A 130775-nucleotide genomic window follows, 5' to 3' on the forward strand; every position below is an offset into this window, starting at 1 on the left:
CGTCACAATCACGCATAAATTCGCTTTCTATGAGCTTGTTCAAAGAGAGTTCCTTTCATGGTCTCCATCATTGGCCTCTTCAACGACGTCACACATTAATCCAAGCTAGGCGAGTACACCATTTTTGGACAGCAGCCGAATCAATTTTCTAAAGTATATATGGAGGTTGAAAGAATAAAATAAAGTTATTTTAATTAATTATTGACTAATTATTAAAATTATATGATTATAAAAAGCTATCATCTAACGAAATACTTTGCATATTTATATTGGAAAAAAGGATAACCAATCTCAAAAAACAATCTTTGCACATGAACACATCATGATTGAAAATTACATACATTGATGTAAAGTTTTTTTTTGTATATACTTTGCACTTTATACTTTTCTTTATCTATATAAATAAACAAAAAACAGAAAAACATCTTTTATTTAGATTGTTTCAGAAATTCGAGAATATAGACGAGTACGGAGCACAAGACACACAATCTTGATCATGATAATGTTTTTTCAAAGTCCATTTAATACGAGTACATTCCTATTTTTTAAAAAAAGTCTTACCTAGATGTTTATACCCATTTATTGATAAATAATCCTACTATGTTTTATTAAGATGAACAACAAACTTAGCCACTTAGGTTTTTCCAAGTGCTATATTTTAACTTGTATTATAGTATTAAGACACCATTTTTTCTTTTGTAAAAATTACTTGTATAAAAATTGAAATCATAATTATAGCTTGTGAGTAATCAACAACTTGGACTTTTTGCCCTCATAAATAACCCTATTATTGGGTTTCAAATTCGTGACCATAAAGTTACAAGGTGAATTTTTCACCAACTTCACTAAGATTTGCTTGATTTATGCAGAGTATATAGGAAGAACAAAAACGAACAAATGTATGTAATAAATCTTTTTAATTTACATGATTGTGGTGAAATTCAATGTAGATTGAGGAATGAGGTGTAACAAAGTAACTCCTACATTTTTTATTTTTATTTTTGTGTGTGTGTGTTATAAATATAGTTTTTATAATCGGTTTGTTTCCATATTTTATTGATTTTAAATGATATACAAATGATGATCGTGGATATCTTTCCTTTTTAGACTGGATTATTATGTTGAAAGGTTTTTTTTTTTTAAAACGATTTAATACTAATTGTATTTGGTGTAGGTGGAGGAATGAAGTGCCGAAAAGGCGAAAACCTCTCATTAATCTTACATTTCCTTAATATTAACATATTAAGTATACAATAATTCAACCTAATTGATGAATTCTCCTTTCTTTTTGGGTAAAATTCTTGTAGCCATCTCCTTTCAAATGTAAAAATAAAATAAAATAAAAACCCTAAAGCCATCTCAATTATTCATAATATCTCATCTTCTATTTAAAAAATACTAATTCAATTAATCACGTTTATATAAATTCCAACAACTATATACGAATCATTATTTCTCTTTGAATCAACAATAGTGTCCAAAAATATGCAAAATAAAACCCACCGAAATCCTCAATAAATAATAATGGGATATAAGCAACAAATCAACAATATAGTGAACATGATATGTTTCTGTTATGTCACAATTTTGATTATTATACTGTATTTTGACAAGTCCCCATTAACTTATACCAGCATATATGACTTATCTTGTTATAGTCTTACATCCCAACACGCACACCATTAGTCTCGTACCACTGTACTATTACTATTTTATTTTTACCATTTTAAAAATTTATTCTACTACTATTAATAATAACCGTATTTTTTAAAAATTATTAAAATCATAAGCTTTGTTTTCTATAAATAGCACCCTCATAATCTTTTTCTTTCTCAACCACTAAAATTCTACAAAACTTCCCAACATCATAAAACTACAATTATCCCACAAATTATAATCTAAGCTTTCAAAAGTTCATTCTCCTCTTTATTAATTTGTTTCATTCTTTTGTGAATCAACAAATAAAAATGGAATCGCATCAAAATTCACCGCCTCATGTAGTGATCATCCCAACACCTGGGATGGGACACCTAATTCCCTTAGTAGAATTTGCAAAGAGAATTATTCAAATTACTCCTAAGTTACAATTGTCCATAATAATCCCAACTTTAGGGCCGCCAACACAGGCACAAAAGACCGCGTTGGCGGCCCTTCCTCAGGACCGTACCTCCTCCACCTTCCTCCCACCCGTCAATTTAGACGACTTACCTTCCGATGCTAAGATTGAGACTACGTTTAGTCTCACGCTGGCCCGGTCCGTTCCCGCCATTCGGTCTCACCTTAAGGAGTTGTATGATTCGAACCATAACCTCGTCGCCCTCGTTGGCGACCTCTTTGGGACGGACGCCTTCGAGGTGGCACCTGAGTTTGGGATGAAGCCGTATATATTTTTCCCATCTACGGCTATGTGTTTGTCTTTGTTCTTACATCTTCCGGAACTTGATGCTCAAGTTTCATGCGAGTTTAAGGACATGCAAGAACCGGTTTTATTACCCGGTTGTACTCCGGTTCATGGCAAAAATCTATTGGACCCGGTTCAGGATAGACAAAACGATGCGTATAAATGGACACTTCATCATGCTAAGAGGTATAATTTAGCCGAGGGTATTTTTGTAAATTCATTTGACGAGTTGGAAGAGGGGGCTTTGAAATATTTGAAAAACAATGAACCTGGAAGGCCTCCGGTTTACCCTGTTGGACCGTTGATTCAGACCCGGTCGAGTGATGATGAGAAGGTTGACAAGTGTGAGTCTTTGAATTGGTTGGATGAGCAGCCACGTGGATCGGTTTTATTCGTTTCGTTCGGGAGTGGTGGGACCCTTTCGCATAATCAGATAATTGAGTTGGCTAATGGTTTGGAAATGAGTGAGCAAAGATTTTTGTGGGTTCTAAGGAGTCCTAATGAGAAAACTATTAATGCTACGTTTTTTAGTGTTGAAGGTGATCCAAATAACCCTCTAGACTTTTTGCCTAAAGGGTTCTTAGATAGGACCAAGGAGCGGGGCCTAGTTATTCCAATGTGGGCACCGCAAGTTAAAATACTTAGCCACATGGCAACTGGCGGGTTTTTAACTCATTGTGGTTGGAACTCGACTTTAGAGAGCGTGGTGCATGGTGTGCCTTTGATAGCATGGCCATTATACGCCGAGCAAAAGATGAACGCGGTAATGCTGAACGAGGGTATAAAGATCGCGCTAAAGCCTAAAGCCGACGAGAATGGACTAATTGGTCGAGGGGAGATAGCGATGGTTGTGAAAGGTCTAATGGAAGGTGAAGAAGGGAAGAAAATCCGAAATCGAATGAACGAGTTGAAGGAAGCAGCCAATAGAGTGGTTGGAGAAAATGGTTCGTCCACAAAGGCACTTTGTGAAGTGGTTCAAAAGTGGATGTCTCACTAAAACTAAATTCACAATAATTTGCATGAAGAAAACAAGTAAAAAAAGTCCATCCCATACTTTAGTAGTGCGTGTGAATGTACAAACTTTTCTCATCCTTTCTCTGTTAAATTAGGCCCCTTCAATTTGTTGTTTATTATTATTAATTATTATCCTTTTAATTGCCATTAATATTATAATTATGCCAATAGTAGTTCTTCAGTCATAGTCCTAGTGTGTAACAGGGCATGATTGTACAGAGTATTAAATTTGATCAATTATTTTGTTATAAAAATAAATAAATAAATAAACTTTATTCTGGAATTATTTACTCCTTTTTTCTCAATTCGATTCTACCTACTTTTTAAATAAAAATAAAAATAAAAATGGTAGGGAAGTTGTTGAGAATTGGATGCAGATATATGCTACAGATTGGCAAGTGATAAGGCCTGGCCCAAAAATGCAAAATAATAGAGGTAAATGGACCCCATTTTTAACAGGTAAAATTGCATTGGTAACTGTAGAAATTAAAAGTCATTATGCAATAATAATGCAAATATATACAGTACAATGGAATTGGCGTCTGCTACTCTTTTGGCCAATTTCATGGAAATTGCTTGGTTGTTGGAGGCCAAATCTTCAGAAAAATATGCATCAATAGTATACTCCTATGTTACATATTGTAGAAATTGGGATAAAAGTAGTATGTCCATTCAAATGTGTAGAAAAGAGTTTATATACAAACTAAACTCTAGGTTCCTATTAAATTAGGAAAACCAAACAACTAGGGAACTTAAAAGACTCTTAAAAGACTACATATACAAAAAGATTAAACTGAAAAGACTATATATACAAAAACATTAATTTCCTAAAATAAAATATCTCCAATACATATGGATAATGATAGTATCAGTTGGTGTTTGCTTGAGAAAGGTTTGACAACTTCCATCCTACCTTGAATAAAGGGAAAAAAAAGGTGTGAGGAGTTTAGGAAACAAATAATGGTTGTGAACTTGTGATAGATTTATCGTAATTGTCATCCTGTCTTTTTTTTTTTTTTTTTTTTTTTTTTTTTTTTTTTTTTTTTTTTTTTTTTTGGGTGTTTAGAGAGTCACGAGGACGGAGATGAAAATCGATTCTAGGATTTTTTAAATTGGAAGGGGAGATCTAACCACTTGAGCTATCCCCCACTCTCTTATCATCCTGTCATGTGTTTGTACATTGATTAGTAGCAATAAGTCAATAACTATAATATTGAAAATTTATAAATTTTGTGTCTCTTAAGGAATAACGTATTACAGAATGCTTTGTTACTTAAGATCATCTTGCATGTCTTTAATGATCTTAATTGTTATAGTTGTCAAGTAATCCTTCTAAGTAATCAAGTGTTTAATGGCATTAATCTTTCCTGAAACTTGGCTTAGATTAACGTTAATTAACTCTGAGGAAGTGCTCTGTTGAAATATTGAATTGAAATGGAGTATGTTTGAAAAGAAGTGGAGTATATGTGAACATGGAGTATTTTATTACAAGTATTTCTATCAAAACTCAAGCGTTCATGTGAATATGTGGAAATAGCATGGAAAAAGCCACTGTATATATTGATTTTTAATTATTTACTTTTGTTATGTTTAGGGGTATCTCGTAAATGTCCTAGTTTATGCACTTCTATAAGCTTTGTTCACAATTTCACATCTAGAAAGAGTAGACTTTGAACACCAACAAAATTTGTGCTACATATCTGATGTATACATATGGACTATGAGTTGGGTTCGTACTTGGTACACATATGGGCTGCCTGTGAATAATTGAGCTTGGCCACGTATGTGATGCATACCAACTTACCAAGTATATTGAAACTATTATATAAATATATACTCGTAGACTCGTAGTGCTTAGTTTCCTTGCTTCTTAGGGATGATATTGTAACTTCAGATTAGCTGGATAAGGTAAAATAAGTAAGATGAAGAGAATACACGGTAACTTCTAGTGGCCTGGAAGAAATATTAAACATGTACTACATCTTTCCTCTTCTCTCTAATTAGAAGTTAATGAACAAAGCAAGCTTTTGTATTCATATTAGGTGGACATATGAATATTAAACATACATGATGTATCATCGCGATAATTATTTATATTAACTCAAGACTCATTCGGACTCAGAATTTAACATTGCATGACAATACAAAGGAGTTACTGATGCTAGCGTATAATATGACCCCAACTTTGATGATATACTCCCTCCGTTTTTAAATACTTGCTCCATTTCTTTTGGACACGCATGTCGATGCTAATATTTGATCACTAATATTTTTAATTACCAATAAGTATAAATTCTAACAATTGAAAATTAATAATCTATTCATTGATATGATTCCAACAAGTACCCGCAAGACTATATTTTTTCTTTTGTATAAATCATAAACATTAGTCAAAGTAGGACCAATGAATAGTGCAAAAAATAGAAATGGAGCAAAAATTTAAAAACGGAGGGAGTATAGCATAGTCCGCACTCCGCAGTGGATGGTGGGGACTGGTGAGGCCAATATTCGTGAGTATGTGACGCATCCATCGTGTTAGATGGGCCTTTCTCGAGTACCTCTAGGTTCTAACACCACACCTTTTGGAATACTACCCTTTTCTAAACTCTTTAAATTTTTGCATGATAATTTTGTCATTTACGATTCTACGGAGTAAATTTTTGGAATACTACACTAAGACATTTCTAGGCTTATAGTTCTAGTATTTGTCATCTACGATTGTACGGAGTAAATTTTCATCATCCTAAGGTGGCATTAGAAGATAAAATTGACTAATCCTAACTCAAATGATTATTACTATATCAAAAATGTGGTGTGAGTTATAATGATAATTCAACTAAACCATCATTAGCAATGGACATTTACCTACCATGACCATCTAGTATTTCATAACAAGCCAATTTATGATGCCATAATTTCTTTTTACTAAGGTAGTAGAGTTGATGTTTCTAGAATATTACCACCCTTTTTGGACAAAAGGCCTGTAGAAAAACATAACCAAGTATTTGTATTTTTGGAGAAGTGTTCTTAAATTGACTATCATATCTTTAGAGATAGATAAATCTATATACAAAGTATGTATCTCAATATCTCACACTTACACAACTAACTTACAAGTTACAAGTACATGATATCATATACCGTTGTACATGTGTTAGAGATATGTGTTATCGGAAAATATATGTGTGATACCATGACAGGAGGAAAAAAAAAAAGAGTAAAAGAGATGTCCTCTACCTCTCTACTACGTGACCTAGTTTGAGGTTATAATCGAAAGTCCACTAGATATTTCTTTCCGTACATAATTAGTACTTATAGTATTGCCCAAACTAAAAAAGCTTTGGGCAGTTGGTTGTAGAATTAACAGAATAATTAGGATTGTAAATGGAAGAAAGCAATAGATATTGCAAAGTTTGTGTTACCGGTGGTTCTGGATTTATTGGTTCATGTCTCCTTAAAATGCTCTTAAATAAAGGCATTTACTATGTTCATGCCACTCTCAGAAACTTGGGTTAGTTCTACTCTTAACTAAATTACTACTTTTAATTTTTTAGTAACAATGTAACATAGTTGGTTCTCATATTTGTAATTTCGCTTTGCATCAAATAAAATAAATTGTAATTTCGTATTTGTTATGTCATTTTAATCATTCCCTTTACCCTCTAATTGAACAAACACGCGACAGCACCAAAGTGAACCGTTTAAAGGGGTTAGAAGGAGCGGAAACACGACTGCGATTGTTTGAAGCAGACATATATAATCCTCAACAATTTGAAGAGGCCATTAAAGATTGCCAATTTGTGTTCCATGTTGCAACACCTTTTATCAACACTCAACAATCTCAAGTTTGTCTTCCTCTCATTTTATTCCTATTATTATTTATTATTATAGAAAAATAACAAAAATCTATAAAGTCAATTAATTTACAAGAAAATTAACGTGGAGTTGAAATACAAAGTCAATCAATTTATAAAAAATTATTATTATTATAATATTTTTTTAGCAATCACTTTACTTTTCTAGCTTTTTGGGCTCATGATTGATGAAATGTTACCCCACAAAAAAGTTTGATTTGAAGGATTCATGAAATGTTATTCCACTATTGATTTATTAGTACTTGATGAGTCTAAATTATTATATTATTTGCTAACTGTTTTATATTATTTGCAACGATTTCATGAGATTAATAATTTTGATAACCTGATTTTACATGAAAAGTACAAGGATTTAACCGAGGCAGCATTAGCTGGAGTAAAGAGCATTATCATGTCCTGCATAAGATCAGGCACCGTGAAGCGACTCGTCTATACCGCCACTGTGATGGCTGCATCACCTCTCAAAGACGACGCGAGTGGTTTTAAGGATATCATGGATGAAAGCTGCTGGACTCCGATACATCATCCTTTTGTTAATTCTTTACCACTTAAGGTACACAAACGTAATGTAACTCACTAATTAATGCGAGCTGAGCAGAAGTTTTGTGTAGTATTCCGTACTAATTGCTGTATGTAACTGATTTTTCAGGACTATGTAATCTCAAAAACAGAATCAGAGAAAGCAGCCTTGAAATTTGGAGAAGACGGCGATTTGGAGATAGTAACCCTGGCTTGTGGGTTAGTAGGAGGGAAGACTACACTTTCCTTCACGAATCTTCCCACTGTAATGGTTATGATATCTCCGCTAACAGGTATCGAGTTTCACTATATAAGACGTTGAAAGAACTAGATGTTTTGTGTGGGAAGATCCCTATCATACATCTTGAAGATGCTTGTGAAGCACACATTTTCTGTATCGAGAATGATTCAATCAAAGGCAGGTTCTTATGTGCTAGTGACTATGTTTCTGCTGCTGAAATCGCCGAGTGTCTTCAGCAAACTCACCCTGAATTGAATGTTAAACCAATGTAAGCTAAGCAAGATTTAGTCTTCAATTCTATAGAGTGATAATTATTAAGATTCTACAACGATTATTGTAGGTATATGGAAGGACCAAAGAGGGCTGTAAAGTGGGGATCAACAAAGCTAATTGATCAGGGTTTCGAGTATAAGCATGACTTGAAGATGATATTAGATGATAGTGTGAAATTCTGGAGGAAATTAGATGGATCATTGTAGATAGTACGTTGATGTGTGGATCTAAACCGTGATTTCCCAAATCTGAACTCGGTTATAAGAAGAGCACAAAAGTTGTTTAAGTTCAGAATCAAAGCATGGATGTTCATGTTTAGTTCCTACATGTACATCTGGTAGAACAACACTGTATAAATTTGGAATCTGTTGGTTTTTTGATTTGTGCAATTTAGAGTACTTAGAATTCTATAATAATCTTTGCTCCTTGAAATTTTATATTTAAAACAAATTTGAGTCATATATTGGTTGTGCAAATTCTGTCAAATATTGGATCCACCTTAGAAATGTCATAAAATGTGTAAATATTGGATTCATAATGCACGTCCCTTATATTGTGATCGAGTTTTGTTAATTTAATTCATTATTTCAATAGGGCACTAGTGGGTGTGTAATATTTGGACCGACTTATAAGGAGTACCTCAAACGCTATATGTAAGTACTACATAAAATTTGTAATTTATAAGAAATAAAGAATACACTTCAAAATATGTAGAGAGATCTTATTCATCTAATCGTCTCTAGATTTTGACACAAATTTGTTAACCTATAAAATTCCCTATTATTATTTTACAACATAAAATCTCTAGTCCTATGCTACAACACCTCAACAATCTTCACAATGCAATATGAAAAACACGAAGGGTGTTGAATTTCTTGAGGTGCAAAAAAAAGTAATAGCAAACAAAATAAACTATGTATATATAAAAACACTAGTAATTAATTCATCACTAAGCAAACTTCCTACCATTTTGGTAGTGGTGAGTAGGATTGAAAGGACAAATGATAGTTTATTTAATTAAAGCTCAAAAGGAAAGTTGCCATTAAAATCTAGCAAGTCATCAATAGGGAACTCAAAGTCACCTATCACTGGTGAATTTGAGACCGAGTTTGGGCCCGAAACACCTTCATTGTTTTCGGTTTCCGATGTTTGCACGGTAAGTCCAATGTGGGAATTGGTAGGCCGGTAGGGTGACACCGGAATATAGTTCGACTCCGAGGTTGTTGGTGATCCAAAAGCAGGGCTGAAGCTTAACATGTAGTTCTCATTAGGATCATCAGTTTGTAGGTGAGTTGAGGTGAATGAGAATGAACGAAATATTTGGGCGTAGTTAACGGGCTCCTGCTCAGGCTCTACTTTAAGGTCACCTTCTGGGCTTAGGCCCACATAAATTTCATTTTGATTTGGGCTTGGAAGTGGTTGTGGTTCTGTTTTCAAATTAATCAATTGGGCTGGAATCATGGGTTGGAATTGGGCCTTGGATTGGGCCTGAACTAGCTGGGCCCCTTTGGCACAAGTGTGTTCACCTCTGTACATGATTTGGTAAATGGACGGGTCTTCATCGGACCGTTGGACTTGCTTCGTGGCGGCGCAACCTTTGGTGTGGCGATGAGTGCATCTATAATATCCCCTACATAATTTAACATATTTGCAATTTAGTCACAAGAATAAATTAATTCCGGTTGAACTTATATAAACTTTATACAAATCTTTCTTCGTTTCAATTTTATTTCCTGACATTACACTACATGTTTTATTAACCTTAATCTAGAACAAAGTAAGTTTAAGAATTCTAGTATGAAAACGTCGAAATGATAAAAGTGGTAGAAACTATTCCTAAAAGGTGAAAACGTGGAAGTAATAAAAAAAAAAAAAAATTCAAATTTGGACAACACGATAAGTGGATGATGATCAAATGCGTAAGTAAAGTGGTAAAAAGCAATGTCATGCAAGCAAATTTGTATTGTCACTAGTCCCACAATTAACCACTATCTAGGATTAGCATAGTACTCCTTAATTATGAATATAAAATACAGCCGTCCAAAATATAATGTCACCCAAAATATGATAAGTAGGATTGTCGGATTGTCTAAATTGAAGTTCACCAAACCTAATCTCAACAAGATACATAAGTACTAAATAAAGTTAAAGTAAGAATTCCAGCTTATAAAATTTTATTTTTATTCGCTTCATCTTACTCAATTCTGCATATTTTTCTCAGCAATATTTATTTTTGTCTTTTTAAAAAGTTGGATTAATTACCTCATTTTTTTTAATTTTTTTTTTCTGGGTAGTTTCCTGGAAAAATATTAATGTATTTGCGGGCATTGTGGGCCCCTTTTCAAGAGTGCCATGTATACTTACTTTAATGATTTAAAGGTGATTTTGGGTGCTTTCTAAAACTCAAATCCAAGAACTCTCAGACAAACAACTTGCAGTTAGTGACAAATAAGCATCAACCATTCAACCAGTCCTAAATCATAGATCCATAGGACCTTTTTACAACACATTAGTCAATTTTTTTTTAAGTATACAAAACGATTTTTTTGGTGATTGTAATTGATGTCTAAATATTCAATATTATCTTTATCTTGCATATTCTCCCACCCATTCATTATTGACGGTTTTACATTACTAATTAACATATACGGAGTATTTCTTTGATTATGTGTAACTATTTATAAATAAACTTAATCATATGAGATTTTGAAAGGTAAAATGCTTTTTTTTTTTTTTTTTTTTTTTCCCGCAAAGAACGCAAAATTTGCAAACTCATGTGATTTTTATAATCAAAACTAATATTTACCAAAATCGGGCGTAATATCTTCACTTGTATATTATCATATGTAATAGACATTTCATTTACATTGTACATAAAAATAGTATATTATCAACGAAACTATCAAGTGGGTAATACATGCAATAATTGTTTTACCCAAAGTGGGAAACACAAACTTTAACAAAGTCCCCTCAAAATTTAAGAAAAAGGTTTTTTTTTTTTTTTTTTAATTTGGATAATGCATTAATACAAAAAAACCCACGTGATATATATCCCATTCAATATCTTTCTTAAGCAAAGTAGCACTATCAAACAAACAACAACGCAACGATAATAATAGTACGATAGATATTCTTTCATTTGTAACTAAGGCCATAATTAATTCTTCATGAATTAATTTCTTACCTTGGAAATTTAGCTCGAAGAATTTCTTTTTGCCCATATTTTCTCCAACTATATCCATCTTCAAGTGCTCCCTCTAAGCCTTTCACTCCTTCATTGCCAATTTGGACAGTCTTTGTCCACTTTGGCATCATTGATTTCCTACAGTAGAAACATTACCTTAAATTAGTCCGGTCTACAGAATAAATAAAATTATTTACGAAATAACAAATTACATAAATTTTTTAAAAAAAAAAACCGTGCCAGATCAATTTGAGAACAATTATTATTACCTCTTTTTTGAAGGAGAAAAATCGTTGTGAGAAGTTTCACTTTTCGGGCTACTAATGGCTAAAGAATGAGAAGATTCCGAAAAATGGGCATATCTATGATTAAGATTATTAGTAGAAGGGTCTTGAGGGATTTGAATGTTGAGTTTTTTGGCAATTGTGATGGTTTTATCAAATGATGACAACATTTTTTCAAGTAATGAATTATTAAGGGCTACTTGATCACTATTATAATCATCATTTGAAGATGAAGATGAAGATGAATTATTTGTTGGGTTCAAAATTTGGCTTCGCAACTGTTTTGCGAATTCCATTCCTTGAAGTAGCTCATTAATCAAATGAGCTCTTCTATCAAAACCCTTCACTTCTTCCATCTCAAATCAATACCCTTAGCTTTCGAAAACACGAAAATGGAACCTTTTTTTTTATAACCTATAATAAAAGGAGAGTTTATTGATAAATTAAGAAGAGTTTAAAATGAATGTATTTTGCTAGAAAAAGATTGTAAAGAAGGAATGAGCATATTTCACAAACATATAAGTAAAATTAAATAATCTATTTGATGAATAAGTTACAAGGGAAAGACAAAATTTATAGTATAGAAAAATATATAAAAGTGTTATAACTTGGATTTGATGATGTGTTGTTCAAGGAAATGCACAAGAAATTTCAAAGAAAAACTTAAGATTTGAGGGAACTTTAAAATTATAAAACAAAAAAAAATGAGCACAAGAAAGAAGAAAAGAGTGGGAGAAGTGTGGATACAATGAGTGAGGAGAGAGAAAGAGAGAATTGAAATTGGTGTGAGTTTAAGCGAAAGTGGGAGGGGTTGAAAGGAGAGATGGAGTAGAGAAGATATATAGGGGAGGAGAGAGAAAGAGGAGAAGGAGAAAGGTGGTTTTTGACTAACAAAACGAGTGGTTTTGTCACTTGTCATTAATATAAATTAGAATCATAAGTATACTTTTCATTCAATCACGATCGTTAGAGAATTGGTAAATACGTACGGACGACTAGTATACCACCTTTCTATACTTATAAGGTTGTATTGATAATAATACAAAGTAATGACTTAAATATAGCTACACTTATCAATTCAAATACGCGGTATGGAGTATGAAAAAAGTACGAATTCGCTAAGAGTAATTTTAATGGTATATGTATATGGGTTCATCTTTTGGTTATCTTTCATGTTATATCACAAAAGATTTATTATTATAAATTGACAACATCGACAATGGAATTGAAGGTGTAACACCTCTAATTAAACAGCGGAATATAGACAATGATTAGTGTGATAATCCAATGAATGATTTCTGAGACAGTAATGAGACCTTATAATGTTGAGTTAGTAACGTAATTTGAACATATGTCTTGTAATTTGCTACAGAGATTTTCAAAATAGTTGTATAATAGAACCAAACTCGTCATAGAGCCTTTATAAACCTAGCCTGTTATATTGGTAGTATGTTATCATTCCAAACCAATTTTTATGACCTCGGGAGGTATTCTGACATGCACTTTGATCGATCTTGGAAGAAATCCTAAAATTAATATGAAATCGTGCACTGAATTATTTTATTTTGGAAAATTTATACTTTTTCGGACAAGAAAATAATAGAGTATGATGATGTCCAACCCAAAGATCCCATGAGACTCATCAAGAGACCAATTGGATGGTTAGAATCATTTAATTGCCTCTTAAATATAAATTAAACCCATTATAGACATGCCTCGATCCCGGTCATTGACTCATGACCACCACGGACCTTTATGTGATTAACTAGTGATAGCTTATGGTTCAGTGGTTCCAAATAATCTTTTATGACCTTATGATTCACCTCTTATCATTACTTGAAATTTCAACAGTGAATCTCATAATCTTCGAAAATGCTCTAATTTTGTGTGTTATAGCCTTTAGTTTAGTATCCATAAAACCTTTAATTTTAAGACTCGTCAAGGTTAGGCATCAAGGTTTTCTCAAGCCTCCCAATATGGTCCCTGAATTTATCTAATTCATGCATGGACTCATGTCTTCGCAACGAACCCTCTAATCATGTCTTGAGTTGCCTACATACCTTAGTCATATTTTGCCTCGGTTCATTCTATGAGTTGCCTACCTTGGTAATTTTTTTTTGCCTTGGTTCATTCTTATGTGTCTTGTCTTTCCAAAAACGGTTATTAAGACAAGCTAATTTTTATAACTTGTATGTCCGTGGCTCATGCCTTGCCTAAGCCTAACTTCAAATGCAAAATTCCCTATCAATCAACCTAAAACTAGCCACTTATCTTGCTCAATTCTTATGGGTAATAGAAATGTAAACGTGACTTATAATAAATTAAGATATACTCAATTGAGTCAATTCATCACGCAACTTAAATTAGAGTGAAATTTAGAATTATCAATTGTGAGGGAATGTATGTATCATGCAATGTTTTTATGATAAGCTCATTTATTCAAATCAACATTTGGAATGTTGATTTTTCCTATTTAACCTTTTTGAAGATATGATATGAGAAAAACATAGAAAGATGAAAAGGATGTTTTACTACCAATAATACTGTTAACTTATTAAGAGTAGATGATTTATATAGATATCTAGTCAGTGTAATCTAGAAGCCAATTAACCTCGAAAAAGACCTAATAATTGTTAAACATGTTCATGAATACTTCCTCATCAGTTTTGTTTTTATATGCACCAATTTAATTTTTACATTTTTCGCATGCTCCACTTTGTTCGATTATTATATTAATTTATAATTAAGAAAAAAATAGTCATGTGGAATTTTGTTAAATTTACAATTTTATAAGTTTATATGTATTGGTCACTAAAGATATTTGACAAAATAAAATGAGAAGTGTTGCAAATAAAAAGTAACAAAGGAAATAAAGATTTTGAAATATTTCAATCTCTAAAGAAAAATTTCTATTTAACACCTCTTGAAAATTTTCTATTAGGCAAAACAACTTTTAGAAATTACATCAGCATATTTCGTATTTATTTTTAAAAGCTAAGAAAAATCATTACAATTGCAATTTTACAATATTCAAATAAACTGATTGATTTACCCTGTCTTTTTTAGCTCAAATGACCACTTATGTAGGCATATTTTATTAGAATACGTACAAAGTATCTCAGTTATTTTTCCTCTAATTTTTGTTATAGGCATAATAATCCTCATTATGTTGATGGTTTTAGTCATAGAAATAATAATTGTAAGTACAGTACAAATAATACGTCTTAGTAAAAAAATTTGTATAGAAAACTACTTCATTTTGATCATTGTTTGTATAATGGACTAATAGAGTAATATACACGTACATAATGAAATGAATTAATAGTCTAATAGTATCAAGAGACAAAATCAACACGGTTTGGGTTTTTTAGTTATTATTATTTTTTAATTTAAATAAAAAAAATCTATTTGTAAACCATAGTTAGTTAGTTACTCTACTAGACAAGTATAGTGGAGTACTATTTAGTTAATTCCATCTGACATTCCTATATAACAACTTAACAAGTAACAACTCAAAAATCTTTCAAAAAAAAAAAAAAAAAAAAATTAAAAATCTCAACCTTTGAAAGACAAAAGACAAAACGAGATATGTGGGACTCATTCACTCTTTTCTTGGTAAGCATTGGCTTGGTAGTTTGATTTTTGTCAATTCAAACTTTCAAAGATTCGTCACTTATAAAACAACAAATTAGAGCAAGAGAACAAAACTTCACTTATATTTATTGTCCAAATGATATTAATATTATAAATATTAATCTATTTTGTAACTAAAATAATATAATCCTAGTTGCCTTTTGATGAGTTATAGCCATATAATTCTTTTTAAAACCAATTGATGATTTGATGATATAATAATAATAATCAAAATTATAGTTTTTTTGTTGAGTATAAAATGTTATCTTAGTTTTATTAAACATTATATAATACATTTTCATGAAAAAATATATAATATAAACGGTAATTCTCTTTTTAAATAACTCCTACGTGTCAACACATAATCATGAACTCGTGACTAAGCATTAAGCAATAAGTATATAAGGCAAAATGATTGATAATTCAACAATAACTATATAGAGAATATATGACCAAATTAAAGTTGTTTACTACCTTCCATCCATTTTTATTTAGGTGCACTTTCTCCCGACACAATAATTTAGAAGAAATTTGCGGTAAACATGAAGGGTTATAAGCAAAGAAGATTACATGAATCAAGGCAAATGAGAATTGGTTATCCTCATTTGATAAAAATTAAAATTACTAATAAGCTAGTAAAATATCAAACGCAGCTCCTTACTTTTATTTTGAGGAAAAGCAAAAAAAACCTTCATTAATTAAGGGACAAATTGTCCTTTAGTATATATGGACCTACATCATGAGGACAATGATTAATCAAACTTGATTAAAACCAAAAGTCACTGAACAGACTAAGGGCAATATTCACAATTACTGAACTAAGCTGGATTGAAATGAATAGAAATGAAATGAATATTTTATGAGAGAAGGAAATTAGGAGTTGAACTGAACTGAACTGCATAAAGCTGAAGTGAACAAGCTGTAAACGATGAGTTAATTACGTATGGATCAAATACCATACTTAATAAGCAATTCCGATCTATTTTACAGAAATGGTACAACTTTTATAAAGACGGCGTAAATTATTCGTTAGGGGCATCATCAAATGGTTCATAATACAATACCTTTAGTCATTTATTCATGACCATAAATACTAAAGATAGAAAACACAATTAAAAAGTGAGATAGTACTCCAAATAATAATTAACAATAAATAGTCCAAATTAAATGAAGAATTGGCGTGGAAAGTCAAAAAATGAAGATGAGAAGGAAGAAAGAATCTTCAAACTTCAAACTCCATTTCCGCGTTTCTTCATTTCATTCGAAAAGTTGCTATCTATTATAGTTAAAAGTGATGGACATTTATAGAGACATCAATAATTAATTAATTTAATGAACGAACTAATTGAAAAAAAATTAAATAAATTATTGTTTAATTTATGGAGGGAAGAAGAAGAAAATGAGAGTGACGTAGACGATTAAATCGTCAGACAATTACCCTCCACTTACGTTTGGGTCCATTAACCTATTATATATTATATATTTATATATATTCATCACCATACATATCATACTTATAAAGTACACTTCTTTATAATTTTTTTTTTTAATTTTTTTTTATTGAAGGATAGCTCTTAAGTACACTCATACTACGAATATTGGTGCATGTAATTCTTTATTTTCTTAAAAAAAAAAAATTACTTCCTCCGTTTTCTTACTTGTATATAGTTTATATAGTTTTTATAAATAACAGTTCAAATCAAACATAACATTATTTTGATGATAAATATATAAGAAAAAGCATATATTTCGTATATTTGTTCTTTCAAAAAAAAAAAAAAATATTTTGTATATATGTAAGAACATTTGAAAACACATACAATTGATTTATTTTAAAAGTCAATCTAAAGAAAATGCAGTAAAAAAATATGAAGATAAAATATTATACTTTTGTTTGTTTTGACAACATGCATTCTTATATAAAGATGCCGAATTTTCAGTTTTGTACATTTGATTTATTAAGGGTGAATTTTTTCTAAAATTGCAAAATAGATGCCTTAAGACTAGAAATTTATTCCACATTTATCTAAGCTTCTAACAATAATTCTTTGTCTGATCGTGCGAAACAATATTTGTAAAAGTGTTGAACAATAAGGAGCATACAAATACACAAAGCGTAAAGTACAAAGGCACAACGAAGTATAAATAATCTTCAACGAGTTGAAATACACTTGAATATAATTTTGAATTTTCTGTTTTTAGGATAACATTTCCAAAAATACGCACCAACTAGGCCACAATGATCTTATTAATTTTTTTTAATTTTACTTTTATGCTTAATCCATTAAAATATATTTATACTCACAATTATTGTCATAATATAAAAAAAAATCCACTTTGTTAGTTTCATACACAATCTATTAATTAAGAAATGGTTACAGCTTACAAGTAGTGTACCATGCTACAAGCCTACACATATTAATAATCTAATATGCCAGTATTTGATAACGGCGTTACATATAAAAAATAAAATACATACTTTGATCATAGTATTAAAATTATTATGCTAGATTAAGATTCTTTACCGATAAACTCCTGATGTATTATTATAATTTCTTCAAATTTTAATAGAGAGATAAAGTGGGCGTACCGTATTCAATATTCAACTATGCACGAATCAAACGACAAATATTGAGGTCCAAAGAAAAGTCAAATATCCCTTCAAGGGGAGGAAAGACTATTCAGCCATCATTTACAAATATTCATTATTTTCCATGATACTAATTACTAATGCCTTTGATCTTAGAATTACAGGGATTTAAACTCTTTTTAACTTGTGTTTGTATGACGGAGTTGATTGGAGATCTGTTTTGTAACTTTGGGGGTCACGTTGCTCTCCCGCCTTAACTAAATAGGCTCGCTATCAGAAATGGTAAGGGCTGATAGCAACATTAACTATTTTCACAAAGTCGAATTTTTCTAGTTGGTACCTAGCTTATTAGGGTGAGAATCCTTTTTTTTTTTTTTTTTTTTTTTTTTTTTTTTTTTTTGTAAGAATTGATGTGTGATTAGATATGGAATGTTGAATATTTATGTTGTAAATAACATATGATGTGTCTTATGAACATTGAAAAAAATGAACTATTCCCTTCAATAAGTTTTTACTTATTAGTTAACTTTGGATGCACTAGCATATCCTTAAATCTTATAAGTGTCCGAAAGTGATATATTCAATAATTTTGTTCCCTTGTCAAAACAAATACGGAGTATTATCTAGAAGGGTTAAAATAAAATTCTTATGATCTTATTCATCTAGAAGGTTTCATATTATAATCCATATCATATTATTAATTTAAATCATATATATAATTTGATCTAGTAGAAGAATATAATTATTTTAAGGATGCGATTGGTATATAATCTAAACAACGCACATGAGGGTTCGTATTTTGGATCAATCATGTGTTTATCCAGAGGTGTAATTCCTTTGCTTAATTAAGGGGGAGCTTAATACACTGAATAGTGCCCTCAATTGAGTTTTATTTAACATATAATATGATTAATTATTATATATTTATTATAATAATAACATAACAATTGCCACTATCCTAATTTAGTAATGAGTATTAGTAGTAATTCAATAAGCTTTTGCATGTATCCTTGTGCCTAGGATCAACAATCCAATTACCCAAATTGAGTTGATTAATAGTTTAATACTCAATAATCAGTTTGTCACATAGCTAATTATATGATTTAAAAAAACAATTAAATTAATGAGTCCCTAACTTTCAAATCCTTGTGTTTTACATAAAAAATTTGTATGTAGTGCCTAGGATTACTCGTTTAGTTTAAGATTATATTCCTTTTGCAATAATCTGCTTGATCAAATTGTTCTAGAACATATGCAATTAATATCTATTGTAAATCTGTAATGTTCATATTAGTACTAGTACATACTAATGTACTTGTGTAATAACGTACATTGTAGTGTGTCCTCTAATTAATTTAATGTTTGTCATTAAGAAGTTGTTAATTATTGAACACTTCATTGTATTGATCATACTCCATATTTCATCCATTCCTTTTCAATCTTCAACTAATCCGTTTAATTAAAAATAAATTGGAGAATGTATGTATAATATTTTACTTGAATAAAAAAAATTGAAAAAAGAGGGAAATTATTAATTAAAAAACAAATAATCCCTTGAAAATTCAATAATGTGGTCTTCATAAAATTGAGAAAACCATCATTAAAATGTATAGATGTAAACTTGTAAATAATACATCAATTCAATTATCATTTTCAATCGAATGTACTCGTAACTTATTATAAAGGGATGATATAAACGGTACTCCATTTCTCATATTTAATTATTTTTGTCCTTTTTGTTTCTTAAAAGATACACATTATTATTGAAGATATATATATAGGCTAAATAAGCGACAAAGTGTAACAAAGACTACATTCAACTACGGAGGAAAATTGCCAAGTCAGCTAACAAGTGGGTTGTTGCCTTCAAATTAAGTTGATAACATGCAAATATGGCGCCGTTGTTCCGTCAAAAAAGGGTTATTTATAATGGCGTCCAATTATAAACCTACTTAATGCTACAAATAGCAACTAGTCTATCCCACACTCTATAGCATAGTGGTGTTCCATACATTATACATCTACTTCATTAATTATTTACTAATTATAATACAAGTACATGATAATATATGATGCATTGACATTTATCGAGCACTCCAAAGTTGAGGGTGCATTCTGTTTACTTAAAAGTTGAAATTACACTTGATCGGACATAATCAACTTTGGTTATATATTCTAATTATATTTGACTAGACATGATCAACCTTGATTAATCCTAAAGCTCCCTAATTTGTTAGTTACAAATAACAATCATAGAAGTAATTAATAAACTTATATACCTAATTACTTTGGAGAACGTTGAAATGTTGAATGATTACGTTATAGTATGTTGATGGATTGTACTTGTATAATGATAGTTGGCAATTGGCTTGCATATATATCGTATGTAAATCCATGGTCAACTCATATATAGCTGATAATTCCTCAACTGGCTGCTAGAGTAAATAGCCCTACTAACATGTCTAGGTAAAATCCTAAGACATGTCCGAGTACTTACTTAATTAGTACCCCCATACGTCAAAGGCAAGTGAATGAGCAAGGTCATCTAAGCAACAATACTACGTACTACTATAAGTTATTGTAAAATCGTCTTAAATAAAGTACAGTATCCTGATTTGAACGCTCAATTGTGAACCAATTACAAGACGTCCTACTCCTACATGACATTTTACCATGATTATTAGATATTCCAATTACATGTTGCTAAACCGATCCACTTGCTTAATTTGATTAATCACATTAATTATATAATAATGAGTACAATACATATAAACTCGAAGTACTTTCTTGAGAAAGAACTCAATTTATGCTAAGTTAGAGAGAATATATTAAATTGAACAAACTCAATTGTTTGATTTCCATTGATACGGCCATAGCCAATATATAATACAAGGTTTCCCTAATCTGATAAAATTAGGAAATATCACAAAGATCCCAAAAGATTATATTCTAGGCACAAGATATAGCAACTAAATATTATCATATAATTTCCTAAAATATAATATCCTCAATACCCCCCCCCCCCCTCAAGTTGGAGCATGGGGATTGTAAATTCCCAACTTGGCAAGAAGATGATCAAACTGAGACTTCCCAAGCGCCTTAGTGAAAATGTCTGCAAGTTGCTCCTTAGTGGAAACATAGGAAGGATCAATTAAGCCCTCTGTAATGGCACACGAACAATGTGACAATCAATCTCAATGTGCTTCGTACGTTCATGAAAAACTGGATTTCGAGCTATATATAAAGCAGATTGATTATCACAAAAAAACTTGATCGCCTTAGGGTGTTCAACACCCAAACTCAAAAGAAAGGCCTTCAACCATTTCAACTCATGTGTGGTTGAAGACATGCAACAATCTCAGCCTCAGAAGAGGATGTGGCAACTGTGGGCTATTTCTTGGTCTTCCAAGAAATAGGTGATTTACCAAGGAACACAAGCCAACCTGTCAACGAACGACGAGTAAGAGGACACGCCGCCCAATCTGAATCACACCATCCCTGCAAAGTCAGGTCACTATCTGCACTCAACAAAATACCCTGCCCTGGGGTACCTTTTAAATAACGAACCACCCTGAGAGCTGCTTCCCAATGCTCAATCCGTGGCTCGTGCATAAACTATGAAAGAATATGAACCGAATATGCCAAATCCGGTCTAGTCACCGAGAGATAAATTGTAACACCCCCAAAATTCGAGTCTTTAAAAACAATAAGTGTAACCTTTAACTTTTAAAAACCCAACCATCGAACTCTGGAAGTGTTACTGCTACACTTATTTTATGTAGAAAATAAATGCAAAGCAAAAATAACATAATATTTAAAATAACTAAGTGGTCTAAGTTGTGGCAAAATAAAATAGTCATTACATCAAAAACTGCAATTATTTGAAACCAATAACTGAGAGGAAATAATTAAATTCGGGGATAAACTAAATTTTCTTAGCAACGTGATCATTCTAACGTCTCCTCACACGTAACCGAGTACCCTTTCTACCAACCTGCAAAATAAATCAGAAACAAGAAAAGAGAGAAGACTCCCAAAAATCAGATAAACTGAGTAATTCCAACTCCATCCCATAAAATAAATAAATTTTAGTTTAAAACAGTTTATACATAATATAGTCTCATAAATATTTTAATACTCAACCAAGTTCAAATAGTCACATAACATATTATTACTTTATTTAAGAAAGGGAAAGAGAACGTCAGTAAGCCGGGACTAGTCCCTGTCACCACCTACTTTACTGAGGGTCGCGTGTCACCCCAATTGGCCATAAAATAAAACAGAATGTCCCTAGTGTGCACACCCCTCACTAATACCCAGTGATTAGGAGGAAGACTAACAACAATATACAATAAATTAAACCAACTAGTAGCAACCATCACTACTAGTGGGCAACCTGTTCTTCACCCTTTCTGGTTTCATTTCCCTTCTCAAATTAAAATTCACTGTACATTTTATTAGATTATATCATCCAATTACACTGTACACAAGTATTGCACAAATCAATTTAATTTCAAGTAACAACACTTCAATTTCAGTATTATTAGACCATAGTCATCCTACATGACATATAGACCATCAATCACGGATAATCAATCATCCAATACCCAAGATTATATTTAAAAAAAAAAAAACTCATACGATAACAAATAATCATATTTTTTTTTTCGAAATTACATATACTAGTACACAAAATAGAAAACTCATATATAATATATGATTCCATAATAACATACGATAACACACTCATCACATATAATTACATAAGCACGTATTTGACACATAATATTTCAAAATAATTTCCTAACGGGATTCTAAAGATGATGGACATTGAAAATTACTTCTAGGACGCGTGGATAAAGGTTAGTAGTTCCCCGAGTAATCACCTATACGACCTTCGTCTACAATTAAACAAATAAATATCCTAAATTAGATAATTGTACTACTAACGGAAAAAAAAAGAATTGAGAGTAAAATTGATTTGTCACCACCCATAGTCTAATCACCCCAAAAATAGACAACTAGATGAACTAATTGATGAGTCAAACGTGAGATATTATATATCATCATCATCATAATCACCTACCAAACTTTCGAACCCAAGAGCCAGAACATCCACCACAAAGTCTAATTAAGTGGACCAAGGAGAAGATCAGTAAGTAATTAAATAAAGTAGATAGTAATGATCAATTATCAAACCCAACAATGAGGAAAGTGACGAGTTGCTTTCCAAAGTCGGTATTTCGGCTTCGAAACTTTTTTTTTTTTTTGAAATCGTAATGATAGTATTAGAAAGATGAAACATATATTTATAAATCAATCTTGAGAGTCAAGAAAGTTCATGGGATAGGATCAAAATTTTAACTGATTTTGTTATCAGCCTTTATCCACCTTTGCCAACTTTTTTTTCCAGTATGCAAAATCAGTTTTTTGTAAATTATCCAAAGTCAATTTTTTTTTTTTTTTTTTTTTTTTTACAAAATCAGTTTTCGAAAGTTATCCCAAAATCAGTTTCTGAAAATTGTCAATTTTCAGTTTTTTTTTAAACCCGAAAATATTAAATAATTAATATATATATTTTAAAATAATAAATTTAAAAGTTTATACTAGCAAGGAAATTTTGGGGTATTACATAAATCAACCGCCTTACCAGTTTACGATAAGACTCGGGATTCTCAAGTAACTCACCACTAGCAAGACTTAGCCTGTGGTTCTGCTCAATCGGGAAACCACTTGGTTTCGCACCTAATAGCCCTGCTTCAGAAACAATATCCAAGGTGTATTTTCGTTGACACAAAAATAAACCTGATTTACTACGAGCAACTTCAATGCCCAAAAAATATTTCAAAGGACCAAGATCCTTCATCTTGAAACAATCACCGAGATAAGCTTTGAACACATTTAATGCAGCGGAATCATTCCTAGAAATAATAAGATCATCAACATAAACTAAGACATTAATCTGAACATTGCCTTTAGTGTATGTGAAAAAAGAATAATCAGAGTAAGACTGAATAAAACCGTACCCTTTTAGAGCCGTAGTGAGTTTTGCAAACCAACATCTCGGAGCTTGTTTTAACCCATACAAAGACTTTCTCAAACGACACACCAAACTCGAATCCGAGCTCTCAAAACCTGGGGGTAATTTCATGTACACTTCCTCTTCTAGATCACCATGTAGGAAAGCATTATGAACATCCATTTGCTGAATCTCCCAGTTTTTTGAAACTACTATAGCAAGAAAAGCACGAATAGTAGTCATTTTTGCAACTGGAGCAAAGGTCTCACCATAATCAATGCCTTCTCGTTGATGATTACCAAAGACAACCAAACGAGACTTGAGACGTTCAATATCACCATTAGAAAAAAAATTTGTCTTATACACCCATTGACAACCTAGAGCTTTCTTGCCGGGAGGAAGATGCTCCAATGTCCAAGTCCCATTATTTTCCAATGCCCTTATTTCTTCTTTCATAGAACGTCGCCAACCTTCGGATTTCATCGCTTCTTTAAAGGATTTTGGATCCTTTCCCAAAACAACAGCTGCAAGAAATTTGCGATAATTCACAGAAAACATGTCACAATTTATATAGTGTGCTAGAGGGTACGGCGTACCTGAAGGAGGGATTGAAGACAGAGTGGACGGAGACGGACTTTTAGCAAAAACTGAGTGAGTCACATAGTCACGATGACGATCATTGGGAATTTTTGTCGAAATCCACGACCCATTTGATGATCATTGGAGCCGCTTAAATTATCTAGCCCAAGTGAAGTGGGCTGATTTGGAGATGCTGAAACGGGCTGCCCAATAGGCCCAACATGCGCTGTGTTGTCAGCATGAGCAATGGGCTGCGTTGGATCAGAGGCAGCGTTGGGTCGCGTATGAGAAGGCCCAGCAACCGATGGGTTTCCAGCGGCCTGAGCAGACTCCAACTCGGGCTGTTGGTTTGGAGACCCATTGGGCGCTGGTGATGATGGGCCTGTCGCTGGGTCTGGACTTGGGCCTAGTTGGACGACCTGGTCTCCAACATTTAATTCCTCCTCAAAATTAATGTCAGAAAAATCCTCATGAATTTGTTGAGCCTCATACTCACTATGTGAAATGTTCACAGCTTCAGGATTTTCAAAAGGGAAAACCTCTTCAATAAATTTGACATCCCTTGAAACAAAAAATTCTTTTGTAGTCAAATCAAACAACCTCCATCCCTTTTTACCAAACGGATATCCTACAAACACACACTTTCTACTGCGGCTAGCAAATTTGTCTCCATTTGTCTTTTGATTATGAGCAAAACACAAACATCCAAAAATACGAAGAGCATCAAATAAGGGTGGTTTATTGAACAAAATTTCAAATGGAGTTTTATTTTGTAACAAAGGAGTGGGTGTTTGATTAATTAGGTGAGCAGCGGCAAGGACACATTCCCCCCAAAAATAAATAGGCAAATTAGCTTGAAACCTCAAAGCTCTCCCAACTTCAAGAATGTGTTTATGTTTTCTCTCAACCCTCCCATTTTGTTGTGGAGTCCCCACACAAGAGGTTTGAAAAATAATATCGGTAGCGCTAAAATAATCACGCAAGCAATTAAATTCCGTGCCATTATCACTTTGCACAACTTTAATGGTCTGAGAAAATTGTCTATCAACCATTGCAAAAAATGCTAAAAACATTCTAAAAACCTCAGTTTTATCAACCAACAAATAAATCCAAACAGCTCGGGAATAGTCATCAACAATAGTCAGGAAATAACGAGCTCCGCAAGACGAGACATGTCGATATGGACCCCACAAATCACAATGTATTTTCTCAAAAATCCTAGAAGCTCTACCATCACTCAAAGGAAATTTATCTCTAGGATGCTTAGCACGCATACATACCTCACACCCTTTAGCAAGATTATGTTTATCGCCACTAACACGAGGAAGTAACTTAACTACTTTTTCGGAGGGATGACCCATTCGATGATGCCACAACTCCCAGGTTGAGGTTGCTTCACCCACATCAACATGATTCACCGAATCTGAATTGCTAAAATAATATAGTCCGTCTCTCCTAACTCCCGTTCCAATCAGGTCCTTCGTTTGATCCTGTATAGCACACATATAAGGGTTAAATTGGACAATACAATTAATCTCATCGGTAAGTTGTGACACAGACAGCAAATTACAACTCAAGTGAGGAACATAAAGAACCCTGGTTAATTTAATTTTTTCTGACAAACAAACTGAACCAATTAAAGAAGCCACCACTGTGTCACCGTTGGGAAGACCGACCGGACATTCAAAACTTTGTATATCAAACAACCAAGATTTATCTCCGGTGACACGATGAGTCGCCCCTGTATCAATAATCCAAGAGGTAACATCAAATGAATTATTCAAGTATTTTTCGGCATTACCACACAAACCCGTAATCACCTTCCATTGTTCATTAGAAAACACATGACCATTAGTAGAGTAGCTTTCGGCTGAAACCTTCGACCCCAAAACTGCATTAGTACGCACATGGAAAGCACAACAAGCAGAGTGCTTCCCCCCCTTGCAGCAATCATTTGGTGTTGCATGAAAATCACAATTGACCTCCACATGACAGTTGTTGTTGCAAATTCTATCAGATTTATCATGGAAATTGGTAACTTTGAGTTGGGTAGAAGTTAAAAAATTCTTAGGTTGACCTTGCAACCCAAGGGAAAACGGTGTAATGGGTGTAATTTCGAGAGAATGAAGTGACAATAATGGAGACGTGTTGTCTCCGACCATTGTTGGAAAAAAAAAATTCAACCTGCTCTTGATACCATGCTAAGTTAGAGAGAATATATTAAATTGAACAAACTCAATTGCTTGATTTCCATTGATATGGCCATAGCCAATATATAATACAAGGTTTCCCTAATCTGATAAAATTAGGAAATATCACAAAGATCTCAAAAGATTATATTCTAGGCACAAGATATAGCAACTAAATATTATCATATAATTTCCTAAAATATAATATCCTCAATAATTTACCTCAGACTTGCCTACTTGCTTTGAGAAAAGGTATAATTACATGTGTTCGGACTTTCCCTAAACGTGTTGCTCTAGAAGCCAATTAAGGAATAGTCTAGTTACTCTAGTACTAATATATCATTACTTTAACAATTAGTTTAATCCACGTTCTGAATTTTCTTTTATTCATTATTGTACTAGTTTATTACATTAATTAATTAATTACGAAATTGCCTAATTCATTCAGTCATGTGGATATATATAAATTAGTCCCTCTGCTATTTTTTAAATAAAAAGTGATGTTTTGTTAGCCATTATAATTTACTCCAAACTATGAGTAATATAAAGATTAATGAGTACTTTGCCTACCTAATTATAGCTAGGCCTACAACTAATTAAACTAATTAAACTGTCTATAACGAGTGCAAATAAGAAAAGACGTATGAAACCGACAAATGACCATCATGTTTTTATTAATTGTATTTTTGGAATTAATCAATCTTTATTTACAGCGCAAAGTTATTGATAATTTTAATTGGCACGAGTAAATTTTTTATTTATTTATATATATATATATATATATATATATTTTTTTTTTGGAGAATTATACAGAAGATTATTGTAAAGCTTACATATATCTTCCTCGAAGTTTATTACAAATAATACTCGTACCATTTATTTTATTTTATAAAAGAAAATTCCAATAAATACAGTTTATCCAAATAGCCAAGAAATATCGTAAAGGTGAAATAATTGCCTAATTGGTTCTTGAGGGGGGATTGAGAAGTGACCAAGAAATAGAAATCACCAAAGAGGCAAAGACAATGTCTTTCAAGAAAGCTACATAATATTCACTTTTCAACCTAGTTGCTTCTATTCTTTTTATAATATTCATATATACGGAGTACATATAATAAGGACATAATCGTGGTTTTTTTTTTTTTTTTTTTTTTTTTTTTTTTTTTTTTTTTTTTTTTTTTTAAGGTTTTGCTTAGCACGCGGTACTTTGTACTCCGTAGTAGCTTGTTTGGTGCGTACATGTTGATAGTAATGACAATGAATTTATATACTTAAGCTAATTCAATGTCTATACTAATGTTTGTACGTGATTGCATATATATTCAGCTCATACTCATCTTATACTATACTACTATACACCCATATATATAACCTTTAGAATACATCCAAAATCGTATTTTACACATAATATAAGTAATACATAATATGATATAGATAAATGATAATACATGAACTATTGAAATGCATGATCTTTCCAATGAACTTCCTAGTCTTCTAGATGTAGGGTACGTCTTATATAAAACATGATGAATATTACTCAATGTACAGTATTTCTGCTCAACATTGAAAGCCGTACTAGCCTCAAACTTTGATATTTTTATAAAAGTCATACAAATGCAACAAATTAAAATAATGTCTTACCTCTCTAATTTTTGTCTAGTACCCTAAATAAAATTAAGTGGCTCATAAAATCTCACCACTCTATCCTACATTCCTACATAGTGGCAAATATGTAGCCTCAAAATTAAAAATAAAAAGTAATATTATAGGATTAAAGTTGAATTAGTCAAGATTAGATAGAAGCTTCTTCTGAAGCCAACACACATTGAATCATTGATACTTCTTAGAAAGCCACCAAACTTTACAACTTTAATAAATAATGTTGGTCTAGAATTTGAGGGACAAAGTAATAAACATTATGATATTAGCCTAATTAATTAAATATCTCCTATTTAAATACAGTATAGTTTATACGTGCATGACTTTGTAAAAGTGTAAACTCATATCCTAATTCTAGTAATATTGGGTGCTAAATTAGGTAGTTTTAATCATTAATATACTAGTTCGATCAATCTATTTATTTCGTATTGGAATACCTGTTCTTACACGGTTACTAATTTAGTGCATGATATAATTAAGCCTGAAAGATAGATAGTTTAACCACTTATTAAACCTAATTGACTTCAAGATTTTCAATTTGGTTATTAATTATTTGTTAACATCTTATAACACTAAACAATATCTGATTTTGTTAAGCAACATAATATAGTAACGGCTTGTTTAATTTTAAAGACCAAACCTCATCAATATGATGTAGCTAGACTAGCTATAAGCCTATAATAAAGTGAAACTAATACAATACGTATATATACATTCTATTTGATGTTTTGACAAAAAAAATTTAAAAATTATTTTTACCATAAATATCATAGTATATTGATAAGAAATTATTTGTCCTATCAATCAACGTATGCCTAAGTGCCTAACCACTACTTTTTATAGTATATATTTATATATTTTGACAGAGGTAATATATATAAATATAGATAGGCGACATTGAATGTCAAGATATATACTAAATCTAAAGGAGACAAACATAGATTTTAAATTTGTCGCGACTTGATAAAATCATCTTCAATGTAACAACAAGAGTTTAGAACAACTAGTAACCTTTTGAAATTATGCACATAATAATTAATGTGATAAGAATCTAACTAGAAAAGTAAAAGATGTGAATAATTGTACCTAGTTATTATATGCATAATGCATGGACGAACCCGTAGAAGAAGTTAAATACAATAATCATTATGATCATCCTTAATTCATGTTATAAACATAGAAATTTTTCAATGCAAACTTTTTTCAAAGACTTATTCGGCGTTTTTAGATTAGCTTGTTATTATTTTCAAGTATTTGGACGCTTTTCTTTGTCCTTTTGCGATGGCATTATGTATATGATGAAGTCTTTCTTTTCTTCAATATTTTGGAACCAATATTGCATCCTAAAGAATAAAATCAAAGTTACATCAACTGGACTTAGTAATTTAATATTATGTTCAAGCTAATTTTTCGATTAGCATAATCTCGGACATTTATATCAATGGGTAATGCTAATGCACGCGTGTTCCTATATAGTTTAATGTATTCATATGTACATTAGTACATACATGAACAAAAACCAAAATTTCATTGCTAACATACATGATTACATGAAGTATATGTGACACATGTAAATCAAGACTTCGTGACTAATATATATACTCCGTATAATGTTATGGACATATAACATTAATCTCCTATGCTATTATTTTATGTACGCACACTAATTGCACAAAGAAATATCATGTTCGTTTTGGCAAAGATATACGGAGTAAGTTTGATTTGTATCATACTCAAGTACAACAAAATTGCCCTGGAAGGGTTGATAGATTTTATACGTAGTACTAGTATTTGAAAAAAACAAGGGTTGGCAGGAAGCTTTCTCTATTTACTATCAGAGCCAGGTTTCGATCCTGGGACCTGTGGGTTATGGGCCCACCACGCTTCCGCTGCGCCACTCTGATTTATTGATATCAATTGCGTCAAATAAATACAAGTATTAAGTCTTTTTTTTGAGAAAACTTTAAACTTGCAAAACAAAACTCTTTCCTGCTGGATTTCTTCTTCTAATCTTTTCATAGGAAAGATTGTTGACATGTAGAAAATCATGGGAGGTATAAAGTTGCTTCCCAGTGAACTTTGGAATATTGCATTGGAGCTTGCTTCCCTTAGAAGACGAACATTATACTACCTCTGTTTTATATTATTTGCAACGATTTGACATAAAGTAGAGAGGAAAAATGTCTAATCGTTGCAAATAATATGGAACCGAGGTAGTAATTTGCGTGGCTTTGATTTTTCGCTTAACTATCCACATTGTGTCACAACACTAAATCATGAGTCGAGAATCTTTGCAGCGAGGTTGATTTATGTATTGCCACACTGGTTACTGGTACAGTTTCAACAATACACTATAACTATTCAGTCCAGCAGCATACTATAATAGCATGATGTATCGAAAATAATTGCATGATTTACACAAGGGTAGTAATTTAATTGGATTAACATACTCCGTATATAGTTATATTGACCTGTGGGTTATACTGAGTGATCGTTGTTTTTGATGCTATTCATTTCTGGTAAACAAAACCAAAGACTACTAAACAATGAATATTGAACACACAATCATTATCACAACCGCGAGTATATTAAGCAAACCATCACTCATAAACATTGAGAAAGCAGTTTTTGTCGCTTTGAGTCACCCAAGTACCAACTAGATTAAACAAAGAAATTAAGGTAAAATCTTGAAATGTATTTCAAAAAATAGTACTCAAATTTTACCTTCATCACCAAGAATGTCCATAAAATCGTAAACCATTCAGAAGGGAAAGACAACCTTGAAATATTCATAAATTCGTAATTATTCAAAAGGGAAACACAGTAAGTTTATCAAATAAGAAGAGCTAGAAAAAGGGGATCATTGTGTTTAGATAAGAAGCTATATATCCCTTTGTTTTCATTATGTCCAGAATATTAGCAAAATGTCAATCAGTAATGTGTTTCATTCGGAGTAGCAAAGATTCACAAACCAGAGCCCATCTTATACACCAAGTTATGGTCAAGTACGGAAAATAATACCAAAGAATTATAGATGCAGCAATATACAGACATAACCATAAAATGAATGCAAGCAAACATCTATATAGCCAAGAGACGCCTGGTCTCATTTTATTTATTTATACTAGGGTAGAAACCCACATTACTAAACATAATAGCATCATCACAGCCTTAACACAATAACACCAATAGTCCACAATATCAAACCATACTACTAACAGACACATCTAAACCATATTAATAAGTTCCGAAAACAGAACACATATCACACATAAGAAACCCTGCTGCAGTGAACCACATAATAGCTTCAGAACTTCAAGCATCACCCCCACGAAGACGGAGAACAAGATGGAGGGTAGACTCCTTTTGAATGTTGTAATCAGCCAAGGTTCGACCATCCTCCAATTGCTTCCCAGCAAAGATGAGCCTCTGCTGGTCTGGGGGGATACCCTCCTTGTCCTGAATCTTAGTCTTCACATTCTCAATTGTATCAGAAGTCTCAACCTCGAGGGTGATAGTCTTCCCGGTGAGGGTCTTCACAAAGATCTGCATACCACCTCTGAGGCGGAGGACCAAGTGCAGGGTTGATTCCTTTTGGATGTTGTAATCAGCCAAAGTCCTGCCATCCTCCAGCTGCTTCCCAGCAAAGATAATCCTCTGCTGGTCAGGTGGAATGCCCTCCTTATCTTGAATCTTCGTCTTCACATTGTCAATTGTATCTGAGCTTTCAACTTCTAGGGTGATGGTTTTCCCAGTAAGAGTCTTAACGAAAATCTGCATACCTCCCCTCAACCGAAGCACCAGGTGCAAAGTAGATTCCTTCTGAATATTGTAATCAGCCAATGTCCTTCCATCATCCAACTGCTTCCCGGCAAAGATCAGCCTCTGCTGGTCTGGTGGAATTCCCTCCTTGTCCTGAATCTTTGTCTTAACGTTATCGATAGTGTCAGAGCTTTCAACTTCCAGGGTGATGGTTTTTCCAGTGAGAGTCTTCACGAAAATCTGCATACCTCCCCTCAAACGGAGGACCAAATGCAGAGTAGACTCCTTCTGAATGTTATAGTCTGCAAGAGTCCGGCCATCCTCAAGCTGCTTCCCAGCAAAAATAAGCCTCTGCTGGTCCGGTGGGATCCCTTCTTTATCCTGGATCTTCGTCTTCACATTCTCAATGGTGTCAGAAGTTTCGACTTCCAAGGTGATCGTCTTGCCTGTTAGGGTCTTGACAAAGATCTGCATACCACCCCTCAGACGGAGGACTAAGTGGAGGGTAGACTCCTTTTGGATGTTGTAGTCAGCTAGAGTTCTGCCATCATCCAACTGCTTACCAGCGAAGATGAGCCTCTGCTGGTCCGGTGGGATACCCTCCTTATCCTGAATTTTGGTCTTGACATTCTCAATAGTATCAGAAGTCTCCACCTCGAGGGTGATGGTCTTGCCAGTCAGGGTTTTCACAAAGATTTGCATCTGCAACACACAAGGTCATAAAAACAAAACAGTTAGATAACAAAGAGATCAACATCAAGGATGACTATCACATTAAAAGGATGATTACAATAATTCTACTAAACACAAAAGAAAACAAGTGCAACATATATTCAAAATATGAGGGAACAAGACTAAAGATTATTAAGGTGTTACAACTAAAAAGGCTTTTAGCAATCATTTTAACGCATAAATGCATAATTTGAAGAAAGCAAGAGCCCAAATATTTGCAAATAGTTTAAAAACAATCTTCAATCGTTGTATTTATTAAAATTTTGGATGAAATTGCATGATTATTGTCAAAAACAAAGAATAAATTGTGAACACTCAAAGAAATCACCATACAATAATCATAAGTACTTAGAGCCTTTTGAAATGTAATCAATGACAGATGAAAATTCGTATTGATATAAATCGAACAATCAGTCCAAGTAATCTATCACTGGAAAAAGTATCAGAAACAGAGAAATCAAACAAGAAACGTAATAAAGAAAATTGAAACCATAAGATGAACTCAAATCAGACGGACGGGCGAACGAACCCGAAATACAGCATGATTATAGACGTAATAAGAAATCAAAACAACTTAACGCCAAGATCATGAGCAAATCAAACATCCGCATCATAAACAACAAATTCAATAAATTCAGTTATATAAAATCAAGAATTAGACCAAATTAACGCTAAGATCGTAAACAACATATTGAACATTATAAATCAAAACAATATAAACATAAAACAGAAACACACAGAATCGCAGAAACATAAAAATAATTCAAGAAACGTAAAAAGGAAATCAAAACCCTAAGATAAACTGAAATCAAAAGGACAAAAAACTAGAAAAACAGCATAATAGAGCAAAAATCATAATTATACAGCACAATGATAAACAAATTTACGCCAAGATCATGATCAAATAAAAAAATCAGCATCATCAACAACAAGTTCAACTAATTCAGTAGTGCAAAATCAATTATCACAACAAATCAACGCTAAGATCATAAACAAAATCGATATCATCAACAACAACATCAACAGATTCAACATTATAAAATCAAAAATCAGAACAAAAAAACCTAAAACAGAGACACACAAAAACACAACAGAAAAATCAAACAAAAAACGAGAAAAGATTAAGCAGAAACTCATCTTGAATTAGGAGCGAAAAACGTCGGAAATTAGCGGAAAAACCCTAACCCAAAATTAGAAAGAGAAGATTTAAGGTGAATTGTGTTAGGGTTTGATGATATGAGAGAAAATAGTTTGAAGGTGAATAGGAAAAAGGAGGGTTTAAATAGGAAAAGAAGGAAGTTGAGATAATTAAGCTAGGTAACACACGAGTTACGCGTGTCAAAAGTGACAACGTTGATCTAATCAAATAAATAAATAAAATCGCTGGATATTCTGGAATTTATTGGTATATAGTTTTCAATTTTAAAATCTCTTTTGTTACTTTTATTTGGACTATATACTATAGATAAGATAAGGTTTTTTTTAATTAATTAGTACGGAGTAAAATAGATATGTTAACCTAGGATTGGTTAGCTAAAAAGTAATTGCTTGTGTGCATCTAGGTTAAACACGTTTTTGGTTTTTACTCCTTAAATTGAAACTCAATTCCCTTTTCTTTTCTTGTCAAAAAAGAAATTGTGTAATTTTCTTCATGGTAAAAGTTGAAAAATACACCTCCTTAGACGAAATTAAAGATAATTCATAACTCCAAATCATTTAATTTTGATAAAGGTGTCAATTTTATTTTTTAATCTCTATTTTAAAATACGCGTCAAGAAAATAGGTTGTGATTTGTAAAAAATGAAAGACGTGTTATAATCTCATATAAATATCAAATTTACTACTTTGTCTCTTATTATCAAAGAAATAAAATTACTCTTTAGATATACCCAATTCCACATGAGAATAATTTTTAGGTGCTTGTTAACAAGCTAGAATTAATTCATAATATCTCGTTGTAATAATCGAATTTAATAACTGATTATATTAGATAGTTTGACAAGTAACAAGTTAGTAGAATAAATTGTTTGAGAAGTGCTTTTGATAATATTAGCTTTTTTTATTAAGAAAAAAATAAAAAAAATTTAGGTAAGCTACCCATATGGACTTGGTAATTAAAATGACAAATTAGGACACTATTTTTCTAAAGAGTAAATATCAACAACTTTAACGTAAAATATTCATTGTATTACTTATGTTTAAATGCCCCCCCCAAATATGGTTCAAAAAAAAAAATGCCCCCCAAATATTAAATAACCCCTTGAAATAGTGCCTACATTGGTATTAAATTCGAAATGTATGACAAAATCACCCTTCATCTATGTAATTAATGTTTTTTTTTTTTTTTAAAACATGTAATTAATATTTATTTCAAATTAATATTTTTACTTTTAATTATCTTATCCAACGCCCTTGTGAATATAATTTATCACTTTTACATAGTACTTCGTATTAGATTAGTTCTTTCACATAGAAATACGATACATAGTAAATTGTACGAAGTACAAGAAAAGAAGATGAAGGCAAAGATCATTTCAAATTCAAAACATGGACCTTTCTTTCTTTCAAAAAAAAAAAAACATGGACCTCTAGCTATTAATTATCAAGATGAAATCGAGGTAGCATACATCTTTGTCCAATTGTCCCTTCCTTGCCTCCAATAGTTGCTTTAACATTAGAAGCTTTTGCTAACTATAAGAGGCATCAAAGTAACAGGACTTATAGTTATAGTATGCATTAAACTCATGTCAAATAACAATTGGTAACAATAAAATGGCTACATTGTTTTTTCCTTTCATGATGAACCAAAATTGCCATTTTTATGTATAACTCGCAATAGTATAATTTGTACTAGTATATGCTTCGTACATGTTTCTTGTTCTTTATAGATAAATTTAAAAAGATAACCCAATAGGCGATGAGGAAATAATCATGAAGTAAAGAGGAAAATTATGCATAAATTCAAGCATATGATGATATGAACATGTAATACACCAAAGACGTGCTCGTAACTTAGACTACAACCTTAATTTTTCACCATTAAACACTACTCGGCAAGCATCGATCAGGCTACAGGCAGCAACTTAGACTTGATAGATCGATATTCACAAGGTGTAATTCCGTGAATGATAAAGAGAACAGGAACGCGAATAATAGGAAGTACTTCGTACAAGGTAAAAGGTTGCAATATATAGTGAATAATAAATATCTCCTGTAATCGTATAGGAATTTAAAACCTGGAGATAAGGGTGCACATAAAAGCTACTTCACCTCATGAAGTTGAAAGTTTTAAACTGAACATATTATTTAAATCAACAAATATGTCTAATAATTTTTTGGATTGCATGAGACCAAAAAAATAACTTTCCCTAACAATTTTGATCGACTCATGGATAACCAAATTACTGTACAATAAAAACCTACTCTTCGCATTATCATTCAGGGTTTGATACATTCATACATATAACACCTCGAAAGGTGAAGCACAAGGATACAAGAATATGATCAAGCCAAGTACCGGAACAGCTGAGGGTTATCCTTGTCTCTTTCAATATAATCTCTGGTGATCAGATCCTCGATCCTCTTCTTAATTGCCTTGAAATCGGGCTGGAAAGAATTAAAAAAAAATTAGTTATATAATCAAGGGGTATAAAGTTCGCATGCTATTCTCAATGTTACAGAAATTAGGAAACCGATGGAGCATATTTACTAGAATACACACTATAATAATCCAATAATTTTGCCCAATAAACAATAAGATGTATCCAACAAAGGCAATGCAAGCACCACTGCACTAGATAATGGATACCAAAACCTAAGTGCCTATATTGATACAGGAAATAGCTGAATGGGACACACTCATGATACGACTAAAAGGTTACACAGCGCATTCTCATAAGACTGTCTTACAAGGACTTCGATAGAACAAACCTTTCATTTCTCACCAAATCATCTCAGCAAGCAAAAGCCTATATATTCTTATATCCTAGTTTAAGCAAGTTTCTTCTCTTATGCTTGCTAAAGAAAAGCAGTTGAATAAAACTCGCATCATGAAAAAGAAAATCATTGCTTTTGATTCGATGTGTTTCTTTCTCTACACACTATTATCCTTCACATGGAAGAACTGACTCACTCTTACCAGTTGTATGAGCATAAAATCCATAAAAACAGAATTTTCCATCATTCACTTTCTACTTGATGTAACATATTCAAGTGTTGGTGGTAATTTAGTCTGTTAACTAGTTCTATGTTTCAATTAGCTGTTTATTCATAATTCAAATATTGATACATAATGCATTGTTTCCCTTCTACTCGCTCCTCAAAACCGACACAAATATCACAACCAATAGTCATTCTGATTGGCTTCCGCTTAACAATTATTGCCCAAGAACTGCTGTTCCATGCATCTATTATGCATCAGTTTTTCCACTTTACTTCTCATTTAGAGCAGTTGACAGCAAGAATGTTCAAATCATAAAAGTATACCCTACATCTATGTACTTCATAATTTATTTAATTAATCCACTGCCAACTTGCCAAGCAATTTAGAATTGCGCTACTACCACCTCCTAGAAAAGACTGTTGATTCTTCAACGAGTGGGCAATAAAGGTTCACAAATGCACAATTTTAGTTTAAAAAGCGGCCCTAGGCAAAGTGAGGTGCCACCCAAAATGCCTCGACCTTGCTGGGGCATTGGGCGCAGTGCTGTACAAAAGGAGAGTAAAAGCGCCCTGCACCTCATACCACCTCAACCAAGCACCGGGCAAGGCCAACCTGGGCCGCCTCAACCGAGAGTAGATCTGACTCAAATTTTTTTTTTTTTTAAACCTTCCGCAGTCTCAAGGATGGTGATTTGATAAAAAAAAAAAAATCCTCAATTAATTGCATGATTTAACTTCAATTTTAACCCCAATTGAAAAAAGCCCTAATTTTATAAAACCCTAATTCACAGGTGGTGAAGCAAATTGGCAACTGGTGGTTGCCACCTTTGCTGGCTATGACAAACATTCGCGAGCAACCTCCACTGAATTTCGGCACCAGATCAAGTTTTTTCTTTGATTTGCTCGTCTACTTCGTCTTTCATGCTGTCTCTTCATCCTACTCCTCTTTCTGCTTTCATCATTTTCTATCAAAATTCTCACTTTCCTCTTTTCATTCTCATGAAATTCTTCCTTTTTTTTGTGGACTTCTCCAAGTACTCAGAAAGCCAGTGTCCCGCCAGATTTTTTTTATTTTTTTTTTTGTAAAAAAATGCGCCTCACATACAAAAGCCGAAAGGCACTCACCTTCGCTTTGTGCCTAGGCTCTAGGAACCCTATGCTTTTTTAAAATAATACGTTGAAGAGCTATTTAAATTATTATTTTTGGATGGTTATTATAGATAATATTAGATTTTATTTATCTTTTATTTTGATAGATTAAGTTTTGAGATTAGTTTATCTTTTGTTCCATTTGCCCAAATAAAGAGCTTTAGATTGTAACGTTTTCTGCAAAGAATTGAATTGAGTTATACATTGATCAATTCGTATGAATTGTATTCCGCAAGAGAATTGCATATGTTATTTTGCAGGGAAGGCTTCCAATTTTAGTTGTTATTAAACCTTGGTTAGGAATAATAACTCCATATCCTAGTTACAAGATCTTGCTTAGATTTAATTGTTCCATATCCTTTTGATTTAGTTCCCCTATCCCAAAACTGTGCAAAGTCTAAACTACAATGCATCTAAAGGTCAGAATTTTGTGGAAACCATTATAAATCAACACCAAATTGGTGTGGCTGCTGCTACTGCTGTTAGGCGATGGAAACGGTGCACTTCTTGAAGTTTCGTGCAAAATTTTGTTGAAATAGGGCCTAATAAAAACCAGTTTTGTAGGTCAGATTGTTTGGCATCGTTCTCCTTCATTTCTAAAGCTTTTGAGGTGGTTCTTTTTTTTCAAATTGGTTAATTTTTTTGTCTAGTTGTCACTCTATCCGTGCAAGAAAACAGAGAAGATATATATAACCAAGCATATTTATCTAAACTCTATCTCTTCCATCGTATTTCCCTATTACATCCAGCAACTTCCCTCTCCAAACACCCCTTTCCCATCTCTGTTTCATAACAATTAGTTCCTGCCTCTACATTGTTTGACAGTACAGAAATATCCATCTTAATAAACTCATTTGACCAAGCCCCAGCACCACACCCAGCTTGCTCTCCTTGTTGGTGATCTTTGCCGCATATTTGTTAATTTTAATGTGATCAGATCACTATCAATAATCAAACAGCTTTGCTATATTCCAGGGTCTTATTAGTCAAACAGAACCATATGTACAGACTCACAGCTAGATTGAAGAAAAACAAGGTAGGAATCTAATTAATCATCAAAGTGTGAGGAGGAGTGTAATGGATTCCTCTACCTTACTCCACAACACTAGCAGCAGCAATATAAGTTTAAACAATATTTATTGATGGTGAAGATGCTATACCTTAAACATGCGGCTAAGCTGCTCCACGCATTCCGTGATTAATTGCTGGTATCCCAAAACCTTCCTACTTTTCATTATGCGTACAATTGAGGCATCAATAGCATATCTTCTATCTTTGTCAACATCTTCAACGACCTTTTTCCTTTCATCCATTGGAGGAAGAGGAATCTAGAAGCAATCATCAAAACAAAGCAAATTAATCTAAATAAAAAGAGCCTTGCAAGATAATTATTCAGACTAGGGTGATAGGAGAGAAAAAAAAGGAGGGGGGGGGGGGGGGGCACATACCCTTATTCTCCTCATTTTGTCAGTAAAATTAGAGTTGAATGAAAAAAAATCAGTTGGGGATACAGTTCTTGAGGTTGGCTCCTTTAAAAGAATCTTGTACTTAGCGCAAGATAGAGATTGAAGCACTCTAACCAAGTCTTCATCAGCTAAATTTAGTTGAGTTGCTATTTCTGAATAGCTCAGTCGATCTGAGGTGTTAAAAAGCATCAAAGCAGCAGCCTACAAAAATGTACATCAGGACATTGAATTAAGATAATATAACTGAGGTATCAGACAATATTTTACTGGGAAATTCTCTACATCTAATAACTTGTGTTATTAATGATTCTAATAATGTCCGTTGGTATAAAATAGTGCTTAAATTGTATTACCATGATACCAGAATACTTCTACATTAATACCAACAAACGCAAAATGCTTTGTTGGTATCATAATATTCTTTGACATCTCTCTTTCAAGGAGACAACGGGGATTCAACTTCCCCTGGGGGTAGGGTACTACAAAAGGAAGTTGATCATAGATTAGCAATAAGCTTCAAATTGAATTGATTCTTCCTAGGTCGATGCCCGAGCGGTATAGAGATAATAACATAAAACTACAATTCTATACCAACAAGTGTTATTAGAGTCATTAATTACTCAAGTTAGAGGCTAATAAATGCTCGTATTTTACCTCAGAATAATTACCTGATATGTTCCAACAACCAACTCCATTGTTTTTGGACCAAACTTTCCATTAATGTTACAACTTCCCAACGAATAAACCCAGGTCAGCTTCCTGTGCTTTGTCTTAGTTTGATAGAATTGCTTAAAAACTTCAACACACCTCACCTACAAGAAAAACAACATATTGATATACCCATGCTGATCCATAAAAATCAACTTAAGTTAAACCACAGAATAATAACGGTGATCTGAAAGAAAAAAAAAAACACTCATTACCATTTCAGCAGGAAGGTTAAGATCAGAAGATTTATAACTAGGCCAGAACCCAGTCGTCAAAACTGTCACAGTCAAATCAAGACCTGGACTGGCATCTGGATTTTGTCCAAGATATTCCTCAAAATTTGTCTGGTTCTCCCTCGCCAATGTCAAGTCTGTCACCTATAGAATGATCAAAGAGGTTAAATTATGTGGATTTTGACCACTAAATATAAACAAAATAATTCAAGGCAATCTACCATCCCCTCCATCTTTGATGTGAACTGTCCTCCGCACTGCTGCTTCAATTTAGTTAGAATACTTCTTTCATGATCATCATTAGCACTCTTGTCAAAGAGCAGCCGCCGAGAGAGCTTCTTCCTATTAGAAATCAAGAGAATATTAAAACACTTGGACAGAAACAACCATGCAAGAACTAATACGAAAAGTGAGGGTCATGCTAACCTATAAAATTCAGCAAACAGGTCTTTATCACTGACATATGCAAGAAGCTTCACCACCTGGAGATAGTGGTAAAAAGCACACTTTTAGTAACAAGAAGATCTCATAGTTTAAGATCAAAAGTTGACAGAAATTTACCTTCTCAAGTGAATCCTCAATAGCCTCGTCACTCAATTTCTCACTACCACCTTTCTTTAGAATATTATCACAGAAAGAAGCTAGCAGTTCAGCACTTGAACTGCCAGCAACACCCTTGTTTAAGAATACCTCAAACGCTTCTTTGAGTGCCTATAGAGCAGCAATAGTTAGCTCTACAAAACAGCACCAGATCACAGATCGCAAATAATTCTTCAAATGACAAACCTTGTGAAAGATGGTGTGGCTGTTGAAGCATTCGGTGACATAAGTCATAAATTTGTCATGCAACTCGATCACTTTCCTGACAAACACCTAAAAGAAAAGGCAAACAAGTCAGCTCAAATATCCTTTTCCAAATCATGACAGGATGAGTTAAGAGACCTACCTGTTCATGTGAACCACCAGTATTTTCAGCCTGCCAAGGAATTAGTGTTAGCAAGGAAACCAACAACTAGGGCAACTAATACATGCTCCGGATAGGCAACAAACAAATGACTAAAATTTTATTAACCCACATTCCTAACAAAGTAACTGTACAATAAATACTATGTATAAGAAGAAAAATATTTTAAACATATGATAGCCTCACAGCCATTTACTCGATTTCTTAAAGAATCAGGCAAATTTCAATGAAGAGTGAAGATATCACAGGAATAAGGAAGTATGTGGTGGCAAAAAAATTGGAAAATCGTGTATTTCTGCTTCATTCAAACTTACAACAAGTCACTCATTGATTTCCAAACAAAATCTATCTTTCATTTCAAACTTAAAAACACAAAATAGGCAATCATATTCATTTTTGCATAACCAATACAGACATCAGAAGTAACGTCATAAAGATAATAGAAAAAAATAACACACACCTTGCTTATTGCAGCATCTTCAGCCTGCTGCACTAAGGTTGTTCCTTCATCAGTTATGTGCTGCAGGAAATCCATACTGTATATTAGCAAACTTACAAGGACAAATAAATCTTGCTCAGTTGAAAGTATGGAGAAAGCTCCACCTGTTTGAAGATACTGCCAATGGGTTCCAGCCCTTTAGTGACCTTACTGTATAGCCTGTACATTCTAGAAAGATCGTCCACCTAAAGAGATCCAAGAACCAAAGCCAATATTCTTAATGTAAACTGAGCAAAAAAACAGAAAACTTACAGGCTGTAAATAATGTAAATGCTATACCTTGTCATCTTTCAACAATGCACGACATCCAGAATTCTCCTTCTCAAGCAGTTGATTTTCATAAACCAAAAGCAGCTCATTTTGTACTTTCTGTGTAGAAGAAAGCCAATAAGACATCAAAAGCAAACCATATAAGAAGCCCAAACGTTTTATATGATACAGGAATTTCTGAGGACAAAATCTTTACGCACAATCATCAAAACCTTAGCAATACTAGAAGGAAATTGCTTAAGCAGAAACAACAAATAAATCTAACCTCCAGAAGCTTTGGCTCACTGCTAAAATGTAGATAATGAGCCACTCTATCTTTCTCTTTCTTCAAACATTCCTCCGACTGTATAGTCCATAAATAATTAAAATGAGTCATACATTGTTTTTTAGGCCAAAATCGAATAGTAGAGAAAAGAAAATGCTTGCCTTCAACATATATTCTGGACATGAGTCCTCCAGAATCCAGCTTGAGGCCTTACGTGAGTAGTAAGCAGCGGTATCATCTAGCATATGAGCTTCAAAGTCCTTTTCGTAGTAATCCATTTGTCCCATTCCGATTTCAACATATATATCAAGAACATTCTTCAGTAATGCTCTATCAATTTGTCCACCCTCCCTTTCTACGTCAATCTGATCAGAAACACAAAGCCATCTCTCATCTGCATGCAGAACGTGTGTAAAAAAAACCAGGAAAAAAGGTTTCATGCTATGAACTTACCAGAGCTATGACAGCATCCTTGGCTTTGCCAGATACTTCTTGATAAACCTGGTGCAAAAAAAGTTCATTTATGAGTAAGCTCCTTATGTAGAGCAAGAGTATACAAGTCAGAGCAAACATTAACCGAGAACATATATTATACTATCAAGAGAGAAGGAAAATATTTCAATACCAGATCACGGAAGCAAGTCAATCCAACTTCATGCAAAGATGGAAGTGACCTCCGAGCAATGAAGTACCGATCCAGATAATGGAAGAAACGAGACAGCCACCTGACCATTACTTTATGATTTGACCATCTCTTCACAAGCTCTCTCAGCATAAACTCATCATGTTTCTCCCCAAGAGAAGGTAAAACCTGATTCAAAGTAACGGGAGGGAAGAGGAAAATGCAGTGTTAAAAGCACAGAGCTCATACGATGACCAGACTTGGAAGAAACAGTTCCTTAAACCTGAATTACATACATTACACTTGGGAAAATTTCTTGAAAAACTAAAACCAAAAAGTTATATGAGGGCGAGGTTATAGCAATACTTACTAGTTACTACAATGGAAGATTTACAACAATCTAATTTACACAGAGCAAAATTATATTCGCAAAGATTCAAAGTCTAGCAAATAGATCTACCACCCATAAGGGTAAGTAGCGACAAAAACAACACCATATACTTGTACACCAAAACAGATTCCCTTCAAGTTATTCGTGCCAATTCATTAACAGGAATGTACAAGTACACAAACAAATGACCCTTGGAAAAATGGTAAAGTGCCAAAAGTTCCAAAAAAAAATCTTACCGTTGAGTTTATGTAATCCACGAATGCCTGTTTGTAATTGTCATAAAGCTGTTGAGAATAATCATGCGGGGGCTTCTGAGTGCACATGTTATATATTGTCCTACATTTAAATTAGATACTCAGTGATGTGCAACTAATTATCCTAAACTAAAACATGCTATAAATAACAGATAAGGCACCCACGTGTACAGCATCATGTAGTCTTCAGAATTAAAAGGTGGCTCCTGTAATCCTTCCAGAATCCTTTTTAACTTTGTAATCCCCTTCTCCATGAACTCCCATCCTTGCTCTAGTTCAATAACTTTACGATCGTTCATTTTTGTATCTAATTGATTGGCTTATCACCTATAACACAACACGAAACAAACAGGTTAGCTACAAATTTGTCTTAGACAACTGATCATGATATCTACCACTAAATCATAGAACAGCCCAAACAAGAATTTTAGTCATTAAATGATATATAATCATAATAAATCCCAGATATATATCTATTAATACAACAGCCAAGACTATTAATGCATGCCACGTCAACATATAATGATAATAACACAGTTGATTAACACATAATAAAATAATCTCTCAATCTAACTTGGATTATGGGCATAAAAAAAAAACCATAAATCCTTTCTTCCCCTCTCCTCCCAGAGGTAAAGGAGTCAGAATGAATTACGAACACCATCAGATATAATTCAATTCCATAAAGATTGAGCATTTAAACTAGTTTGGGCAATTCGGCATATACTGGGACTGAATTTAATTCCCTACAAGTACAATATACTTGGAAAACCCTAAAGTCTACAACTTTATCAGTGTAACCAAGCAAATGCTTACCAAAAAAAATTTAAAATAAACAAATCAAATTTCGGATGCTCATTGAGAGATCTATGAACCTAAATTAGAGGACAAAATGGCATAAATTTCAAAAAACCCAATCAATTATCCAATTATCATTCAAAATCCTAAAAAATTCACTTAAAAAAACAGAATTGAAGACCTTATACATAATCTACCATTCATCCAAACAGCTCAATACAAAAACCCTAACTTGGGTTTAGCATCATTACATCCACACACCCAAAATCGAAAACCCTAACCCCCAGAAATGAATCGAATTTATCCAAACTACCTCACAAAAACCCACCAATCAACAAAAAAAATCCCCCCAAAACAACCCATCAATCCCAAAATGATCGAATTATCAAAAAATGATCAAACAACAAACAAATCCACTAAAACAATCGAAAAAAAACAGATACATAAAAATTAAAGCTTTAGAGCTGAAGAACAAACAACAAGTACTAACCTTAACCAGTAAAACCTAATTAAAAAAGGGAAAAATAAGAAAGAAGAGATCACCTGAGATAGAAAGGTGATGTCACCGGCAACCGGTGGAAGGAGGAGAGAGAAAGAAAAATGAGGATGTGTTGGAACTTGGAAGTGATGAAAGAGTAATTGTGTGTCTGATTATCTGTGTTGTAGTAAACAAAACCCCGATTGTGTTATACCTTTACTCCTTTAGATTCAACTATTCTTCTTTTAAGACATGTTTTTTCTACTCATATGTATATACTTCAATCAATACTTGTAATAAGGTAATCTTGTTTAAGGTATTTTTGGATAATGTTTTGTATATAAAAGTGTGTTTTTGGAAGATAAACTCCAATAAGGAAATGGTAATATTACTCCGGATTTCGTAAGTTTTAAGTATATATGTTTCTATTACGATCTGAACAGTTGTGAATATCGATATTTGTAGCATATGAAAATGACACTTGATGGATTGCATGGAAATGTTAGATTTTTTTTTTCTTTTTGTAAATTTCTCATATCTACAGATGTTGTGTGATTTATGTCGGCATGTGTGTTAGATTACCTGCCTTTTAAATTCGGTGTTCAACTTACAGTTCGAATATTAAGATAAGTACTCGATGATATTAATGGACATCGTCTACCAATTTCCTTCGAGGGAAAACTAATGTTAAACCATCAAAAGTTTTTGGATTTCTCATCGAGCATTGTATCAAGTCTTAACTCTTTTAGTACGGGCAATTTTTATGTATAAAATTATGAAGCATAACTACATGGGGTAATTTAGGTGAAGCATAATTGTATAAAATGATGAAGCATAACTAATGTGAAACTTATTTACAATATAGTCACTAGATAAACAATTCATAAGATCAACTTGTATTTTCCCTACATACATATCTTATCTATGGCTATACTACTCTCCATCCGTGTGTTATTGTATTGACGATGATTTTTAGATGAAGTCAATGCAAAATAAATAGTATGTTTGACAATACTTGAGTATAATAGTCTTATAGAGAAAATGAGGATAGTTTGCACAAAATCATAATACATCTCATCGACTAATTAATGCATAAGATATTAAGATGAGACTTTTAAAAGTGCTCTTGATAATTGATGTATGATTTGTAATTTGTATAAGGAGTTCTTTATTGTTAAATGCCTTAATGATGTGTGTAGTTTTACAAAATTATACGTGTTGGCATTTTTTTTTTTAATAATCATGTTTAGGCTTACTTGTCTTATGGAGTACTCCTTATTACTCAAAAATCTGGGCTAATTACCCCTCATAATTAAAATAGAAGATCCAATGATGCTGATACTAATATATTCATGGTTCGAAGGGCATTTGATAAAAGCTAGATACTTGATTGTTTCGAAATCTACTAGCTGGACTTACAGACCAAGGAATGTGAGGAATTGCTGGATATCACACTCTTTGTAGGCAATAGTCCGGCTACCTCTGTTGAGGCTAAGGTTCAATGCATGCAAACCTGATTCTATATATTCAATGACGATTGTTTAAGCCATTACTTGTAATCGAGTTTATACAACCTGTAACTGTTGGCACGACTGATGGCTTCAAAACTCAAAAGCCTAGATGTATACTGTATAGTTTATTGAGCTACGAATGCTGAGAAGAGAAAACAAAAAAGACTCAATTTGCAATATACACCTCAAGGTAGCAGCTAGCAAGTGACTAGTACACATATTCCGATCTAGAAAGGGAGATAGCCAAGCTTCTCTTGGTTGCATCCCCCATAGTAAGCTCAATTTTCTCATGTAGTTTCATGTAGATGGCACAGAATAGCAAAAACTATATCGAAAAAGCTCCAACTCTCAAGGTTGTGACGGACAAGGGGAAGTTGGAGGCTTGAAATCTGGATACTGCAACAAGAAAAGGATAAAAATCAAAACTAGTTCAGCAATTTCTCAAAGAAGAAAGAAAAGGTAAGATAATTACTGCAGCGTATGGTGAAAGCGGCCTTGGATGTGATACTGTATTAACTTCGTTCTGGGGTGTGGAGTTGATTTCTGGGGCAGGTGCTTCTGCTACTGGTTCAACAGCAGGCTGTGCAGTTGCTTCTGCTACTGGTTCCACGGCAGGCTGTGCAGTTGCTTCTGCTACTGGTTCCACGGCAGGCTGTGCAGTTGCTTCAGCTACTGGTTCAACGGCAGGTTGTGCAGGTGCTTCTGCTTGTGGCTCAGGGACAGACTCAGCTTTCTGGAAGCTGTTTTCAGCAACAGCAGCTTCAGGGGCTGCCTCTGCAGGTGCTGGAAGAGACTTGCTATTCACGTTTATTGGTAGAAGGGCGGTTCCTATTTGCTGCAATCAATATTGAAATTTGAGACGATACATCAGAGAACTTGAAGTATCACTTAAAAAAGCATAAAACTGCCAAAGCCCCATTCATGTTGGAATAAATGTGTTATTGAATATTGATGACTTACCTTTACATCTGAAACGAGCTCATTGGGAGCAACCTTGGTGGTCAGGAATTCATCTACTTGTTTCAATGTTTGTTTTCTATCCTGTCAGGAGAAACCAGAATAACATAAGTAAAATAAAATTTGTTAGATACTCATACTGTAGTTACGTAGAGGGTCCTAATACTACCAATGCAATTATTCAGATTTTCATAAAAAAAACACATACACGATAGACGGCATTGATTGGGGCCAAATGGGTATCCAATAAATCAATGATCAATTTTTTCAGACATGAACTGTCACTTGTTTCCTATGTTAAACGCTTCAAGCTTAAATAACATAGCCTATGTTCTTTTCACCTTAAGAAAATAAGTTTTAGTAATATCAGCTACAACAAAGCTGAGTTCAAGTCACAGTATTCGGTAAAAGGTAAAAGAACGAACACTTAATAATGTTCACAATAGTGTTATATGCCTAAAATGTCCAATATAGACAACTAACCTCTGCAAATAAAAGCTTCTTGCTAAGCAGCTGCACAATTGCTGCAGAGCCTAGCAGTTGGAGAACAGTTTCCATCTGAAAAGGAAAACCAAACATGATGAATCACTTGAAATAAGATTGCAAGTCTCTATTCTTGAAGTGAATATAAAGATTTAACCTCTGTAAAAGCCAACAAACCCAATCCAGCAGCTGCTGCTGCGCCAATCCCTAGTACTGGTAACGTATCAGCGCTCTCCTGCATTGTAGAAACTCCTTAGAATTTGTAAAAATACAAAAAAAAAAAAAAAAAAAAAAAAAGGCTCCCTGTGTCCTATAATTTTCTTCACAGTTCGACTTTCTTGTCAAAGTTCTTCCATCAAATTTGATGGCATATTGTTTAATATATATTATTTCACATCATGTGTATAGATTAGTGTTGAAGAGTGAATACAGTGAAAAGCAAATGTGGAGAATTCAGGGACCAAGGAAGTATGCATGCATCAACTAAAGAAGTTTGGCCCCAATGTTTGGACCTTTAAAACAAATCATTTTCCCGAAAAATAGAAATTCAAATAGCCATATCTAGCTCGAAGTACAGTTTCCTTTGAGTCTTTAAGCAGCAACAAGATATTTTATATATTCATAGAAGAGCCAAGAAACATACATCAAACCCAAATGCTTCCGTCAAACCACTAAAATCAAGGCTGAATGTTTTCTTTGGTTGAAGCCAAGGGAGACTGCTATTCTGCAATGCAGAAATTCATCTCATTAATCCATAAGTGAGTATTGAAGTATCGACGTTTAAACTCAAAAGAAAAAAGAAATACTATATAACTTTTGAAGATTGGAAGAAGAGCAGGACAGACCATCCATCCACGAGGTCCCTCTGCTCCATCTTTGATAGCATAAGCGGATTTGAACCCATTTGCAGTCACCAACTCTGCTACTAACTCAGAGTTTCCATCAAATCTAACAGAATCACATAAAAAAAACATTGATATTATTAGCAAACAGACTTCTGTTCATGAGATCATTGTCACATAATAACCAAATTTGGACATTTCAGAGATTTCGGTAGAAAATGGTAACAATGTAGTACAGCTGTTGCAGGTTAGACAGCATTAACAAAACACACTCTCTCCATTATTGTGAGGGTAATGCTATGTACAAAGTACACAGTATGTCTTCCTCCCACCTCACCCCACCCCACCCCGCCTAAGCCATGATACCACGGTATCTTTAGAAGTATTATGATAATGCTAATGTTGTACACCATAAAACATCAATCAGTACAAAATCTTTATTATCATAACGGTTAGGTTGCTGACATCCTATCACCCGTTTCCCTATCTAGAGGACGCTGTCAATCCAAGGTATAGAGATAATGTTGATGTTGACATGGACAAGTTAACAATGTATTAATGGCCCTAAAATCTATAATCAAACTCATCAAACAATGTATCATACACACTCAAACTGATCTTCAAACAATAAATTCTATCTTCTCTATCACTCAAAACGCATAATGAAATCGAAAAAACACTTCAATCAATTGTTAACAGAAAGTCAGAAATGATTAGATTAGCTTTGTAAGGATATAAGGAAATTCAAACCAAGTCAAAAATATAGAAAGAACACTAAAAAAAAATTGAGCTAAGGGTTCTCACTTGTCTAGGATATACAAAGTAGTATTCTCAGGATCCTTAAACTTCAAAGATAACTTCTGCAAGAACCCTGGCTTATCTTCACCTTTATACACAATCGATACCGCCTTCTTCTTCAATCCTCGAATATCAGGACTACCAACTTCCCTCAACTCCTTTAAGGGTCTAATATCAAGAAGCTGAGCATTAGGCTCATCAGCCAACTTAGCATATGCAATTTTTGCAGACTGAACACCAAATGGCTTGGGTTTACCCCCAAAAACTTGGGATAAAAGCAAGGGAACAGCAATTACAGCAACTCCACCAGCTATAATTAGTGGGTTTTGAACAATTGTTTCAACAACACTTCCTGCATCAAATTCAGCCCCAGGATCTGCATTTACTGATTGTTCTAATGCTTCTTCATATGTCAGAGCACCAGCAAATTTAGCATTCAATGCAGAAGAAGCCAAAAGAACTAAACTTCTATGAAATTTTCTTGCAAAATCTTCTGTAAATTTTGGTGGGTTGATTGTAATTTGTGGGAATTTAATAGAGGGAAGTGTTGGAATTTGTGAAAATTTTCTGGGTTTTCCTCTTTGATCGTGAACAACACATATTGGCTTCAATCCTACTACATTGAGAGCCTCCATTGCATAATTTTTCCCAGAAAATTTCTGAGGTTCTCAATTATATTCAAGTTTTTGTCTTTTTTTTTTAATAAAAAATTGAAGAATATTTAATTGACCATGAAAGATACTTGTAAAAGTTATGAAGCTATCTTAGTTACAAGTTGTAAGCTAAGCCAAAAGAATTGGCTTCACAGAATGCAAAGTGTTTTTGGCTGGGGTGGAAGGTGATGACATGGAAGCAAGATCATTGGTTGTCCACCAGATGAATGACACGTGGCATGAAAGGATGAGATGTTGCTGATTGTCTAGAATGCACGATGTCATGATATCATGTAAAATATGATTCTGTGGATAACATTTTAGATGGTTTATGAACAATAATTTAGAATTTCTGGGAAAATACTAGAGCTTAAGCTTAATAACAGTACCAGAGTTACAACTTACAAGGGAGTACAGGCAGAAACGTCCTGAAACAACCATCTGTTTTGTACTACGCTTAGTTGTCTACATTTTTTGTACTACGACTAGTACTCCGTGTTTTATTTACTTTCACTTTTATATCGATAATAATCTAATCTGGTCTAATTTGATGAAGACGACCCTAACATTATGCAAATGTATACGGAGTATTGTATTACAAACAAGCATTTTATACTATTTTAATCAGGAAAAAATTACTAGAAATAAGCAAAAAGAAAGAAAAAAAAATACCTATATTAGAGAAGAAAATTTTGTTAATGATTTATTTTTCCAAAATAACAGTGGTAAACTTTAGCGTTTAAAGCATTGCATTTAGCCAAATCTCTAAGATAAACTAACCTAGAGCATATATGCACCAAGGTACATCTAGCGCTAGGAGCACCCACTCTTATTTAACTACTGATACAATGTTCTATATATATGAGCATGTGAGTTTTTTAGGTGAGATTGTGCACCTTATACATGAGGTGTAAAAGAAATTTCTGTTAAGCTTGTTCCATTTGAGATTTTGAGTGAAGCCTTTTTTTTTTTTTTTTTTTTTTTTTTTTGAAGATTGTTCGTATTTATAAATTATAACTGATAATCAAAAGTGATTTGAATGCAAGCTCATCATAACACCAAGTTCACAAATGTCAAGTGTACAAAGAATAGAACTTAGCAAATCATGCCATAATTAACATAGATATACTTCGTACAATTGTACCAACCTTTTTCTACTCTTTATATCCAACTCTGTAAACTTTTCAGTGAGCTTGGGTCAAGCCTGTTACATCCTAGAACAGCTTTACAAACAAAGCTATTACTAGGCTAATACACCAGTCTAACCTAGATAGATAAGACAGTAAATTCAGGTAAAACACTGGGTTGGGTTAGAAGTGTGCCTAAAGAAGATCAAAGAAATAATCTAGTCCTTGGCCCATTTCCCAGATTGAGATGCCAGCCCCCCATGAACGTGCTTCCTTTAGTCGCTCTGCTATTGACATCAACGTAGGATAGAAGACTGCATGTTCGTGGTGTTGATCATCAGAATACACGAAGAAATGCTCCGCAAAGTCCTTTTGCCACCTCATGGTGGGTTTGTGTTGGTCCACTAAAGAGAGATAGTCCTTGCCAGTAATTGCTCGAGCACCACCACCTAGAAATTGAGACAGCCGTCAAAAGGGTCTTAAGCTCTAAAAGAAACTAACAAACCATAATGCACTCAGTACTCAAAAAAATGCCAAGCTAAATTAGGGCACTTCTTCCACAAAATTGCTTGTTCTACAACTTGTACTAAACACTCCTTCAAAACCAGTATTCACACTTGGAGGAAAGAAACTAATAGGTAAAGCTAAGCCTTTTCAAGCAAATTCAAATTAGCTAATCAAGAGGTATACATAATAAGGACTGCATCAAGAATATGATGCTTCCACTATTTGTATAGCTGAAAAGGCAAGTAAAGGACCCCTTTCTAAGACCGTCCTAGTCAGTACATTCATCATTCCTAGTATATTCCTCAGTAAAATGTAACACTAACTTAAAATTTGCTCAATGAATGCATTCAAAAGAAGAGAAGATAAAAAAAACAGCATACCTTCAGCTATTACATAATCGTTCCCGTAGAAATTGATTCCAACAAATATCTTGTTTGCAAGGCTCTTTCCACCTTCACCAACGAGGAGTTTTATCGTGGAATGCACCCAAGTCAGTGGTGCATTAGGACCAGGACTATAAGGACTTGAGTAGTCATATGTCATTAGTGAGAAACCATCTACAGAGTCACTGAGGGTCCGCAAATCCTCTGGTCCAAAATCATGAGCTTGAAGCTTATCAGACTCAGAATATGGAGGACCAATGACATACACTAGCTGCAGTGGCTGACCATTCCTTTGTGACCTGACATTATGCAGGGAATCTCCAAGTTGCTTTACGAATTGTAGTGCCTGCAAATCCCGAAGCAAAACTAAGAACATCACATAATCTATTGCATTTAGTGACCTCGTTTTTATTCATACACTGTAACAAATTTGCTGGAAAACCTAACATGTGCTTTTTGTGTGATAGAGTTAGATTGTCTTAAACCCCTAAGAAATAAATCAAAAGATTGAATGGGTAAGATTTAAGAACAGTGTAGATGAGGAAGCAAAGCACTGGGATGTCTTGTACAATAAGAATCTAAAATGCCCGCCCATACCACCTTGCTTTCAATGTGGAAGAATTCAAAAAAATAGTAACAGTCAATAACTCGGTCATATTCAACAAAATACAGTCCCTGAGTTCTGTAAACCTACAAATTCATGCAACAACAATGGTGCAGCATCCCCATCAATCCCAAGAACCTAGTGAGTAATTTTCCATTTAAGAGCACTAATGTGTCCAAGGAACAAAGGTGAAAGATCTAAATATAAAATACTCTTTAAAAGTTGTAGGCATTGCTCCGGCATAATTAAACATGAGCAGTTCTCCCAAGGAATAAAAAAAAAGAAAGTCACTCACAGCACAATTGAAATATATTAAACAGTTGATCTCTAATTAGATGGTATAGAGAAAAGTCCTATAATACCAATTTTCGCAAAGAAGCATCATGGAGAACACCATGAGCAGCCCATCTTGACCAAGATTCTAGGACAATCCCATCATAGCCTATATCCCTGTGCAAAAAAGTATATAAACAAATGGTGAGATATGACCACCAAAAAACTATTACAGTGCACAACATTAACACAACCATCAGCATCCAAATTCCTGTACTCATTTTGACTTTCTTCCAAACCAAAAACCTAAACTGAAAATTATATCTTAGAAAGAACAAATTTCAGAATAATATGCTTACTTGCACTCTGTTATAAGCAGGTCAATAGCTTTGTCCCTTTGTTTCTTGTTTCTGAGCAAGTCCTTTGGCACTGCTTCAAGGACTACTCTTGGTAAAATCTACACATCAAAGTTTATTCAAGAAAAACAGATCATCCTATTAACTTAGACATTCCACAAAGAATAAATAGGGGAGAGAATCTACTCACAAAGACAAAGGCAAATAGTATACATGTATTTTGCAAATTCATTATAGTCGCTATATGCCTATATGCACTTAATTATAAATCCTGATACTAAAAAGTATGCTGGGCGGCAAAGATGAAGTGACATGCAGAAAGAAATTTGAGTTCATGACTCTGCAATATAAAATTTTCATCTAAGTACAATAAGCTGGCCTGTTACCTGAGCATTTCCTCTCAGTCTCAGCTCAGACATCCATCCTGTATCAGCATTGTGTCTTCCCTCGAGAACTAATTTTGTCCCTTGACTGACCACATGTAAAATAAAATTAGAAATATATTAAGTATTTAATAAAAAATAGAAACATTGTCAACAAGAACACTATAAAAAATCCTCTCTTCCCTTTTCTCTTCATCGCTCACACACACAAAAGGGGTAAGGAATGAAAATAAAAGCAAATAAATTGATTTGTGTTGCACCCAAGGGAATAAAAGTACCAAAAAGAGGAAATAATATAAGAACACAGCAATTGTCATCTACTGAGAATAAGACCTAGCCTGAAAATTGTGAAATGGTGTTCACTGCAGCATACCTCTTAAGATCATACCATACAGGAGATAGATGTGTAAACTTGGGGCAGAACCTTTTTGCTAAATCATAACCAGCCGAGTTCCTGCAACATTTGATTAGGTTGGAACTATCAGTATTGGACCCTGGTTTAGCAAAAACAAAGAAACCGAGAAATGCTTGATTGAAACCTAGAAAGGAAACAAAGCAATAAGAAATCAAGGCTAATTCAATTACCAATATAAGGTTTATTAGGATACTAAGAGCTTTTATCGTCCAATTGCAAAGTATAAACTTTAGTCCTACATTTGTTAGATAGGTGCGAGATTTGTTGCTTAGACAAGTTCCAAACCCCATTCTTCGCAAAATATAGCGCTCTCCCAGAGGTCAGCACTAATCACACCAAAGCTAATCCAAAAAACAAGTACTTAAGTTCACGTCTCTTCGGCTCATTGAGCTAGCTTTCGGAATTAGCTCGTCCAAATTACAAAAAATGCCCAAGCACAAACACATACAGAATTACAGAGCCATAACTAACCCAATAATGCAAATAGTCCCAAGGTCTTTCTAGAATTATAGTGTCTTTATATTAGGGTTTAGGGTTACATATTCACAATTCATGATCAAAGTTCAAAATTCAAAATTCAATTCATTTCATAGAAATTAAACGAATGAAGAACAAAAAAATTACATGAACAAAAAAATTGGAGTGAGAAAAGTAAATTACCAAGGAGTAATGTAAGCTAATACAGGATTGGTGAAATGCCGTTGAGTAACATTTTCAGAAACCCTAGAATTCTCCTGCATTGCTTAAAATTAACCCAAACAATCAATCAAAAACTCAAACGAAAAACAAATCAAAGAATTCATCACCAAAACTAAATTAAATAGAGATTTTACAGTGAGAATCTCCTGGAAAGTGACATCTTCTTTGACGAGACCTCGTTGATGCGCGAATGAAGGAGGAAGAGAAGGGTGGTTGATACGGCAGTACAAGAATGCGGATATGGCGGAAGATACGACGAAGACGACGGCGATGATGGTGAGGAAACGGTGGTTGTTGCTGCCATGGAAGTTTTTGGGGTCGGAATTTGGAGGTTTAGGCTGCGGAGTTGACGGATCGACTCGGTTGCGACGGCGAGTTGCGTCGGATTTTGGTTGCTTCTTTGTCATCGGAAATTGATGATCTTGCGGAGAAGATGATGAGATCAGTTGCAGGGGTTTAAGACCCGCGAATACACTTAAGCCAATACAGTGAAAACGACGTCGTTTCAGTACGACTGTACGAGTAGTACTCTTCTAATTTCTCAACGACAATTCTTTTTTTTTTTTTGACTTGTGCATAACTGCATATGCTTAAGGTATTAAAAACATGTCCGTATTTTATCATTAACATACTTATTGACCTACTCCGTACTTAAGACTCTCAAACGCTTCAATCCCATAATCACTGAAATGAATAATTAAAGAGTTCATTCACATAATCACTCAAACGCTTCAATCCTATAATCACTTCAAACTTTTCCCAACTCGTATAATTAAAGAGTTTGTTCACATTTATTGAACTAGATTGATTGGAACTAAACGAGAATGAAATTAAGAGCTACACTAAACTGAATTAATTGGATGTGAACTGAATTTAAACTGAAGTGAACAGACCCTAATTCTCTCACTCCACCAAATAAACCACCACTACGACCACTAATTTGCGTAATAACCACCACCGAGCACCACTAACCACTAAGAGGCAAGGAAAGGAGTATGAATTATGAAGTGGAGAAACCATGCCAAGAAATTGTACAGGCAAGAAAATCGTTGGCGATCATGTAAAAAAAATTTACTCATCATTTATCGTATTGTTATGGCTACGGGTTTCAAATCCCCGAGTAAAAAAAAAAAAATTAAAAAAAAAAAAAACTATGACTCAATCAAGTGCTTAACAAGATACGGAGTACTCCGTAAGTCCGTAATATTAATAACCTTGTTTACTCTCCTAACCGTATCGGGTCAACCAATAAGTTCCATCCTAAACTACACACAGATAAAACCTTATCCACACACTTAACAGTTAATAACACCATAACAATGGTGGTCCAAACATGGAAAACCCGCCTAAAATTCCCGCTTAACTCTCATTTCTTCATTCACCATCTTCAATTTCTCCAATGGAAAAACTTTCTGCCATTACTTCTACTTCTAATACCTTCAATTGCTTCACTTCCCCTGTTCTTCAAACCCCTTCTTCCTTCTGGAAATTTCCCAGAATCAATTCTTCTAATTCGCATCTCCCCCTTGTTTCTGATTACTTTGATGATCCTGGGAAGATTAATTCGATTCATTTAGTCAACCAATTGAATGCCCAGGTGATTAAATTGCCCCAAATGGGGTATTCAGATGAAATTTCCCAGGTATTGATTACTTCTTACTTGAAATTTCAAGATTTTGAGTCTGCTTTGATGGTTTTCTTTCTGGGTTTTCGGAGGAATTTTGTGGTTTGGAAGTCGTTTTTGGAGGAATTTAAGAGTTTTGGAGGAAACCCAATTGAGATTCTTGAGGGGTTTTGTGAATTGTATAGGAAAGGAGTGGAATTTGATAGTAAAATTCTTACTGTTGTGTTGAAAATATGTGCAATTTTGATGAGTAAATGGTTAGGTGTTGAAATTCATGCTTCATTGATTAAGAGGGGTTTTGATACAGATGTTTATTTGAAGTCTGCATTGATGTATTTTTATGGGAGGTGTTGGGGCACAGGCTATGCAGATAAAGTGTTCGATGAAATGCCTGAACGAGGAGTCGCGCTGTGGAATGAAGCCATTGTCGCGGCTATTCAGAATGAGAATTATACGAAGGCTCTGCAATACTTTCAGGAAATGCAGTTTATGTCTGTGAAAGCTGATACTTTTACTATTAGTAAAGCTATACAAGCTTGTGCCAAAGGAAGAGCTATTGATGAGGGGAGGCAAATTCATGGGTATATGTTTAGAAATGATATGGAAAAGGATTTAGCAATATGCAATTCTTTGATAAACATGTATGCAAAAAACAACATGGTAGAACTAGCTAGGAAAGTTTTCGATTCTATGGATAACTGCAGTTTATCATCATGGAACACAATGATATCTGCTTATGCTTCGGTTGGTTTTTTTGATGATGCAATGGAGCTATTTCATAGGATGGAGTTTCACAATGTGGAACCAGACATAGTAACATGGAATTCCCTCTTGTCTAGTCATTTACAGCATGGGTTATACCATCAAGTTTTGAACATTCTACGCAACATGTTGGCAAAATTACAGCCAAATTCGAGCTCCATCACCCCTGCAATTCAAGCAATTAACGAGTTGAATTGGATCAAATTAGGGAAGGAAATGCATTGCTATGTTCTTAAAAATGGATTGCATTGTGATTTGTATGTGCAGACAACATTATTGGACATGTACGTCAAGAATGGTGAATTGGTTAAAGCTCGAGCATTGTTTGACCTCATGAAGACTAGGAATATTGTTGCCTGGAATTCTTTAATTTCTGGTTATTCCTCAAACGGTCTATTTGATGATGCTGTGAGGTTGCTGAACCAGATGGAAGAGGAAGATATAAATCCAGATATGATGACATTGAACTCTCTACTTTCTGGATATTTGGTGAATGGCCGTATAGAGGATGCATTAGCTGTGGTAGCGAAAATGAAGATTTTGGGAATGGAACCTAATGTTGTTTCATGGACTGCTCTTATATCAGGTTGTTCACAAAACGGAAAATATAAAGATTCATTAAGTTTTTTCAAAAAAAATGGTGGAAGAAGGTATAAACCCTAATGCTGCCACCATAACTAGCTTACTTCAAGCTTCTGCAGGTATGTCTTGGCTACAAAAAGGAAAAGAGATCCATAGTTGGTGCTTAAGAAACGGGTTTGATGAAGATGTGTTAGTGGCCACAGCTCTGATGCAGATGTACATTAAATCAGGAAGTCTGCAGAGTGCCTCAGATTTTCCGGTGGATGAAAAACAAGACAATTGCTACTTGGAATTGCATGATTATGGGGTATGCAGCTTACAACCATGGAGAAGAGGGTATTATGCTTTTCAAGGAAATGCGTGATCTGGGAATTCATCCTGACGCCATAACTTTTACTGCTCTCCTATCATGCTGCAAGAATTCAGGTTTACTTGATGAGGGCTGGAAATATTTTGATAGTATGAAAGCTGAATACTGCATAGTGCCTACAATTGAGCATTACTTGGCATGGTTGATCTTCTAGGAAGAGCTGGATATCTTGATGAGGCGTGGGATTTCATTAAAACAATGCCTGTTGAACCAGATGCTTCTGTTTGGGGTTCACTACTTCAATCCTGCCGAGTCCATAACAACTTGAAACTTGGGAAAATTGCTGCCAAAAACCTCTTTGAACTAGAACCAAAAAATTCTGCTAATTATGTTATACTGATGAACTTATATTCAATGTCAAGCAGATGGGAAGATGTGGATCGTGTGAGAGAAGAGATGACTGCTCGGGAACTGAGAATTCAATTTGGGTGGAGTTGGATAGAAATTTACCGTAAAGTTCATATTTTCAATGATGAAAAACTTCATCCAGATACAGGAAATATATACTTTGAGCTGTATCATCTGATCTCTGAGATGAAGAAAGCAGGTTATATCCCGGATATCAAATCAGTGTACCAAGATATTGATGATGCTGAAAAAGAAAAAGTACTGTTATCTCATACTGAAAAATTAGCCATAACCTATGGGTTGTTGAAGATGAAGGATGATTCACCAATCAGGGTAATTAAGAGCACTAGAATGTGTTCTGACTGTCACACTGCAGCAAAATTTTTCTCTGTGTTAAGAAAACGTGAGATTATCCTTAAAGATGGTGTTCGATTTCATCATTTCCGGGAAGGAAGATGTTCTTGCAATGACCATTGGTAGCAAGGGCTCTAACTTGTTCTTAATTAGGATGTATATGACTGGATTATAGACATAGTGAATACACATTTGATTTTTGCTTCAAAGCTACGAGTCATTTGCTCAGTTCAGACTTTAATACATGGTTTAGTTAGCAAATTTGAGCATATATAATGCATTTAGATTCTTCTGCTACATTTACAGATGGGTGTATAGCTGTATTAATTATGTACCAAATATTCTTAAGCAGTTAAGCACATGTGTACTTTTACCTACAAGTGTGTTTCCTAAATCTAAGTCTGATGAAATTATTGTGTTTAGTTGATGCAAGCTTTTCTCCCTCTTTTTCTTTTGCTTACTTTCTCATTTCAGGAGGTATCTAATGCATGGTACAAGTGGTTTATCAACCATTTTTTGGATCAAATCAGTTGTCACAATTTTCTTTTTGCTGCACTTCTGCTGTATTAATTCGTTTACTACCCCTTTCTTTTCCTTTGATTTCCTCCCTTCCAATCTTATTGTGATTATCACCTTTTTCGATTTGATAAACCTTGCTTGAATTCATTTAACAACAAAGTTTTAGACTCAAGCATCTCTTCCAATTCACTAAACAAAAACACTTTGGAGATTTAAGCTACTCAGACCTCTTTCAACCAAACACCTCAACGAGATTTTTAAATTTTACAAAGGACCTTCAAAACTTAATTGCAATCATGAGATTATGCTCAAGACTAATGAAAATAAGGACTGGAATTGGCACTCAATGACTCGAGATTCTTACTGTCACACAATATTTGATGATTTGAATTGAAATCTAGCATACAAATACAATGATACAAACACAAGAAAAGACAATGTATATGCAACGTGTGTGAATATAGTAAATAAAACAAAGAAAAATGTGAGATAATTCCAACCAAATTTCCACATGTTAAGTAAACATGATAAATGGGACCAATTACAATGTCTTCATACTTCACCCCTTATCTTTTTTGCCTGGCAACTGGCATATGTTGGATGATTGGCTCACTCTTGAAAAAGTGATCGTGTGACCTACCATTGTTGAAGACTTCAAGTGCTTCTTACAGAAAAAGCTCATCAAGATAGTATGACTTAATCTAATTTGGCTCATTGTTTACCCAAATATATCCACTTCTACTATATTGTGTAAATGTAAACATAATCCTAGAGAGTTGGCGAACTTGTCTATATTAGTATAGTTGTATTTAGACGGAAAAATAAGAAACTACGATCAACAGTATTTAGTTTAAGTAGGGTCTTAAACTCTGAAACTAAATTCCAGTAATAGAGACTATCTAGTACAGAGTATCTAATTTATGTACTCTACATTTTAAGATTGCGAATTTATGCCTTATCTATGTACAACTAATTAATTAATCCCTAAAACATATAGAGTGTAACAATAATGTAGCTGTAAAAAAAAGTGACTGTACTACCTTAGAGTTTTGTACTACAATAGCATATTGGCACTTGTACCATGTTGAAGATATGCTTTCATGAGATTCTTGGTTGGCCATTGTTTAATTATCTCAATTGGGGTTTGCTTTTCATGGCGTAAAATTAGTGTCACTTTTTATTCCAGGTATGCTCATTTTGGATATACCATTCAATAACTTCCACGTGGCACGTTTTTGTTCCTTTTATCTTTTCTTTTTGGTACCACTCGTTCAATTGCTTCTAGCACAGTGGCACTACAAAATTGCTAGAGTATTCATTCATGAAAACAAAGATAGTCCATGGAAATTAATATGGAGTATTATTAGAGGATAATTTTTTAGAATGAAATTCTTTATCTTATCAAAAATGAAATAAACTGAATTTTTTTTTTTTTTGCAAACAGTTCAATACAGAAAGTGGAAAATGACCGGTTTACCACATTTTATCTTTTATCCTAAAGAAAAATCGCAAGTACCCATTAAATAATTGAATAGTCCACCGAAAGAAGAGCAGTTGTCTCATGTCCTACAATTAAAATCCTTACGAGAAATGGACTTCAGTTCCAACTAAATAAGGTGCTTTCATATGCCGACTTTCATTATTCTAAACTTATTTTTCCTAAACTTACTAGCTATAGAAAGTTTGTGATGAAGCCAGATTCCTACCTTATGCTGTTATGCATAGATATTTAATATTATACTTTATTGCAACTTTCTCGTGCTCAGAAGCTTTAACTGATGGAAGTAATTTACAGATGCAAACTTAATTACCTTCAAGTAGAAAAGTTACATTCACACTTGCCACTACATACATGATATATCACTCTTGCAAGAGTGTAGTTTCATACATCAATTATGTACAACTGCAGCACTTGGAATAAACTTACATATACAGCAAAGGTTCATCAAGGATTGCTTTAAAAACAAGCTCACATAAAAATCAAGTAATCATGAAGCCTGGGAGGCAACAACTCCTGCATCCAAACCACGACGAAAAAAGGATGCAAACAATTGTCCATGACAATCTCCTCGAAGCTTCAAGGGATCAAGCAAGGATCAACGAAACAAAGAAGATTTCAAGTAACCAAACACGAGAGATTCATACTATAAGTCGAGTTCTTTGTGCCTGCTAACATGCATTTGCCATCCTCTCTGAGACATCAGCTAATGATTTGAGGTTACAGTTGATTAAGGCCTCAACAAAGTAGCATGTTTCTTCTTTAGTGTTCCCTTCTGGTACATCGACTACAAATGATTCTATGACTAATGTCCCCATCTTTCCATCGATTATCTCAGGGTGAACTGTAATGGTTGAGGAGTAATTCTGCAACAACAAATGAGATGTTCGATTAGCACTTAATCCACCAATGATAACACATTAATAGGTTAGTTACTAGTGAGGATATCTTTTTCTCTTTAATACTTCTAGATGCAGGGGATACACAAAAATAAGTCCAAGTGTCTTTACATTAACAAAGAATTATGCCAAATGTTATGATAATGTATGTGTTATCTATAAACACTGATACACTCGTTGAAGACTATCACTATCGCCTCAGATAACTAACATTTGCTCATGAGCCAATATATTTTGCTTCTTTATTTGTGAATCATTGAATCCAATAACTTTTGCCTCTAAGACAGTAAGACCACTCTCATTCATATCCATACTCGTCTTTAAATCTTTAATTGGAAGTGGACCACGATGGGGATGAGGCTTTAAGCCTTTTCAATTTCTGTGTTCTTCACTTTTCATATATGCCATCCCTCGAAATTGTCTTCTTGCTTTAATTGGTCGGTAGAGGAATTTGCAAGAATACTTAGGTAAAATCTTTCTCGAATGTCATTTCAAACTCAAAGAGCATCCAACCACATACACCATGTAATTAAAGCAAAATGGCCCAATCAAGCTCCCCTACAACTACTTTCATTCATCACTTAACTAAATTGACAGGACTAAAGGAAATATGGATAGATGGTTCTAGTTACACGTCGAATTCATGAACAACGGTTATTATAGACTTTATACTCGTTTTGCTTTGGAGGTCAATTCATAGAAAATAGATGGTAAATGTGTTCACAACTGACTTTTTGATATATCTTGAATACTTAAGCAAATAACATGATATGCAAGAAATCCATGAAGATAATAAAGCAGAGTTTTCCAGCATGTCATTGGATAATTTATCTAACATTAGTTTGATAAAATTATGAAAATGAACCAAAATAATCATACCTTGAGCCTGTGATCACCATCAACAATTCGGACGCTGAGAATGTGCTCTTCATCATCAAGAAGCTCCAATCTTTCAGTGCTAGTTGTGGCAGGGAGGCCTGATCTAACATCCACTTCTCTTATACTTCCGATCTTAAGCTCCCCACTCGCTTTGCACCGGCTTATAAATGGCTTATACTTCTGAGGTTGATCAAATCTCCTGACCAAAGACCATACCTAACAAACACACAAGACATCTCCTGATTAATAAAATGAATTTAGAACCATAACAAAAAAAAGAAAAACAAATTTAGTAACACAATGAATGAGAACTAGATCAACTTGAAGATTTTGAAGGACTTTTTCAGTTTTTTATTTGTTAGTATCATAACAAGATTAAAGTTCAACATCTCAGTCTAATGACTAGCTAGCTAGTTCTTACTGAGCTGATACAATACAGATTTGGTATCAAAGCTGTAACAATTTTTATGTTAATTCCTCCAAAACCCAAACGAACTCGATTTTTTAGTATTAACAGGACAATCGATTACACTTCATGTTAGACTTTTTTGCTTGAAACTGTCAAATCTATGTCGTGATACATATAGTATAAGCATATTGCTAGTACATTTCTTGAAGCATTTTATATTTTTATTCACCCTTTTTAGTAATAATGTAATATTATGACAACAATAATAATACAAACAACTAACTATTCAAGAATGACCTTAACAATCAAACTTAACCTTATAAAAACTCCCTAGAATTACTTAAACAACAATCAAATACTACCTCCGTTAACTTTTATTTACAACTTTGAAATATTTTGTCTCAGAAATAATACCCGTTACAAATAAAAGTTAACGGAGGAAGTAAGATAACTTACAAGAATAAACAGCATTATAGCGTATACCAATCGAAACTCGAAAAAAGATAGAATCGTTTAAATATAAATACAGAAATAATTATAAAGTTTTACTGTACACACATTTCAGACCTAAAACAACAAACATTACTAAAAACACCCGGAAACTAAATTCACCCATTTTCAGATCAAATAATAAAACCCAGAAATTAAACATCATAATAAACCAAATCCATAAAGGAATTAATGAAAATAATGCAAATGAATTCATTTAAAGAGAGAACAAAAATTTATATAAACTTACAAGGTCAACAGGAGCCTTGATGTGTTGAGTAAGAGCAGAGGAACACTGATTAGCTCCAATTTTGTGAGTATGGTGTCTTGAAATGTATACAGATTCCATTATAAGATAGATTTAGAAGAAATATAGCCCAGAATATTATTTATTTTGCTTCTTTTTCTTGAAAAGTTGGAACAATATTTGCAAGGAAAAAAAAAAAAAAAGCAGAGGAGTTTAATTCAAAAGCATGATCATCTTCTAGTTGAGAGAAGTTTTGTTTATATTCACATGAGTCATTTTCTGACCATTTAATTATTTTGTGGTTGTTTAGGGTGAGGAAGGAGAAGGCTAGGTTGACAAGGTGGTGATAATTGAGTGTGTAACAGACCAACAATTTTTGTTGATTGTGGGTGGGTTGAACTTGTGGGGTCATATTTATACTGTGAGCTACTTCCAAGTTGGTGGTTTTGGCATCTTATTGGCTGCAACTTGGATAATCTTTTTTGTCAGTTTTTAGTGAATGTTCAATAGTTATGGGAACAGGTCAACACTCAGCACTAAATTTGCAAAAAGAAAAAAAAAAAAAAAAAAAAAAAAAATTTGAATAAAGAGTATAGTGTTATTATTACTTTGGGCCTTTGAGGTTGTGGACTCTTGGCAAGGTTGAAGGATTGGATCTCCTTTACGTCTACTTTCTTTGGGGCATTAGACTCTATATGTTGTGTTTTCTCTGTCTTTTTTTGTTTGCCTTTTTCAGGAGAAATCACTTTTATTTCATGGTGAGAGATCAAAGTGGTGAGATTATATCATTATATGTAGTGGGTAAAAGAGTAGTAATACGGTCTTGTATAATTATTTTTAATGTGGAACAAAGTTAGAAGAACAAATCAAAAAGAAAAATAGGATAAGGATTAAGGGACTATGAGAGTATGTAGGAGTTGAATTGAATGATGTCATGCATGAACAAGCCTCATTAGATCAATCAAACGTATAGTCTTGCGATTTTAGATTATTATTCATCGTGCAAATCAATCCTTGAACGTACATGATGTGCACATTGCACACGCCCTCACAAAATGCAACTTGCATTGAAATGCGGTATGTGTAAACCAAAACGTGACGAGCACATGAGAGAATGTGTGTAAGTGTATTGATACACCCACAATGTCATGCTATTATCAAAATTAAATTATCTGAATTTATTAAAATTAGTTTATCTTTAACAATACGGTCTATCAAGTGGAAGCTAGTGTCAAATGGAATGGAACATGTGCCAAAATAAATGCGATAAAAATTGGTATCTATTATCTAAGCCTCAAAAGACACAATTATAGGTGTTTTAGTTAAAAAATAATCCAGTTGATAAAATATCATCTCTCATAATTCTCAATAACAAATTTTCACATTTCACCTATGGACAAAATTTTTGGTTGCTATCTTCTTGACCATAAAGCTAGCAAAAGTCGTGCTTATCTATTCATTGCTTATCCATTCCAACGAATGCACACGAAATGAAAGAAAGAAGCCTATGGATGGCAATCTAGTTCGGATGCGACCCTACTCCGCCCCGATCCAAGGTAAAATATCCGCTTTGAGTCCGAGAAAAAAGTAATTCGCGTTCTACTTCGTTAAAATAATCCGACTCCGAGTCGGAGGAGGGTCGGAGTCGGATCCTACAAAAAAAATCCGACTCCAACAAATGTCCGACTTTAACGGAATATCCGACTCCGACTCCAATAGACAGTGAATTTTTGTGTGGGTCATGGTGGCATTGGGTGTGGGTTGCAAAAGCCCAAATAGGCCAACATCTCAAAGTATATTGAATAATGAAAAAAAAAACTCGGAGTCGGGTCGGATCGGAGTCGGAGTCAGAATCGGAGTCGAATGTCGGATTTAGCATAATCCGCTCCGAGTCCAACCCGTTGCCATCCCTAAAGAAGCCCACCCCTTTGACTAAAAATATTGGCTATGGAAAAAGTAATGCAAATCTTTGTCTCTATATATGGAGAAATTTATAATAATGAACTTACCTAAATATTTTTCTGATTCTCTATTATATAATCAAAACTTAAATATTTATTTATTATTATTATTATTATTATTATTATTATTTTGTTTTTCTATTATATAATCAAATTATTGTTGATTTTCTTGATTATAATAAACGGTTGCGATGACAACCATTTATAAGTAATTTTGTGAAAAAAAAAACCTATATGTCAGTACGATAGTGTCCATGATACTGCTAGTTCTTCTATAAATATTTCATTTTATTCTAAATTTTTTTATCATCATGCATTACCAAGTGACCATATTAGAAATGGTATTATGTGGTAATGAAAATTCTTGAACAAAACACTGGTTTGTTTGTAGGTGAATTTCCATTGACATGAAAATGACCCTAGGATTGATTTCCTTGCAAAGTTACATACAAATTCAGTTCATTACCATTCGTGTATTTTTTTCATATAAATTTTCCAAGAAATGAATTGATTTTTCATGTTAATACATCACAAATAATATTAGTCAGATCAAAGTTGATGAAAAGTGTCAAAAATTAAAACGTGAAACAAAGATAGACGAATTAATTCGGGCAAATGTTGATGCAAGGATTCGATCCACACAATTAAATTACAAGCCCGTCAACTGCCATAGCAACTATAAAGTCTATAAGTCTACAATTGGCCTTATTCAAGTTTCAAGATTCTTGATAAGGGCCTTGGCCACTATAGGCCCGAACAGAGCATCGTCATTATGTTCACCCACTATAAGCCCAACATTTTTTTTTGAGGGAGCCCAACATGATTATGGGTCTGTTCACATTTACATAATTTCAGTTTAGTTCAATTCACCTCCTAAATTCCCTTTCTTATAAAATATTCATTTCAGCTCAATTCAGTTCAGGTCCAATCATTTAAGTTCAACTCAGTTCAGTAAATATGAACAAGCCCTATATCATAACCAATTGATGATATGTGAAGTAGCTTAACAATTTTTTACAAGTATATACTAATACTAAAATGTACTCATGCTAATGTATGAGATATTTTCTTGCAATGAAAATAGTTTTATATACTTTGGCTCCTAGAAAATTAATAAAATTGGTAGTTATTGACATTATTGTTATTGTTGTTGGTTGTTTTTTTTTTTCCCTTTTAAAACATAGAATGTGTAGATTTTGAGGATTAAAGATTTGAAGAGTCATGGTTAGAATTTATACAAAGACTAGAATAGACCCGGTCTACAATAATTTATTGTAAACCCAACCATCTTGTATACCACACGAATGTGATTATATCATACGATAAGTGATTATATTACTACCAAAGTGATTATATCATTTTGAAATTGTTATGTAAATGTATAACTCAAAAGGTGAATTTATCATTATAAAAAGTACTATCAAATAGTAAATTACATCATTCAAAACATGATTTTTAAATTTTATCATCCTAAAGATAATTATATTATCTCATTAAATGGTTTAATATGAGATTATATAATTCAAAATATGATTCACAAATAGATAATTATATTATCTAAAAAAGTGATTATATCATCCAGAATGTGATTATATTATTTGAAAGTGTCAAATTTTGGGTCTACAATAATTTACTGTAGACCGGGTCCATACAAGACCAATTGTAGAATTTAACAAAATGACTTTTATTTATTTATACTATTATACTCGTAGTTCATATGTTAGTTATTCTCTTGATATTTTTTTTTAAAATGTTAAAACAATTAATCACAACTCACATGTGAATTACTTATTAAATATTACCTCCGATTTTTTTAGTTGTAAATTTGAGATGTTATTTGAGAGATATATATATAAAATATTCTAAAGTTGCAATTAAAAAAAATCGGAGGTAATAGTTTGATTAAACAACCTTAACGCCAAAAATCTAACGCCTTGGTTGGTGGTATGATTAAACTCGGTGGAAACTCGAAATTCCCAATACATAGATGCTACACGGCGTGGTGTAGATCGTACATGTATAAGTATCCCATAGTCCCAAATAGTTAGAGCACCATTCATCCGTTGAAATGGGATGAAGATGCAAAGTATATGAAGCAAATACTTGAAATTTAGACAGACATGCACCCGTTTGATCTGAGTTCATGCAACCACACATTTGGCTCTTTTATTTCATTCATTTACTGTTATGTTCAGATCTGTGCTTTTCCTCTTTTGTCCCAATGTTTTGCTTTTTAGTTAGGATACCCACTACCAAACAATAAAGTATATTCCACCGACTATTTCTGTTGTTTCACAATTATGCCCCTTTCTTGTAATCTTCATCTTCTAACATTCATAGGTATTAGGTAGGCTGTTATAATCTTGTTCATTCATTGATAGTTAAGCTCTAATTCAGTTAACTTTAGATTAGTTTATTTAATTAATTTAGATAAGTTATGATAAGAGTTTTTTAAATTTAAATTATAACTAAAATAAGTTTTACTAATGTCTAATTAAGTGTAGATAAGTTCAATTAATTTTATATAAGTAAAAAAAAAGGTGAATAAAATACATCTATAATTAAATTAAATAAAATTGATTTGAATCGATGGAATTAAATTAAATTATACTGAAACTGATATAAGTAATTTTTTTTTTAAAAAAATTGAATATCTTATGCCTTGTTTTCTTCAGCTTAATTTTAGGCCTTGTTTGATAATTAGCGGTTAGCTGATTGATAAGAACTAGTTGTATTAGCTGTTTTGACTTGATGGTTAGTTGGTTACATTAGTTATTTTGACTAGCTGATTTGTAAGAGCTTTTTATGTAGAGTTGTCTGGTAAAATTAGTTTATTATTTGTAATTGTTTGTTAGTTGAACATATATAATGACAATTTAGGACATTGATAATTTTTTTTTTACTCGACTAAGTTCAAGAAATTGGGAGGGCAAGAATGTGAGTTAGAGTAACTTTTAGGATAAATCATTTCAGTTCATTTCACTTTATCTCAGTTTAGTAAATCAGAACAACGCCTTAATACGGAGGGTGAAAAGGTGGAATTAGGAAAAGACTGGTCCAAACTGAAAACACCGAAACCTCCGTTGTCCACGTGACAAGAATATTTGAGAAGGTTTAAGTCGTGGCCAAATTTCAATAAATTGATATATAAATACTAATACACCGTACTTTTATACCACAACTCTATTTCACAGATCACAATCATCGGATCTCAATATGAATGTCACTCTCAAACTTCTCTAATTTTTTTTACCAAACCCTGGCCCGACCCGGCCCACCACACACTTACATTCTCAAGCTCTTTCATCATCATGCATGTCGTCCATCCTTGATTTACATTGAATCAAACAGACTGAAATACAAATCCAGGTATTACTTTATAGTATTCTCTTCGTCTCTATTTGTTCTTCCTGTACTCGATTTGAGTGGTTATTTTTGGTTACGAATTATTGAGATTGATTTCATGTTACATAAAATCACTATTTATGAAATTATTGCAAAAAATTTCGAGAATGTAGTTTAGTTTAACAATTAGGTATTAATTTTATTGAGTTTAGGCCTTTAACAGATTATTTTTTAATTTATTCGTGTTAGGATTGAACCATTATAATAATGTGATTAGAGTAGAAATTGATTTAGATTAATTAATAAATAATTAGCGAGGAGAGTCGGAGATAGTTGCAATCATGTCTAAAGAAAAACAGGCGGAGTCTACAAGGTTACAGCCTTTTCTTTTATTTTTAATTTTACAGACTTGTCCTATAAAATTCTTCGATTTTAATGTTTTTGGTGACACTATACAAAGTACCTTGTATGAAGTTGACCGTTCAAATTTGATAGTTTTGAAACAAACAAACAAAACATGAAAATTTACCATGTACGAGTAAAACTATTTCTCCATTCATTTCGATATAATGGTTAGAATTTTGACACTATTTACAAACCCTATTTACCATCAAGATCTTACCCGTAATCATTACTCGTATATTAAAACCTAATTATCCGTGTTAGGGCCTGTTCACTTCAATTTAATTGCAGTTTATAAAGACTAGAATAGACCCGGTCTACAATAACTTATTGTAGACCCAACCTTCTAGTATACCATACGAATGTGATTATATCATACGAAATGTGATTATATTATTACAAAAGTGATTATATCATCTTGAAACTGTTATGTAAATGTATCGCTCAAAAAGTGAATTTATCATTATAAAAAGTATCAAATAGTAAATTACATCATTCAAAAGATGATTTTAAAATTTTATCATCCTCAAGATAATTATATAATCTCATTAAATGGTTTAATATGAGATCAAAATATGACTCACAAAAAGAGAATTATATCATCTAAGAAAGTGATTATATCATCCAGAATGTGATTATATTATTTGAAATAGTCAAATTTTGGGTCTACAATAATTTATTGTAGACCGGGTCCATACAAGACCAATTGATTTCAGTTTACCTCAGCTCCAATCAGTTTAGGATTCTAATTACAATCCCTCATAAAATATTCAATTCAGCTTAGCTCAGCTCCAATCAATTTAATTTAGTTCAGCTCAGATTTGAACAGACCCTTAGTCTCTAGAAAAATAAGTTAAAGGTTGGGCTATCAAGTTTAGTTTACACCTAAGATAAGTTCTACGAGTAATAAGTTTAGTCGTTAAGATGAGTTCACACGCGTTCAAATGTTCAATTAAGTTTTGATTAGTTCAGACAAGGTGAATAATCACACCTAGACTTGACTTACAAAGTTATTCTTTTGAGTAACAGAAAAATGGAGGTTCGATCTATTAAATTGTGATGTACCATCAAATAGGAGTTGATCAAACTAGAAATGCGGCCTATTATTTTGAAATTGAAACAAACGGGATCGGAGTCTTATATTGCATCCAAGGTCACTAGGTGAGCATAGCATATATGGCTTGATTATTGGCAATTGTCTAGAAAATAAAGAGTTATAATGTGAAAAGAGATCACCCTAATTTTGGATTTCTCTGCTAACTTCAACTTATTGGCAGCTGTTTAAGGTAAAGCAAACCTAAACAAATTTGGCAACTCTAGATTGTTTAAAAGTATTAACTACCAAATCTTTTTATTAAACCAAACGTTTTCACCAAAATCTTTTTTTCAGTTGGTCTATTCTTCTCTAACATTTGACAAAATCTATTATCAAAAGAAACATGTAACAGAAAACTTGATGTTGACTAATGATGATAATATAAATATGTTTTGCATTATATTTTTAGGTAAGTTTTATACAAGGCAATCATGGCATGCTCTTCAATGAATATATCTACATCCCACATTGCCGCGGCTAGGATAGGTATCCTTGGGGAGAATGGTAGTCTTCGACGGTCATCCTCCGGGGAAGAGTTATATAAACAAGCTACTATTAGAAGATCATGCTCAGACAACAACCTCTTATCCTCCTCAACCCGAATAAATAAGCTGAAATCAATCCGCTCCTTTGGGATTTTCTCTAACCCATGTCCAACTTCCACCTCTTCAACTCATATAAATGCACTATTGTTTGATACTGAGGTTGGGAATGAGAACATTACGACGACAGTTGATGACAAGTTATTGAGCGATAGTGAAATGGAAGAGGAAGTTGAGAGGGAAGATAGGGTGAAAAGAGTGAATTGGGTGCAAAGGCTCCTAGAGCTGAGAATGCGGTGGAAGGGTAGAAAGGAGAAGGAAGTTGATTGTAGGTATGAAGAGATTGAAGAAGATTGTAATGGAGAAGATGGTTGTCTAGTGGACTATGGAGAGACAGAAGATGAAGTAAAAATCGATTTAGAGTCATTCTCAAAGTTGCTCGTTCACGTGCCTTGGACTGATGCAAAGAAGTTCTCTAAGCTATCTTACCTGTGTAACAAAGCTTATTCAATTCCAGAACTTAAGGTATGCATTTAATGTATTTGGGGAAAAAAAAAAAGGTTTCTAATGTTCATTAAGTCATTGTTCTTCCCGCCTGAAAATTGCTTATTCTGTGTGTAGTATTATTGAAACTCATATTGACTTATAAATCTCCGTTTAGTGTTGAATTGGACTTGAGTCACCCCTTTATTTCAATTTATTGGAACATTGTTTCTTATAACTTATTTTTGAAGTTGAAAAGAATAATGCTGATCTACAAAAGAAATCAGATGTAATGAGATCATCAACAAAAAGATTGTGTGTATGTGTGTTTTTTTCCCTCTTTTAAAAGCACAAAGATGGGAAATTAAGAGAATATGTTAAACATGTAGGCTCATGACTTGCAACAATACCATGGTCTACATTTCATAACATCTTCATTGGAGAAGAAAGCGAAGGCTATTGCACTGAACGCAATATTAGCCAAAGATTCTGCTCACCAACAAGAAGATAACTTGGAAAACCTACAGCAAAGGGATTATGTAGTTAGCCCTTCTGTTGCCTACGAAATTGCTGCATCAGCAGCTTGTCATGTTCAAAATCGAGCCAAAAAAGAATCTCATCCTAGTACCAGTGGAGATGCCTTTTATGCAGCAAATAGAGAGGTATGTCCTGTGCCGAGAGGTTATAATTCAGAGATGGCCGCGCAAATGGCTGCAACAACGATGACAACAGTAGTGGCGGCGAAGGAGAAAGAAAAGCAAGCGGCTGCAAAAGAACTTCAATCATTACATTCTTCCCCTTGTGAGTGGTTCATTTGTGATGATCCAAGTACTCATGTGCGCTATTTTGTAATCCAGGTAAGTTATACTCCTCTTCTTTGACATAGATTCAAGACATTTTAACCCTTCATTGTATAAACTTTGTGCGTCTATATTACCGTACTGTTGCAGGGGTCTGAATCACTGGCATCTTGGCAAACAAACCTTTTTTTTGAACCTGCCAATTTTGAGGTAAAAGAGAAACTGTTATTATCAATAGTCTAATCAACTAATTGGAGATTTGAAGGGCTTCTAAAACCTAAATGAGCACTATCTACAAACACAGGAAACAGATGCAGCTGTTCATCGAGGAATTTACGAAGCAGCTAAGGGAATATACGAACAATTGATGCCAGAAATCCAAAATCATATAGATTCCCATGGAGAAGATGCAAAATTTCAATTTACAGGACATTCTCTAGGGGGCAGTCTATCACTATTAGTCCAAATGATGCTTATTGCGAGAAAAGCTGTCAAGCCATCAATCCTTTTACCAGTAGTTACTTTTGGATCACCATTTGTGTTTTGTGGTGGTGAAAAAATCCTGAAACGGTTACAGCTCGACGAAAGCATGGTTCAAAATGTCATCATGCATAGGGATATTGTTCCTAGAGCGTTCTCATGCAATTATCCTAGACAAGTTGAACAGGTCCTAAAGCGTTTAAACAAATCTTTCAGATCACACCCATGTCTCAACAAGCATGTAAGTATTTTCTTAAACCTTCATACTGTAGTTTACTGCCTATTTTGTACTCCTCTCAGTTTCACTTTTAATACAACAGGGCCATTCTTTTGTCATTGAACCAGTGTTAGCTAGTTTTAATTAGCTATAAAAACTTTATAAACATGAAAACGGTCTGACCTTGTTCGATTTGCTTGCTCGTGCAGAAAATGTTGTACTCTCCTACAGGGCAAGTATTTATTCTTCAACCAACTGAAAAATTATCCCCGTCTCATCCACTGCTTCCGCAAGGGTGTGCTCTTTATGCATTTGACAAGGCTCAACCTAATTTGATAGCACATGCTTTGAGGGAATTTCTAAATACTCCACACCCTCTAGAAACTCTAAGTGATCCTAGAGCTTATGGTTCGGAAGGAACCATCCTCAGAGATCATGACTCAAGCAACTATACAAAGGCAGTCAACGTGGTTATGAAGCAGTATACGAAGATAGCCTTCCGAAAAATCAAGAAAGAGAAACACATGGTATGGCCATTGGTTTCATCTCAATATTCATGGACACATGAAGGTGTCTTGGAAAATACTTCAGTGAGGAAGGAGGTCGTGACTAGCGTGTGATGTTATCGGTACCAAGAATGAATCGTACGCAGAATGGAATTGGGATAAAGAACCAACTTCAAATGTTGTCTAAATAAATAGAAACAACATAATGAAATAAATAGATGAAGAGAGAAGACCCATGTTATCCCAACTTCAAATGTTGTCTAAATAAATAGAAACAACAGAATGAAATAAATAGATCAAGAGAGAAGACACATGTATATATGTAGTATCATAGTTGGAACTAGGACTATTTTGTACATTCCATGTATATATACCAATTTCAAAAACTTAACTCAAGATTCAAAACTTGTATGTTGTTGATTTAGGATGTACAAATCAAGGGTTTTGCTTTAATTTGCATAATTAGTCAATTTATTTATTCTATTGTAACGAGTAAGTGAGATTGTACTTCATTATTTACATGTGGATCATTATTCTAAATCAACTTGCCCTTGTGGCTCTCTAAACATTAAAAAAAAAAACACTAAATTGACTATTTTCTAAAGTGCCTTTTTTTAAAAAAAAAATTATACGAGTATTTATTTTCTTACATAATACTCACTCCTATATATGTCGCACATCTTTTATCTTTTTTTTTAAAAATAAATTACATAACATTATCTCTTTTGTTTAACAGACTGTAGTTTACTCCATTCAGCTCATCATAAATCCTTTTAGGTTGATTTTTTAGGGCTTCACCCCTTTATATATAGTCTACTCTCTAACAATTTTCCAAATAGATTCCACTGTTAAAAAAATATATTAATTAAATAAATAGATAATCAATTCGTCAAAGTACATTTCATATAATTTGTTTACTCATAAGACGATAATTTTCAAAATTTAAGATATGTACTACATACTAAATCCTTTAATAGTAAAATTTTAATTTCCAAATGATTTCATGAAACTATTGTTTGATTTTGTGTTCCTTAAATAATAACTAGTCTTTGGGCCTGAGTGATGCCCCGCATTACTACATGAGACTAACTAATCATTAATATACAATGTAATTTATGATTTAATTTTCTTTGAATGAATATGTATTTTTTTTAAAACAATTATACCATATGCTTTATATTTATATATTGTAAGTGGTTTGGGGTTCGAATCCTCTTATCATTAATTAAGTTAAATTTTTAATGTTCAAAATATAACCTGTGGATTATCCCTGTTATCAGATTGCTTGATAACAAAATCTATGAACTTATAAATATCCATTGAATTTCAATTTATAAATATCATAAAAAAAAATATTCATACTCCATTCATTCAAAGACAAAAAATATAATTAGGCAAAAAATGTAAGAGAATAAGCTTTTTCTTAACCCAATTAAACAATTTTTTTTTTTTTTTTTTTTTTTTTTTTTTTTTTTTTTTTTGGAGGAAGAGAATAAGCTCATGCTTAGACTATTATAAATTTATAATGTTGGGCTACATAGCTTACTAGTTACTACAACACATCTAAGCTTGAAAGTTAGGGCAAAAAAATCCAATTCACCAATTGTGAACAAGATGTTGTTAGCCCAATTTGACAAACCAAATCAAATCAAATTCCCAAAAAACCAAAACCCCCCATTTTTTTTCTTTCTTTCTTCTCCTTCCTTTCTCTTCCTCCTCTCCTTCTCTCTCCTCCCCAAACACCACCAGATTCTCTCTATCTTTCTTCACCCTTTTTTTTTCTTTATTTGTTTACAAATTTCCTAACTCAAAAAATACCCACAATCTAATTCTCTTCTCTTTCCCATTTTGTTGGGGTATTTCCTTTTTTCTTGCGATCCATAGCCTCTGCTTTTGATGGTGCTTATTGTTGTAGCATTAAACTTTTGTAGAAATTTATTAACAAGCATTAAATCCCACTTGGGGTTTTCCTTTTTCTATCAATTTTAGCATTAAATTACTCATTTTTCGACATTTCAAGCGTCATATTATTGCACCCACTTTGGAAAAGTTCCTCCATTTTTTAAGCTAGGGTTTTCTCTGCCAAAGTTGGGTAACCCAATTTGCCCTTAATCTATTCAATTGAGCTCTGTTTATTGGGGATTTTTTGGTTACAATTTGTTTTTTTATTGGGGTTGTTGTTGTAGCATCAAATTTGTAGTTTATATAGTGAAGTTGTAGTTTGTAACAACATATTTTTGCTGCCTCTTATTATTTGGGGTTCAATTTTGGGATAGTTTGCAAATTTGGGAATATATTTTGAATAATTTCTGGGTGTATCTATTGTGCTATATTCTTAATCTGGGTTGTTAGTGTTACTGGTGGGTGGAGTGTTGTTTTTACTTAGGAGTAGAGTTTGGAGTAAAGGAAATTAGCCTTTGCCTGCATGGGCGGGCATGAGGGATGGCCACAGCCGAGTGGGCTACATCCGAATGGGCTGTTGCCCAATGAAACCGCCTCGGCTATTCGTGTTCTTGATTCAGAACGGTGGTTGAAAGCCGAGGAGAGAATCGAAGAGCTTATAGCTCGCATTCAGCCCAACCAGCCATCTGAACAAAGGCGAAATGCTGTTGCAGATTATGTGCAGCGGTTGATCATGAAATGCTTCCCTTGTCAGGTGAAGTTACACTCTTTAGAATGCTTAATTGGTAGGCGTACTTTTTTAGGGTAGATTGATTGCTTGGTTGACTTGAAATTTCCCTTTCATTTAGTGCTAGTAATAGTATTGGTAGTACATTATGTTTCCCTGCCTATTGTTTAAATTTATCAATGCTGTTTCGGTTTCAATTGTGTCCCTTAGTCCATGTTCACCCTTTTATAGTGATCATGTGAACGAAACAACTGGTTTCAGCATTTGGTAGTTCCAATATTTGTCCCTTGAAGGCTTGAAGCACTTTCATTGGTTATTTAGACTCATCCTTTTCGCCTGATAATCTGTTATCTGTAGATGTTGGAGTTTATAGGAACTTGTTTTAGTAGTGAATTGTACTCGGGCAACCTTTACCTTTTTGGAACTTTTTCGAATTACAATTTTGTGATAACTTATTATTTATGCTGAAAAGAGCAAACCCATCAACTCTACAAAATAAAATACAGGGATTTTTTTTTTATCTACAAAATTTTATTATTCATGCTGATCTAGCCATATGGTTTTGAGGTGGAACCTCCTTGGTCTTGTAAAAGTGGTGGACTTGCACTCTCCCGTGACGGGTGCGGCCTGCGGCCCAGACCCGTATTTAACATGGTATCAGAGCCAAACCCACGATCGGGGCTTTAATGGCTAAGGTATACTGGGCCAAACACTATGGACAACTCACATGTGAGGGGGAGTGTTGAGCCCATGAACAACCCACATGTGAGCATCTCTTGTCCCACACTAAAACACTAAACACTAAAAGGGGAGTGTAGTGGTAATGAAATCCCACATTGAAAGAATTCAAGAGTTACCACCACTATACAAGGCTAAGGGGCTACTCCCCTCATTGCCATATGGTTTTGAGGTGGAACCTCCTTGGTCTTGTAAAAGCGGTGGACTTGCACTCTCCCGTGACGGGTGCGGCCCAGACCCGTATTTAATCAGCATGAATAATAAAATTGTCATAAATTGTCATTTGCAATCTTTGTACAACTTGTTAATGTTTATTTATGCTTTCCCCTTCAATGTTATTTTTCATTTGAGATTATCAGATCCTTTAAGCACAGAAGGGTCAGCTGTACATGGATATCTGTTGATAGTTATATCTAGCCGTTGCTTTGCAATCCTATAATTTCTTAGTATTTATTGTTCACAGGTTTTCACTTTTGGGTCTGTTCCTTTGAAGACATATTTGCCGGATGGGGACATTGATTTAACAGCATTTAGTAAAAATCAGACTCTTAAGAATAATTGGGCTACTCAAGTGCGTGATATACTAGAAAGTGAAGAGAAGAATGAAAATGCTGAATTTCATGTGAAAGAGGTTCAGTATATTCAGGCAGAAGTGAGTCCTTCACTCCTTTCATCTGCTCTTGCCCCATTTTGTGTTTTCCTTTGCCATCATTCATTAAACATTGTCGGGATATTATCAACCCTCTCTTTGTCTGAATTTTTTTGAATTCTTCTGTGAGGCTGTGCTTAGACTAGCAAAGTGTATGTTGACCTTTTGAACTTGTATTGTGATGCCGCTACATATTACAGTTATTTCTGAACTCATCTAGAATGTGTAGATTTTTTCCTAACCTTTCAGGGTAATTTAGTGAACTAGTAATAAAATATATGTTTTCTTTTAACTTCTTCTAAAGGCTAAATCGACGTAGTCAAACAGTGCATTTGAGTACAGCTGCTTCTTGAAAGGGGGTATACTCTGAATTAGGACAACAACATTACATTGGTAGTACAATTTAGATTATATATAGAACTGATGTTTCATTTGTGCTCTTTTTTCAGGTCAAAATTATAAAGTGTCTAGTGGAAAATATTGTTGTGGACATATCATTTAATCAGTTGGGTGGGCTATGCACCCTATGTTTCCTTGAAGAGGTGATTTTTATCCTATAATACTTGCATTTTTATTTTGAGGAGCTATGTGCTGATTAGAATGACATGACATTTATACTGCAGGTTGACCATTTGATTAATCAGAATCACCTGTTTAAGCGTAGTATTATATTGATCAAAGCTTGGTGCTACTACGAGAGTCGTATATTGGGTGCTCATCATGGGCTTATATCTACTTATGCCTTGGAGACCTTGGTTCTTTACATATTTCATGTTTTCAATAATACTTTCACAGGACCTTTAGAGGTGCTATATTTAAATCTTTCTTCATTTGATGTTTTAAATCCTATGCTCTCTATAATGTCCACTGATATGATTTCCTTTCCAGGTTCTGTACCGTTTTTTGGAATTCTTTAGTAATTTTGATTGGGATAATTTTTGTGTCAGCTTATGGGGTCCTGTACCCATTAGTTCACTTCCTGATGTAACTGGTAGGCTTCCTATTTGTAGCTGATTCGGTGATTCCTATCTCAGTAATTGATTGTGATTGCTATCTCTGATATTCTTATAATGGTTAATGTCACAGCGGAGCCTCCTCGCAAAGATAGTGGAGACTTGCTGCTTAGTAAATTGTTTCTTGATGCATGTAGCTCTGTATATGCTGTCTTCCCGGAAGGCCTAGAAAATCAGGGACAACCCTTTATTTCGAAGCATTTTAATGTCATTGATCCTTTGCGTGTGAACAATAACCTTGGAAGAAGTGTTAGTAAAGGTATTTTTATTCCTATACCAATTGATAGTTTATGACTTTAACATTTATTAAGGTTTAAACTATGTAGTTAATATATTATCTAGTTAGCTGCATTCTTTCATTATATTAGAGTGACGAGTATCTGGTTTTTCAAATTGTAAACTTGTAAAGTAAGGGAAATATGTTTTTCAGTAATTGAAAAATGCTTTCAAAGGCAACCTTTCCTTGAAAGGATTTTCCTCATACATGCTTGTTACCAAATATCATGAGATGAAGAGCTGACACGTTGGATTAACAAAGATGGGGATTGGGTTTTACTATCGATTAGTTCACTATGATATAATATACTTACTCTTTTTTCTTACTTGCAAGTTGCAACACTTCTAATTTCTCGCTTGCCAATGCATTGCTTCATTTACCTTATTTCTCTTATTATCAATAAATGAAGTTTAAAGTAATTTTATGGAAATATAAATCAAGACAAATCTAACAAGATCTCATTTGACTATCCTTTTTCTAAACTATAAATCATCAAAGGTAGTCATAGTAGCATATGTGAATAGTGCTAAAGTCAAAACGTTGCAAGTAAAAAAATAGAGAAAGTATGTATTTTTTTTTTCCATATTTACCCGTTGATCAGCCTGAATGGATGTTTTTAAAACCTGACATGTAATATTTCAGGAAACTTTTACAGAATTCGCAGTGCGTTTACGTTTGGGGCAAAGAGGCTAGCTAGGCTACTAGACTGTTCTGATGAGAACATTGTTATTGAGTTGAACCAGTTCTTTATGAACACATGGGAGAGACATGGTAGTGGTGTACGTCCTGATGTCCCTAGTAGTGACTTGTGGCCCTCACTGGCAAATCCAGATGATCGATCGAACAATCAAGATATTGCTTCAAGTAGCAAGAATGCTAGTGATAATGTATCAATTCAAGAAACTCAGATTAGGGTGCCTCAGAGTAATCGGCCTCTAACCTCTCAACGTGCTAGTTATCCTTTGGAAAGCATTTCAAAAAACAATGAAGTTCCTGCAGCTTCTTGCACACAGGATCAAAAGAGCATTGGGAATCCGAACAGCTCAGAGATTATGGAGCAGGTTGGAAAAGGCAATGCTCAGAGTTTGCGAGCTGATAGAAATAAAAAGAGCTTGAAACCTGATCACATGCTGAATGAAATACAGGGGAAGTATCTTTTTGCCAGAACACGGTCAAGTCCAGAGCTCACTAATGCATATTATGACGCTTCTTCAAGAGGAAGGCGTGGTAAACCTACTGACAGTGGGAGAAGTCAGGTTGCTTCTTCAAAGATGGATAGCAACCGAAGGAAAAACATAGCATCTGAAACTCTGTCAACTCAAAGCACATTATCCTCATCAGATGATCTCTTATCTGGTAGGTACAATTCTCATCATGCTGTAGATGTTGCTGCTGATTCCATGAGTGTTTCAAATAGCCATGTTGGTGATTCTGGAACTGGCATTGTTAGTGAGGATCATACATCTGTAACAGGAGCACAAGGAATGCATCAAGAGGAGCAAGATCTTGTAAATATGATGGCATCCTCCTCTTTACATAATTTTGGTGGACAGGTACCTATGCCACTGAATTTGGCATCCTCTCATTTACCTCTACCAATACCCCAATCAGTGCTTGCTTCTATGGGATATAATCAGAGAGGAATGGCTGGCATGGTCCCTGCTAATATTCCTGTGATTGATCCTCACTGGGCTGCAAACCTACACTTTCAGCAGGGCTTTTCATCTCCATTGACTCCATATTTTCCTGGAGTTGGGTTTCCTGCAAAATCTGAGGCTTTGATAGAACAAGGTGATGAGAATTTTAGTTCTGTGGAAATTGCACAACAGGGTGCTGATACTGATCATTGGCATGAGCGAGATGTGACTACGATTGGTGGTCAAGATGATGTAAGTTTGGAGATGCACCATGTAGATGACAGGCAGCCTTCGACTTCTGGTAATTCCAGCTTTGGTCCCTCATCTCGCATGGCTAATTCTGGGAGTTTTTTTAAAGCTCAGACGAAAGTTGCCAAGGAGCTTCGAACATCAATGAGAGATGATTATGTGGAAAATTTGCAGCGCCAAGATAATCGAGAAAATGAGGTGTACTCAGATGATAGAGTTACTAGTGCTAGGTTTTCTTCTGCTTCTCAGGCTGGTTCTGTGAGAAGTAAGACATCATCTGAGAGTTCATGGGATGGGTCATCTACAAGAGTATCGAAGGTGGCCAGGGAAAAGCAGGGAAGGAAAACAGCTGTTTCATCTTCAGTACCTCCCATTATTCATAGTAAAGACAAAAACATCTACAATCATTCCTCTGCTGATTTAGATGATGAGAATAGAGATTGGAATAGTATGTCCACAAAAGGGGTAGAAATTAATGAAAGAAGTATAGTTTCTCAACATGCATCTACTTTGCATGTCCCAAGGCATCACTTGCCTGGCTATGAAGTGGCACAGACTAGTGGGTCTGATTCAGTCATGCCTATTGCTCCTATGGTTTTAGGTCCCGCCTCACGGCAAATCAAATTCTATCCCACTGGACCACCTGTGCCTTTCTTTACAATGCTTCATTTTCCTCCTGAGGCTGGAACTTCTGATCGAGCAAGTAGTTCTCCACATGGAGAGGTGGGTTCTGATGATATTGATTCTGTGAAAAGCATAGGTTTTTCTGCGGGGCATGATGCTCCTGATGTTTATAGTACTTATAATTCCATTAAAAGAGCAATTACCACAGAGTCATCTGAAGAACCAAAGCCTGATATTCTCAACAGTGACTTTGCTAGCCATTGGCAAAATCTGCAGTTTGGACGGTTTTGCCAGAGCCCTCGATTTCCTCCACCAGCTGTTTGCCCATCTCCTGTTGCTGCCCCTCCTATGTACTTACAGGGTTGCTTTCCTTGGGATGGTCCTGGAAGACCACTTCCAGCAAATGCTAACCTTTTGTCTCAGCTTATGAGTTACGGCCCACGCTTTGTTCCTGTTCCCCCTGTTCAGCCTGTGTCCAGTAGACCTCCTGTTGTCTACCAACACTATGCTGATGAACTACCAAGATACCGCAGTGGAACAGGAACCTATCTACCAAATCCTGTAAGGGCCTCTTGTAGACTTTTATTTGTGCATGCAATTGTACATATTTTGCCAGTTGATCTTCTGTTGATTGTCTACATATCTGGATACTTTGACTAGTTTTGTAAGTTCATTTCTTACTTTCTTAGATAGCACGAGATTGTTATTTTTTGTATGGTTAAATATGATAGGATTATTTTGTCAAAAAAAAAAAAAAAAAAAGTAATATGGTTGGATGTTTTTCTTTCTAAGCATTTTGGATGCTTGATTTGCTGCATGTGAATGACCAATTTAGAATGTCTAGTTGTGCCTTAGAATCTTAGAAAATGTTATAGAATTGAGACTGGAAGAACCCCAGATCGCTTTTCCCTAATTTAAATATCATCAGCAGCTTTCCTTTTCTCTCCCCCCCCCCTCACCCCCCACATAAAACTCAAACTGCAATTTTATGTCCATTCTCTATCCCTGCTTGGGTTGCTCTGTTACTACGCCAGCTTTTCTAACATGCTTCCTCTAGCTTTCTTGTGATGCCATACTCTTTTTTTTTAAGCAAGAAGGAAAATTAGAGAAATTCTCCTGGTCATTATCTTGGTTGTTATGATCTCTATCAGATTTTTTTAATATGCTATAGTATCCCTTCCCCTGAGAAGACTAAGTATAGAATTCGTCCAGTCTCTTAAATAGTTAAATGTGATTGTTATGATTTGTATCTACATTTTTCCAGTAATCATCTGCGTGCTGAGGCCTGAGGCACTGTGGTGGGAGTTGGGTATGGTTTGAGTTGCTGGGCAGGATTAATGAGAGGTTTTTTGGGGCTGTGGGAAATTTTGTTCTCTCTCTCTCTCTCTCTCTCTCTCTCTTTTAATTTTTTTTATTTATTAAATGGTTTAGAGTTTTTCATGCATCTGGTGCTAATTTCTGTGTGTGTGTGTAATTTTGCTAACTTTTTGTGCTCAAAAGTGCCAACGGTCCTTTGTGTGATAATGTGATTGCCTGAGATATTGGATCTGTACCATTTTTTATTGCAAAATGATGATCAATCAATTATCTTTTGCTTGTTTCTGTAATGCTTTTCTTTTGCTTTTGGTTTTCTAAATTGTAGCATCTTTCTTGATTGCTTTCTTAAAATTTTCAGTAGCAACCACATGCCTATCAAACATCTTGACAAAGCTTTGTTTTTCTAACAAATCTTGATGGTAATGAAGTAGAATGCAATATGTTCAGACTTTTGGTTTGAGATGAAGTGGTTACTGAAAGGATTTAATTGTATTGACGATGTACATGTGTTGTATGCTTGTATTGGTTATGAATTGCTCTTTTTTTTTTTTATTAAAAAAATTATGGTTTTTTCAATTATGTCCACTCTCTTTTTTAATATTCTTTCAAAATATTATTCATCACTTGATGATTTCATTGTCACTGGCAGAAGGCTTCTGTGAGAGATCGACATTCTTCTGGAGCGAGAAGGAACAGTTACAACTATGATAGAAGTGATCATAGTGACAGAGAAGGTAACTGGAATGCCGCAAAAGCAAGAGCTGCTGGTCGTAGTCACAACCGTAGCCAAGCCGAGAAGTCAAGGGTTGATCGATTGCCAGCCAATGAGAGTCGGGCTGACAGGCCTTGGTCTACTTACAGGCATGACCATATACCTTCGTATCAGGCTCAAAATGGTCCTTCACTGCCTAGCTCCTCTCAGAGCAGCTCAGTGAATGTGGCTTATGGGATGTACCAGATGCCAGGTATGAACCCAAGTGGAGTAACATCATATGGATCCTCGATACCATCTGTTGTCATGTTGTATCCATATGATAACAATTCTGGCTATGTATCTCCCGGAGAGCAACTTGAGTTTGGTTCTCTAGGCCCCATGAGTGTTGTTGGCACGAATGATGCAACACAACCCATTGATGGAACTCGGTTTAGGAGAGCGTTTGAGGATCAAAGATTTCATCGTAGCTCAACTCAACAGTCTTCACCAGACCAACCATCATCCCCTCACTTCCAAAGGTAATTTTCATTCACATTCATGTGTTTCGGTCATTATCCAGCTTGTGAGTTGTGATTATACTCTATGAGAGGTCATTTTATGATGCTGTTCTATTTTACTATTTTATAACAGGAGGATTTAATTATTTTGCCAGATCAATGGCCCAAAGGAACTATCAGTTGAAAGATGAAGACTTTCCACCCTTGATTTTCCAAAATCCAGGACAAGATGGTGGGAAGATCTGTAATGAGAAATACTCCCATTACCATGCTCCAATGTTTGCACCACAAGCATAGGAGGTCGGGGGTTCTGATGGTTGGGTTGGTGAAGGGATTCTGCTGGCTTCTTTGGTACACTAGGAACTCGGTTTCCTGGCTGTTCTTGCTCCAAGAGTGGAGTATTGGTGAACTAGCCAAAGATCATAACATGAAGGTTTGGAAATCTCCATTTTCAGTAGCAAATGTGACGGTTGAAAGAAGCAGCAGGTTGAGGCAGTCGGGGAGTTGCAATTTCTTAGGGTCTGACATACTGTAAGTCTGTAACTTAGTTGAAGTAGCTGTAGAAACTGAGTTAAGGGCTTATCTTTCGCCCTGTCGAGATCAGTTTTCCATTTTTACACACTGTATTTGGAGGGGGTTCTTGATAAAACTCATTTTATACTTGTTTTCCTTTAGTTAGATTTGCTAAAAACAGTGTAGCAACATCACCCTCATAGTTTAAATAGCAGTTAGAAGTTCTTGATACTGTTATCCTTGTTCAAAGTTTTACTCAGTGTTGTACCTGATTCATAAATTAGGTTACGGGGATTGGGGGTTCCCCATCGTATATTTTAGGAGTATACAATTTTTTTTTTATAAATAAATATAAACATTCAAAAAAATCTTAAATCAACAAAAATTGGATGTAAGCTTGATTTTTTTTTTTTTTTAATTCTTGTCAAAGTTTTGGAAGAGACTGTTACTCCAAAACACACACACACACACTCAAATTCATTATAAAACCTCCATTTTATATTAATTTGCAACTTTAAATTAGAGTTAGTATAAATGTTCATTTTTAATGACTTTTGACGGTTATTTTCATCCGAGAAAAATAATTAATCCAAGTATCACATCTTGTCTAAAAATGAGCTACAAGCCTACGAGTATAAACTTGCAACTTTGCAAGTTGCAACTGAGTATATAAATATACTACGTACAACATTTCTTTTCTCTGGTCACACACCTACTAGCTTGATAATATTTATTCAAAAAAAAAAAAAAAAAAAATCACACCTACTAGTTTGATAATATTATTATTTTCTTTATTTAGAAAGATAAAATATCCTGTAACCTAAAAATCCCAAGTCGAAAAATCAGAAAAACCCTTGTTAAACCCCTTATCTTCCACCTCAAAATCTCTACCATTTCCGGACCCCTTATCACAACCGGAAACCGGCAAAGTCAGTAATTCTCTCTCCTCCACCACCCCATTTGATGCCGTTAAAACCACCACCACTCCGCTCATTTCTCTCTCCTCTTCCGGTCACCCTTTGCCCTTCTATGTCTTTATATTCTATTCGTCAACCCTATTTTGCAATCCCTACTTTTCGTCGCATTTTTCCTTTAAAGCTCAAACTTTTAGGGTTAGGGTTTTCTCCTCGCACATTTTCGACCCGCCCGTTTCAGTCCAGGCCCAATTCAGGGCCCAAATACCCTCGTGCTAAGGCAGAGCCTGTTGCAAAAAGCTTAGTTGAGGATGAAGATGATTTAAGCAACTGGGTTAGTGGTTTAAGGACTGGTTCTTTTAGGTCTGGGAGTTTTACTGAAGACGAAGAAGATAGTAGTAGAGGAAAAGGGAAGATAAGGGCTAGTTTTGATCATCAAATGGGTAAGAGGGGCAGAGAGAGTAATTTTGCTAATGGTGAGGATAGGGGTTCTGGGAAATTTGGTAAAAGGGGTTTTCGGAATGCCGGTGATTCGGGTGATTCGTCGAGGTTTGGGGGTGAAGGTGAAGGGAGGGAGTACAGGAAAAGAGGTGGTGGGGTTAGAGAAGGTGGAAGGGGAAGAGATAAGGAGTTTGGGGCGAGGGGCGGGCGGGGTTCGAGTAATGTGGGTGGTGCTGTGAAGAGTCCTCCGAAGTTTGGGAGGAGCTTTGGTGGTGAAGACGGGGGGAGGGAAATGAAGAGAAGGGGTGGGGAGAGAAATGGAGGATTTCAAGGAAAGAAAATTTGGACTAAGGTTAATACAGGAGGTGAGAAGCGTGGTGTGAGGCGAGCTGCTCCTGTTTTATCCTCGGAGGAGGATGATGATGAGGACGGGGATGAGGATGATTTGGGGAAAGACAAGCAGAAGTCGGTTTCGGGTTTTATGGATTTGATTGGTGAGGAATCTGAGGATGATAGTGAGGAGGATTCTGATGAAGAGGATGAAGAAGTTGTGGTTAGGAGTAGAAGTTCTTTATTTGCAGATAAGGGTGCGAATTCAAGTTCTGGACCGAGCTCTATTGATGGAGGTGGAGCTGATTCTTACCTTAGTGAAACCAGGTTCGTCTTCTGTTTGTTCGTTTATTGTTGGTTCTCTATGCTATCAGTTTTGTACTCATATTGGTTTTATGTGTTATTGTGTAATAAATCATCTTATCCTATGTAATGAAGGATAAGAGTGAGGCATTGTGCTTGAAGTTTTACATTGTCATGAGTTGCCATTAGTTTGTTTGTATTGTGTATCAGCAATGTGCATCAGTATGGCCTGATCAGTCTAAATTTGTATTTAATTTGTATTTTAATTTGGGTTTGCTTAATCTTCTATGCTGCCTGCAGGTTTGATCAATGCAGTATCTCACCCTTGTCCTTGAAAGCAATCAAGGATGTTGGATATGAGAAGATGACCATGGTGCAAGCGGCGACACTCCCTGTTATACTAAAAGGTCAATAAGAAAATGTCTTTAAGCAAAACACAAAATGACATTGTAGTGTTACTGATTGTCTTCTAAAAGTTGGTGTTGGGCATACCACTATTTTCTGGATTGAATATTTGATGCTAGATATCCTTAGCCTGCATTTCCAACTTGTTTATATAGCTTCTTGGTTATTACCTGACTGATTACTTGTCTACTCTCCAGGTAAGGATGTTATGGCCAAGGCTAAGACAGGCACAGGAAAAACTGTAGCATTTTTGGTAAAACATACTTCATCTCTTTTTGAGATTGTTGTTGGTCATATAATGTGAATTTGGGCTCAAGATTTCATTCCTTTTATTGATAAATTAAAAACCTGAAAAATTCTGTCTTTGTTTGAGTATTTTCTAGAGATATCCTTTTTTTATTTTTTTTTATTTTTTTATTTTTTTTAAATGCTGTGTACTAAGACTAATTCTTAATTTCAGCTTCCGTCCATTGAAACGGTGCTAAAGACACCTCCTGCTGGCCGTGATCAGAAGAAACCACCGATCCTTGTACTTGTTATATGTCCCACGCGAGAGCTTGCTACTCAAGCTGCTAAAGAAGCTAAGACTTTGCTTAAGTATCATCCTTCTATTGGTGCCCAAGTTGTGATAGGTGGTACCAGGCTTTCACTGGAGCAGAAGCATACTCAGACAAATCCCTGTCAGGTTAGATACATTAACCTTGCAAGCAAGTTCTTATGCAGAGCTACTACATGTCATATTGAAAATGAAAAATTGGATCTTTGAGAGGACAACTATGTATCACTCCCTCTCTAGAGTGAATGTTTTAATTCATTTTTCATCTCTCCCTTAAGTTAAAAATAAATCTTTTCTCCATCACTTCAACCTTTTTTTTTCCCCCCATCTACATTCTTCTATTTGTCTCTACCTTCTTTCAATTTAATCCCACTTTTATTATCTCTCTCTTGTATCTAGTAAAATACCAATCAACACTGGCAAATTATTTGATGAGGAAATATTGGGACTTTGGGTGTGTATTTATTGCTAGATTTCCTTTAGGGCAAGGAGTTAACTTAAGTTTGGACACAGATTCTCGTTGCTACACCTGGAAGGCTAATCGATCATATGGAGAACACTGCAGGATTCGCCACTCGGCTTAGGGGTGTGAAAATCCTTGTACTTGATGAAGCTGATCACTTGTTAGACATGGGATTCCGCAAGGCCATTGAGAAAATCATTGCTGCCGTTCCCAAAGAGCGGCAAACACTACTATTTTCTGCCACTGTATCAGATGAGGTTAGCTTTCTCAGCATTTGATTGCATATGCATGTCCTCTGTCGGTTGTGTTAAAAAATTCTGGAAGTTTTCAATTTTCTCTTTTGTTATAATAAATTTGGCATTTTCCTCTGAACAATTTTTTTGTTTGAAGGTTCATCAAATCTGCCATATTGCTTTAAAAAGAGATCATCAATTTATCAGTACTGTTCAAGAAGGCAGTGAGGAGACACATGCAAAGGTGCGTTCATGGTCCTATTTTTTGATGTAAAAAGTGTTCTTGTACTTATTGAGTATGAGGCATTTGCTTGGCTAAGCTATCTAATATTCTAATGGCTATGAGAAGTCTCCTATTATTCCATGTGCGTATTAAAATAAAATTTCAACATGGTACTGAAGTAATAGGAAGTTGATTTTCTCTCTTTCTTTTATTAGGGTTTTCTTTACTTTCTCTCTTCTTTCGACCCAACATCATCTCCTCAACACCACTGGTCCAGCCGTCCAACTGTCCTCTCCTCTTCACCTCCACCATTATCCCTCTCTTCTTTTGAACTCATTTTCTACTCTCTTTGCGCCCCTTCTTTGACCATCACCAGGTCCATCACCAACCTTTTCTTCATTAATACATAAGAAATTTTTTTGTCCCCCCCCCCCACCCGGACTACAAATCAAAGAATCTAATCAAGCCTTCACATCATTGAAAATTGGTAGAGGAGTTTTATAGTGAACTGGACGATAATGAGGAGAATTTGTGGTAGCAGTTGAAGACTTAAAGGAGAAGAAGGGAAAAAGACAGTGAAAAACAATGGAGTAAAAGCAATTGATATTTGGGGAATAAACCCAAGAAGACTTCTTAGGGTATAAAAAGACAATTGTGCATTTCTTTGGAATTGCCTCGCCTAGAACAACTAAAATGCATGACATATACGAACTTTGTGTGGTTGTGTCTCAGGCTCTCAGTACCTGCGTTTCCTTTTTTATACACCATGTGATCTTAGGGTATAAAAACACAGTTGTGCGTTTCTTTGGAATGGCCTCGCCTAGAACAATTTAAGTGCGTGACCTGTACTACTTGTGCGGTTGTGTCTCAGCACCTTAGTTTCCTTTTTTATACACTATGAGATGGGTGGGTCTTGATGGTTGTGGTTAAAAGGAGGTGTAGGATGTTGGGTTGAGTAAGAAAAGAGGAAATGAAGAAAATAAAAGATGGACTGAAAACTCTTCACTGTTCAAGAGAAGATGTGTATAATGCTCAATTGCTCAGAGCTATGTTAAATACTTTAATGTCAGGCTTTTTTTTATTTTTTATTTATTTTTTATTTTTTTTAATGTCCACTAGGGGGTGGGGCCTGGGGGGTCACTTCCCATATAGTAGTTTGGTTGTGTTAGTTTTCCGATTCCTAAAACATCTATGAACTTTTGCAGGTCAGCCAGGTGCATTTAGTTGCTCCCCTGGAGAACCAATTTCCTCTATTATACACTATTCTGAAGGACCATATTTCAGATGATGTGAACTACAAGGTGCGAATGTTGATCAATTTACTGAGTGAACAAAAAATTGCAACTGATTTCCTTTTGTGACCTCCATTTGTCTAATTTGCTTTAAATAGATATGATGCTCAAATGTTTTTGATGTGGATTCATGACATTCTCTATGCAGGTTCTTGTATTCTGTACCACAGCAATGGTCACAGCATTTGTTGCAGATCTTCTTGGTGAGCTTAACTTGAATGTTCGTGAGATTCATTCCAGGAAGCCACAGAGTTACAGGACCAAAGTATCAGATGAGTTCCGCATGTCAAAGGGTATTATACTTGTAACTTCTGATGTGTCAGCACGCGGAGTTGATTATCCAGATGTTACCCTAGTTATACAGGTAATATTACTGCTTGTTTTGCTTGTTAGGCCTCAACCAGCTGCTTTAGTCTGAGGCAGGTTGGGAAAGCAATTTGGAGAGGGGAGGGGGTTGGTGTGAACTAGAGATAGCAAATGAGCAATCCTGATCGACCGTCAGTTTAGTTTGGTTCGGGTCAGTTTACTTTGGTTCGTATTCACATGCTAAGACCTTTGGTTTGGTTTCTGGTCAGGTTAGGGCTTATTGGGTTTGCCATATACTGGTTTTCATCAATTATCTTTTTTTAGTCACAATTTAGTTCAGTTCATTTAATTTTGGAAAAAATTGAAAAGAATAATCCCACCTTTCGCCCATCTGCTCAAAATAATCCCACCTTTTCGAATTCCAGAAATAATCCCACCTTTTAACCCCATCTTCTCAAATTGATCCTTTTTACCCACAACTGTTTCAACAGGTAATTTTTATTTTTTTTTGAAATAAATAAAACAAAGGCAAAATAAAATTAAAAAAAAAAAGAAAAAGAAAAAATCCCCTAACACCCTAACGCAGCCCCACACCCACCATTGGCACCATCTGTCCCCCCATCGGCGACAGCTTAACCCTAGCCGTCGGCACCCCTGCCCCACCAATACCGGCGAAACCTTCCTTCCCCCTTCTCTTTCCCCGAAAACCATCTTAACCCAGCCTAACCACCTCAATCATTCGAACCCCAGCCTCTTCGAACCACCACAAACAGGCCAAACACCACCCGAATTCCACCTCAAACACCACCTCAAAATAATCCCACCGCAAACACCTCAAAATTGGCCGATGTCTGGGATTGCCAGCGGCAAATGTGTTGTTTTGGGGTTGAATTGGAGGTTGTGGCTGCGACTTGTGGGGCTGCGACATCACGATGGTTGGAGATGGTTGTAGCGATGTTGATGGCTGCAATTTTGAAGGCTGCCACGCTGGGGGAAGTTGGGTAATTGTGGAGTTAGTGCAGTTGTGGTCGTTGTGGGGTATGTTGGGCAAATTTGGAGGTGGTGCGGTGGGGTTATTGGTGTGGCTGGGCGAAGCCCGGGAGTTAAGAGGGGTTGTGATCGGTGGCGATTTGGTGTGTGTGGGTTCGATGGTGGTGGGTTGTAGTGGCAGCAACTGCAGAGAGGAAGGTGAAATTTGTGATGGTGGTGATGGTGGTAAGGCGCGGCGGCAGGGGGTTGTGACGGTGGTGATAAGGGGGTGGTCGTGTAGCTGGGAGAATTTTTTTTTTAATTGTTTTGTTTTTATTTTAAATTATTTAAAATTTAAGACCAATTAAAAGGTGACACGTGTCAAGTCACCTTCTAAAACAGGTTACTAATTTCATAAACCGGTAAAAGGATCATTTTGGGAAGATGGGGTTACAAGGTGGGATTATTTCTGGAATTCGAAAAGGTGGGATTATTTTGAGCAGATGGGCGAAAGGTGAGATTATTCTTTTCAATTTTTCCTTTAATTTTGGGGTTAGGTTGGTTGATTTAGTTTGGGTGATTGGGACAGGTCAGTTCTTGCTGGTTGGAACTAATGATGAACATAAATCTTCATTCTTTTCTTGATTAAAATTCATATCACAAACCACTTGTTTATCTGTAGGTTGGAGCACCATCAGAAAGAGAACAATACATACACCGGCTTGGCAGAACTGGGCGTAAAGGCAAAGAAGGGCAAGGGATACTTTTATTGGCACCATGGGAGGATAGCTTCTTAAAGTCTATCAAGGATCTTCCTATAACCAAGGCAACACCGCCAATCGTTGATCCTGATACTAGGAAGAAAGTATGCCAGTAGACACATAATTTCATTTATTTCCCTGGTCATACTATTAGAGATTTTATACTTAGTATAATCTTTTCTTACTTGGTATATGTCGAGTTGTCTAATACTTTTTTTTTAATAAGGTGGAACGTGCTTTATCAAAGGTAGATATGCAGAGCAAGGAAAAAGCATACCAGGCATGGCTTGGGTACTATAATTCCAATAAGAGTGTGGGACGAGACAAAATGAAGCTTGTAGAGGTCGCAAATGAGTTTAGTCGAAGCATGGGGCTTGACACTCCTCCAGCAATAGCCAAGATTACTCTTGGCAAGATGGGGTTAAAGAATGTCCCTGGTTTACGCGTCAAATAGACAGAAGTAATTGTTCTGTTAAAATTTTTTGGGGTGTCAAGCTATTTCAAGCTTGTAAGTGTGTTTTTTTTTTTTGTAGGTGAGCTTGTAAGCTTGACATTTGAAGGCAAGTAGGGTGTTTTTGTTTTTTTATTTTTATTTTTTTTATTATTATTATTTAATCGTGCGTGCTAAAAGTTATCTTTGGTATGCATAGATTTCAGGTATTTAGCTAATAGAATTAATGATTATTGTTACTAGTAATGTTAATGCTAATAGAAATCTACAATTTATGGAATGTATTATTGAAAGATTTGAAACAAAGTGTAATGCAAAATTCGATTTTCTTCTATTGGGAGGGCCGAATTTTTTGTTATAAAACAATACGAGTCCAAATTTATTAAGTATAAAACCAGCCGTCCAAAGAGTTTGACAAGAATAATGCATCAAATCTCTAAATATAATTATCAATTTCTCACAGTTGAATTTTCGTGTAGAGTTATACATTTAACTCTTACAAATCAATAATTTTGCTACAAGCTCTAGAAAAGTATTACTCTGAATAAAGTAATAAATTCCACAAACGTAATAAAATTACAATATGTAATGCCTAAATAGATAACTCAAGCGAATTGCATGATATAACAATTCTTGACTAATATCGACATGTGATTATATATTTGACCAATACCTTAGACCAATACCGACGTGTGAGCTATTTGACCAATACCGATGTGTGAGCTGCACGTGATACATGGAAATCAAATACTATATAATTAGAGTAATGCATATCCTTCAAATTTTGGAGGGTAAAACGAACAAGGTTTGGTTTCCCCATTAAAAATTTTAGTAGCCGTGAATTTTCTCACTCCTAAATTCTGCTCTAAATTTGTTTTTCTCGCCCAAATTTTGCGATCAGGTATGCAATTCAAAGTCTTTTTTTTATCATTTTTACTTCAAAATTTAATTTTTGTAATATGAATTTCAAAGTTAGGTTTTATTGTTGTTTATTCAATTGATTATGTTGATCATTTATACCTTAAATGATTAATTTTGTGGAAATCATCTGAATTTAGAGCCTAAATTACATGATTGATTGATTGGATAGTTCATTTGATTTGTGTCGCAATGTTTAATTGAGTTGGTTTTTTTAGCTGGAATAATTTGCTGCTGTGAAAAATATTATCTGAAATTCCAAAAAAACAATGTGAAGATGAATGAGAAGATTGTTGAAAGCAACAAATTAATAAGAGTTGCACATTTATCATACAATATTATCATATTTAGAAAATCTCGGGAAAACCTAGCTATTGACCTCTATAGGCATCATTTGTTATTGAATATTGATGCCAAAATTTATAGAGCCAAATATGGGTTTACTTCATGATTTTGAAGATCATTCTGAGTAGACTTCGCCTTTTTTTGCGATTAGTTTCATGTATGATTATCAAGTAGAGAAATAAGCGGTCTTAGGATCTGTCGATAGCGATTTCCTTTGGCTGACTTGGAGATCTGGTGGCTAGGCCTTTTTGTTGTGAATGTACCGAGTCCTTTCTGAACATTGTGGTACTAACTTGCCGAGCTGATGCTCTTCCACTTGGCTAGGTATTCTAAGAATAACATGACTTCTGTTGTGTCATACAAGGAGTACGATGCCCATGTTTCTCTTGGGATGGATGTGACGATGATGGAATAGCCTTGTCTCTTTCGGTGTATAAGCTACAAATTTGGAACAAAAATTAGGATGGACATGAAGATCATGAATTTATGAACACCATCCTAGTGTCCAATTAATCTCCTCTTCCTATTAAAGTAAAATTGAATTAGCTTATTTACCCCCAAGTGGGAATTTACTGCGAGTTCAGATCAATACCTCAAAGGCATCTTCATCACTTGTGTCATCTCCTATGTATATTGGGAGAACGTCATTGGAGCTACCCAACCCGAGGCTATCAAGTAAATATTCTAGAGCATGACCCTTATCCCAGTCAATAGGGGGTCGTATTTCCAAGACCTGATTGAGAAAGAAATAGCCTTATTATATGAAAATGATGTAATTTTTTTTTCCTATTGTCCAAAATATGAAACTGTATTGTCCCTACTGTACCTTTTTACCTCTTGTTAGCCGAAAGTGTGGATGCTCTTCAAGTACAGACTTCACTTCCTCTTCTAATGAGCCCAAGTCCTGCATTTTATTTAGAGCTGTTATAAACACTTTTCTTGTTTACTCGTACACTATCAAGCTTCAACTGCTGCTAATGTAGCTTAATTATCATTATTCTTAACAAGAACAAATATCATAGGATTGCACAATCCTACAATCCATAAAGTGAAAAGCTTGGAATTGGCTTAGGGATTTAGGCTTAGTAGTATTGCAGTGAGATTGGAGATTTGGAGTAGCGTCTTTTAGGATCAAATAGTACCTGTGCGATCATTATAGAATTAACATGACAGTAACTCTGTAGTGCTTCTTTTTCTCTTCTTTATGCTGTTATTGGGGGAAGGGGATTGTCTCGCGTGATGCATCAAGTATGATGAGTTTGTGTGTTTGCTACCATTAACAACAATATGAATGCAGACAATTCATTTCTTAGACGTGTTTTAGAAATTATCTTCAAATATCTTGGCATAACTATGTTCAATGAGGTCATTAAGGGCCAGATAATGGCATCTAGCATAAAAATATCAGGTTGATGCATCGGGGTTGCTGCCCCGGGTGCACTTTATGCCAAATGGTGTTGGCCCAAGGCCGACCCAAAAAGAGTTCAGGCAGCCATCAGACCCCCTGAACTAAAAACTGCATGTTCGGAAAGGGGCCAACCCCCCTAAAGATGGATCCATGGTTCTTGTTGGGACTTCTTTCCCGTGCTTATCTGCTATAATATGTTCACAACTGTCTGAGCTATGCATTTATAGGAATTTGTCAATTTAGTTACTCTCCAATTCAAAAATAAAGTTACTGATACTGATATATTTGGCTGTTTTGGTCTTGGGGGGTTATGGTGATTGATATTCATAGGTTGACTATATGCAACCTTTTCAGTTTCAATGGTTTGTGGTCTATTCACTTTCAGGTTTCAGAATAGGTTTCTGGAACTGTTGAGAGTTGACTGGCTAATTTGGACAACGATTATTCATAACATCAGCTAGAAATTACCTCATCTGATACATTTCTGAAGTGGACAGACATACAGAACTTGTTGTCTTCAATATTCACACCATCAATTGCTGCAGTTTTCTCTTTTAGTGACATCTGGATCTACAAGGAAATGCAATCTATGTTGAATCAAATGATTTGAGAGAGATTAATAATTAATGATTATACAGGCAGTTTATGGATCTTTTACCATTTACCAAGTACCATTTTTAATAAAATTAGCTAAGACTAGTAGCTGTAATCTTTATCCTTAAGTAGAAGCATTATCTATAGAATGGCTTTGTCAAGAATATTTAAGTGACATGTTTGACCGTCAACTAGATAACAATTCAATAGCTGCCAACAAGTTAATGCAGACCAAAGGCTCACTTGGTTCAGTGGTCTTGGTCCGTGTTTTACCAACTCTTGCCCTATCTTCACTTATTTCATGTAATTTTTTTCCTTTAACTTTGATATAACAAGCTATATATTAACTCTGAACTAATGCATATCTCTGTTTTTTTTAGTATATTTCAACTTTTGATAATAATATATTATATGAGATGAATGCTGAATGTTTACCTGATTAATTTCAGACAAATACTTGTTTGCTGGTTGATAGATGACAAGCTTGTTTCCCTACAAGAGAGAAACCATTTCATGGGAAGGTAAATTGGGTTTTGCTTCATATGTATTTTTGTGCAATCAGTCAAATCTACTTGCTACAAATCTCCGCTATGGTACACATTTATGTGGTATATTTCGTACTGTCTCCTTTGATACTTGAGGGAACGGAAGCTATTGGTCAATGCTAAATTGTATATGTTTATAGGTTTGAATCTAGAACAGAGGAGAAAAGCCAAACCTTTAGGTCAACTGCTTTTGCATGATATTTCCAATCTCTAATCCTTAGTGGCTGCAATGGGGCCATTATATCCATCCCATGACTACCAGCATAGTAAATATTGTCCAATTGGACAAAATCATATACCTAGAAAATGAACACTACAGTTAGAGTTTATCTCTTATATACTCATTTTTCTATGTATATTATATTGATTTTGCTACCTTTTCTCTGCTCCTTCCACTGATTATTGAAGTTGGGAAACAACAGCCAACTTCATGCACCACAGCACGCATCTGCAATTTTTCATATTCTGTTGTAATTAGTGATCAACATGTATTGACTTCCTTATATAATCCTATAAACTATGCTTTATCTGTTTTTGATGTCTCATAGATATTTAGGCTCACTTTTATATTGAAATGGTATACCATATGAGTGATATGACTAATCCTTGATAAATTTGTTTACCTTGTCAGTCATAAAGGCAACATCAGGGTCATTAACAATTGGTGAAAGGGTTCCATCGTAATCTAAGAACACAACAATCTTTTTGTTCTCAGCTCCATGCATCATCTTCTGGAATTTGTCCAAAGCAGAAGGGTGCTTCTCCTGTATGCCATACAAAGTATGTATTAGGAATTAATACATTCTAGTACTGTTATGTTGTTTTCTGTGAAATTTTGGTCCACCAGAGACCCCGTTATTATGATTTCTCTGCAAATGGACACTAATAAATACGACAAAGTATATGAATCTTACTAGCCACGAGTCATATGAATGCCAATTTGTGCTCCTGTCTTCATCAAAAGTTGAGCTTGAGACTGACTTCAAGTTGTTAAGTTTGGCAATCACTCTAGGAAGTCCCATTGGTAACACTGATATTTTAGATTTGTGTATTTACCTGTGATAAAATTGTTGCTGCAATAAGGTTAGCGTCTATGGTCAAAAGGATTGTACATTTATACTAAAAACATAAAAAATCACCATAATTAATGTTTTTGTTCTGCCTTCTGTGAATAATTTGTTGTGCTTCTTTACAAAGGATAAAAAGGCTCTGAATTTCTGACTTCAAGGGTGCATGCAATGCAGCTATAAGTCTATAATTTTGAAAGAAAAGGGTGAGCTTAAGAAGAAGCAAGATTTACATTCAGCGTTTCTCCAAATATAGATGCAGAGCGCCCTGGGTAAGGCTGAAATCTTCTAATCTTCTTCTGCAACTTTTACCTGTAGCTTGCCCTTTTCTGCCTAATTTGCTATTATTAGGATCTATAATATTTATACTTTTATATAATTATATGTCTAAATTGTGAGCCATAAAGCTTCAATTTGGCACCTTAAGAAGCTAAGATTTCTGAAGTAGATATATAGACAGTTGAGCTTCATTGTTACAGACAAAAAGGGGGTCACAAACCTTTTATGTGGGGACATTTAAACTTTCGGTTTCAGATGGCCACTTGAGCACCCCTCTTTTCTTTCCTCTTTCGCAAGAAGCAGGCGTAGTTTTATTTAAAGGTCAATTGCAAAGTTGTCACTTCAATGAGGAGGGATGTTGATTTACATAAGGAAAGTAAAGAGGGGAATACTTCATGTAAACCTTCATCAGATCAGACCATCCTCAATGGTCATCCATCTATGCAATGCCAAGCTTGAATCTAATGGCTTTGGATCTTGAGTGCTTAAAACTATGTCTGCTACAGGTCACGGAATTTCCTCCCGGAACCTTAGGGGCCACTTAGAACCCTATGTTTTCCTTTCAGACAGGCAATTATGTTGTATTCTTTCAGGAGTGAGAGGGTATGAAAGTGATTCAAACAGGTCACTGAGAGAATAATGGCCACTTATGTTTAAGCCAAGTACTGAAATAGAATGGGCACAAAAACTGAAAGTGACTTTGCTATCCAGTTATCTAAATCGTAGGACTTGCCATTTTGTAGTGGGCAGTGCAATGCCACACATAAGTTTGGACGACAATCCCTGATTATTTAGAACTATTTGCAAATTAGAGCTGTCAAATGATGATGCAGACTTGCTATATATGTCATAGGTCAATACACTTTAGCAACATGTGGTTGAAGGGTATTTGCTGATAAGATATGTAAAAATCTTGTAGAGTCATTAATATCAGAGCTAATGAACCTAGTACAGATGCTACCATGTTCATGAAGCAAGAGTTGAGGCACTGCAGTCTTATATTAATATTATTACGAAGTTTAACCAAAGATTATAAATCCACACCCAAGTTTATGAAATTCGGATGTTGGTGATTTTTATGTATAGTACAATACATTCTAGAGCAAATCTAGGAATTATATGATAATCATCTCTATGATGTTGCCAAGTATCGGCCTCAGGTGTTTTTGGGTTTCCACTGTTGTTGGATTTTAGGCATGGATGTTGGCAATTTTCCACCTTTTATTTCCCATAGGCTCATCAAAAATTTAGTCCCCTTGAATTTTAGGTTGAACTCAATTGTGTTTATTTAGGTTTCAGCTGTATAAGCTTCTGGTACCACTGTTCCATTTGACACAACTTTTAATTTTCCTTACAACCCTCTTCCACTAGGAAGGAATTATAAAATAAAAGATCCATTTTTATGCTGTTAAGCTAAACTATAGTGGATTTGATATTCTTTGTTGAATAGGTCAATATGGAAATTTTGAAGCTTATTTATGATAATTCTTGTTATAGTAGTAAGAGAGGTATCGCGTTGCATTTATATATTTTAATAAGATTTCTTTATCTTTCATTTGATGTTGTGAAAGTGTGACACTACTAGTTAATTTGTTATGGAGGTAGTTTTCTAATTTTGTGGAGACATAGCAAGGACCACAAGTCCACTAAAATTTGATCTTGAAATAGGACAAATGTCTATTTCAGTTCAAGGGATGAATCCCAACTGTCAATTGGCCGTGGTGATTATTCACCGACCTTCAGCCCTACATACTTTGTTACTTAACTGTTCTACTGAAACCAATTACTTTGGGTCCCTGATTTGATGCTCCATCAAAGTATGTGACAACCCCATTGGGGTTCCCGTGATAGGAACTTTAAGCACACACACACCCTCTCACTTTCCCCAACTTGCAGGGAAAGTAATTAATCTTGTACTAGAAACCAAGGAAATTAAAATGTTATCTTGAATAAAGGACATTTAGGGATGATCTTTCGTGTACCCGTTAAAAAGATTGAATTGCATCATGAAGATAGGAAAATAATCGAAATGATGTACTGTGTAAAAAAGAAACATTGTAAATCGTACTCTGTGCTCCTCCTGTCCTAAATATGACTTGTTTGTTTGGAAGTTTACGATTCCTATGTCTGATGGACACATGATATAAATATCAAAAGTGAAGAAGACTTCAAATTTTGAAAAGATGGAGCACGAAATTAAGTATTGAGATATTTTCTGTCACAAGCTGGAAGTCTCCATACAAGTATTTTAGAGTCGGTTATTTTAATTTTATTTAGTGAGTATATACGGAGTTTACCCCAAATTTGTAACAGCTTATGCCATTAGTGAAGTGAACCTTTATGAGTGGCAATGGGATAAGGTCTGCAGTTCAAGACACTCTGGTTGGTGGCTGGGGTATAAATTATTACTCCCTCTATCCCATAATTAAGCTAATGTCTGGAAACAGTGGGTGGAGATACATACAAATAAAACTACCCTGCCTGCCTTCAACTTCAGTGTAGCAACGGAACAAAATTATTTGGTCCCCAGGCGGAGCCAAGAGATAAGCAAGCCATGCTTTGGTGAAATGTGTTTGTGGCGAAAATATCAAAACACACCTTAATTTCTTTTCTTGCAAAGAGCAAGAAGTGTTTACCATGAGTTTTGTAATTTAGCTTAGTATTTCCTGATTGGGTAGGATTGTATTCAGGTGCTTGCTTCTGCTCTCCACTGAGAGCAGGAGGAAGATAAATCACCTTGGAGTAGCTTGGTTTATAAGAGTATCTGGGATGACAAGATTATGATCATATATTGTGATTTTTATTTTTCGAGTATTTCACACTAGCTGTTACATAAGCTAAAGCTAATGCCGCCTTTGTGAGTGTGATCAGTTTTTCTAGGAGTTATTGATCAAGTGATCAACTTAGTTGTACAAAGATTATTAGACTTTTTATTTAGCAATAATAATTATTGCCTTATTTTGATGACTAAGACTTTAAGCACAATTCATCTATCTTGTACTAATCATGTAGTAACATAAAATTCTCCATTTGTTTCACAATTTGCAGTGTGGCAGATAAATGATGGGCAAAAATCAGCTAGAAGAAAGAATTTTAGAGCAGTGAGTCAAGTTTGGTCATACTCGGTTATAACCTAAGGTAAGAAGGTCCGACATATTCTTATATTTAGCTCTTTGAATCAAAGGCATGAGACTAACATACGAATCATTAGCTACTATTGCAATGGTTCTGTTTTCTTATTTTCTTAAAAAGATTCTTGTACAGTTCTATGACATTATTTTGTAAAAATTTGTACTGAGTTTTTGCATATTTAATTTTAAAAGTTTCTTTTATATGATTGTTATTCTATATCTTTTATATGATGGAAAATTAGGATAACAGTTGGTTGTGTTTTTTTTACTATAAAAAAGTCTAATGCGACCTGTTATATTATTAGCTGATTCAATATAATATAGATAATTTATTTTATTAACCTAAATTATTGGCTTGAAGCACTTTACATTGTTCTATATTTTTTTAGTGAATGGATTGTTCATCTTTATAGCCAATAATGTAGAAAGCATGCGAGATGCATACAAGTCTAATTGATTTGATGTGCTATACTTTAAGGGAATCAATCATCATTATTACTAGGCTAAACTTAAAGAAACTCCAACCCAAACCACCCTTTCGCACGAGTACAACTTTAGAGAAAAGACGATAGAACCAGAAACACCAAGAGAACCTAGCTCTAACCTAAACCATCCTGAAAGGTTGAAGTCTTCTCTAGGGTTAGAATGTTAGATTATCTAACAAAAATGCAAAATGTTGAATATATTTCATGTACTAGTAGTATTCAAATATTATTGATGTATGCATAACTTACAACATAAATTCGAGTTCTTTATCCATATAAAATTAACCATATGGTGAACACATACTTTTCATATAAATGTGCATGTATGATAAAGAGAAGCATACCAATGTTTGTCTTCCAATTCGTGCGTTGCAAGCTTTAGATACTTGGCAGGCAGTGGGATTCACAAGTGACAATGTGGTTTTTGAACAAGTTAAGTGAATGAAAGAGAAGGCATGAAGGATAGATGAAATCTATGGAGCAAGAAATTTAAGTTTTAGGCAGGGGATGAACAATAGAGTAATTAGAGGCTGCCTTATATAGAAGCTTGGCCATCACTGTCTTCCTTCTCTCTCTCTCTTTCTGTTTTTGCTTTCTAAATAATGTACTCTAGTGCTTTTCTCAAGGGTTTTTGGTTAGGGACCAAAGCCTCTATTTTACACTTGGGCATACATATGTGCTCCACACGTGTGATGCATACGCCTTTCTTAGGTAGTTAGGTGCACCAAAGTGTGAGATAAATTCTTCTATTAAATGAGAACTCGAATGAGTCTCCACTTAAAAATTAACCCATGGTTGTAGTTTAGGTATACCCGGGTACCTTGGTTTAGGATTCCCCTAGATTAGCCCAGTAGTTGTAGGATAGTAGTTTAGTTACACCCTGGTTATGTTATTCGGACTTTTCATTTTATGTTAGGTATCATGTCAAATGTTCGACACCCAAGCATGGTAGTATAATTTGACCCTTCAATTGTGGCCATATCATGAATTTTTTAAACTAGATAACCGGATTAGACACTTGAACATGTATCCAAATCGAACATGAGTACCTGGATTGGAGCAACATAGCACCAGGGTACCTTGGTTTAGCAACCCTCCTCCCTTCTTTCTCTTCCATAAAGAGTCGCGAGAACCAACCCATTTTTGCTAATTGATCAGTATGTTTTTGCTTCTCTATTCTTGTGTTAATAGAACACTTTTTTCAATATTGACATCAAATTTAGCTGCAAAGCCCATATAAATAAAGCTGCCTGTACAATCCTTTATTATACAACTTTGTCCTAGCAGTTTCGTCCTTAGGTGTACAACTTCATAAGTTCACAAGTCTGATGGGCAACCCACTGGCCACTGCAATTTAAGCCTCATTACTTACCAACTTCTAGTAGTCCTAGGCGCATACACGGTAGGGAGATTTGGGGCTGCACGTACCCATCGGGTTTGTATTAAGATCATGTACAAGTGTACAACTACTTCCGCGGACACCCTTAATTGTGTGACATTGATGCAGAACTTGTACCTGCACAGCTTGACTGAAACTCTGTTTGAAGGCATTTCCTTAGGTTTGGGTTGCTTCTTGGCAGATTAATATTGTCTTTAGAAAGACCAACAATACTCACAATTGCCAACTGCATAGCATTAGTAGGTTGGATACATGAGAATCTCATTTCTTAATGATCTGATGCTTGCCTTTTGAAAGGCAAGATCTAATAAAAATGTTCTGCTGGCAAGCATGAAACAAGTTGAATATTCTTCTTTTCCAAACACTATTATTTTTTATTACATATACTTAAGTGTCCTACTGGTGACTCGAGTGCTACCAAGTCGTTCCTAAAACAAATATTGGTCTTATTTGGCGATCAGTTGTTAACAATATTAACTATTTTACTGATAGTTTTGGTTAGTTGGATGATTTTGAATAAAACCGTCATTTGATCTTTGAAGTAAAATAAAATTTTCACTCTGATTCAAAAAGGGTTCAATAACCCGATATACGAGTACAAGTTTTCTCTATTGATTCAACTTGATTTAGGCCCCGTGCAATTGACCTAAAAATAAACCGTTTTTAATCAGTTTCAGGTTATCCAAAGAAGGCCTAACAGCTTTAAAGCCAACCAAGTTGAATATACACCATTTGTCAAACAACCCTATAATCTTGGCTACATAACCTAACAGAGAGTAAATTATAGTAATAACTTTCCAAATTTAGCCAATCATCATAGCTATCTCCACCATCTGGACAAGTGAGAGCCATTCATTGAACTATCACCACAAAAACATTCTTTTTCTGTAAATTAAATCATTAAAACATTTAAATTTTTATTCTAAAATCTTGTGAGTGCTAAGAAACCCATGCATGTTTATGTTTTTGTTTTTATGCTTTTGGTGTTCAACAGGTAGTGTTTGCAATTGTTTTGAAGCTTTATTAAAGTTAAAACACTAATTAGAAACACAAAAAAGAGAGTGAGCACTTATACTAAATTCCAACCATCCGATTCAGCCACATGCATTGCTTCGTCCTTGATTTTACTCCAACAACTTTTGATTTTCTTCCACATTGTTTATGAGTTTGGACATGACCCTTTTTAATTTTCATATTCATTATATTTTTGTCTTAATTATATAATTTTATGCTTGAAAAAGTTTACTTGGGTCATTTTTGTTAAGTAAAGTACAAATTTCGATTCAAGTGGAATACTCCCTCGGTTTTTTTTTTCGACAAGCTAGCGTGTCTTTCACATATGTCGAGATGTATGTTTGATCATTAATTTTTTCTATTGTGTATTAAAATGTTGGTGAAAAAAAAAATGTGAAATTGATCTTATGAAAATGTACATTATGACTAATCCAACTCCATATCCTACAACAACGCTAAGTTCTTTAATTTATAAAATATAAAACAAATTTAATAAGTCAAAAATAATATATGAACAGTCCAAAAGTCATATTGTGTCATTTAAACGAGAGTAGAATATAGTTATTATTATTATAAACTATGTATTTCAAATAATAAGAAAAAATTAATGTACTTTGAGCATTGGAGTGTCCACATTAAACAAAATTAAAATGTTTTATACAAAATAATTAGATTGGCTTTTGGATGCAAGTGAGAACTAAAATGTCCTTATCAATAAGGGCGCTAAGCTTTCGGAAGTTATATACATTGTGTGCATATACAAAGCATAGGAAGCTAGGAGATGCCACTTACCGAATGATTGATATGGACATTTCAAACTATCTTATAGTAATAATTTGATTTTTTTTATAGGATGCTTTTCTAAAGTTCATGTGATTTATGGGTGGAATTCCACTTGAATGAAAGTAATTTAAATTGAACGGGTTAAAGCTATCTTTTTGTGTAAAGCAAGTTTAATTTGATTTCAGAAGAAATAATAACCTTTGATCACTTTGGTTTACTTTTTATTTGTTGGTTAATTATGTCCTTTATACCACTACTACATCTCTTCTTGAAACGATTTCCTTAAATAATGCTTGAAAGTATAAAAATAAATTGTGTTGGTTTAATATTGTTGTTATTAATACCGTTTTCAAGTGGAATTGATTTTAATAGCGATTTATATGCAAGGAAAAACCACTAATAGTGCTAGCACAAAGAAATTGTTTGTTTTAAACATAATTTAAGGAAATTATTTCTCTTCCACAATTGCTTATCATGGACTCATGGGTGTTTGATGCTATTCGCATTTATGGCATGTACTTCTACATTTTTGAGGCAATTGTTCTTGATTCTGAAATAAGCTTTGGGCAAGTTCAGCAATAACTTGTGTAGTTGCTAAACGTAGCCTGTGTCCTGTGATCCTGCTATGCTGTATAACTTTGTAGTATTTGATATGATGTTCTTGTTTGATTTAATACATATACATTTGAAGATCCGATTCAAACCCAATTTCCTTGGATACTATGATAAGGAATGCATTTTCAAGTTATATCTTAGTGTACTAGTTTCATTATATCGTATGAAGTTATTTTTTTATCTCGAGTATTTGTCACCAATTGTTCACTTTAATACCATGGGGTAAATCCGTAAATGTATCTGATCTTGAAATAGATAACACTAGAATATGAAAACATCCATCAGCAAGAAAATAAAAATTACTTATGATTTTCTTGAATGTTGAAAGATAGCTGTGTTTAATAACAACGGTTTCTTAAGAATGTCTATTAGGCTATACATGAAATATTAATGGCAAATGAGATTTTGGCATCAACTTTATAGCATTTTAGCCTAAGAAGCATCACTCTGCGGCATGCGGCCATATTGAAATATATGCTCCCTATCTTGAAAGAATAAAAAGGCATGAACTGTAAATAATAGCATTTATGTATATTTTCTTTATTGAAACAGAATAGCCAAAGTGTCACGATCTGGGAGTTTGGATCCCGAAATATGCGGCGCGTTCTAGCCTTTTGACAGCAAGAACGCTAGCCTTGAGCGGAAGAGGGGCTTGTGAGCACAAAGCAACACAAGCGGGTAATTAAATCAAAGGAGCACTCACGTCTATTTGGGCGACGGAGTGCGGGTGGTCGGGGCTTGTGACGGCCGATACTTAAAGGTGGGCTCAAGCGGGTCCGAACCACGAGTTCTTAGTGCATCAAGTTGGTTTGAAGGGGAGCTATTATGCAAGTAAGACACAATATCTATAAAGGTCTAACAACAAACAAGCATAAAACCAAGGCAACACTTGGTTGAAGACTTAAGATTTCATTAATCATTCACCCTCTAAAGAGCTTTAATTTGATTAGAAGGAAAATCCCTAGAGAACACTGAACTGAGAGTAACACAATAATGGGACCTCAAGCTAAGAAAACATAAACTAAACTCTAAGAAAGCATCTAAAGGGAATCTAATACATAAAAAGGAGTTGGATTCTAACACAAAGGCATATTGGGCCGAGGGAGGGGAGACCGGGCCGCGGTCGACGGTGGGGGCTGGGTTGGCAGTTCGTTGGGGAAAGGGAAGGTGGCCGGGAAAAGGGACAGGGTGGCTGGTGGTGGAGTTGTTTTTTTTTTAAAAAAAAAGTTTTTAATTATTTTAATTAAAGTTTTAATTATTTTAATTAACATCTCGGTAATTTTTATTTCCGGGTCTAAATAAGTGAAAAATTGGCCAAAATCGAAGACTATATAATACACGATTTTAGGTTAGTTTTTGACATTTTTATAAAAAATGAACTGAATGTGTTGGATGAGTCCTGGGGCATCTAAGGAGGTTTGAAACCATAAGACACCGATAAACATTTCCATAAAGTATCAAGAATGAGTTTTGACTCTATTCATGAAATATAGTGATTTCATAAAATAAAGTCAAAACTCATTTTTGGTACTTTATGGACATCTTTATCGGTGTCTTATGGTTTCAAACCTACTTAGATTCCTGATAACTTGTTATTTGGCATGATTTTAGGGTACTTTTGAACCTTGTTTTCGTTATTAATCGACATCAAAGTTCATTTTTATCCTATTTTTATGCAAATTTTGTACCATCCATGCTTCACCGGTTGTTTGTGTTTTTGATGTAATGTAGCTATTTTTAGCACTATGGACATGATCAAGCATGAGTGAGCCATGGAGGAAGAAGGAGGAATGCCTTAAAGGGAAATGAAAAGCTTTTGGAGAACCTTGAAAGGTCGTTTGCGTAAGCGTCAACTTCAACCAACCATAACTTTTGATCTTATCAACCTTTTGAAGCGATTCAAATTGGAGATTAAAGTTCGTCTCAAGAGCTTTCCAACGACTGGTCACAAGTCCATTTCCGACAAGAAACGTAGAAGTTACAGCTTCCCAAAGTTAAGCAGTCTAGGCAGGGCATCCTGCACGGACGTGCAAGATGATAGCACGTCCGTGCCAAAAGCTGCACGTCCGTGCCAAAAGCTGCACGTCCGTGCAGACCTTGGCAGAAGCTTCTGCCTCCATTTTGGCCCTCCTGCACGTCCGTGCCAAATATGGCACGTCCGTGCAGACCTGCAGTCGAACTCCTTCCTTGTTTTCTCCGTCCTTTTTATTTGGGGGTCATATAAATACCCCTTTAGAGCTCATTTGTACGGGGAGGCAGTTTTTTTAGAGCTTTCCTCTTAGTTTGTAGTCTTAGAACATTAAATTCTCAAATCATTAGTTAGTTCTTAATTTTTAGCTTGGAAGCATTCAAATTCAATCATTGTAGAAGACAAAATCCACCATTGTTGCTCACTTTGAAGCTTCATAGTAACCATTTCTTACTCATCTTTTCTACTTCTCTTTACTTTGTTGTTGATTACTTGCTTAATTCTTGCATGCTTAGATTGTTAATTAGCTTAATCCTTAGTTTGAACTTGTTCATGAATTGCTTGAAACCTCTAATTGCTTTAACCTCCATGGATTGTGAGTAGTCTAAATTCTAGGGTTTGGGTAAAACCCTCAATGTAGTCACTAATTACTTGTTGCATGTGCTAATTTGGTTGTTGTGGGATGATGATTAGTTGAGCTTAAGTGGTTTAATTGCTTAGCTCTTGTATATGGCCATTGCTAGAACTATTTATCCAAGCTTTCTCAACGAAGGATCGAGAGATGAACTTGAGTTAGCTCCCTTATTAATTGACCCGAAATGCCATGAGAATAGGGATTACCGGTCAAGGGAATGTTTATGTCATCGTGATTATGCTTTAACACTTGTTTTATGCTATGTAACCACGAGAGTAGGTTATATTCACGATTCAAGTAATCCCTCTAGCTTGAGAGAGTAGTTGGGTGCTTTAGATGACTTCCCCTAATTTGTCCCATTAATTTACCTTGATTGTAGCATGCTAATTGTGATTTGTGATGAAGTTGAGTGGTATAACCCGAGCCCTAGATTCCTCTTAATATTTTTAATCTCCTCTTAGCTTTAGTTGAGTTGAATTAGAAGAAGTTACTCAAAACCAACCCAATTTAGAATTCATTTAGCTTATTTAAACGGTAGTACTCGATGGTTGATTCAACGCCTCTCTTGGGTTCGACCCTTTCTTACCCTTACTATTGTTAGTGAGACCAAGATAGGAATCATTATCTTTGGTAGGCTCGACGACGGCCTATCAATTCCCAAGAGTCATCCTACACATTCAGTTCATTTTTTGAAAAAATGTCAAAAACTAACCCGAAATCATGTATTATAACCTTCAATTTTGGCCAATTTTCCACTTATTTTGACCCGGAAATAAAAAATTGTCGAGATGTTTACCATGGCCCCTAATACCCTCCGGAAGTCTATTTGGGTGGGTGCAACCATCCAATATTCCTTTAAACGGTCAATTTACCCGTTCGCAACTTGCATCGATTTCGTAAACTCAAGCCTACCGCGGACATTTCTGACAACATATAATGGTCATATATTGTTCCAAACGACATTATATGACTCTGAGATGTATTTCCTAGGATCTCAAGACTTTTAGTCACCGGGCCCCATAACCTCAAAAATTCCTCAAAAAGCGTGGATAAATGGATAATCGCCTTCAATTTTGAATTTTTTTGACCTTTTTTCACCCGAAAATAAAAATTGCCGAGATGTTTACCATGATCCCTAATATACTCTGGGAGCCATTTGGGTGGGTAAAACCATCCAATATGCCTTTAAACGGTCAATTTACCCGATTACAACTTGCACTGATTTCATACATCAAGCTACATCACGGACATTTATAACAACATATAATGGTCATTTATGGTTCCAAATGTTATTATATGACCCCGAAATGTATCCCCTAGCATCTCAAGACTATCCGATACCAAGTCGCAAAACCTTCAAAATTGATAAAAAAAAAACGCAGATAATAGCCTTCAATTTTGACAATTTTTGACTCTTTTTGGGTCGAAAAAAAAATTGCCGAGATGATTACCATGGACCCTAATATCCTCCGGGAGTCCATTTGAGTGGGTGGAACCATCTAATTTTCCTTTAAGCATCCAATTTCACCATTTTCATACACGCCTTGTATTGGATATAAGCTTCCACGGGGCCTTTACGTAGCCGAATTATGGTCATATATGTATGGGTCGAAACAATATTATATGAACCTGGATGCATCCCGTAGTGTTGCGTGAATTTCCAACACCGGGTCCGGACACCTCCTAAATTGCTCCGATCTCATGTATTATAGCCTTCATATTTAACTTTCTTTTATCATTTTTTCACCCAGCGAGATTATGCATCCAAGTACTTCCATGGGTTCCCAAAAGGCCTTGGGAGTCATACATAGTGCCCAAAACCATCTCATTTATCCTTAATCATCTTGTTTTAAGGAGCCTTGGAGTCGTAACTAGTGCTCATAACCCGGTATGTTTGTCCTTGGGTGCACATGTCTTGTGCACATGCCACACGATCCCTTGTACCATCCAACATCCCAACACTTAGGCTTTAATTTGTGACTTGTCTTAATCCCATACTTAGCATTTTTTAGCAATCGAGATGCATCACTAATCTCGTTTCCCAAAATATAGGTGTTTTTAGGGAATAAGGTGTGGGGGGGGGGGGGACGAATCGAGAAGACATAGGACTGAATCTTAGTGGATCGTGGCAGCAAGACCACTCTGCCACTTGCAATGCCCCGTCACGTATTTAAGTCGTCTGCAAAGGATTCAACCCATTGCTCGGTTGAAAATGTAATTCAAGGCGGCTTTCGCAGCGCATACACCACCCGAGCTTAGCCTATAACACGTGCCCTTGGGGGCCGAAACCCCTACTATATGACGACATAGTGCGGTGGGCGCATGCGTCGCTTCTAACCTGGATTCTGACATAGAGTTAATTACATTATTAAACGAATTTATTGAAAAAAAGATTAACTGGTTACTAAGATTGTAGGTAAATTCTTGTTTAAAGCGGGGTTGTACTCATTATTTTTTTTATTTTTTTTTATTTGAAACAGTTGTACTCGTTATTTAGAAATAATTAAAAAGTTAGCTTGTTTTTGGCTAGTCACTCAAAAGTTGTATTATTTTTGACAATTTTTCAAAAAATTGACAAAAGCATAAATAAATGAAACATATGCAATATGTCTTGCACATGTCTATAAATGACCTGAAAATTAAGGTCAATGTTTGGAAATTTTTAGGTAGTGGTCAACAATTGTACTACTTTTGAAGGAAATTGTGGACAAAAATAAAAATTACTCTGTATATGGTAATTTTGGACAAAAAGTTGTCAAACAAAGGCAGTTTTAGACACAAAAAAAAATCCTAACAAAAATAAACGCTTTTCCAGGGCTAGTTTGGCTCACCCATTCATAATTGTGGCGGTTCTCTCAACGTTCTCCATTGAAGCGCAGTTGACCTTCTCTGTTGAATCTAATACTTGTATCCCCCCATTGAAGCAGCTTCAGAGGTAAGTTGTTTGTTTTTGTTATCATCATGTCAATTTCACTATCTAGGTTTTATCTACAGTAATTTAATTGTCAGTGCTTTAAGGGTAGGTAGGGCTCGAAAATCTCAACTATCAATTCTAAATTCTAAGAAAATTATGACCCTAATTTGATTATTGAATCAAATATCCCTAAAATTATGTAATTTTTCGAATCAAATTTGGTTGTCAATGTATGAAATTACACTTCTTTTCTCTGCCTCTAATTCGAAATTACCCTAAAATTATAGTGATCTTTTTGATAAATGCTTATTTTGTATGTCGAAAAATTTATATATTTCTTAACCAATTAATAGATGCAGACTAGAGAAGATGAGGGGGCAATAAGATTATGTGCGAAGAGGATGTGTTGTTTGAGCAAGAATAAAGACTTAGACCGTGTTTGGGTCCAATTTATCTAATTGGGCCTAGTCATGTATTTGGGTCCAATTATCTTATTGGGCCTGGTCACTAAATGACTCCATATTCCAAGGTCAAGGCCCGAGCCTCCAATCAAGCCAAGTCAACCAAGAGTCCTTTGGTCCGAATTGCCATGGTCAGCCCATGACTATTTAAAGGCCCAATTACTCTCCTCTCATCATGAGCAAAGGTATAAAAGCCTTCAATTCATTCATTTGTAAAAAACATACAAAAGCCTCAAGCATTAAATCTCTTGCATAGCTTTCTCTCTCAAAACACTGTTTGACTTCGGCATCGGAGGGGTCTTCCTCAGATCCACCCCCGAGGCCAGTTTACGTGTTTTAGTTGTGCAGGAAACCTTCGGCCCAACATCAATTGGACCGGACCAGTCTTCAGCCACTTCAGCGGGCCTTCGGCAAGGCCCCATTGTTTTCATCCGAAACAATTTGGCGCCGTTTGTGGGGAAGACTTTCAAAAATCTTTAAGCCAAATCTTTAATCAAAATCATCTTGCAATCATCTTAGTAGCAATGGCTAAGAACCGCAAGAGCAAAAGCCTCCGTCAAGGAGCAGGCGAAAAGCCTAAAACTCCTACACCATCACCCTCACCGGACCGGAACTCTCCCAAGGGTACCAGTTCGGGGGAGGATCATACATGGAGGATTCCCTTTCTCCTGTAATTCACAACTCTCATCATAGGCCGAGTTCCTCTCGGTCTAACGGAGGTCAATCCGATCACATGACCCATTCAGTGCCCCAAAGCCAACCATCGACCATCCGCTCTCATTTCCACACTCAGCCGAGGACCCCTTTGACGGGGCCCAGCTCAGAGGAGGTGGCGAGAGCGCTGGCAGTGCTCATGGAGGCAATGAGGGCACAAAATATGCCTCCACCTCGCGATCGAACTCCTCCGCATACCAGGCATCAGCGGAGGAAGCTGGACCATGAGGGGGAGAAACCTCCCTCCTTCCGGGAACTGGAAAAGTGGGAAGAGGATACCCGGAGAAATGAAAAAGAGAGGAAAAAGAACCCTCAATTTTTCAGAGGATCCTCAACCTCTCGACCAGAAACGCATAAGAGCAACAGCTCAGCTTCTCGGCCAGAATCTGCTCGCCGAGAGCAACCTGAGACTGTTCGCCGAAGCGTACTCGACCGACTCGGCGGCAGGGAGCCGAGCGTGCACAGCCGCCTCTCGTTCCCTGTAGCTGAGGCCCAGACTTCCCAGCCAGGGAAGAAAACCACTCCTACCTCTCTAAGAGGGCGGAGCGCGGTCCCTTCGGCCAGGAACAAAGGCAAGGCCGTTATGCTACCCACCAGTTCCCCATTCGAGCAATGGATACTGGAAGAGCACGTGCCCACGGTTAAAATACCGTTGCACATCACATATGATGGGACTTCGGATCCCAAGGACCACATTGCCTCGTACGAGGCTCATATGCATCTTTGCCCCAGGTCCGAAGCGACTTGGTGCAAATATTTTCCAACCATTCTCAAGGGGGTCGCGCAAGCATGGATCTCCAAGGGAGTGAAACAAGGCTCTATAACAGGGTGGGATGACCTATCCACCAAGTTTAAGAGCAAGTTCTCCACGGCAAATCGCCGAGAGAAGACCACTGCATAACTCATGGGTCTGCAGCAAGGAGAGGCTGAAAGCCTCCAAGACTATCTGACCCGTTTCAGCAACGAGTCGTCCAGCATTTCTCAGCTAGACCAAGGGCTAGCAGTTTTCGCCCTTCAGCACGGCCTCAGAGCAGGGCAGTTCTCCGGCTTCATGGTCATGAATTCACCCAAGACCTTGGAGGAGGCGCTGAATGCTTCGGATAAGTTCATCCGAGCTGAAGAGTGGAACAAAACAAAAACCCAACCTCAATCTGGGGGAGGGAAGCAAAGACAAACACCCTTGTCTGATGGCCAAGGCCAGAAGACAAAAGGAAAGGCCAAGGCCTCAGAACAATCTTCGGCCAACGAGCCGAAGAAGGACAAATCTGCCCCATACACAGGCAGATATGAATCCTACACTCCACTCTCTCTTCCACGCGCCAAAATTTACAGCGTGACAAAGGAGGAGCAGAGTTACAGAAAGCCGAGACCACTCCCAGAGTGGTATCAGCGAAAAAATAAAAATCAGTGGTGCGAGTTCCATGAATCACCAGGACATAACACCGAGGAATGTATTCAGCTGAAGGACCAGATCGAGGACATGGTCCGGAAGGGATACTTGAAAAAATACATCGCGGATTACCACGAGAAAAAAGAGGCCGAGAAGTCAGCAAATGACTCTCGGCAGGACCTCGACTTCCCCCGGAAGAACAGCAAAAGTGCGGAGGGAAAATTCTCTCCAATCAATGTCATCTGGGGAGGAATATGTTCTCGGAGGGAACACAAGCGACACCTTAGGGCTCTGACCCACCAGGTGAACAACGCTGACATTCAACCTCCCCAGTCGCCGGTGCCGAACATGACGTTCACAGCCGCCGACTGCCGGGGGGTAACGTTCCCTCACGAGGACCCGTTGGTGATCATCGCCACGGTGGCCAACCACGACGTCAGCAAAGTTCTTGTTGACGGCGGCAGCGGAGCAAACATTCTGTTCCGAAAGGCCTACAATCAAATCAAGCTGAAGCCCAAGCACCTTACGCCGGTAACATACCCGGTATCCGGATTCAACGGGGCTTCAACTTATCCGGATGGGAAGGTGACACTTCCTGTCACCATCGGCTGCGATGAGGCAACCAGGAATGTCATGACTAAGTTTTTGGTCATTGACGCTCCTTCAGTGTACAATGTGATTTTGGGGAGACCCATAATTCACGAGATCCAAGGGGTTGTCTCAACTTATCATCAGCTGATAATTTACGTCTCAGACGCCGGCTTCCCCCAAAGGATCCAGGGCAGCCAAAAGGACGCTCGAAGGTGCAACTACCTCAAGCCATCCACTAGTCGCCCAGATGACGACGACAAGGATGAGGAGGAGAAAGAAAAAGAGAGAGAGCCCAGCACAAAAAAAGCCGAAAGGCCTAAGTGCTTCGGCCCAAGGATCTATGCCCAGAGAAAAAGGGTCAGAAAGGGAAAAGGCTAACTCTTCATCTGAGCCGAAAGACTCAGAGAGTCAGGCGAAGAACAAAAAGTTTGGGACACCTGCTGACATAGACAGCAGGCCATATTGTGAAGAGTCCATTCCATCAGCAATGGACATGGACCAACAGACTGAAACAGTCGAGTTGGCCGAAGGAGACGCTGAGAAATGTGTAACAATCGGGATGGACCTTGATCCGAACAACCGTTGTGAACTTATTCAGCTCCTTCGGGACAACAGAGATGTGTTTGCTTTCTCGGCAGTTGATATGCCCGGGATAAGTCCAGACCTCATCTCCCATAAGCTTAATGTTGACCCAACGTGTCGACCAATTAAGCAAAAGAAGCGGAATTACTCCGCTAATAAGAACCGAGACATCGCAGCCGAGGTCAAAAAGTTGCTGGAGGCAGGCTTTATCGAGCCTTGTCAATATCCAGAATGGCTGGCAAATGTGGTGATGGTTCAGAAGGCCAATGGTACCTGGAGGATGTGCGTTGACTTCACGGACCTAAATAAGGCTTGTCCAAAGGATTTCTATCCCTTGCCGAGGATCGATCAGCTAGTCGACTCGACAAGGGCCATGCCTTGCTTAGTTTCATGGACGCATTCTCGGGGTATCATCAGATCTTCATGCACCCCGACGATCGAGCAAAGACGGCATTCGTCACGAACGCCGGGGTGTACAATTATAAAATGATGCCCTTCGGATTGAAAAATGCGGGGGAAACCTATCAAAGGCTGGTGGATCAAGTTTTCGCCGATCAAAAGGGCCGAAACATGGAAGTCTATGTTGACGATTCGATTGTCAAAAGCAAAAAACCTGAGGACCATGTTAAGGACCTGGCTGAAACCTTCGCCACCTTAAGAAAGCATTAAATGAAGCTGAATCCGAAGAAGTGTGTCTTCGGCGTGAAGTCAGGGAAATTCCTTGGGTTCATGGTCAGCAAGAGGGGGATTGATGCCAATCCCTCCAAAGTCAAAGCAGCGCTCGACCTTCCTGAGCCGAAAACAAAGCGGGATGTTCAGCGGCTCACCGGAAGAATGGCAGCCCTCTCGAGGTTCATTTCCAGAGCTTCGGATAAGGGGTTACCTTTCTTCAAAGCCCTGAAACTCCCGAAAACAAAAGATCTCGTTTGGGAGGAAGAGCAAAAAGGGGCCTTCAAGCAGCTTCGGGAGCATCTGGCTCAACTCCCAACGCTGGCTAGCCCAACAGAGGGAGAAACTTTGTATCTGTACGTGGCTGTTAGCCCAGCCACCATCAGTGCAGTGCTGCTGAAGGAAGAAAACAAAATTCAGCAACCGATCTACTTCGTCAGCCACACTCTGACGGATGCCAAGACTCGCTACCCTCTACTCGAGAAAGTCGCCTTTGCAGTAGTGGTAGCTGCTCGGAAGCTGAGGCTCTATTTTGATTGCCATCAGATAGTGGTCTTAACTGATCAGCCGCTGGAAAAAGTTCTCGGCAAAGTTGAAAAATCTGGTAGGCTGGCCAAGTGGGCTTTTGAGCCACCGAATTCAGCATCAGCTACCAGCCGAGGGCTGCCATCAAGGCTCAAGCTCTAGCGGATTTCTTGGCCGAATGCTCGTAGCAAGTAACGCTAGACAATGAAAGGAAAGTCTGGACCGTGTTTACGGATGGATCCTCCACCGTAAATGGTTCGGGGGCAGGGGTAGTGATAACCTCTCCCGAAGGCAAATCCTTTGAGTATGCACTAAAATTTTCTTTTAAGGCTTCGAACAACGAAGCTGAATATGAGGCAGCAATTGCTGGCCTAGAATTATGCATCTATCTGGAAGCCGAGCATGTCTGCTTGAAAACAGACTCTCAGCTAGTTGCATATCAGATCAGTGGCAGCTACGAGGCCAAAGAGCCCTCCATGATAGCCTAACTTTTGAGGTTCAGCTGATCCCAAGGGGTCAGAATACTCAAGCCGATGCACTCTCCAAACTTGCCAGTTCAACTCTCACTGAGCTGAACAGATCTGTGTATGTGGAAGTGCGTCGAGAAAGAAGTGTCGACAAAGCACCGGAAGTGTGCTGCGCTGACCTAGAGCCCAGCTGGATGGATCCCATCCTAGCTTTCAAGCTTCGGGGAGAAATTCCCGAAGACAGAATTTTGGCCTCCAAGCTGAAGAGAACCAACTCAAGGTTCATTGTCTTCAGGGGGGAGCTTCTGAAAAAGTCCTTCTCAGCCCCATTGATGAAATGCGTGGGACCAACAAATGCAGATTATATCCTACGGGAGATTCACCTCGGCATCTGCGGGAATCACATCGGGGGAAGGACCTTAGCCCAAAAGGCATTAAGGGCCGGATATTACTGGCCCACCATGATCTCAGATGCTAAGGAGCTGGTCCGGAAATGCGAAAAATGTCAAAAATTCGCACCAGTTATCCATCAGCCAGCTAGGGATCTTCAGCCGATCCTTAATCCACTCCCGTTTGCCCAATGGGGACTGGATATACTGGGACCATTTCCAGATGCTGTGTACCAGAAAAAATGGCTGATAGTCGGTGTTGACTACTTCAGTAAATGGATCGAGGCCGAAGCAGCCTCGAACATTACAGAGCAAACTGTCTGAAAATTTATCTGGCAGAATATCATCACTCGTTTTGGCATCCCGAGAGTATTTGTCTTCGATCATGGGAGGCAATTCGATAACTTACCGCTGAAGCGGTATACAGATCAGTTCGGCATCAAACTGGCATATTCAGCGGTATGCCACCCGCAAAGTAACGGACAAGCCGAAGCTGCAAATAAACAGATCCTAAATGCCCTCAAAAAGAGGGTGGAAGATCAAAAGTCCAAGTGGCTGGAGGAGCTCCCAGGAACCCTTTGGTCCCTTCGGACAACTGAAAAAGAGGCAACGAGCTATTCACCTTTTGAGCTGGTATATGGTGCCGAAGCCGTTCTTCCAGTGGAAATCGGCTCTGAGAGTTTACGAGTGCACCACTTCTCGGCTGAGAATGAGCAACTGATGAAGGAATCTCTCGATTTCCTCGACGAAGTAAGAGACTCAGCCCGAGACAGAATGGCTGCTTAAAATCAGAGAATCAACAAATTTTACAACCGGAGGGTCCATGCAAGGCCTCTCAAAATTGGAGACCTTGTCTTTCGGAATGCTGCTGCGTTTCAGAAAGGCCGAATCCATGGGAAACTCTCAGCTGCATGGGAGGGGCTCTATGAAATCTGTGATGAGCTTCAGCCAGGGACATACCGACTTCGGCAGTTGGATGGAACTGAGTTGAAAAATCACTGGAACGCCGATGTACTGAAGAAATATCATGTGTAAACCCTTCGGGGCAGAACAATCTTTGTAAGTACATTTTGAATTAATGAAAGGCCTTAGAGCCACCATTTATTTAAATATTTGCAATTTTTTATTCTTCCAAAGTTTTCTTTATTCTATCTACTCTTTAAGGGTTTTTATTCAGCCTCGTCTGAAACCTTCGCCTCCGGGTAACTGGGTTTCAGATTGCTGACAAACTCGTCTTTTTAAAGAACACTGGTCTTTCAGCTGAAGTCAAACTTCAGTAAGACTTGTTCTCCAAAGACATGAGTCCATGGACAAGTCTGGGATATTGCCTTAACTGAGCCTTGTATCCCAGAAAGCCATTATCCGAAACATTGCCTTCAGTTGGCCCTGTGTTTCGGATATCCATTTTTAAAAAGATAGACAGAAAATCAAGGATAACAGCAACTGTTGGAAATTTTTTATTCAGCCTCGTCTGAAACCTTCGCCTCTGGGTAACTGGGTTTCAGATTGCTGAAAAACTCGTCTTTTTAAAGAACTCTGGTCTTTCAGCTGAAGTCAAACTTCAGTATGACTTGTTCTCCAAAGACATGAGTCCATGGACAAGTCTGGGATATTGCCTTAACTGAGCCTTGTATCCCAGAAAGACATTATCCGAAGCATTGCCTTTAGTTGGCCATGTGTTTCGGATATCCATTTTTTAAAGATAGAGAAACAAAACCCAGCTCAGTAATCCAAAGACTTGAATCTTCAGATTTCTGGGGGGGCAAGAGGCACTACCAGTGTAAGTTTATGTTCAGCAGAATTCTTCAAGCCGAAAGCTTTGTACTTGGCAAATTTTTGTGAAAATTTCAAAGTTCAAAAATAGCAAAGCATTTGAAATAAGACAAAGCAGTTGAAGAAAGGAACATCAGATTAATGATTCATGATCAGAAAGTGAGCTATAAGTTCAAATAAATTAAAGACTATTTCGGAAGCCGCCCACAAGCGGAAAATAACAGCTGCCGAAATACGTACAGAAACAAAAATAAACTGTTTGTACATCAAGGCAAGCTGAAGCAAAAGGATAAGGCAAAAAGAGATTCAGAAAGCGGCGAGTCTGAAGTTAAGCGCATGTTGATCCGCAAGATTCTGAAGACGACTGCCCGATTTCCTATGCTTCAGTTGGAGGATCAGGCTGATCAGCCGGGCCAAGCCCCGGGGCAGTCTCGGCTCCAACAGCAGAGGAGGCAGGTTGGGCCCTTGCCTGAGCTTCAGCGGCTCGCTGTTCAGCCTCCAACTCCTGCCGCTCAGCTTCCTCCTCGGCTTGTTCAGCATGAAGGATCTCATGCTCAGCAGGAGTGGCATACAGCATGTGCGGATCTTCGGGGTCCTGAGCCCAAAGCGCACACTTGGACCAATCCAGCGAAGGCTCAGCATGGAGAGCCAACCTCCGAGCCACCTTAAACCCATTAATGTAGCCCTTCTCATATTCTTCTTGGGTGTAAAGGCGGACTTGGAGTAGGGCTTCAGCATCAGCCAACTTCTTTTGACTCTTCTCCAAATCCTTTTTAGATTTTTCTAACTCTTCTGAGAGTTTGGAGGAAGAAGTCTTCTGCTCATTAAGCTCCAGCTTGACGTTGGAAGCTTCGATTTTGGCCTTGGTCAGCTCATCTCCCTTGACTCTCAGCTGATCTTCCAACTCCTTCATCTTCTAGTCCTGGCTCTCAGCAGCAGCTTGGGCAGCAGAAAGGTGAACATCCCTAGCCTGTAGAGCCTCTTCAGCAGCCATCCTGCTGGCTTCAAGAGCTTCCAGCTTCTGCTGCACTTCAGCTTGTGCAGCAGCTCCTTCTTGAATTCGGCTCTCGATGGCAGCTTTAAATTTGGAGATGTCCACTCCCATTTTCTCCTTAAGGAATTTCTCCCCTTCCATCAGTGGGGGAAAAACTTCCTTCTCCATAGCCGAGCAGAAGGTTTGAATGGCTTCAGCAGCCCTCTTTTCATACTCTTCGCTCTGCTGCTGCTTCTCTTCAGCAGCCTGCTGCTTCAGCTCAGCAAGCTTTGCCTCCTCCCGGGCAATCTTTGCATCCTCCCAAGCATGCTCCAGCTTGTCTTGAAGGGTGTTGTGGGGAATATTTTCAAGCCTTTAAAATCCCACTAGCTTGAACCCCACTGTGATCATACACTAAAGTACGATGGCATCCAAAAGGGAAGAAGATAGAGCAAAAGAGTCGCCAACAAGTTTTTAAGGAACTTGTAAACCGTTCACAAGGTGAAGGTTACACCCCTTAACGATCCAAGAGATCGTCAACTCCATAAGGTCATGAACCAAATAAGGGTTCGGGGATGATGGTACAAATCCAACCTAAAAGAGATTGAACCTGCCCTAATAATAGGCCTCTACTTTATTTTGCTCGTATTCATGAGCGCTTTCTGACTAACATACAATCAATATATTTAACCCTAAACCTGTTTAATCTATGTTGGTTGAATTTAACGCACAAATAAACTATTATTAGAGATCACTTGAATTATAATCACAATTAACCCTAAACAAGATTATTAATTATCTTATTAAGCGTGATTACAAATACCAATTCCCTTTAACCTGCAATAAAAGGTGATCAAGCAATAACAATATACAATAATATGCATATCAAGCAACATAATGAATAATCATAAATATAAATGTTAGAAAGAACATAGGAAGCATCATACTCTTAATCATACTTAATATTAAAACACCCTAGACATGATACTAGGAATCATAACAATCTAAAACATATGATGTCTACATCATAAAATCAATAAAATACTTACTTGGATGCCTCGTACCTCTTTCTAATTACAAAATACACACGTTAGTAACTTCAAGGAAAATAATAATCAAAACAATTAAATTAAATAATTGAAATAGAGAAATTTGGGACCAAACCCTCAGAAATTAAAACCTTTCACGTCTAGGGCGAAGGCAACTTCGAATATGGCTAGGTGCTTCTAGATCTCGTGAATGCGGAATTTTGTATTAAAAAGCAAGAAAGAAAGAATGCTAAAAGATTAATGTTATTGAGAATTGATGAAAGAAATATGATGAATGAACGAAAACGAAATTTATTAAAACTTAAGAATAAAAGAGTGGTGAATGATGAAGACTTAAGAATAAGGAGAATTGGTGAATGTTGGTGATTGTTGATGACAATTGATGACAAAAACGGAGTTTTTGATACGATATTTATAAAGAAAATCAGCCAAAAAAGATAATTTATCAAAACAAAGTGGCTAGCGCCAGGCGCCAATGGCTGGCGTCTGGTGCCAATCCTGGTTCCAGGCGCCAAGGCCTGGGGTTGGAGGCCAAACCGGCTTTTAACACGTTTTCAAAAATTTGATAATTTTACCGTACTGGAAGATAAAATAATATAATTTCAGTCGAAAATGCTACTTGATCTAATTAGAACTCTAAAGAATCCTAATTGAATTAAGAATGATAAAACCTTCTAGAATGTTCTAGAAGACCAAAACCATTCCTAATTACATTAGGAATGATAAATCATATTAGGCCCTCCCCTAGATCATTGGGCCGTACTTAAAACTCAAATCGGGCCCAGTTTAGTAAATTGGCCATAAATTCCTCAATACTCATCGGAATTGGGCTTATAATATATCGTTGGAAAGGTCTTTGCAAGCCCCATCCAACTACACCACTATTGGACACCAACCAAACTGGATCGGCTGTTTTCCTTAAAATAAAGTTTTCAAAAACAGAGAGAAGAGAAAAGAAAAGAAATAAAACTTTCCGCAACACTAGACCTTTCCACACTTTTGTTTCATTCGATTATGATTCGACGTGAAAGGTACTCATCACTGGGTTTGGTTTTGGGGAGACACAAATGGGTGTCTACAGAAGCCCCCACTTTGACTGAGTTTGGAGAAAAGCATGTTTCGAAAACGAAAGTCAAAGTATCGATAGGGACGGAGAATGATTCAGAACGTTCTGCGATCCTAAATCAATCTTATAACGCCGATACCTACAAAACTAGCATTAGTTAAACAGATAAAAGAGTTAAGAAACGCGTATCTTGCACCGTCGAGCACACGTCTCTGAAAGTAACCGATTGCTTTGATGACCTCCTGCAAGCTAGAGAATGTCATTCCGCTTGAAAACCGCTACGCCTCGTAACTGCTTCCAAATTAGAAGATTGCTTCACCTGAAACTATCCTCTCCACTGTGATAATATTCCACGTCCAAGGGAATACCATCGAAAATTATTTCTCTTGAAATAATTCTCATCCGCATTATGATCACATTACATGCCTCAGGAACTATGATCGAAGACCATTTCGCCCGAAATTACCTTCAATTATTTGTGACAACTTTCCACAATATAGGGAATGATGCCGAAGACATCTTCTCTTGAATTCATCCTCATTTGATGCGATAATCTCCCAAAGGAAAATACCGAAGATCCACGCCCGTCGATCTTTAAAAGTTCGCCTGAACTTTGCTTGTTTGCTATGCCTGTACGTCGGCGTTCTTTGCTCTTGAACCTATATGTCGGTGCCCTTTGCTAATGAAACTGTATGTCGGTGCCTTTTGCTAATGAACCTGTATGTCGGTGCCTTTTGCTAGTGAGCCAATGCTTAGGCGCTTTAAGCTTAGTGTGACGATCTTTTCATCAGGTCGATCACTTCATGTAATCAAACCGACTACCTAATCATGTCAAATTTCTCAGAGGGGCTAACTGGCGTACCAAGGAACCCAAAATATATTGCAGAAGGCTAGCACAACCCCAGAAGGTGGCTGGCTGCTTTGGCGTCGCTGAAAGTCGATCAGCGCCAGCTTTTCGCATTAGCGCCATGCGCTGAAATTGGCGTCTGGCGCCAATCACATAATGTGACTCCAATGCCTAGGGACTGGCGCCAGCACGGGAATCACTTTAAATTCCCGTTTTCAGTTCATTTCGTGCTCTGGTTTGTTGCGAACGCTGCTCGAAAGAAGTCGAAACTTCAATTAATCGTTGCTCATTCGTTTCTCAACCGAATTCGCTCAAATTTGCTGCAAATCAAAGCTCTATTTATCCATATTCCCGATCTATGTAAGTTTCTTTCCAACTCACACCGGTTTTTATAAATTATTGGCATATTCATTCACGAATTTCATGAAAATTCGAAACTTATAATGCTCAATTTGCTTTATTTATCAAGTTTTATGCCATGAAATTGCTTGTTTATGTTTGTATATTGCCTTGGGAGTAATTTGAAACTTGTTTGACTCAATTTGGCGAAGAAATGATCAATCCGCCATTGTTGGACCTCCTAAGGTCGTGAAGAACAATGTGGCTTGTTCTTGATATTTTTGCTAGCAATTCTTTTACAATTTGTCACAATAATCACTACAGTGTTGCAAGAAATTGTTTGATTGCTTGAAAAATTCTTATCATGCTCAATTCGAATTTGTGCTCTGTTTTAGTACTACGTACTCTGTTTTTGCGAACATAGTATCATGCGGCTAGGTAAACCTTTAGTAACTATAGAATCTTGATTTATGATGATTCTGCACAATGTAGCATGGCTAGACAACGAGGCTCCGGTTCACGGTCCCGAAACACTAGACGGGAGCATGAGCCTGTGGAAGACGACACTACACCGTCCACTTCGCTTGGTCAGTTCCCAGAGTGGGATGAGCAGACCTTGTTCTTTGCCCCTGTCCACCACATTTCTGAGAGGGTGAGACGGGGAACCGAGCCGGGAAGGACACGACATCACGGCTCTGGCTGCGATGGTCTCGGCGATTTGTATAGGATGCATATCGCCAAAGATCGAGAGACGAGACTCCTATGGGAGTCTTGCGGGTTGGTTGCCCTGTTTGAGACCTCCGAGGCTATGGTCGCCTCCAGCGGGGGTCACCATGTAGTACGCGCTCTGGTGGAGTTCTTTTGGGACACCACCAACACATTTCATTTTCCATGGGGTGAGATGATGGTCACTCCTACAGACTTCAGTCTCATCACAGGACTGGAGTTTATTTCTGTACCGCTGCCATTCGACGGCGGTATCGACGTCTTTTCTCCAGAGGTCGAGGAACTACTGGGGCCAATTTTTGTTCGGACCCGAGCTGAGGTCGAGACGACTCAGTTTAGTGCTAGAGGGATTCGCCGCTCAACGCTGGCAGCGAATCTTGATGACGATGCGACCACCCGAGAGCAGCGGGTGCGCATCTTTGTGCTGATGTTATTGTCAGGGACATTCTTCCGTGATAGGGGTAGTAGGACATTCTTCTCTTAGGACAAATGTCGCTTTGTCCACTTTCTGGAAAGTTGTAGAGGTAAACATTATTCCCTATAAAATTTAGCTCTATCTGTTTAGTTAGCATTTACTCATGTTTTAGCCTTTTGTAGATCTGGCTCTATAAATATTTTTCTTCCATTGCGCCGGCGAGACCATCGCCGAGGGGGTATCCGGTGAGCGCCTCTTGGGGCGGCCACCATGTGGACCTGTCTTGGGGGTATGATTTTTGGTGCTTATCTTGCTCTTCTGCGATGCTTTACACATGTTCTTACCCGATTGGTATTTTTATAGGGACCTGAGGTAGTATACCGGCCATGGGGTGGTTGGACAGTCCCTGGATTAGCTGCACAGTACTCTGCTGAGCGTCGTTACTTTCTGGGGACTTACGGAGCAGTTGCGTATTTAGGAGAGAGAGTTGCTAGACAGCACTCTTCCGATGTCTTTGTCGTTCCTACTCCTCCACCACGCCACATGTTCGACGAGAGAGAGTTGTCGAGCATGGATGAGGAGCCTGGTTCTCTTTGGCGGTCCCATGTGATCCTTGGGCGGAGTTATGCTGAGGAGCTACTTCCTTTGTTAGCTCCAGCCCCCGTGCCGGCCGAGGATGTAAGGGTAAGATTCTTGGCTTTTTGTTTTTCACTGAGTAGCCCCCAAGTAATACCTTACTGATTTCTTTTTCTGTTTTATCAGGATGGTCCCACTGAGTTTGTGCCACCCCGTATGTCCATTCACTACCAGGGGATGTACGGGCCGATCGAGGAGATGATTTCTCCGGCTCCTGAGGGCGAGCGCTTCGTGGAGTGGTCGATTCCTCGTCACCAGACCAGGGTAAGTCTAGCTCTAATTCAGAATCTTGTATTCAATTATCATGCATTTTTACTGACTTAACTTTCCTTGACAGTTCTCACGCGAGGTGGTTTCGACTATGGCACGATGCATAGATGCCTTCCGGAGCCAAATCGTACGGATGAGGAATGCAGCTACCTGTCGTCGAGACGACGCTGTCCGAGAGGTAATTTTTCTTTATTTATTGTTTCTGCACTATGCTTCAGTTTTCACCTTGTTTCTGATTTTTTTTTTTTTTTTGCAAGGTCAGCCAATTGCTTCTCACACCCGTACGAGGCCTGAGGGGCGAAGAGAGCCGGCGAGGTCTAGCTCGAGACGTCGTCGTACTTCGTCAGGAGGTAGAGGTGGTCGTTCTGAGGCTGCTCGAGCCGACGTTGCTGAGGGCTCAGGGTCTTCTTCTGAGGAGGTTCCGGCTGTGCCTTCAGGAGAGGCTACCTCGGCTTTCAGAGGTGGTGGGATGTACGAGGTTGGCTCGTCATCGCAGCAGCCTCCGCGGTCTCAACCCCAGGTTGGCCTTGGCTGGAGCGGTCCTGTTTTGAGTTTCCCTCCTCCTACGGAAACTGGAATTGGTGCTGAGGCTGGAGCTGGTGGAGAGGTGACTCTTCGGACTGCGCAGTTTTATGGCATGATGGGCCTACGTCCTCCGGCGCCGTAGTTTATCTCTGTATATGCATTTTATTTTGACTTTTTGTAGAACTTTGCCTTTGACTTGTTATTTAGACACCTTGTTCTGTAAATCTATTATTATGTATTATTATTATGTTAGTGTATGTTAGTGTGTGCAAATGTGATAACAATTTTGCGCAAAAATTCCGTCATTTTTATTATTGATGGAGGGTATTATCCGACTCTATCCCCCAAAAGGAAAAAATAAAAAGGGAAAATAAAACGGAGAGAAAGGCTGATTTTTGAATTTTAATAAAAAATCCAAAAAAAAAGAATAAAAAATTAACTAAACATAATTGCTATTTTAATTAATTAAGAAAAGGATAAAAAGATATTTAGAAGAAATTAAAACGAGGCCATAAAGTCATTAATCGACTCCGATTTAATATCAAAACGCAGACTGAGCACGCGCGGCTGTCCTGCTGACTTGGCGCCAGCTGGCGTCAGGCTGTGGCGCGTGGCGCCAGGCGCTATTGCTAGCGTGTGGCGCCAAGAGCAGATGGGTGACGCCAATTTTGGGTGTGTGACGCCAGTTGACGCTTATCACGTATTCCAGTCAGGTTGAAATTCCTCACAATTTGTGCATAAATAGCCCCCTGCTCAGTCGATTATTCACATAATTCCAGCGAAAAAAAATTATTCTTCTCTTTAGAAAAAATAGTAATTATGTCTTTAGCCACTAAAACCTTCACCCAATATTCTCATGAATGGTGTCGATCTCTCAATGCTAGAGAAAGAAAAGAATTGAATTTATTTCACTTGGGGGGAATATATGGCATTAAAGGGGTAGATCTAGACATAGACTTCATTCATACCGCTTTAGAATATTGGAACATTGACACACATTGTTTTAGAATAGGGTATGATGAAATTAGCCCTTTGCCGGAGGAATTTGGTGCTATTTTAGGCTTCCCTGCAATAGACCTGGTAGTGATCCCTAGAGTAGATGCATATTACTATAAGGATTTTGAGCGCTTCTTTAATTTGAAGGAAAGGGATTTATCAAGGATAGTGAATGGCAACGTGGTGAACTTAAAAGAATTCGCACGCTATTATTTTGATAAACCGCTTTCTGAATCTCTTCACATATATAGAAGAAGGGCGTTCTTATTCTGCATGCTTAATCAATATTGTCTTAGTAGTGGTAAAATTAATGAGGGTCGATCAATTATAACCACTGTACTAGAACAAATTGAATCAGGGAGAAATTCGATGCCTTTAATAGTTGGAGAGACTATGATTGGTCTAGATGAGTTGAAAAGGGACCCGAAAGCACCTCTTCGCGGTTCTCCAATTTTATTACAGGTAGAAAAATAATATTTTTAATTACAGAAATTAAAAAATATATTTTTGTATTGTAATATTGATCTATTTGCATTGTTTTTTTTTTTTTCAGATGTGGCTAATGGAAAGGCTAGGATTAATTAGCCCTCCGGACGACATTGAAAGTCATACGCCCACTTGCTTTGTAAGAAGAAAGAAGCGCATCCCTAAAATTGGGCGCCATGGGTGGAAGAAAGTCTTTGAATCACGTGACTTTGCTATCAAGTGGGTCATCCCATGGTGGAAAATAAAAAGGATGGTTGGTGTTAACAAGCAACCTTTCTGCCGTCTTCCAAGCTTGTCTCTCATGACATATTATTATCCCTGCAGAGTAAAGAGACAATATGGCTTGCTTCAAAATATTCCTTCCGGGGATCTTCGTCCTCCCTATGAGTATCCCATATCTCAAGAAGTAGATAAATTTGACACGTACTGGAGCGCTAGACCTTTATGGGAAGTGATTACCCAAAAGGTTCCCCCTTCTTTGCCTAATGATGTAAAGAAGTGGTTGCTGAAGAAGTCTTCAATTGATCAGGGTAGAACTGATGTGAAGAATCGTCTAGGTGACAGGGTGACGCCGGCCAAGGAACAATTAGGTGCAAGAATTGAGTTCAAGACACCTATAATTCCAAAGAAGAAGAATTATACTAAAGACAAGGGGAAAAGGAAAGCTACCACTACAGACAAAAAGGTTTGGGTGGAAAAGAAGCATGGGGTGCTAGCGGAAGGGGAAACAATCCATTCCAAGATTGAATGTAGGTCCTCTAAAGGATGCCTACTAGCTAAAGTAATGGATCAAGAGGAGGAGGCAGAAAAGAATTGGAAAAGAGCAAATAAGGAGAAGAAAGATTAGAACATTGCTTAGCTTTCGATGTATTAGATTCTTAGTTTTTATTTAAAGTTAATTTATTTCAGCTTTATTTAAATTCCATTAACAATGCAATTTTATTTTATTAATGAAATTTCAGCTTTCAATTAAATTGTTACTTTAAATTTGTTTTATTAAAGCAATGAAAAAACCGAAAAAATTGATTTTTCAGAAATTCTTCGAGTACGGAAGTCGAAATTTTTCCGAAAAATGCCGAAATTCGCCCAGATTTTATTACCAAATTGGCGTCAATAATTGCGAATTGGCGCCGGATATTGAGGTCTGGCGCCAGGCGCCAATACTGTCATCTGGCGCTGATGGCCTTTTGCTAGCGCCAGGCTCTGTTCTGCGACGCCAGTTGCTTTTCCGACTTTCGTTGACTTTTTGTTGATTCTGGAATGCGGAGATGTCGAAAAATAAAGTGGCCGCACCCGTAATGGGTTGCCTACGTATCCTTTCCTAAGGAATCAGGCCGAACGTAGCTCTCTTGAGTGTCCTACTCAAGTAATTATGGGTAGTATTTTTTAAGTTGGTCAAGATTGGTCATGTTTGAGAATTCATTGCCATCCATGTCAGTTAATTTTGCTGCACCACCTGACAGGATTGTTTTGACAATGTAGGGGCCAGACCAATTAGGTCTAAACTTTCCCCTTGGATCTAAAACATTTTTCCTTAGTGCCTTTAATACCAAATCTCCTATTTTGATATTTCTTGTCTTGACCTTCTTATTAAAATGTCTAGCCATACGAGTTTGATAACACTGAGTGTGATGTAGAGCTTCTAGTCGTTTTTCGTCGAGTAGGATCAATTCTTCATATCGTGTCCTAGTCCATTCGACTTCATCGAGTTTACTTTCTAGCGCAATACGTAGAGATGGTATTTCTAGTTCGACAGGTTGTACGGCATCCATTCCATATACCAAAGAAAATGGTGTATTTCCTGTTGACGTACGGATTGACGTACGATAACCCCACAATGCAAAGTGAAGCTTGTCAGGCCAATCCTTGTAATTTTCTGTCATTTTCTCGATGATAGTCTTTAAATTTTTATTAGCTGCCTCGACTGCTCCGTTTTCTTGAGGTCTATAAGGGGACGAATGATGATGTTGGATACCATATTTATGTAGCAATTCTTCACATTCGGCTTGAAAGTGAGTTCCGTTGTCACTTATCATTTCATGTGGGACTCCATATCGACAAATGATATTTCTCTCGATAAAAAGTGCTACATGTTTTGCGGTGAGTTTAGCATATGATTGTGCTTCAACCCACTTCGTAAAGTAATCAATCGCTACTAAAATAAATTCATGGCCTCCTGTTCCTGGAGGAGCGATCTTTCCAATTATGTCAATTCCCCATGTAGAGAATGGCCATGGTGATGTGTAGGTGTAGAGCAAAGATGGTGGAACGTGTTGTAAATTGGCATAAATTTGACACTTAGGGCATCTTTTTACATATTGATGGCAATCCCTATTCATGGTAGTCCAATAATACCCTTCTCGCATTATTTTCTGGACTAGCATTTTGCCATTTATATGAGTTCCACAGATTCCTTCGTGGACCATTCTCATTATTCTTTGTGCATCCACCTTCCCTACGCATAGGAGAGCTTGACCTTTAGGTACCCTTTTATGTAGCTCGTTGTTTATGAGTACATATTGAGAAGCCAAAAGTCTCAAGGCTCGTTTGGCTCTTTTGTCAGCATGAGGAGGGTATTCTCCATTGGTGACGTAGTTGAGAATGTCTGTGTACCATGGTTCTTCTTCTTGTTCTTCATCTTCGTCTTAGACTGGGTTGTCGTCTTCTATAGCCTGTATATATGCTGGTTTGTGCCTTTTTTCGATAGTTAGAGGCATTTGCTCGATATCCGTGGGAATCCTACCCATTAAGGCAAATCTTGCCAAGGCATCAGCAAATTGATTTTCTTCTCTAGGTAGATATGTGTATTCTACCTTCTCTAACTGATCGGTAAGAGTTTCCAGATAAGTTTGGTAAGGGACTAGGCTTTCGCTCCTAACTTTCCACCTTTTAGATATTTGATTAATGATTAGAGAGGAATCTCCAAATATCCTTAACTTCTTCACTCCCAATGCCAGGGCTGTTTCAAGGCCTACCACACATGTTTCATATTCAACAGCATTGTTGGTAACGTTGAAATCAAGCTTTATTGAGATTGGGACGTGTTCTTCTTTAGGTGATACTAGTAGCACTCCGACACCACATCCCTTTTGGTTTGAGGCTCCGTCAAAATACAAGGTCCAAGTATCATCTTCGGTGACCATCAAATCTTCATCTGGAAATTCATTGTCCTGTATTGGTGTCGAGTCTTCTATTGGAAAGTCTACCAGAAATTCTGACACCACGGATCCTTTAATAGCTTTTTGTGGCATAAACCGTACATCTAACTAGGCTAAGTTGACTATCCATCTTGAAATACGTCCATTGAGCGTTGATTTCTCGAACAAGTATTTGAGTGGATCCAATCGAGATACCACGAAACGGTATGCACCAACATGTAATGTCTCAACTTAGTTGTGGCCCACACCAAAGCGAGGCACAATTTCTCAAGTGGTGTATAGCGTGTTTCGTATTCGAGCATCTTCTTACTTAAGTAATAGATTGCATTCTCTTTGTTTTCTACCTCTTGTGCTAGCATGGCTCCCATTGTCTCTTTGGTAACCGTCAAATATAACCTAAGAGGTATTCCAGGAAGTGCTGGCGCTAATACGGGAGGATTTGCGAGGTAGGCTTTGATCCGGTCAAAGGCTTTTTGACGCTCGTCATCCCATATTACTGGTATATTCTTCTTGAGCTTTTTGAAGATTGGTTAACATATCGTTGTTAATTTTGATATGAACCTACTTATGTATTGTAACCGGCCAATGAATCTTCGAATCTGTTTCTCGGTCTTGGGCGGTGGTATTGACATGATTGCTTTAATCTTGGTTGGATCTATCTCTATTCCTCTGGAGCTTATGACGTATCCCAAGAGCTTGCCCGAGGTAACTCCAAAAGCGCATTTTGAGGGATTTAACCTCATATTATATATTCTTAGCCTTTCGAAAAATTTCCTTAAGGCTACTTGATGGCCTGGACGGTCTTTTGATTTTACAATCATGTCGTCTACATATACCTCGACTTCTTTGTGCATCATGTCATGGAGCAAGGCAGTTGTTGCACGTTGGTAAGTAGCACCTGCGTTTTTCAACCCAAATGGCATTACCGTGTAACAGTAAGTGCCCCATGGTGTGATAAAAGTTTTCTTCTCCATGTCTTCCTCCGCCATGAGAATCTGATTGTACCCTGAATATCCGTCCATGAATGAGAGGAGCGCGTGATTTGATGTGTTGTCTACCAGAATATCGATGTGTGGCAAAAGGAAGTCGTCCTTTGGACTTGCCTTAT

At 36.0% G+C, this 130775-nt stretch overlaps 12 protein-coding genes, 2 long non-coding RNA genes and 1 other non-coding gene across 23 annotated transcripts; 7 read left to right on the plus strand and 8 right to left on the minus strand.

The window, feature by feature from the left end:
- Positions 1 to 1814: 1814 nt before the first annotated feature.
- Positions 1815 to 3442, plus strand: LOC110714620 (hydroquinone glucosyltransferase-like). Its single transcript, XM_021893170.1, has one exon. The coding sequence runs from the start codon at positions 1968 to 1970 to the stop codon at positions 3396 to 3398; it is 1431 nt and encodes a 476-aa protein (XP_021748862.1). The 5' UTR covers positions 1815 to 1967; the 3' UTR covers positions 3399 to 3442.
- Positions 3443 to 6752: 3310 nt separating this feature from the next.
- Positions 6753 to 8990, plus strand: LOC110714055. The gene is made up of 5 exons (XR_002510102.1): positions 6753 to 6926; positions 7101 to 7260; positions 7634 to 7843; positions 7940 to 8318; positions 8391 to 8990. It is a non-coding gene; the product is annotated as an uncharacterized LOC110714055 (long non-coding RNA).
- Positions 8991 to 9216: 226 nt separating this feature from the next.
- LOC110714054 (probable WRKY transcription factor 41) lies at positions 9217 to 12709 on the minus strand. The gene is made up of 3 exons (XM_021892516.1): positions 11777 to 12709; positions 11508 to 11645; positions 9217 to 9953 (listed from the first exon to the last, which is right to left on the minus strand). The coding sequence occupies exons 1-3, from the start codon at positions 12145 to 12147 to the stop codon at positions 9341 to 9343; spliced, it is 1122 nt and encodes a 373-aa protein (XP_021748208.1). The 5' UTR covers positions 12148 to 12709; the 3' UTR covers positions 9217 to 9340.
- Positions 12710 to 30292: 17583 nt separating this feature from the next.
- TRNAM-CAU lies at positions 30293 to 30364 on the minus strand. The gene has a single exon. It is a non-coding gene; the product is annotated as a tRNA-Met (tRNA).
- Positions 30365 to 31542: 1178 nt separating this feature from the next.
- On the minus strand, positions 31543 to 34232 carry LOC110714611 (polyubiquitin-like). The gene is made up of 2 exons (XM_021893156.1): positions 34092 to 34232; positions 31543 to 32924 (listed from the first exon to the last, which is right to left on the minus strand). Exon 2 carries the CDS (start codon positions 32922 to 32924, stop codon positions 31776 to 31778), a length of 1149 nt encoding a protein of 382 aa, XP_021748848.1. The 5' UTR covers positions 34092 to 34232; the 3' UTR covers positions 31543 to 31775.
- Positions 34233 to 36197: 1965 nt separating this feature from the next.
- Positions 36198 to 45466, minus strand: LOC110714544 (cullin-1-like). 2 transcript variants are annotated; one of them, XM_021893076.1, is made up of 20 exons: positions 45278 to 45466; positions 44102 to 44263; positions 43919 to 44018; positions 43295 to 43480; positions 43123 to 43170; positions 42831 to 43034; positions 42670 to 42747; positions 42414 to 42503; positions 42239 to 42319; positions 42096 to 42155; positions 41618 to 41647; positions 41458 to 41544; positions 41233 to 41382; positions 41098 to 41153; positions 40893 to 41013; positions 40654 to 40815; positions 40399 to 40542; positions 39713 to 39931; positions 39425 to 39592; positions 36459 to 36560 (listed from the first exon to the last, which is right to left on the minus strand). In XM_021893076.1, exons 2-20 carry the CDS (start codon positions 44233 to 44235, stop codon positions 36459 to 36461), a joined length of 2220 nt encoding a protein of 739 aa, XP_021748768.1. In that variant the 5' UTR covers positions 44236 to 44263; positions 45278 to 45466. The 2 variants fall into 2 exon arrangements, with proteins under 2 accessions (XP_021748767.1, XP_021748768.1); XM_021893075.1 differs by lacking the exon at positions 45278 to 45466 and having other exon boundaries at positions 36198 to 36560; positions 44102 to 44235.
- Positions 45467 to 46709: 1243 nt separating this feature from the next.
- On the minus strand, positions 46710 to 50907 carry LOC110714462 (rhodanese-like domain-containing protein 4, chloroplastic). The gene is made up of 8 exons (XM_021892974.1): positions 49810 to 50907; positions 49009 to 49111; positions 48807 to 48887; positions 48321 to 48398; positions 48164 to 48238; positions 47684 to 47764; positions 47196 to 47558; positions 46710 to 47119 (listed from the first exon to the last, which is right to left on the minus strand). The coding sequence occupies exons 1-8, from the start codon at positions 50436 to 50438 to the stop codon at positions 47072 to 47074; spliced, it is 1458 nt and encodes a 485-aa protein (XP_021748666.1). The 5' UTR covers positions 50439 to 50907; the 3' UTR covers positions 46710 to 47071.
- A 627-nt stretch (positions 50908 to 51534) lies between these two features.
- Positions 51535 to 55757, minus strand: LOC110714463 (chitinase domain-containing protein 1-like). Its single transcript, XM_021892975.1, has 8 exons — positions 55338 to 55757; positions 55165 to 55238; positions 54463 to 54543; positions 54093 to 54177; positions 53710 to 53807; positions 53440 to 53527; positions 52471 to 52819; positions 51535 to 52032 (listed from the first exon to the last, which is right to left on the minus strand). The coding sequence occupies exons 1-8, from the start codon at positions 55608 to 55610 to the stop codon at positions 51779 to 51781; spliced, it is 1302 nt and encodes a 433-aa protein (XP_021748667.1). The 5' UTR covers positions 55611 to 55757; the 3' UTR covers positions 51535 to 51778.
- Positions 55758 to 55972: 215 nt separating this feature from the next.
- LOC110714461 (pentatricopeptide repeat-containing protein At4g01030, mitochondrial-like) lies at positions 55973 to 59665 on the plus strand. The gene is given in 4 exon segments (XM_021892973.1): positions 55973 to 58219; positions 58221 to 58417; positions 58419 to 58675; positions 58678 to 59665. Coding segments are annotated over 4 exon segments (2763 nt in total). The 5' UTR covers positions 55973 to 56602; the 3' UTR covers positions 59370 to 59665.
- Positions 59666 to 61486: 1821 nt separating this feature from the next.
- On the minus strand, positions 61487 to 64518 carry LOC110714112 (abscisic acid receptor PYL8-like). Its single transcript, XM_021892585.1, has 3 exons — positions 64187 to 64518; positions 63039 to 63254; positions 61487 to 62126 (listed from the first exon to the last, which is right to left on the minus strand). Exons 1-3 carry the CDS (start codon positions 64283 to 64285, stop codon positions 61932 to 61934), a joined length of 510 nt encoding a protein of 169 aa, XP_021748277.1. The 5' UTR covers positions 64286 to 64518; the 3' UTR covers positions 61487 to 61931.
- Positions 64519 to 68908: 4390 nt separating this feature from the next.
- LOC110714475 lies at positions 68909 to 74485 on the plus strand. Its single transcript, XM_021892988.1, has 6 exons — positions 68909 to 69513; positions 71397 to 72054; positions 72402 to 72869; positions 72963 to 73022; positions 73117 to 73533; positions 73719 to 74485. Exons 2-6 carry the CDS (start codon positions 71419 to 71421, stop codon positions 74127 to 74129), a joined length of 1992 nt encoding a protein of 663 aa, XP_021748680.1. The 5' UTR covers positions 68909 to 69513; positions 71397 to 71418; the 3' UTR covers positions 74130 to 74485.
- A 1015-nt stretch (positions 74486 to 75500) lies between these two features.
- Positions 75501 to 85258, plus strand: LOC110714598. Of its 3 annotated transcripts, none has more exons than XM_021893141.1 (9): positions 75501 to 76671; positions 77846 to 78034; positions 78481 to 78573; positions 78655 to 78837; positions 78920 to 79022; positions 79118 to 79303; positions 79964 to 82392; positions 83798 to 84381; positions 84516 to 85258. In XM_021893141.1, the coding sequence occupies exons 1-9, from the start codon at positions 76441 to 76443 to the stop codon at positions 84655 to 84657; spliced, it is 4140 nt and encodes a 1379-aa protein (XP_021748833.1). In that variant the 5' UTR covers positions 75501 to 76440; the 3' UTR covers positions 84658 to 85258. The 3 variants fall into 3 exon arrangements, with proteins under 3 accessions (XP_021748833.1, XP_021748834.1, XP_021748835.1); XM_021893142.1 differs by having other exon boundaries at positions 83801 to 84381; XM_021893143.1 differs by having other exon boundaries at positions 84494 to 84652.
- A 198-nt stretch (positions 85259 to 85456) lies between these two features.
- LOC110714600 (DEAD-box ATP-dependent RNA helicase 31-like) lies at positions 85457 to 92854 on the plus strand. The gene is made up of 10 exons (XM_021893144.1): positions 85457 to 86885; positions 87162 to 87268; positions 87464 to 87519; positions 87727 to 87951; positions 88336 to 88542; positions 88676 to 88762; positions 89947 to 90042; positions 90182 to 90397; positions 91991 to 92173; positions 92296 to 92854. The coding sequence occupies exons 1-10, from the start codon at positions 85837 to 85839 to the stop codon at positions 92521 to 92523; spliced, it is 2454 nt and encodes an 817-aa protein (XP_021748836.1). The 5' UTR covers positions 85457 to 85836; the 3' UTR covers positions 92524 to 92854.
- Positions 92855 to 93306: 452 nt separating this feature from the next.
- On the plus strand, positions 93307 to 106549 carry LOC110714210. 2 transcript variants are annotated; one of them, XR_002510110.1, is made up of 6 exons: positions 93307 to 93421; positions 96235 to 96306; positions 96962 to 97110; positions 97575 to 97669; positions 100725 to 100814; positions 105656 to 106549. It is a non-coding gene; the product is annotated as an uncharacterized LOC110714210 (long non-coding RNA). The 2 variants fall into 2 exon arrangements; XR_002510109.1 differs by lacking the exon at positions 105656 to 106549 and having other exon boundaries at positions 100725 to 101097.
- LOC110714209 (probable trehalose-phosphate phosphatase C) lies at positions 93717 to 101886 on the minus strand. Of its 5 annotated transcripts, none has more exons than XM_021892697.1 (10): positions 101637 to 101885; positions 97245 to 97386; positions 96954 to 97094; positions 96707 to 96778; positions 96504 to 96629; positions 96221 to 96277; positions 95660 to 95761; positions 94610 to 94687; positions 94376 to 94516; positions 93717 to 94221 (listed from the first exon to the last, which is right to left on the minus strand). In XM_021892697.1, the coding sequence occupies exons 2-10, from the start codon at positions 97350 to 97352 to the stop codon at positions 94072 to 94074; spliced, it is 975 nt and encodes a 324-aa protein (XP_021748389.1). In that variant the 5' UTR covers positions 97353 to 97386; positions 101637 to 101885; the 3' UTR covers positions 93717 to 94071. The 5 variants fall into 5 exon arrangements, with proteins under 5 accessions (XP_021748389.1, XP_021748386.1, XP_021748390.1 ...); XM_021892694.1 differs by having other exon boundaries at positions 97245 to 97403; XM_021892698.1 differs by lacking the exon at positions 101637 to 101885 and adding an exon at positions 97631 to 98265 and having other exon boundaries at positions 97245 to 97403.
- Positions 106550 to 130775: the final 24226 nt, after the last annotated feature.

This window comes from Chenopodium quinoa, unplaced genomic scaffold (assembly GCF_001683475.1).
Source record: "Chenopodium quinoa cultivar QQ74 unplaced genomic scaffold, ASM168347v1, whole genome shotgun sequence".
In the NCBI taxonomy this organism is placed as follows: Eukaryota; Viridiplantae; Streptophyta; class Magnoliopsida; order Caryophyllales; family Amaranthaceae; genus Chenopodium; species Chenopodium quinoa.

Excerpts from the sequence above, each read along its gene's own strand:
- LOC110714463 (XM_021892975.1), bottom strand. The coding sequence starts at position 55,610 with ATGACAAAGAAGCAACCAAAATCCGACGCAACTCGCCGTCGCAACCGA. Across the intron at positions 54,544-55,164 it reads TTAGCTTACATTACTCCTTG|GAACTCGGCTGGTTATGATT; the intron begins GTAATTTACTTT and ends CAAATGTTGCAG. Across the intron at positions 52,820-53,439 it reads ATGCTTCTTTGCGAAAATTG|GCACTACAATTCGTAAAGCA; the intron begins GTATTATAGGAC and ends CGGGATTTGCAG.
- LOC110714475 (XM_021892988.1), top strand. The coding sequence starts at position 71,419 with ATGGCATGCTCTTCAATGAATATATCTACATCCCACATTGCCGCGGCT. Across the intron at positions 72,055-72,401 it reads ATTCAATTCCAGAACTTAAG|GCTCATGACTTGCAACAATA; the intron begins GTATGCATTTAA and ends TTAAACATGTAG. Across the intron at positions 72,870-72,962 it reads TGCGCTATTTTGTAATCCAG|GGGTCTGAATCACTGGCATC; the intron begins GTAAGTTATACT and ends GTACTGTTGCAG.
- LOC110714620 (XM_021893170.1), top strand. The coding sequence starts at position 1,968 with ATGGAATCGCATCAAAATTCACCGCCTCATGTAGTGATCATCCCAACA.
- LOC110714112 (XM_021892585.1), bottom strand. The coding sequence starts at position 64,285 with ATGGAATCTGTATACATTTCAAGACACCATACTCACAAAATTGGAGCT. Across the intron at positions 63,255-64,186 it reads TCAAGGCTCCTGTTGACCTT|GTATGGTCTTTGGTCAGGAG; the intron begins GTAAGTTTATAT and ends TGTGTTTGTTAG. Across the intron at positions 62,127-63,038 it reads ATGGTGATCACAGGCTCAAG|AATTACTCCTCAACCATTAC; the intron begins GTATGATTATTT and ends TTGTTGTTGCAG.
- LOC110714544 (XM_021893075.1), bottom strand. The coding sequence starts at position 44,235 with ATGAACGATCGTAAAGTTATTGAACTAGAGCAAGGATGGGAGTTCATG. Across the intron at positions 42,320-42,413 it reads CATTGTTGAAAGATGACAAG|GTGGACGATCTTTCTAGAAT; the intron begins GTATAGCATTTA and ends GGATCTCTTTAG. Across the intron at positions 40,543-40,653 it reads TTAACCTTCCTGCTGAAATG|GTGAGGTGTGTTGAAGTTTT; the intron begins GTAATGAGTGTT and ends TTTTTCTTGTAG.
- LOC110714611 (XM_021893156.1), bottom strand. The coding sequence starts at position 32,924 with ATGCAAATCTTTGTGAAAACCCTGACTGGCAAGACCATCACCCTCGAG.
- LOC110714054 (XM_021892516.1), bottom strand. The coding sequence starts at position 12,147 with ATGGAAGAAGTGAAGGGTTTTGATAGAAGAGCTCATTTGATTAATGAG. Across the intron at positions 11,646-11,776 it reads TTTTCTCCTTCAAAAAAGAG|GAAATCAATGATGCCAAAGT; the intron begins GTAATAATAATT and ends TTTCTACTGTAG. Across the intron at positions 9,954-11,507 it reads CTTCGAGCTAAATTTCCAAG|GGGATATTATAGATGCACTC; the intron begins GTAAGAAATTAA and ends TAAATTATGTAG.
- LOC110714598 (XM_021893141.1), top strand. The coding sequence starts at position 76,441 with ATGGGCGGGCATGAGGGATGGCCACAGCCGAGTGGGCTACATCCGAAT. Across the intron at positions 78,838-78,919 it reads CTTTCACAGGACCTTTAGAG|GTTCTGTACCGTTTTTTGGA; the intron begins GTGCTATATTTA and ends TTTCCTTTCCAG. Across the intron at positions 79,023-79,117 it reads TTCACTTCCTGATGTAACTG|CGGAGCCTCCTCGCAAAGAT; the intron begins GTAGGCTTCCTA and ends TTAATGTCACAG.
- LOC110714600 (XM_021893144.1), top strand. The coding sequence starts at position 85,837 with ATGCCGTTAAAACCACCACCACTCCGCTCATTTCTCTCTCCTCTTCCG. Across the intron at positions 86,886-87,161 it reads TCTTACCTTAGTGAAACCAG|GTTTGATCAATGCAGTATCT; the intron begins GTTCGTCTTCTG and ends TGCTGCCTGCAG. Across the intron at positions 87,520-87,726 it reads GAAAAACTGTAGCATTTTTG|CTTCCGTCCATTGAAACGGT; the intron begins GTAAAACATACT and ends TCTTAATTTCAG.
- LOC110714462 (XM_021892974.1), bottom strand. The coding sequence starts at position 50,438 with ATGGAGGCTCTCAATGTAGTAGGATTGAAGCCAATATGTGTTGTTCAC. Across the intron at positions 48,399-48,806 it reads CGGAAGCATTTGGGTTTGAT|GAGAGCGCTGATACGTTACC; the intron begins GTATGTTTCTTG and ends TCTACAATGCAG. Across the intron at positions 47,765-48,163 it reads AGAAGCTTTTATTTGCAGAG|GATAGAAAACAAACATTGAA; the intron begins GTTAGTTGTCTA and ends TTCTCCTGACAG.
- LOC110714209 (XM_021892697.1), bottom strand. The coding sequence starts at position 97,352 with ATGGGACTTCCTAGAGTGATTGCCAAACTTAACAACTTGAAGTCAGTC. Across the intron at positions 97,095-97,244 it reads ATTCATATGACTCGTGGCTA|GAGAAGCACCCTTCTGCTTT; the intron begins GTAAGATTCATA and ends TATGGCATACAG. Across the intron at positions 96,779-96,953 it reads TTGCCTTTATGACTGACAAG|ATGCGTGCTGTGGTGCATGA; the intron begins GTAAACAAATTT and ends GAAAAATTGCAG.